The following is a 144179-nucleotide window of genomic DNA, read 5'->3' on the forward strand; positions in this document are numbered from 1 at the left end:
TGCAATAATTAGTGGACACATTGATCCATATTAGCAAAAAGATCATGTTTACTCATGTGCACACAAATGGATTAGTGTCACTTAAAGCTTTGCCTTGAATTACCCATATGCACACAAATAGACTAAGTTCCTTTTAAGCATCATACAAGTACTTAAAATGCACCATCAAATATATTATGTCATTTGTTCCAACAAACTCTATTATATTCCAACACCCATAAAGATATTTTCCAAGTGAACTAATTCAAAACATTATTTGTTGTATTACGATTAAAATGATTGATACTTGCCTCCAAAGTTTTTAAAGGCGAAAGCGTAAGGCGAGGCGTTTTTGTGTTCGTGAGGCGAGGCGTAAGCCTCGAGGCGTTGAGGCGTAAGCTTTTTAAGCCTCACATTATATAATTAATTAATATTTTTAAATATATAAAATAAAATAGCATAAATAGAAACATGAAAACAATTCATTAGAATCATAATAAAAAAAGCATACTAGTACCCTACTTTCACAAAAAAAACCATAACAAAGTCATAAAATAGATTCTAGATTCAACTATACTAATAGTTTCAAACTTTAACAAAAAACCATAACTAAGTCATGAAATAGAAAATAGAGTCAACCATAATAATAGTTCTAAACTTTTACAAAAAATCCATAACTAAGTCATAAAATAACAACTAGAGTCAATTGTTTCAACTTAAATCCTCATCCTCAAGGTCATCATCATCCTCATCCAATGTATCAATAGTAGGAAAATGTCCACTATCATGTATCCCCATTTCATGTAAATCTTCATCTTCATCAATTGGTGTCAAATTCAACTCCTTCTCTTTGCCTTTGCCTCCACTTGTACCTAGCATAAAGAATTAATTAAGTGTAAATATTATAAGTTTTTTTATTAAATTTAATCAAATTTATGACTTCAATTTTTGAGTACTTACTTGGTACTTCATTATGTTTCCTTTTGTAGGAATGTGAAGAAACCATGTGATCCGATGATGTTTCAGTCTCTTGGGAGTTGGATGACACAGCTCTAATGGCATCAACACTGAATAACTCATCATCTTGAAGCCAACAAAGATCAAGGGGGAGGAGGGGATCTTCTTTCTCCGCAATCCATTCATCATCCGAATCAATCTCCTCTACCAAAATCGGATCAACATTTTGTTTCCTTTGTAGACTTCGCTCTCTCAATCTAGTGTTGTATCTTACATACACTAGAGCATTCAACCTTTGATGTTCAAGTCTATTTCTTTTTTTTGTATGGATCTACAAATAATAAAAGTATCAAATTTATGTGTTAAAATGAAATAAGGTTCTCTAACATTGACATAGAAATATATGTATAAAAATTTACAAAAATAGAAGTATTACCGACTCAAATGTGCTCCAATTTCTTTCACATCCCGAAGCACTACAAGTAAGGCTAAGGACTCGAATAGCAAACTTTTGCAACTCCGGTGTTGAACCCCCAAAACGCATCCACCAACTTGTAGGACTTCTTAATGTTCGAGAATCAATTGCAATACGACTCCCAAATTCACCCATTGCTTGGTCATATGAGTCCAACTGAATGTCAGCTTTTAAACGTTCTTGATAATCCAACATCCTATCCATGCATTCAAATAATCCCTTCCTCACCTCATCAGCATTAGAGAACTTATCTCCATACCGCAATTGAGGATTAAGATAATAACCCGCTGCATGTAAAGGTCGATGAAGTTGCGGAGTCCATCTTGCATCAATTTTTCTCCAAATTGGGCCATATTTTCTCTCCACACCCCGACAATTAAATGCAATCTTCTCCTTAGCTGAATCCATCAACTCATAAATATAACCCATGGCTGGTCTTTCCTCTGAATCAACCTCTCTCAAGACACTGACTAATGGAACAGTGGTCTTTATGCAAAAAGCAACATGAGGCCAAAAATTTGGATCAAACAACATTGTACTTCGAGTTTTCACACCTTCTACATTTTTAGCCCATGTGCTTGAACACCATTTTTCTGATGAGAACATTGCTATAAGAGCTTGCTTTTACTTATAAAGACTTTGGAGAGTAAGAAATGCAGTAGCAAATCGTGTAATTGCTGGACGAAGAAGTTCATGATTTTTTGTAAATGTTCTCATCAAGCTAAGAACCCAAGTATGCCCATATATGAACTTCACTACTTGCCTAGCTCGAGATAGTGTAGTAGCATGAACATTTAGCTTTCCAATATCCTCCAACATCAAATCAATACAATGAGCAGCACAAGGAGTCCACCACAATTTTCTCCTTTTTTCCATAAGCCTCATTCCAGCATTCACATAATTAGAGGCATTATCAGTGATGACTTGCACAACATTCTCCTCTCCAATTTCTTCAACCACCTCATCAAGATATTTGAACATCAATTCCCCATTTTTTATTATATCAGAAGCATCAATTGATTTCATAAACCAAGTGCCAGCAGGACTATTCACCAAAAAATTGATAAGACACCTACTTTTTCCATCTGTCCAACCATCTGACATAATTGAACATCCATATTGTTTCCAAGCTTTTTTGTGATCTTCCATAATGATACTTAGGTCATTTACCTCTTCTTTAAGAATCCATGTCCTCAATTCATGCATAGATGGAGGCTTAAACCCGGGCCCAAAATTTGCAACAGCATCTATCATAGGAAACCAATAAGGATCATTCACAGTGTTGAATGGGAGACCTTTTGAATACATGAACCTACCAATTTTTCTACACACTTCCTTCCTTTCTTCTTGCTTCCACTTTGAATTCAAAGTAGTTTGTCTAGATTGTGAAGTGGTAAATTTATCCATGGGTCCCCTAGGAATAGGTTCCCCACTCCCACTTACACTCCCACACCCACTCCCACTCCCTAGTGTCCCTATTGTTTTAGACAAGGCACACTCATGCATTGAAGTTGGACCCATACCAATTTCTTGGAGCAATTCATTTCTTTTTGTTTTTTGATCCTTAAAATTGGCCAATGCCTCTTTGCATTCCAATCTAGCATCTTCACTAACCTTGGTGCATGGTTTCATACCATGATGAGTTCCGGCTAAGTGATGCTTGAGTCTATTCACCCCTCCCGTGCATCTTTGATTGCAAAATTTACATCTTAAATATTACTCCCTGGCAACTTCAAGAACATACTTCCACACAAAATCTTTTCTTGAATTTTTCGAATCGGAGGAACTCATTCTAAAAAAAAAAACACCAATAATAATATTCAAATTTCTATATAATAATATAATTGACTTAAAAATAATAACAAGACATAATTGAAAGGAATTTAAAAATGAAATTCAAAATTTAATTGGTTTTAATTTTAAAAAACCAATATTTGTTTTAGAAGAATTTTAAAATTATACACATAAAAGGGAAGAGATATTTTTATAATCTAAATTCCAATTAATAAGGAAATGAATGTTATATTTCATTTTAAAAAAATAAGAAATAAAAAATATACTTATAAGAGTGAAGACAAAATATAAGAGTGAATACCTTGGAAAAATAGAAAAAAAGAAATAAAAAATAAAATTATAATTATTAAATTAAGTGTATATTTTAAACTAATTTTATTTATATGAAAAAATAAATATTTCGTGAACCAAACACACCATCAAGGAAAGAAAGGTTTTTCACCTCTGAAATATGATTATATTTTTGTAATTAAAAAAAAAAAAAGGTGATTGCCGATTGGTAAGGTGGGTGGGAACTGAGAAGAGGAGGGCGATGCACCTCTGTTTCAACAGAGGAGTCACAGACGGCTATTGAGGGTGTGCGTACTACACACCGTTTTATTTTTTAAATTGGATGGCATTTGATTAAAAAAAAAATTGATGAACGAGAACGAGAAGAAGGAGACCCCGACTGCCAAGAGAGAGCCAGCCTCTCTGCGTCAAGTCGACTGCCATAGAAGATGAAGAAAACCATGGCAGATGGAGAACAAGATGAAACCGAGAGGGGGAAGCATCGAAGACACGAAGAAAGGGAGATCGCGACATACCTGGAGATGAACGAGAAGGATCGCCGCCGGAGAAGATGCTCTGCAATTGGTCGTCGCCGGAGAAGATGCTCTGGATTGGTCGCCGCCGCTTCAGGTAGGGTTTCCTTTTGGAGTTTTTCTCCCAATTTCTGTTTGCCTTCAATCGGGACTCGGGTTTTACTTTAGGGATCAGTTAGGGCTTTTTTTTTAAAAATTTCTTCATGGCCACAACGCGTGCGCCTTCTTCTCAAGGCGTAAAAGGCGCAATCAAGGCGCGCCTCAGACACGCCTCGGTTGAAAAGGCGTACGCCTTTCTCGCATTACGTTTTATTATTTACGCGTCAGGGCGTTTTTGCCTCGCCTCGCTTCAAGGCGCGCTTCAAGGCGTGCCTAAGATACGCCTTTGAAAACCTTGCTTGCCTCTACTCCTACAAAGAAAAAAGAAATTACTACAAAGAGTGATCAGTTTTAGGAGATCTCCAAGTTTATAAATATATAAATCATAAAATCAAGAAATATTAAGGAGATTAAGCTTAATTATTTAACATTGATCCAACACCACCTCACCATACATGAATATAACGAAAGAAATTACTTGGGAAATCATATTATTGTAAATCAATATAGAAAATAAGATTTAAATGCATAAACACAACGTACCACCGGATGAAGTTTCCATATTCTTGCCCTTGGTGTGACCTTTCCTTCTAGTTTCTTAGTATGGAAGCCAAGCATATCTCACACTGACATAATTGAAAACCTAAAAGATAAGGTTAAATGATCACGGGGATAGAAAGATTTAGTTGCACAATTTTAATATTAATGGTTATAAAGATAATAATTACACTAAATGAAAGGATAAGGAACAATTGAAAACCTAAAGAATAGGTTAGCTAGTCAAAGCTAGTGATATGGGCATAAAAGTAATGATTATAAAGATGGATATAGAGACCCTAAATGAAAATTTCTTATTTTTATTTTTATTTTCTTTTCTTTTTAGAGGGTTGTGGGTCTCATATCAACATAGTTGAACACCCTGAAAATGGTTAGCCAATGATGGTAGGAGATTTGGTAATACAACTTGAAGTTATAAAGATGAATGGAGAGAAACGAACCCTAAATGAAAGGATTTATGTTTTAATTTAAAAGAAAGTTGAATAGAATTGGAAACCCTAAAAAGAGTTTAGATAGCAATGGTGATAGGTGTAGGGACCCCTCCCCTTGGGAAACACGTGGCACGTAGCTCATAGTGACGCGTGGCACGTGTTATCAGCCGGACCTTCATCATCCGGATTCCCCTGAGGATATGCATGGTGCAGATTATCCTATCCGGACCGCCTCAAGGAAAGGCGAACGACGTTTCAGATTCTCCTATCCAAGGGAGAGCAAACGACGCTGGCAGAGCGTAGACATCCGGATAGTCTCCACAACACATCCGGATAATCAGCATGAGCCATCCGGATATAAATCGTCTGGATGGTCAATTAAAGTAAAGCGAGTCTTACACGCAATCACAACAAGCAGTCATGGCCCACATCTTGTCACCTGCAGAGTGAGAAGACAAGAGGAAGTGACAGCAAGTCACTTCCCACGATCATTCTACATAATCACTTCTCACGATCTCTGACAGCCGCATCACCTACCATGGTCTCTGACACCTATTATCATCATTACAACATAAAATATCTCCTCACCATTAATGAAAGGAGCAGTACCCCTGAAGTTGTATATATATGCCTTCACACGCAGAAGAAGGGGATCCCCTGGTAACCTTTTGATACTTAGTAAAAGGCCAACTGATTTATATATCTCTCTCTGACCATGGCTAACAAAACCATCGGAGGGTGTGTCCGGACACCCTGTCCGGATGCCTTTTGCAGGTACAAACCGCTGAATCAAGAACCCTTTGTGTGTTGAGAATCGCGTGTCCATCCATCTAGCAGCAACGTGGACCACCTGATACGCGAGTCGACAACAATAGGCAGATTTAGTGATACAACTTGAAGAAATGCTTATAAAGATGGATGCAGATGATTAAATACCTAAATAAAATAAATTTTTAGCTTGGAAGGACGAGAGTCTCACATCAGCACAAAAAATCCAAAGAAAATTTTAGATAGTAGCAAAGATGGGGTGATTTAGTCATGTAGCTTGAAACAATGATTACAAAAATAAATACAAATGATAAGAAACCCTAGGCGAAAGGATTTTATTTTTATTTAGGTTTTTTTAGAAGGAGATAGATCTTGCATTAACATAATTCAACAGAAAGATAGGAAACCATAAATTACAAGATCTTCTTCATACATATTTCTAACCATTATTTCAAACGATCATTAGCATCTTAGATTTGGCATAATGGAAGCCTTAGTAATTCAAAATTTGAATCTTTAAAGTTTAAAAACCACACCTTTAGGTTTAGATGTCCTTAGTAGTAAGTGTCACCTAGAATATGAGATTGAGGGGACCACTAGGACTCATATGAATATTTTAACTCCCTTGGAATCATAATTCTAAAATTGTCTCACATTCTGTTAAAAAGAGCCAATTGCACTTCAATATCCTATGAATTTAAATCAAGATCAAATTAATTAATTAATATCTCTAGTCTATAACCTACTATTCATTGCATGCAAGTTTCCCATGAATGAATATACATAGTCTAACTCGGTATTAAATATCAACCTTTTAGGATTACCTCTCAAATTCTTGAGTCTCAAATCTACCCATATCATAATCAATTAACATACCCTCATCCACCAAAGATAGATGTCAAATTCCACGGAATGAATTATTATGGCCAAGATTTTATTATCATAAATACTTATGATCACCTAATGGGATATAATGCCTCAAACCTATGAGATATTTTATTGAAAATATATATTATTGCCTTATTAAACCACCATTCACTCAATCTATGATCACATTAGGATCTCATTCATAAGGTTAGTTATTGATGACTCAAACAATAGAGTAATATTCTCTCGAGCTTGGAAAAGTCATGTCAACTTGATAGCCGCTCAGTCATGACTCTTTGTAGGTGTTACTTAATGTGTAGTCATATGCACTAGTACACATACCATGAGAAACTTATTTTGATGACCAAGATCAATCATCTCACCATTTTAAAGGTAGTGTGTTATGACTTCTAATGGATTACCAAAGTTTATAAACTAATTATGAACAACTTCTCATCTTGTAAGGAACTCATGAATTGAATTTTTCATGCAACTCTTAATTAGGGATGGCAACGGGGCGAGTTTGGGACAGGTACGAGTCACCCCCATCCCAACCCTACCTCGTTTATTCAAAATAATTCTCATCCCCGTCCCATTTAAAAAATTAAACGGGGCGGGGTGGGAATGATAAATTTTCATACCCACCCCGCCCCGTCCCGTTTAACTTTTTTTTTAATTTTAATTTTTTTTCAAAAAAAATTATTTTTAAAATTTTTAATTACATTAAAATAAATATATTTTATAAATAATTAAATTATTATATTTTTATAACTTATTTTATTAAAAATATTTTTTATTATCTATACATTAAAAATAGTAAAAAAAATTAAATTAAATTAATTTTAAAATTTAAATTAATTTAATTTTAAAATTTAAATTAATTTAATTTTAAAATTTAATTTTATATATAATCGGGGCGGGGCGGGGCGGGGCAATACTCGAACCTGCCCTGAACCCGCCTCGGGTTTTAAAAAAAATTTCAAAACATTTTATTAAAATTGAACCCCATCAACGGATACCCGAAAAAACTCGTCTCATTGTCATCCTTGCTCTTAATACATCCAAATCTTGTACAAAAGTGATATAACCCTAAATATTCAAACTAATAAATACTCACATTGATAATGCAAATAGGATAAAATAACCGATATCATATAAAATAATAAACCAAATTTGTCATATTATGTCTATTTTAAAGACTACTTTAAAAGCTACATTGCACACTACTACCACCATCTAACTATTTCTTTTAAGGATTTTAATTATTTTGGCATGAGACAACCTTCTTCTCAAAAGTAAAATAAAATAAAATGATGTTATAATATATGCAAAAATTTGTGGATGTCACAATTTCCCATTTCAAACCTTTCAAGTATCCATGTAACTTTTAATAAAATATTTATTGCAATCATTATGGTTGAAACCCTACAGATAAGGATATGGTTACTAGGACTAAGATAACTTAAGTTCATCTTTTTCTTTATATTTCTTTTTTTTAATAACATGTTATCAACATGAATATAACACAATAGGATTTTTTTATTGTTTTTTTGTTTAAAATTTCTTCCTCAATTCAACACTTATTCCTTCAAAGCTTTTATGTTGAAAGCATATTGAAGATTTCTCCTTGAACTTCTTTATCTCCAAGGTTTAAGTTGAAGGTCTAATTATGTATTTAATGACATGTATAAGTATTTTTTATTTTCAAACCTTGATAATTTTATTTATAAATTTATATTTATTTTGTATTTAGTTATTATACAATAGGCATAAAAATTAAAATTAGTTTATTGTAATAATTTATTCTAATTAATTTGTTATATATACACACAATAAACATATATTAATTTATGCATATATAATTTATAATATAAATATATAAGTTTAAGATATTTATACTTAAGAATCTTATATACGAAATTTATACACACATGACGACATGTGTGCATATTAATAACAAATATAGAGTTAGCTTGATGGCACAAATATTTTTTTAGGATAAGAAATGCAATCCCACATCGTCCAACTATAAGATCTAAAATGGGTTCAAACTTGATCAAAACCTAAGGTGCTCTTAGTTGGGCTGGGCTTGGACTTAGAGTTCATTTCATGAAGTCTCAAAATTTTGAAAATCAAACAATAAAAATGGTTGACGTACGTGGGATCGATTCATGAGAAAGTGTTACTCAATTAGCAATAAATCAAAACCTCATCCTTTTACCTCCAATATCTTAGACAAAAATGGAAGATCAACGAGTAAAATGAAACAAACAAATTTGATAATGAAGACATCAAAGCTAATGCCAAAGCTCATTATTGTATTTTCAATGGTGCCAAAGCCCTTTATTGTTTTTCAATAGCGTTAATCCTAATGAGTTCAAAAGGATAGCAACATATAAATAAGCTTAAAAAAAAAAAAAAAAAAAAAGATTGAAGGCACTTCTATTTAGAAAATGTCTCAAATTCCTAATTAATATAAATTCTTTTTGTAAAAAATATTGCATAGAATTTTTTTTTAAATTGAATTGTTATTATAGTATTAGATTTCTTTATCGAATAAGGAAAGTTATTAAAAATATTTTTATACATATTTTAGGTCATCAAGGGAAAAGATTATAAGACAGAGATGAGCTTATAGAGGCTACGTGGGGTGGATAAGGTAAGAAAGAGCAGGAGATACTCAATGGAGTTAGGGGACTCATAGTTCAGGATGTAGATACAAGCAAAAGGGAAACATGAGATGTTTCGAGTTCAATAATTATATCTAGCTTTGTCCGTTTTAATATTTTCTATAATATAGTGGAATAATTTTTTTTAATCCATGGATGTAAATATAGTTAGCTAAATCAAGTGAAATTTATAGCAAATTTGCATGAACATAAATTCCTAGTAGAAAGTCAATTCTAACACAACTATTTATAGTAAATAGTTTTTCATAAGCTTTTTACATGGCCTTTCACCTTTGTATTCATGACTAAAAGTCATTTTTAATCGCAAAAACTATTTATATAAAATAATTTTTCATAAAATTTCTCTATTAATTTTTTGTAAATGACAAAAAAGATACATTTAGCCATGACATTTCTATTAGTGGGAAATAATTTATCACAAGATTTTACCATAATTAAATTTTTTAGAGGTGGGTATTCATGCCAAATAGCCTTCCATGTCATCAACATGAACTTTCTATTTTGTGAAACCAAGGTTTGGTTAATCTTGATTTTGATGATAACAAAACAAGGTTTAGAACTAATGACTACATTTTAAGTGTGATTAGGCAAGATGACTTCTAAAGTGGCAATCCAAAGACAAATCAAGCCAAGGAGAAATCATGAAGAAGAAGACCACCTCAAAGAGAAGAGTTTTTCAAGACTAAAGCTTCTTAAGTCTCTTTGTAAGGTTGTTGGTGCACTAGGATTTCCATGCATTATTTTCCTTACTTATGCACCTAAATCATCCAAGAGTTATTTTGTTTTAAATATCTTTAAAATTGGATGATTTCATGTTTTCAACTAAAACCTTGTGTTAAATGTTGTTTCAAACTTGTTTAAAAGGTTATAAGTTGGAAAAGTTGGTTGTTGAGCAAAAAACGGCTCAATTGGCTAAATCGGTTGAACCGGATGAACAGTAACCGATCGACCGTTCGAAAAATGCAAAAAATTTCTCTTTCTTCCAGAACGGTTGTTCAACCGGTCAAGGTCGAATCTCGTCCGGTCGAGGTCCGGTCAAGGTCCGGTCAGGCCCGGTCGAGGCCCAACGGTCTCCTGCCAAGCATTAAATGCTAACGGCTAGTCAACCGGTCGACCCCCAGCTCGACCGGTCGAACCCCAAACGGCTAGTTTGACTTTTTTTTCTTCTATAAAAAGGCTCCAATCTTCATTGTTTAAAAAGCAAAAAAACCTTCCCAAATCATTCTTGATTATATTTGAGCCTTGGAAGAGTGTTTTTGAGTGCACCATTGTTTCATAACTTGCATATCTTTAGTGCACCATTCAATCCTAGCTTTTCTTGTATCATTTGAGCTTAAAGTTCTTGTGCTAGGATTTTGGTAAACCTTTGAGATCATTATTTGTAAACCTTGAGAGGAAGTTTCAAGAGAGGGATATCTCTTGAGCATTGTAAAGGGTGCTTGGAGCCAAAAGTCCAAGAGGGTGAATTGGAACCATAATCCAATTGTAAGAAGATTGGAAGCTTGGTTGAAGCTTCAAGCTAGTGGAACCCTCACTCGGTTAGGAGGTTGAGGAGAGTGGATGTAGGCCGGGTTGCGCCGAACCACTATAAATCTTGTGTTTGCATTCTCTTTTCCCTACTCTTTTAAATTATATGCAATTGTGTTTAGTTTGTTTATTATATATTTGCATATAATTGTCTCTTATTTTTGCATAGTTTAAATTTGTGAAAAAGAGACAATCACCCTATTCACCCCCCCCCCCCCCCCCCCCCCTCTAAGGTGATTACCATAGGTTGGATTAGCCTAAAATTCCTAACATATTTCATTGCCAAAAGTTACATGATACACAAGAAAAAAAAAATTCAATATTTCCATAATTTTTGTTTATAACTTTTAATATGATTAAATTCAAGGAGAGTTTAATCAAATATGATTTTTTAAAATATTTAGGTAGAACTCCCATACATAGTCTTTTATTTTCCTACACTATTGCCAAAAGTTTTTATTTAATTAAAATATTTAAAAATATTAAAATGTTCCTTATTTTTAATTAATTTATATCAACATTCTACTAAAAGTAAAAAATCAAATGTTATCCAAAAACAAGGATTAAAATAAGAATAAAAAGATTTTAGTGTAGTGGGTTGGAGATTTTGTATTTTGTATTTTGTATTTTGTGTAGTAACAAATCTCATAGAAACTAGAAATTCTATGATCCACCCAAAAAGTCAAAATTCCAAAGTATAGGAAAATCTTTGAATTTGAACCAAATCTTTGAATTTGCCAGGATTGTGGGGTCAGATATCATCAAGTATTTAATTTAATACTACACAAATTTGCTTAAGGAATCCTACCAAATAATGCTTGGATGAAGCCAAAGCATGTGGTTAGGTGGGAGGATTTGATGAAAATTTGAAATAGTGTGGGAAAGCAAAGTGGGATGAGAGCCCACAAGATCTACCATTAAAGTCTGTCTTCTTGAAGAAAATGGAAACACCACATGGTGCCTCCTTGAAGTGGGACCCAGATTCACCTTCACTTTCTCCCTCTCAAGCTCCATTTTCTTTCTGTTTCTGTCTTCCCAAACAGGATTCAAAAGAAGAATGTTGCCGCCCATCATTGTCTTCAAACAACTAAATTATAATTGTAGCATCACCGCTAATGATGGTTCTTTTAATGGTAGTTGTGGTAGACCTTTCGGTTATACTTGCATAACGCGGATTAGATAGAAGTCACCTATTAAAGGGTAGGAAAACTACAAGACTTCTGTTTAGGCCCTCCTGTATAGCAATTATTTTTTTCAAACAATTTTTTGTTTTCCAAAATTAAAAAACAAGAAACATTTTTTGTTTTCAAAAATAAAAAACATGACGTTTTAGACATCATCCATCACTTGTTTTATTGTTTTTAAAAATAATTGTATCTTTCCAACCAGAAGTATCTTTGCAAATGGTTGTGAGCAGAGTGGGACCAAAAGTGCATTGATCTTTGGCGGGTTTGATGTTCAAATAAACACACTTCTACCCCCAGTCACAATCATTAAAGGACAAGTAAAGGAAAGGGGACACTAATAGTTCTCTTTGATGGGATCTTATATTTGTAATGCTATTAAATTTTCAAATTGAGCTTAGTAATAATCACCGGAGAAAATCTCATAATTAAGTAAGCCTCTTGCTAGTCATTATTATTCATCCAAGTATATCAAGAGATGGTCTAAGCTTCAACTCTCTTGCAACCATATTTTAAACAAATGTCACTATTGGCTTCATTGTAGTGCTAGTAGCTACCAAAGCTATCAGACCCTCATCTTACCTAAAGAGGTGAAGTGTTCTTTCTAAGAACCCATTTCAAAATTGTTTTTAAATAATAAAAAATAAAAAAATAAAAATTTATTCTCAAAAATAATTTATTTTCATAATAAATTCTCAAAAATATTGTTCTCAACCAAAAAGTTTGTCGATCATGCTTTTTAGGTTACAAAACTAATTTTATTCTAAAGAATACTAAACTATTTTTGAAAACAATTTCCAAATAAACTCTTTAACCCTCTTTGAATCACCCCAACAGGGATGTAAACAAAAAATGCCATGAACAATTCTAGTCTCCCAATAACAACTCCTCCTCCTATCCTTCTTTTAGACTAAAACCACTATCTTGGCGTCTCCTTAACTTCTTTCTCTTTTTGGACACACACTCGCAAATAAATAAAATAAAAAGGGAAAGAGATGGGAAGTAGATACGTATACACTATGCCTAGAAGAATATGCCGGTTACACTATGGAGGGACAGACACAATCTAAATTTTGTGCCTGGAGATGAATATGCTCAGAAGCACTAAATATGGCCAACCAACACACACCCGATTCTTCATTGACAAGACCTCCCAGTGCCATAGAGCTGGATGATGAGCAAACCCATCAATCCAAAAAAGCAAAAAGCTTAAAGCTGCTTAAGGTGGAATCGGGGATTGCTTCTCTGGGCAATATCTCCTACACTTTCAACCTAATAATGGAAAGGCTTTTTGGGTGGTTGGAGGCGCAATACAAATAATTAGTCAAAAGTGATAGGAATTATCAAAAGAGATGCAAAAAGCCCAAAATTTGGCATAAAGGAGAGAGAGATCAGGTGACTAGGAAACGTAGGGCCCTGATGGCAACAACCATACACAGAATTCTACTTATAGATGTGAATGTGAAATCGTCAACATCCTTCATTCTAAACTAGAGACCCTAGTGAAGATGATAATTGTCTGTCTTAGGGTATTAGTAGGTTTATCTGGTTATGCACCCTTTAAAGATTTACCTAAAACTGCCGAGAAAGTTAGATTAATGCAGCTTGACTACAAAGCAAAGCAGAGTGGCATGAAAACAATAAATCAAGATAGGAATGAGGCTCATTTCATAGCTAGCTTTCTGAAAAAGAAGAGGAAAAGAAAATAAAGGAGAGTTGGAAAGCATACCAAAAGAAAGGCACTTACCATATTTAAGATTGCTTCACAACAAGTCCCCAAGCAGCTGCCCTTCCACATAGCACTCCACTGGACGAAGGTTTTATGAACATAGATTCCAAAAGTGGCATATATGACTAGTTTTTCTCCATATGGCTAAATGTTTTTAACTTCAGGTGCCCATGGATTTTGATCTAGAAGTGTCGAGTCCAGAGAGGCTCACTTGGTCTAATTGTAGACCATAGGTTTGGACAGATAAAACACAACTCCTGCTCCATGATCAAGTCAAAATTTTCCAAAGCAGAAAGACCAGGGAGCACAGCTTCCTTTCATTCTAGATCCCAACTTGTCAATCCCTTCCAAGAACATAGTTCACTTGCATACTGTGGACCTGGATCCACATCTGCAGGTTCCAAAAGGACCACCGTTGCCCAGTGCCGATAGTCAACTTAGAATTGTTAAGTAATTTACATAATGATTCTATGAATATGAACACCCCATAAATGATTGAAGAGACAAATCATCTGCTTTGTTGGTACACCTTTGCTACAATGGAACAACATAAGGATTTTCAAACCCCAATTCTGACACCACCTCAACCTCATCTCTTTCCATACTTGGATAAGAACAAAGTAAAAGAAACATCTTAAAGCAACTACACAAAGGACCCTACATCACCGATTGTCAGGAGCTATGAAAGGCAAAGCCATTAGTTTTATGAATATATATCATATTGCCCAAAGTACTGATTTATAGAATCAAGACATTTCCATCCATGATTTCTGCATGTCAATTTTAGGTGAGCTCTCTGATGACAAAATCCCACAAGAACAAGAAATCATTCATACTAAAACATGAAAAGACCTGCATGGAGCCAAGTTCAGGCAGATGTAGCCGGCATCTAGATCCACCCGATTTCCTGTTGGACTGCAAAACATGCAGCCCAAATCTGGCATTTATAGGATCAGAAAACAAGGGGAAAATAAAAAAATAAAAACATTCTAACATAATTAACAATGTCTATTACAATTACTTCTAGTATCTAAGTACAACAATACAGATGCTACTTTATTTGGCTACAACAAAGATTTGGGTTATTTTGGAGTAGCCCATTTAGCAAAACAGCCAACCCAACCCCACTAACCTCAGGTAGGTTGGCAGGTCCAGGAACAATCTTGCCCACTTACACTCAACTCCCTTTAAAAGAATGGCTAAGCTAGGGTTGGAAACAAGAAAACTATCCTTATTGGCATATTTTATAACATCTCTTTGCGCACAACTAGCAACAGAAGAAAAATAGCTAAAGAAAATACAACAATAATTTCCCCAAAAAACCAAAAGGAAAAGAAAACAACATTCCTACTAGAACAGTGGAGCACAAAGAATTCATAATTTTGATGTTGATGAATCCTATAATTGAAAAACATTTAATTCCACAACCAAGATGGAAGGTGGATCCATTCAATTCTTTTCATTCCTTTCCCAGCAGAGAAAGATGATAGTGTTATTCTTATAATCAAATTAACCTACCATCATAACAATTTTATTACTTAGTATCTAAGCCATTAATATTAAGACATTCCTTCTCCTGATTAATTACACTAAAAGAAAAATAATTGAATAATATGCAAACATAGAACTGGGATAGGTCAGAAGGATTATCAGAACATGCAACAGATAATCCTTCCAGATAACCTAAAACCCAAAACCAAGAGCAAGTCGGTTTTCCACACATCAACTAACAACTATAGTTGCTACAACTCAAAACAGATATTGGATATAAACTTCTCCTGGCATTTATCAGCATGCATCTCTATTAGAATATTGGGAGGGGAGTAAAAGAAGAACATGACTAAATCCAAACATAGCAGCAGCCCAAACCGGAGAAGAGTCATGCCAAGAGTTTCTTTGATAAATCAGGATAATGGCTAAGAATGAGCGGCCAATAGAGAGGAGAATGGGCCAATCATGCAATGATCTACAGAATAAAAGAGGGAAAAAAAAAAAAGAGAAAAGAGAAGAGTGAGACAGGGGAAGATAAAGATCATACCAAATAATAACCATGAGAATTCCAAATCAAAAAAATTTCTAAGAAATCAAAACAGCAGTGTGTTAAACCCAACTTCGTTTACAAGCCAGAGAAAGCTAAAGAGTTGGCAGGTAGAAGGATTAAGCACATTGACAAAACTACATGACAACAAGTTTAATAGATTTTGTCCAAGGAATGCACAGTTTCCATAACATAAAAATCTAGCCACCCACCACAATTGAGTTTAGAGTCAAATGATCAAACAGTAGATGGATTCACCAAGGGTATGTGCAAGTGTTTCACATCTATGCCAATTTGTCCATACTAACAAACTAGGAAATCCTGGTTACCAAGAAACCTGGGCATGTGACAATAATTGTTAGGGTTGAAAACTCCCAGGCCACCGACATGATGTTCAGCTGCTTCACATCCATAGCCCTGCAACAAATTTGTTGAGCCCCCGCACCTGAAAACAAGCAACACAAGAAAAAACTCCATTTTATAGAGGCCGTTACAACTTCCAACCCCTGACAACAAGTGATGCAAGAAAAGATCCCATTTACATTTGGACAGAAAAAGAAGGTATGTTGTCAATCTGAACCAGTCAGAAAAAGATTTGTTAAAAATTTTATCAAGAACGTTGCATAATCCTCTAAACATGATGTTTTGGGTATACTTCATGTATATAGGGCAAGCCCCCTCTCTTTGGTGCTTTTCTAATACATGCTCTTGTTGTCTATCAAAATAAATATATAAATAATTCTCTAAGCATAATAATCACTTCAGTCATTGAGGACAGGATGTGAAGGAAGTGTGTTTCACCTGATACTCTTCCAATGAGATTAAATGTTTTGAAAAAAAAAAAAATTGAAAATGTTCCAAGGAGTGGTGGTAAAAGGAAGGGTAGCCCATTAAAGTGTAGATAGATTTTAGAGCAATCAAACAAATTAAGAAGAATTTTCTTAAAACCGTGGAAAGAGAAGCAAGGGAAAGAAAGAAGGGAATAACTTATGTGAGATAATGACAAAAAAATATGGAATCGTTCACGTTCTTGTAACAAGAAAACAAGATACATTACTGTCCTTGCACAGGGTTAGGTGGGCAGAGGAGAGAGGAAAAGGGAAATTTCAAATTATACCTTTCTTTCCTAAAGAAAGAAATGAAGGGAAAAGACAAGAAAAACTTCCCCCACATGGCCACACCAATTTTTCACCTCAAAAGTGAAGGCATTTAAACCAAAAACCAAATAAAGAAATTGGGATACAATATCTAAACAGATGGAACAAGTGCTCCCAAAAAAATCAGGTATTTTCCCCATCAAATTTCCTTTCCAGTTTCTGCACATAAACACAGAAAAATAACTAATTGCCTCTTCTCTTCCGTTCCCTCTTTAACCCTAAAACCCAGTTGCCTTGTGAAACTTGTTCATCATGCAATCAATGTTAGCAAAGAGCTCACATCTCCCAACATGGCTAAAAACTCAGGGGAGTTGGTAAACCTAACCATTATTCAAGCACTCAATGCCAAATGCTTTAACATCCAGACACAAAATTGTTAATTTTTGGGTATAAGGAGCAACAAATGCATCCAAAATTCCAAAGTCGATTGCTTCTACACAAATTCATATACATGAAAATTCACAATGCCCCTTAAGATTTGCCTATACAAACAGGCATCATTTGAACTAAAAAACAATAAAAATGGTAACAATAAACAATAAATGATAATGAGAAAAAAAAAAAAGAAAAAAAAAAAAAGGCTTAACCACAAAGAACAATCCAGTAATTTAAAATCTTTATTGTGGATATCACAGAAGGCAAATAATTTATACTTTTTCCACGAACACACCAAAACCACATGCTTTTCACTATCCAGTAATTTAAAATCTTCACTGTGGATATTACAGAAGACAAATAATTTATACAGCTTCACAAAAGCATAACCTTTTCACGAACACACCAACACCACATGGTTTTCACATAGTTGAATGAAGCAACATTAGAAATTCAACGAAAGAGAAAAAAAAAAAAAAAAAAGAACAAAGATCTCGAGTTTTTTTCCTTCCGAAAATTCAAGTAAAAATAAAATCATTTTTCAATATTCAAATTCAGGCCAAGATCTACCAAGCCATGAACAGAATCAGATCATCACAAAGGCCTCCAACCAAATCAACCGATTTCAACTCAGATCCAGATATAAAAAGGATCCAAAATTCCACACAAATCAGTGATACTTTCCTCCCAGCCAATCAAATTCCAGAAAAAAAGCTACGCCAACAATTTTTCCAACCTAGAAACCTGAGATCGAAGTAGTCTTTCATCATCACATCACCGCCGTCTCCGATTCAGTTGATGCAAGGCGGGATCGGAATTCGCTCAGCAACCAATCGTAGGCCGCCGCGTGCCTCCGGCGCTGCCGGAGCGGCGAAGTCGGTTCCCGACCTGCACCAAGCGAATTAGAGACCACCGTAAGAACCATACTCTTTCTTCTTCTCCTCCTCCTGGAAATCGAAAAGAAGTGGGTGGTTGGTTTTTTTTATGAGGGCTATTTATACAGGGCACAGACCAACGTGATTTCGCCACGTGGACAGGCCACCGACTACGGTGAGGGGAGGATGGGGATTGAGCCTCAGAATTGGGATGAATTACGAGAGTGCCATTATGTGGACAGTAGTTGGCGCACGTGCATGAGCGCGTGGCTCTTTGCGGAAGTTGTAACGGACGCCCTACTCTGTCTGTTTGGTTAAAGGGCAAAAAAAAAGGAGGGGAAACTTTGCAGCCTTTTTCTCACTTTTTGTTTCAACCGATTTGCGTAATTATGCCTGATCACACTAGCTTTTTTTAAAAAAAAAAAAAAGAAAAAGTATTTTTATATGAAAAATGAATTTCGCATAATTTAGCGGATTTAGTTTTTTTTTAATTAAAAGCATTTATAATTTAAAATTATTTTAGAAAAGTTATCGGGTTTAGAAATTTGATTTTTAAATGTATATCAAATGCAAGTTATTACTAGATTTTATGTGAACTTATCTGATAATCAATGCAAATAAGCTCCGAGTTTGAGTTGGACTCAAGTTAACTCTTGACCAATCGTATTAGGTAAGTAATAACGTTGCTCCTGAAGAAATTATAATTCAAAAAATGACTAACATAATATATGTGTAAACTTTGAAATGATTAGACTCGATTATAAGCCTAAATATGATAAAAAAAATCTCATGATGGATGTGCTCTGGGATGATCAAACTTCATTATATTGTAAGCCTAAGAATGAGTATGATATTGAATACAATGAAAAGATTGAATTACGTTGTCACTAACAAACCAAATGGTATCAAAATGAAAGAGTTAAAGCCTTAAACCCAATAAGTGGTATAAGATGTTATGAGTTTGAATCACATGATCCTCCTTGATATAAGAGTTATGTCATGAGTTTGAGTTCAAATCACAAAAGTCTCATGTTGAAGGAGAGATTTTTGAGACATATCTGTTGGCAAATCGAAGGGTTAGTCGCATCCATCAACTCTCTTTGTATTCATCGTGGACGCTTAGGTGAATGCACTCTAAGGTTAGAGTATGCGTCTTTTTTAACAGCAATTGTATTTAATAGAATTGGTAGCACCTGAGGTCCTACAATATCAATGAATACTATACAAAATTTCTAATTTCTTTAAAGGGTAGTTATGTATTGCAACTTTTGTTCGGCACCAATTTGACGTCTTTTGGCAGTTAGGGAATCTACATATTTAAACTCCAACATTACACACTAGATATCATGTGCAATTAGGTGAATAAACAAAGTTGAACACAATCAATATAAGTGTAAACACATGTAGTGCACGTTGATGTTATATTAACCAAATATCCTTCAACAACATAAAATTTTTTAATAGAATTTATGCTTAAAAATGTCAACACCTTTATAAGGTTGACCAAAGGCTTCACTTATTTATAATGAGGGATTTGATAGAAAATGATCCTCATGTGCTAGGTAAGTTTAGATTTAGTGGTATAATTAATTTATTTTTTCTTAAGCTTTATGTTCAATTCCCTTAAATAATGCAATTTATCAATTTTTCAAGAACCATGTCTATAAATGAAAAAACTAAGTAGTGTGGATTGATATCACATGGTAAGTAGTCGATTTGTTATTACGATGTAATTAACGAGTCTTTAAGGACAAAAATTATATACTTCAATTTTGATATTATTTTAATTTGATTACTCTTATCATATTTGTCCTAGGTTTAAGATGATTAATCTAATTGAATCTTAAGATACTCTTAAATTGAGGCTACTTGGGTAAAGCCTAAGAATATCCTACTAATCATCTATAGTTGAATAAGATATTTTAATCTATGATGTCAAACTTCTCTTATATGCCAATAAAATCTACATGACTCATTCCTCGTTAATTCCTTCTCATTTACAATGTTCAAAGGGTTTCATTTTCATTCAAATGTTACTTTCATAATTTCTTTCACTTATTTAAAATAATCAAAGTAGTCTCAAATATTGATAGGCTATTTTGTATTGAAGATGCTAGGAAGTGTCCTAAATTCCTCATTAGTAAAGATTCATTTTTGTAAAAAATATTTATTAAATTGATATATCATTGTAATATTATATTAGTTTATAGAATAAGAAAAGTTATTAGGAATATCTCTATAAATATTTTAAAAAGTTATGAGATGGATAGAGATATAAAGAAAAATGGTTGATACCCGATGGGGTGAGAAGGCTCGTGGTTCAGGGTGTGGATATAAAGAGTGGAGAAATATGGGATGTTTAGGAACCTAATAGTTGTATTTGGTTCTCTTCTCTGCAATAGTCTCTATGTTTAGGAATCACATTAAACCTCCTATACCGTGTATATGATTGTATTATCTATGTGTTCTTGAATTAATATTATTTGCATTAGAGTTTCCGTTAACACAACAAAAGAAAACCAGTTGATTAGTCTCAAATATTGATGGGTTATTTGGTTAAAATATACTTTATTTTGTATTGAAAAAAGTCATAATCAAGTTAATGTTGATTTATCTTGTTAGATACACAATGATGTTGCTCCTTCGGCAATTATGACTTAAAAAATGGGTATGTAAATTTCAGAATTATTAGACTCAAATATAAGCCTTGAGATGATGGTTACGTATATAAACTCTAAAATTATTAGACTCAATTATAAGTCTTGAAATGATAAATACCTCATGATAAATGTGTTGTAGGACGTTTAAACTCCACTACAAGTCTTGCGATAAGTATATTATGGAACACTATAAAAAGATTGAATCACATCCTAAGTGACCAATAAGTGGTATATATATATATAAATAATGTTATAAGTTCGAATCGCAAGAGCCTCATGTTGAAGGAGAAATTATTAGGCATGTAAAAATGTTTTTCATTTGAAAATAATAGTTAAACTTATTACCCTTAAAAATATATCCCTCACCTCTCATTTCTTCTTATTTATGATGTTAAGAAAGTCTCATTTCCATCCAAATGTTTCTTCCACAAATTTTCACTTATTTTAAATAAGTTATTTTTCTTTATAGTTTAATATCAAAACAGTCACAACTATTGATGGATTATTCGGATAAAAAAATTATTTTTACTAAGAAAAAACCTCATAATTGAGCTTTTCTAATTTTTGTAAGATTAGAAAAAAATATTTCATCAAAATGATAAATTTAAAAAAAAAATATTAAGACCATAAACCTAAGTGGCCACTTTTTTCAAGAAAATTAGTTTTAATTTTATTTTCTAGATATATATACTAAACTTATGTTGATACTATATATGTGTTAAGTACATTATAGATACATATGGTATCTTAAATTAAAAATAAGTCGATACTTGATTTAATTAATACTAGTGTCATTAAATGTTTTTATTTTAAGAAAAACACTCATAAAACCTAGTGAGGCATTAGATCCATTATAATAAAGCTCAAGATATGACTAGGTTAATCTTTAGGTCTACTAGCTCCATTTACATTTCTAATATAAATAAAGGAAAGAAATAAGCAAAAACTAAGGCTATGTTGGGTTCCAAGTACATACCAAGGAAAGAGAAAACATGCTAAAAAAAATATTGTTCTCATGCTTGATTTCATCATGGAAAATGTTGGTGCATTAGGCTATTTAGATTAAATTGACAGTTTTGTTCTATTTATCCTAATTTAAGACTTTACATATTTTCTTATGATTTACACTTCTTTGAAAAAAATTTAAAGTTAATATAAATTCAAGTTGGAATTAAACAGATAAATCTTATTAAGTTATTTGAAAACAATGACATAAAAGACAGAGTCGACTTAAAAATGGTATACAAGTTTTCGTAAGCTCTCTATAGTACTTTTGGTAATAAATATATAATATTCACCAATAAATTAATTAATTATATATATATATATATATATATATATATATATATATATATATATTTATGATTAAACATAATTTGACTTTGTACTAAAAATATCTCATAAATAGTTAATAATAATAATAAAATAGTGAATTATTGAATTTTCTAGATCATAATATTTTTTTCTTTTAATGAAAACTATTTAAACTATGTTAAATTCTTGAAAAATGCCAAAAAGGGGAAATAGAAAGGAAAATCATTCCCTTTTATTTCGATGATATATAAAATGAAATTGGAGAAAAAAATAAGAAAGTAATGTGAATTTTTAAAAAAAATATTTTTCTTAATACTTTCCTCCAAAAGAAATAAAGAATGTTTGGGAAAGTACATTTATTAATAAAACTAGTTTTTTTTATTTATTTAAACTTTTAATTTCATTACAATGATAAAAATTTTGATTAAAAAGAAGACAAATTTTGCAATAAATTATTTAATAAAAAAAATATTTATTTGATAAAAATGGATCTCATAAATCAATTCAAATAAATTTTTTTTTTATAATTTTGATTTAATAAATCAAAAAATTAAAAATACAAGGTTTTAATTTAAAAGAACTATTTTAATTTTTTTTTAGGTTAAATTTTATTATAAAAAATCAAAAATAAAATTTTTTATATTATAGCAAATGATAAAAATTTAATTAAAAAATATAAAAATTTATAATTCACCAATTGTGTTTTGTTATACTATTATTAAATAAATTGATTGATTTTTAAGTAATTTTAATTTTAAATAATTTAAATTTTGTGTTGTGAAATATACTTTAAAAAAAAATGGAATCCATCATTTTTGTTTTTCTAGTTTCAATTATTAGCTCTCCCATCAGCCCTATGGGTCTATCCTCACAAGTTTGAAATCATTTTTAATTTATTCAATCAACTCAAACACAGGATTTGAATAGAACCCTTGAACTTTCTATATCAAAGGGGAAAAATCCTAGGCTAAAAGACAAGTAAATCTTAATCATAAGTTTTTAAAATATATATACAATTTAAAAACAATCAAGTAGTTAAGCTACCAGTCTTGGAAGCAACCTTGAATCCACACCTTGCTTTTTTTACACACCATGAATCAACAATAGTATTACAAAACCTCTAACTTTGCCTTTCAGTGATACCAACACCTTGTAAGTCTATAAGCACACATCCATATTGGAAATCCTCTGAGGCATACTTTGTTGGGCTAGCAAAAGCTTCAATGCAAACCTATTAATGGAAAAATACTAAAATAAAGTAAATCATGCATAAAAGTACACAAGGTTTTAACATGGTTTGTCAATCATACTTATCTCCACAAATGAGATGGAACATTCCATTATATGATAGAGAATACTGTAAATGACAAAAATAGATACAACCATTATGTCCCGAGATATCTTACTTTTCCTCATTCTTTGTATCTCCACCCTGAACCACGAACCCTTTTACTCCACTAGATGTCTCTCATCCCTCTACCAAGTTTCTCCTACTTTACCTCACATATCCCATCCACCATGTATGTTCCTCACAAACATATATTTCTCTTATAACTTTTTTCCCTTATGACCAATATAGAATATTCATAGAGATATTCTTACTAGCTTTCCTTATTATAGAAAAATAACCTCGAATGACATTTTTTTTTTATAGAAATAGGTTGATCAATCAAGTACCAGTTCATCTAGTTGACTAGCCATTAGGCATTAAATGCATTGCAAGTGATCATTGGTCCTTTCTAAACTTTAACTAACCCTCAACTAGACCTCAATTGATGCTCAACCAAGAAAGGCAAAGGCTCAACTAGAAAAGCAAACTCTCTAGAAGAGAGAGAAAATGTTTTTAGGCTTAGACCTATCCTTAACTAGGAAAAAGTAACTGGTTACCAACCGGTTGAGCTAGTTTAGGACTATCCTAGACCAATTGGACCAAAAATGCCCCACAAGCTAAAAGCTCCTTAACACTTAGGCAACTTATATAAAACCCTTTGTATGTCAGTTTAGAATAGTTTTGCTAAAGTTTTTTGAAAAATTAGCCAGTTTCAAAAAATTCATAAATGTTTTAAACTTATTTTACAAAAACCAAGTATGACTAAATGAATGAAGAGTATTTAAACCCTAAGTGAACAAAAGGATTCATCTTACATGATTATCTTAGAATTGATGGGTCTTCACGCATCCAAAACTTCACTTTCCTTAAATCCTCTTAAGCGAACTCATTTCTTTTGATTTTCTTATTAAACTTGAAACTTAACTTGATTTCAAACTGTTATATTACTTAACCTTATTTTGTTAATATCAAAATTTGTTTAGACATCTCAATTTTCTCCATTCCTTGTATCTCCATCCTAAAGCACGAGCCCTATTGCTCCACTAGGTGTCTTGTACTCTCGTGCTCCACTAGGTGTCTCGTACTCTTCCCCACATCTCTATCCACCATATATAATCCTCGCAAGCACATATCTCTCTCATAACTTTTTTCCTTCATAACCTTTAATATTTATAAAGATATTCCTACTAACTTTTATTATTATATAAGGAATCTAATTGTAATCACATATAAATTTAAGAAATATTCTATATAATATTCCTATTAAAAAGGAAATATAATAATTTGAGACACTTCCCAACATATATCTCAAGCAAAAGGATCACTCATGCACAAATGAGACAAAAATGAAAGTTTGGGAATTAGTTAAAAATTACTAAATCAAGCACAAGTTCCCTTTTAAAAAAGAATTAATTAGTAAAACAAAATTTGAAAGAAATTGTTTATATAATCTCAAAACTAGAATTAAAAAGTTCAAAGAAACATGGTTTCAAATAGATGAAAGCTTAATCAATCAATAAAGAAGAAAGGCTTAACCAATCAAATAGTGTAAAAATATATTCATAGAAAACAATTTCCTTTGAATCTTTAATCAAACATCAAGTAATAATACTAAAACATTTATTTTTTTAGGAAAAAAAAAAAGTACTTGAACATGTGGTATCAATGCAAGATGATCATAAAGGAACGTACTTAAACAATTATAAACAAGATGTAGTTTATCAAATTGTGATAGAAAAAATATGTCATCTTCTTTGACTTTAAAATTTGACTAAATTATCAAAATAATTAATAAAGAAAAAATATATTCACTTTAATAATTGAAGGGTTAATAGTTTCATTGTGCTCATATGAACAATAATGAATGAATCTAAAAATCAACTCCACCAATTAAGAGTAAATTTTATAGAGTAGTAGGACATCTAATGAGTTAGAAAACAAAATCAACTCTATTCATTTGGAAAACAAGCTAGCTTTATAATAATGATCGGCATCTATAAGTAGTCATAATAGTCAACCAAATAACACATCATGGGCGAAAGTAGATGAGGATGTTACAACTCCACCAATAGAGTTAGAGATGACGTAAGGAGGTTCCCTTGAAAAAGGGGTAGCATTGTCCGATATAATCACAAGTCTAACATATAATGTTTCAAATGTGAAAAATATATATTACAAGTTTAAATGTTAAATAAAATCATAGAATATAAAAAAAAAAAAAAAATGCAAACACTACTATCAAAATAGAATAAAATTTGGTATTAGCTTGTACTGCAACCACGAGCGAGATAGAGCGTACTTTAGTCTTATGTTGGAAAATAAAATATATAATTTTTCAAATTTATAGTATTTTTTTATTAAATTTTAAATATAGTGACATATCCTATCAACCTGATTAAAGGTACAATACTTTAATTTTCTAAACCATAAAATATTTGAAAATCAATTACAATCACTAAAATTTCTCAAGCGAAATTGATTGTGAATATCAGAGTATACCTCTTAAAATATCATGGGATGATTATTATTATTTTTAATGTTATGCATGAAGATAATTTACTTAATTACCTCAAATAAATGAAATGACTTCCTTGATTTAGGGATAAATGTAGGGCAAATGCAAGCCCAATAAATAAAATCGAAAGACAAAACAAAAAATCAACATGTTAGCCTAACTAAGTCTAAACCTAGGCTAAGATATTGATTTTGTAGCTAATACCCCATAAATTTTAAATATAGTGACATATCTTATCAACCTAAAAATCAATTACAATCATTAAAATTTCTCAAACGAAATTGATTATGAATATCAGAGTATATACCTCTTAAAATATCATGGAAGGATTAACTTTTTTTTTTTTTAATGTTATGCATGAAGATAATTTACTTAATTACCATCGAATAAATGAAATGGCTTCCTTGATTTAGGGATAAATGTAGGGCAAATGCAAGCCCAAAAAATAAAAACGAAAGACAAAACAAAAAATCAACATGTTAGCCCGTAAAGAAGATGATTGGGGTACAAGCTTCTTTTTCCCTTGTCCCCTCACTTTTAAGACCTTGTACTAGGCAATTGTCAAAGGGTATAATCATGATGGTTATTAAAATTATTAAACAAATTAAGCTCTTTGAAGAAGAGGGAGGGAGGAGAGCGAGCATACGTGTATCACATGGAAAGTGTAGCAAGCATCATTTCAAGATGGACTTTTGGGTTGTTGATGGGCCCTCTTTTCATGTTTTCAAGCCATCCAAAGACAAAAGTACATTTGGGTTATGTTGGACTTTATGAGAAAATCAAACTCATTGTGTGAATATGAAAATATGCCATTTCCATTCACTATTAATGATTGTAACTTATGGGTAATTCTTTATTTTTATAATTTTTTTTATAGAATATACCCAAATAGAGGGAATTATGGAAGAAAAAAAAAAAAGAAAATGTAATTTTTTTCCCTTATTTAGTTGTTTATGAAAAAATTAAGAAAAAGAAAATTAAATTATTTAGAAATACATTTTTTTTTCTAGTTTTTTAATCTTGTTAAGGAAAATGAGGAAAAAATATTTTTAATATTTTTTTCTTAACTTGGTATTTGTACTTCCTATTTTTGTTTTTAAAATAAAAAACTTTTATACAAAAATAAAACATATTATTCAAAAATTATAATTTTACTTAATATATTTAAAAATAACTTTGAAAATTTTTTATATTTGACATAATAAAAAAAATTTATACCTCAATTTTTCTAAATAGTTTTTAAAACCATTATTTTTTTCATAATAAGTCTCTAAAAATACTCATATCTTATGTTATAGTTATTACTATTCTCTTATTTTAAAACCAAAAAATAAAAAGTATATCCAATCATCCAATAAAAATTAAATAAAAAAAATAACAAGACATACAAAAAAAAAAAAAAAAAACATCCTTGAAAAACCTAATGGAGGTGGGCAACCAATTGGTTTGAATTGGAATAGGGCATGGGAATTACTTGTATTGTACCCAAGCAATTGGGTTGTGGCCATTTAAAAATAAAAAAATTAATGAATTTCCTTTTCACCATTCTGTTCTTTCTAATAATTATTGTGAGAAAAAAAAACCCCTATAAGAATTAGTCATTGATATGACATTTCTGCTTGAATCTAACACCAGGAAGAGAATATGAGAACTTTCCACATAGGCAGTGAAGAAAATCCTTTGAATTATTTGATCACTTTTCCTATTTAGAACACCAAATTCAATTCTAAAACCAATGCTTTCAATGGCTCGAGTGCCAAGGAGTTCTCATTCTTCTAGGAATGAGACATGTCTAACTTTTGATACCAATTTTTTTGAAAAAGGAACATGAATAATTATTTTTTAGTTACCATACAGAAAATTAAAAGAAAAAAATAATCATTAATTCATCCATGAGGCTCATGAAGTTAACACCTTCAATGGCCCTGAAGAGATTCGAACTGATGACTATTTGGGAGCAAACCCAAGATCGGACCAATTGAACTACACAATAGGGTTTATCAAATTCTATTTATTTAAAAAAGGAAAAATTCATCTTATATTTTTCAAATAGCATTTCCAAGTTTTACTTGGATTTTAAAATGCAACTAATCCAAAATGTTACCATATAAATATGTGTTGGGAATTTTATTTCAAATCATTAGACATTTAAAGGAATTTATTTCCAAAAATTATGTATTCTATAATAATAAAACTACCCAAATTAACAATAAAATATGCTAGAGTGATTCCAAGAAGAGAATAAATGGAGAAACAATCAAAACCCAAAAAAGTGTTGCTCATGGAGGGACTTAAAAAGTGAGGCATTCATGAGTAGGGTGCAGCTAAGGAAAAGACTCTTTTAGATTTTGTTATTGGGAGGAAAGTCATTAGACCCAACAAAGATAAAAAAAATAAAAAAATAAAAAGAAATAAAAGTGTTGGATTTTGAGTTGTCCTCCTTAGCAATGACTCCAAACCTTATCCAAATTTGATAAAGTGGCCCAAAGAAGTTATGGGCTCTTTTTGGGCATGTGACATTGAGATGATGGAGACAATGACGCATGTGTTTACCACAATAATGTTTCTAATTTTACCCCTCTTTCAAATTCATCAAGACCTTTTCATGGGCAGGCATTATTTGTATGCATTCAAGACCACTTTTCAACATTTAAAATTTCAAATTTAAGGAAACCAAAAAGTAATGTGTATATATATGTATGTTCATCAAGAACTTTCAAAAGTTTTGGGGTTATGATTCATCCAATTGATTCCTTCTTTTCTAGGGTTCATTTGGTTTGCAAGATTTTAAGGACAGAACCCCAATAGTCTTTTAATAGCTTTGTTTACAAAAGTTCAACCTCTACTAAGGATAATGTATAAACCCAAAAATAGAGGTAAAAGTAACTCTTGCTAGAATGTAACTAAAAGCACATTGGGGAATAGTTTTGATTAAAAAGCTTTTTTTTTTTTTTTTTTAAATTTATCATATAACACAAAATATATTTTTGAAAAATCACGTACCAAAGTGATTCTCCCAAAATCACAGATTGGTAACTATTTTCAAAAATAGTTTTAAAAGACAATTTTTAAAAATAATTTTTTAAAATTGTTTTCTAATATTTTATAAAACAAAACTCTTTTTGAAAATCTAAAATGTTTTTAACACATTTTTAAAGATATTTTTTTAAAAAAAATTACATCTAATGTTTAATTTTTTAATCACCCTCCATATTTGCATAATTATATTTTTAAAACCCTAAAAAAAAAAAAAAAACTAAAAACAACTGAAAGTTATTCTCTAAAAATACTTTGTTTTCTAGTTGTCAAGTGCATTTTTTTTTTTTTCTGTTTTCTAATTGTCAAACATGTTTTCCGTATTTTTTTTTATTTTTTATTTTTTATTTTTTTTGTGTTCTAGAGAACAAAGAACCAGTCTTGAAAATAGTTGTTCAAATTAAACAGAAAACACGCTTCTCCATCATATTTGAGAAAAAAAATACGGATCTTCCTACTTCCCCCAAACACAAATATTTGGGTTTGCCCCTCTATAACATGGTCCCATTCCAGGGTGGCCCGGAGCGGTCTTGGCCCGAAGGCCAGGCTAAGGCATGTAGTTTGGATCTGGGTTTGGGGCCATCTCAAGCTCATCCCTAAATGTTTGATTAAAAGCCTATGAAGAAGAAATCAGAATTCCTCTATAGTCATTTGAATGATCCTATGCTAGGACCATCTTCCATCTAACTAATACCATCTTCTCTGTTCATATATCTAAAATAGCTCCACTTGCTCAACCAGAGAGTTGTCAACTGGGTAGACACTGTCCTAAGACATATAAAATAGGACTTCTTACTTATTAGAAACTCGAAATTCTAGTATTGGATTTTGGAAATTGCTGAGAACTTGTGCGGATGTTTTCGAAACAGATCTCAAAAATCAAATTTTTAAAACAATTTTAAAAAATAATTCTCAATTGTTTTCATCTTTTCAATAACAAAATTTTGCTTTAAAAACTAAAATATGAAAAACAGTTTTTTTAGATCATTCACTGTGTGAAGAGACTATTTACTTGTATACAGTACAAAAGTATGTATTCTCTATATTTTCAACTGTTTCTTATAAAATAAAAAAAAAAACCCCATTTTCAAAAATGGTTTTCCAAATAGACCCTTAGTTTCTCTTACTTAATTACAACTAGAGGTAGAAACAGATGCCCTAAGGAGATTTTCCCGGAGGAATTGTATTTCTATATGACTTTCCATGATCCTAGAAGCCGGGCCAATGGAATATCACCTAATGATATATATATATATAGATTCTATGTTCTATACTTTAAGAATAAATAAAGAATGAAGGAAAATCTATAATAAGATCAAAACTGAAGGAATAAGTCAGTCTCACAAATTCCCATTTGAATAAGCATGGATTATGAGGGAAGTGGCAGTGTCACATGGATCACACTAACACCCCTTCAATAAAGCATGTGAGCCTACAACTGGCTATGTCCCAGCATCTCTTGTCCCTTTCCCTCACTCCACTGTCACAATGTGCAGCATTGCATTTTTGTTATGGGGGATATGCAGATGTTGATTATTCTGCATGGCCCCACCCCAGCTTTGAATAAATTTTGAAACTGAAACCACCCAGTTTGAATATCATCAGAACAAGGACAGGACATGTCGACTGTGTAGAACCGACCGTATCAAAAGATATGGTCGCTGACCACTGCCACTATTCCATCCCTAAGAATCTTGTTTTGGGTTTTTCTGTAATAAGTAGAATGTTATCATCTCACTGGCTTGTACTGACCTGGAGAGTTCAATTGCCATTTTCTGGTCCATCCCAATGCCTGCACAGGCATAGCCCAGGAGATAAAGCTTTAGACTCTTTGGAGCACAATCACCGAGCCTGCTTATTGGCACCTGAAAATACTGAGATGATCAGAATCTATAAGTTACTCTTGAGAACAATGGAGAATTTAAATACCCCAGTTTGCAAGACCTAGTGGAAAATTTTAACCAAAAAAAATTATATAGATAAATAGTTAAGGCAAATTGATCTGTGTGTACAGGCTATGAAGAGCATTCATCAAAATAAACAAAACTTTGATGGTGCAAGATTTATGATACAAGGTGGAAAGTGATATCTTGATGAGCCAAGTTGGTTTCTGGGCTAGTTGGAAGAGAGACCAAGCCAGCTCAATGTCTGGTCCACAAAGCTTAAGGCCAGTGGAGCCAACATACGAGCAACCCTAGGCAGTGTTGGGTAGGTGAGTGTGCCTAGTAAAAACCAGTTGAAGCTCAATAGAGCAACAGCATCTGAAGCGGGTTTATTCTTGATGGTGGAGAAGAATTGAACCACACTCTTCAATGACATGCCAACCACAGTGTAGAGAGCCACCACAAGAGGCATACAAGGGTCTTCTGCTTCCCAGATAATCATTCCAACCAAAAGTGATAATATGGCACTGAACAGGCTCTGTAAAAGAGCAGTGTCCCTTCGTTGGTCAAGAACTTCATTCATGTTGGAATTTCTAAAGGTAATCCCAGGAGTAAATGGATAGATGTGCCCAGCAGCTTCTGCTCCTGATTTTGATGGGAACGGTAGTTCAGTTTTACTTTTGCTCTCATTCTCCCAATCATCTCTGTGCATCATAAAGTCTTGAAGAATTAAGCCCCTTTCATGATAACCAGATTTCCATGAAGGGATCCCATATGGAATGCCATAATTGTCAGTAATGCCACTGTTTTGGTCATTCCCTGTGTCATCCTGACCTTTGAGGCTCAATAGTCTTCTACCCTGAATCTCCTTCAGCCGATTATTTTCATTCTTCAGATCCTGCACCTGTCAAGAGCCACACACACGAAACTCTATGCATAAAGAACTGAACCAGGTCATATTTTCTGAGAAATTCAGAAAACATGGACCAATATCTTCGCAATCCTATGTAAATTGTATCAGCAAAAAGAGAAACTTGTGGAAATGAACAGAATAGAGTTCATATTTAAATCAAAACAATTCCAATCTGTTAGAGGTTAATTCTTCTCCATACCACATATCATTTACAAGGGGGTTCTCAACCCATCATTAACTCATTGAAATTTTAGCTCTCTAATCCAAATTTAACTAGGCACAAACAGATGCCGGGCGCTCATGTTTAAAACCTAGGGACAGGAGAGAAGGAGAGGAGGGAAGGGGGAAGATGGGGAGTGGTTGGTGGGGTGGGTGTAGGTTTCCCACCACAGATGTTTATCGCTGCGCACCAACCGAATAATTATTCCTACTACCTAATGACTTTCAGTTGAATCAGTCCCTGAAAGTGTTGCTCAAAACAGAAAATTGACATGTAGAAGAGGAGAGCTACATTCAGCAAGGGCCCATAGCAAGAGCAGGTCAAAAGACCTGAGTGACTATGTCTTTAACTAGAATAGTCTTTTGAGTCTCTTTTCATCAAATGGAAATAAATAAGATTATTCCCATCCCAATTATGCTCATTGTGGAGAGGAATCATAGAAAGAAAAAGCATATTTTAATTAATACATACACAAGTCTAAAAGAATGCATTAGTAGAAAATATCTACTTTATGAACATAATTATGATCATTTTCCCACAATATGTGCTTATGTATCTACAAATTCAAGCTCCAAAAACTTTGTATCTGTGCACAACATAGCCATGAAAAGTGTATTTGAGAATAGAATAATTTGTAAATTCCAACAATTGCGAGTGTCTCCAACTCATTCCAAGGAGACAATACCAAATGCCTACTAGGTATTATTTTGTGTTCATAAACAATTCCTGGGGTTTGATGCAGAATGTCAAATCTAAGCCATCAAAGAAAGTGGTTCTAGAAATGGCAATTAAAACTCAATGCAAGTAACCATCTAAATGACAAGGATGGCCTCTGGTCCTACTTAAGGTGAATTATGCAGAGTGCTCAATAACTGGCTTCAGACAATGACCTTCCATCTTAAGGCAGAGTATCTGCATGATAGAAATCAGAACTTAACTAATGAGATGATGTGCCTAGAAGGTATCTGGATCAAAACGCAGCATAAATATTTTGCCACTGGATCCAAGGAAACGGTAATCCACAGGTCTTGTGACTTGGGTCAGGTTTCTGTGAAGTGAAACTTGCACCAAGTGCAACTGGAATAGAGTTGGGATCAAATTGCACCAGATATAAGATATTGCAACAATTCTCTTTGTAGTCTAACTTGAAAATTAGCATGCATGAGAAGCATACAATTGATAACTCATTGCACGAATTAGAAATCACAAAGAAGAGGAGATGTCCTCCAAACCAGGAGTCACTATAAGAGTACAAGAGAACACAAAATCAGCAAACAAAACAGGGCACAACAACAATATCTTGATGTAAATTATCAAAGAGAGACATAAAACACCTCAGAAAAGCCCGAGTTTAAAGGCTCAATGTTTGGCCAACTGATCAGAACTTCATTTTTTTTTTTTTTTTTTGGATAGATAAATTAGGATAATATATTAAAGGCGCCTGCAAAATGGCGCAACAAAATACACATGAAGTATACAATTAAGGCCAAAAGGCAAGCAACGAAAGGAAAAGCAAACACCTACCACCCTAACAACAACCAACCCTCAAGAGAGTTGTACTTACCCTAGCATTAGATCTCAAAAACCAGAGGATACCCCCAACAAAACCCCAATTGAAATACAACCTGGAAGAATACAATTTTCCCCATTGAACCCAACTGCAATCAAAATCCCTCAGCCAAATTGGTAACAAAACAGCAAACTCACAAATCAAGCGTTGGAACTCCAATGCTCCTCCCCCTTCTCCTGACAGGGAGCAGAAACCTATTGTAATTAATCGAGCATTCTAGTTTTTGGATTTTGTAGAATTATAGGAAGATTTAATTTGATGATCTATCAGTAATGTTAGGGGCGAAGATTGAGGTAGTTTTGATTTTTTTCTAGGTAAGTTGTAAATATCCCTAAAATAGATGAGTATTATCATCTATATATATATAGAGGGGAATGTAATCAGTATTTAATATAGTGGAATGTAGAGTTTTTTTTTCCTTCCACATCAATATGATATCAGAGCATTCTTTGAACCCTAATTCCCTCATATGACCAAATACGGCAAACGTGATTCAACTGCTACCGTTTCCCAAATCACCTCCAATCAGGAAGCCATGGCTTCCAGCAACAGTAGTGCAGATAGTAACCTCATGCCCATTACAGGACACAAACTGAATGGGAACAACTATCTCCAATGGTCCCATTCCGTAATGATGTTCATATGCAGAAAGGGCAAAGACGATCATCTCAATGGAGTTGCTGCCAAACCGAACAAGACAGATAAAAAGTTCAAAGTCTGGAATGTTGAAAATAATATGGTCATGTCATGGCTCATTAATTCCATGACAAATGACATTGGAGAAAATTTTCTTCTCTATGGAACAGCAAAGGAGATTTGGGACATTGCCAAGGAAACGTATTCTAACAATGAGAATACGTCGGAATTGTTCAAGGTGAAGAGTGTTCTCCATGACTTCCGCCAAGGAGAGTTAACGGTGACTCAGCTACTTCAACACACTCAAATCACTACTGGCAGCAGCTGGACTTGTTCGAGGAGCACAATTGGAGCTGTCCGGGTGATGGAATCAAGTACAAACAGATTATTGAACGGAAAAGAATATACAAATTTCTGATTGGATTAAATAAGAATCTTGATGAAGTACGAGGAAGAATCTTAGGATCCAAACCACTACTAAATATCCGGGAAGCATTTTCAAAAGTTCGGAGAGAGGAAAGTCGAAAGAAAATCATGATGGGCTCTCAAGATTCTGTGACAAATCTTGAGAGCTTAGCCCTTGCAGTTAAAGGAAATCCATCCAACAACAATGATCACAGACCAAAGAAAGGGCGACCATGGTGTGATCATTGCCGACATCCTGGTCACACCAAGGACACCTGCTGGAAGATTCACGGCAAACCTGCAGACTGGAAGCCTTCCCGGTTTGCCAATGACAAAGAAGGACGGGGCAACCTTGTCTCCATGGATGAAAAACCATCACCTGAACCCACTCCCTTCAGCAAGGAACAAATAGAAGTCTTACAAAAATTGTTTAGCCAATCCTTGCCTGCACCTACCCCCACTATGGTTCGTACTGGTTCCTTGGCACAAAAAGGTAATTTTTTGAGTGCTCTAAATGTTAAAAAGGAGAAGCTAAGTCCATGGATTATAGACTCGGGAGCATCTGATCATATGACTGGAGATGAGAAGTTTTTTTCCACTTACAATCCATGCTATAAAAATTTAACTGTGAGAATAGCCGATGGTTCACTCTCAAAGGTGGCTGGTACAGGTTCTGTTAGAGTTTCAAAGAACATCACTCTTGATTCAGTTCTCCTTGTGCCAAAATTAAATTGCAATTTACTATCCATTAGTAAACTCACTCGGGATCTCAACTGTGTTACTAAATTTGGCTTAAATCTGTGTGAATTTCAGGTCTTGGACTCGAGGAAGACAATTGGCAATGCTAAGATGTGTTCGGGGCTCTATCTTCTAGAGGTTAATGATCCTCCTCAAGGAGCAACTCATCACTTTGATTGTTCAGTGTCCAGTAGTCCTATTTCTTTGTCTGTGAGTCAGTCTAATAATGATAGTGCAATTATGTTGTGGCACTACATGTTAGGTCATCCAAATTTCTTGTATCTTGAGAAGTTGCTTCCTTCATTATTCCATAATAAAAATCCAAATGAGTTTCAATGTGAGATCTATCAATTTTCTAAACATATTCGTAATTCTTATCCTAACCGATCCTACAAAGCATCTCAACCTTTTTCCATGATTCAAAGTGATCTATGGGGTCCTTCTAGGATAAAAAATGTTACTGGTTCTCGCTAGTTCATTTCATTTATTGATGATCACACTAGACTCACATGGGTATTCCTCATGAAAGAAAAATCAGAGGCAAACCAGATTTTCAAAACCTTCAACACCATGATCCAAACACAATTCCAAGCAAAAATCCAAATTCTAAAATCTGACAATGCCAAAGAGTATTTCAACTCCATTCTTAATGATTATCTCTTGAGTCATGGTATAGTTCACCAAAGTTCCTGTGTCAACACTCCTCAACAAAATGGTATTGCCGAAAGAAAAAACCGGCATCTTCTTAATGTTGCTCGCTCCCTAATGTTCTCTACCCATGTACCAAAATTTTTCTGGGGTGAAGCCATCCTCACTACCGCCTATCTCATAAATAGGATGTCATCTCGTATTCTTGACTTCCAGACTCCCTGTCAAATTCTTCTTCAGTCCTTTCCTAATACTCGTATCATCTCCACAATCCCATTCAAAGTTTTCGGGTGCTTAGCTTTTGTCCATGTCCATCAACAACACAGGGACAAACTTGATCCTAGAGCTCTTACATGTATTTTCCTTTGGTACTCTCCAACTCAAAAATGATATAAGTGCTACTCACCGGTCACTAAACAATTCTATCACTCCATGGATGTCACCTTCTTTGAACAACAACCTTATTTCTCCAAATCTGATATTCAGGGGGAGACTAATTTTATCCAGGAATACCAGCTTTGGGATATTGAAGAATCATCTCATTTCTCTCCTAATTCTGACCAACCCTGCCCATCACTAAATCGTGAATCCATTCCTCCTCAAAATCTCTTCCTTGAGTCTCCTTACTTCCTAGAATCTCCTTCTCAAGATCAAACCAACAGTCCGCCTACTAATCTAATCCACCTCCTCAAAATCTGGACACTATTCAATCAACAAAGAATGATGAGTTGATTACCTACTCAAGAAGAAGAAAGAACCAAAAGGAGATGGAACAACAAGCATCTCTTGAGCAATCCCAAGAGTCTGACCCAAGTTCTAGATCAAGTGAAGATCCATCAGGTAACTATAATCCCGAAACCAATGATGATAGTGACTTTCCTATTGCTGTGAGAAAAGGTGTAAGATCATGCACAAACACCCTATACACACATTTGTGTCATATGAAGGACTGTCACCGAAGTTCAAAACATTTGTTGCCAACCTCGACAACATCCAGGTTCCTAATAATATAAAAGAAGCTCTCAGCTCACCTGAGTGGAAATCAATAGTGTATGAAGAAATTCATGCACTTGAAAAAAATGGAACCTGGGAAATCTCAGAATTACCAGTCGGAAAACGCCCAGTAGGCTGCAAATGGATCTTCACAGTCAAATATAATGAAGATGGGAGTGTTAATCGATTCAAGGCACGGCTGGTTGCAAAGGGATTCACCCAATCATACGGAATCAACTATGAGGAGACATTTGCCCCTGTAGCCAAGTTAAACACAATTCAAGTTCTACTATCTTTGGCTGTGAACCTTGACTGGCCTCTCCACCAACCAAATGTCAAGAATGCATTCCTAAATGGGGACCTAGCTGAAGAAGTTTACATGGAAATTCCTCCAGGATTTGAGACACAAACTACATGCAACAAAGTTTGTAAACTTAGGAGATCTCTATATGGGCTCAAGCAATCTCCAAGAGCTTGGTTTGAAAGATTCACAAAGGTAGTTAAGAAACATGGCTACTCCCAATGTCAGACGGACCATACTCTATTTGTTAAACTTTCTCCTGCAGGAAAGCTTGTTGTCTTCATTGTATATGTGGATGACATAATTCTAGTGGGAGATTATGAAGAGGAAATCCGCACCATCAAAAGTTTTCTAGCTGCAGAATTTGAGATCAAGGACCTTGGGAATCTCAAATACTTCCTAGGTATGGAGATTGCAAAGTCAAGAAAGGGAATCTCTGTCTCACAAAGAAAATATGTCCTGGATCTCTTAAAAGAGACTGGAATGCTTGGGTGTAAGCCAGTAGATACTCCTATGGATCCAACAACCAAACTAGGAGCTAAGGAAAATTGTGCACCCGTGGATAAAGGGAGATACCAAAGATTAGTGGGTAAACTAATATACCTATCTCACACACGACCGGATATTGGTTTTTCTGTCAGCATGGTAAGTCAATTCATGAATAATTCAAATGAAGAACACATGGAGGTTGTGTATAGAATCTTGAAATTCCTGAAACTAACACCAGGTAAAGGATTATTTTTTGAGAAGAACCAAAGAAGAGATATTGAAGTGTTCAGCGATGCAGATTGAGCAGGATTAGTACAAGACCAAAGATCAACTTCAGGGTACTGTACATATGTGTGGGGTAATCTGGTCACATGGAGAAGTAAGAAGCAATTAGTGGTGTCAAGGAGCAGTGCAAAAGCTGAATTCCGGGCAATGGCACACGACATTTGTGAGGGAATATGGTTAAGAAGGGTGTTAAAGGAATTAAAGATTTCAGATGAAGAACCTATGAAAATGTTCTGTGATAATCAGTTAGTAATTAGCATTGCAAAAAATCCAGTACATCATGATAGAACAAAACATGTGGAAATTGATCGACATTTCATAAAGGAGAAGATAGAGGAAGGAATAATCAAGATGTTGTACGTGCCTACATGCCTTCAAATAGCTGACATTCTTACCAAGGCTCTACCGAGAAAGGTGTTTGATGATCTGAGCTCCAAGCTGAGGTTAATAAATATTTACCGCCCAACTTGAGGGGGAGTGTAGAATTATAGGAAGATTTAATTTGATGATCTGTTAGCAATGTTAGGGGCTAAGATTGAGGCAATTTTGATTTTTTCTAGGTAAGTTATAAATATCCCTAAAATAGATGAGTATTATCATCTATATATATATAGAGGGGAATGTAATCAGTATTAAATATAGTGGAATGTTGAGTTTTTTTTTCCTTCCACATCAATAGATTTCCCTCTCAATACAAAATGACAAAAAAGTCATTTTTCCCCTAAGACCTTAACCCCACACTCTTTTCTTGATTCTAGCTTCCTCAAAAGAGAACTAACATTCTTTTCAAAACCCACAACAGGCTTCCCCACAAAGCTACTAAAATTGGCAAACTTCTTAGAAGGCTATCAGGATCCTCTCCCACCGAATCGCAACTGGATTCCATGGCCTTAAAGCCTCAATGTTTGTTGTTTAGTCAGCAAGCTGTAGGACAAAGATCAATGACAAAGCTCTCTTGGTTGAGGCATCCAGGTACCCTCGCTTTCCTCCCCTCTCTTCCTTGGGGTCCTTTAGCTCTAGATGTTGGCCGCTAAGGATGTTGCTACAAGAAGGCAGATTGCTTAAGTTTTCAAGGAGTGTTGTGAAGGGTCCTTCGAGTAAGGAAAAGGTGGTCAAGACCCTTTTCTGACTCACCCTCCAAGCGCAATCCTCTCATCCCCTCCCAACTCTCTCCCCAAGGCCACACGACAAACTTTCCCCTGAAAAGCATTTTCCGCTATCAAGACAGGAGTAGAAGAAGAAGAAAACCCATCCCCCAAAGAAAAAGGAGCCCTAAGAACTGAACCTTGAAACTTGTTGGCCGGTGGCCAGGGCTTCGTCGGTGAAAGGCACCTTCCACTCCTCCGACAAGGACAACTTTGACATGCAAGGATCTAGAGCGTCCTTGCTCTCTGTCACAGAACAAGTGTTAACTGAGGAAGAACTCTAGTTGGCTCTCTCCATTTTGGAGGATCCTAGGGGAATGGGCTTAAAAGCTAGCCCAAGGTTGTTCTTACCCATTCTCTTAGGATGACCCCGATCTAACATCAAAGAAGAACTAAGGGCCTCTTTCCAAACTGGGCCTTCTAGCCCCCCCACCCTATACAAGGCCCAACTTGGCCCTAAACCCAAAAGTAGCCAACAAAACTGCACTAGGGCCAACAACCACTTCAATCTCCCCACTAGGCCCACAAGTAAAGGCAAAGGAAGTAGGTTGTGGCCCTATAGGCCTGTTAAGCCCCATCCTTTTAGCTATTGTACCTTCCCCTCCTTTTGCAAAGCACAAAGGGCCTTCAATCAACACCTGACCATCTACCTTTTCAGAGACCTCAACTGCCACTCTCTCCCAAGCATGTGATCCATCCTCTTTTTCTTCTCTAGCTAACTTTTCACTGTAAACCAAAGAAGACCACCAACTCGCTCCTCTAAGGGGGAATCTCCTACCAAAGATGAGTCACAAAGCAAGAGGTTCACACCACCACCTACAAAGAATTTAACACCTTCCACCCTTTGGTCTCAACAAGGACTCTAGTCCAAAGCAAGTTTTGATGCTCTATCGTGTCCTTATCAACGACTTCAAACCTCTCACAAGCGTCCCCTAACCTTTTAAACAAAACTTTTCTCTATGGATGCAAAGGGAGTCCCAAAATCCTTACCCACACTTCACAAACACCACCCTCCTCCTCATAGAATCCAACAGAGGGATTCCTCCATTCCAAAAGGAGAAATCTTCCCTTAAAACAACTCACTCTTGAGTGAAGCACCCTCTCAACTTCACCTCCAAATTCAAACCCAAAGAGAATGAAGGAACCTCCATCAAGGCTAACAAAAGCTTCCTTTTCAGGTGCCAAGTACACAAAGCCTAATTCATCCGAGACCTCCCCCCACCCGCCCCTCAAAAAAGGAAAAAAAATACAAATTCTACCCACAAGACTTCAATTCAAAGCTTCCTCATTCTTGTCAATCACCTCCTTAATTTCAACCCAAACAACATTACACGAGATTACTGAAACATTGGTCACCACCTTAGCATTTGATCCCTCTTTCCCCATGCCACGATCACGGGAGATCATCACCTATTTTGAAGCTATAAAGGACTCCTCCGCCCCCTTAAAGTTCGAGGAAATACCAAGGCTCCTCAACTTATTGGACAAGATCTTCCACCCCCTTAAAAGGCCTCTCCCCTCAAGGAAAACCAAGGAGAACCTCTTTTCTTCCACTGAAAAAACAGTACACAACAAGAAATGCCCTGCTCTATTGTTGTGCAACTCCAACAAAAAATGTCGACCCCCCTCCATCCAACCTTTTCTAAAGGGTTTCCCATCCTTAGCTGCCCAACAGGTCTCCACCCCTTCCACTAGCAAAGCCTAGCCCTTCCCTCCAAACCATTACCACGTAAGAAAATTTCAGCCTCTCTTGCAGATCTTCCCAAGCACCTTCCTTTTAACCTCCTCTATCGAAATCTCAAAGGATTTTGACTCTCCAAACCAGCACTTTCCTCTAGAAGAAACCGTAAACATATCCACTACATTTCAAGCAAGAGTGAGAAAGTTTCATACATAGTTGTGAAAGGCGCGCCTAGGCTCCAAGCGGCGCAATGCCACCCTCCGGCACCTCGCCTGAAGGTAAGCGACACCCTTTCACGAAGGCACGACGCGGTCCACAGGTACGCCTCGATCCCTTACCTCCTTCTTCTCCTTCTTTTCCTTCTCTTCTCCTCTAGCGTTGGGTTGCAGAGAATAGAGAGAAGCCCTAATTTTTATTTTTATTTTTGGGACCAACACAACGTCGTTTGGAGATTAGGGTCCAAAATGACATCATTTTGGACCTTTTTAAAAAGGGTCAAAACAACGTCATTTTGGCCCTTTTTATTTTAAAAAGAACAGACCAAAATGACGTCGTTTTAAAGCATGTTCCTTTAAAATTAAAAAATAGGCCAAAATGACGCCGTTTTGGCCATGTTTTCTCTTCCAGCCCCCTTTTCTAGTTGTTTTCAACCCGACAACTCTCCCAAATTTTGCCCTAGCCTCAGTCGTATAGTGGAGAAGTGAAGAAGACAAAGAAGAGGAGGAAAAATAGACGTACCATTCCGGAACCTTGGTATTTTTCTTTTTTCTTCACTTTTCTACATTTTTTTCGGTTCTTGTCTCATAACTCTCATTGGCATTTTTAAAAAAAATAAATAAATATTGTATTTTGACATGAAAATTCTACTAAATAAAAATAAACAAACAAAAAACACTCATGTGCATATTTTTTTGTTAATGTGATATGCATATTTTTTTTTTCAATTTTTTTTTCCTAATTTAATTATAATTATTTTATTACAATATAGATAATTTGTTTGTAGGATGGATAATGAGAGTGAAACTCAAGTGAACTCTAGTGCAAGTGGAATAAGAGATCTCGGATGGAAGTATGCTCGTTTGGTTAATGAAAAAGATTTAAACACCATCATATGCATTTTTTATGATAAAGTAACCAAATGAGGCATATATAGACACAAACAACAACTTGTTGGTGGATATAGAAATGATAAAAAGTGTAGAAAATGTTCAGAACATATTAGAGAAGAAATGGAAGAGTATATGAGCTTCAAGAAAAGTCAAAAAGAGCAAATGAATATGGGGAGTGAAGATGTTAATGAAGATTTGTTTGGTTTGGAAGATGAAGATTTTGGTGAGGAGATTAATAGTAGAATGAATGTCACCAACATTTGTAGTGGAGGTAGTAACCGAGGAGGAAGTGGTGGTAGGATGTTTTCTTCAAAAAAACCAAGACAAAAAGGTCCTATGGATCATTTTTTCACTCTTAATGCAGAGATGGTTGTTCAAAATCAAAGGAGTGGGAAAATAAACCAAACTACCATCAATGATGCCTACAAAAACAAAGCAAGAGGAAGAGCTTATATGTTTATCACAAGATGGATGTATGAGGTTGTTATTTCATTTAATGCAGTCACATATCCAAGTTTCCAACCAATGGTTGAGGCCATTGGCCAATATGGTATGCATATGAAGGGACCAACTCTTCATGAGGTAAGAGTTACTAACCTTAAAAAAGAATTGACTCTCACAAAAGATTTGATGAAAGATCATATGGTGGAATGGAAAAAAAATAGATGTTCAATTATATCGGATGGATGGACCGATAGGAAAGAGAGAACTTTGGTGAACTTTTTGGTTAGTTGTTCAAAGGGAACCATGTTCATGCAATCTATTAATGCTTCTTCAATGATTAAGACGGGAGAAAAAATGTTTGAGTTACTTGACAAATGGGTAGAGCAAGTTGGTGAGGATAATGTTATTCAAGTTATAACAGATAATCACTCAAGTTATGTGATGGCAGGTAATAAATACTACTTCTTGATTTTTTATTTACTTTTAAAATTTGATTATTTATCTTGAGAATTTATGTAAATTTATTATCTACAATGTCACATGAGGAAGTTGTTAGAATTAAAGCGCCCGCATTTGTATTGGACACCATGTGTTGCACATTGCCTTGACTTCATGTTGGAAGATATTGGAAAGCTACCAAAGATCAAGAGGACATTGGAGAGGGTTATATCACTAAATGGGTATATTTATAATCGCTCAGGGCTACTCAACATGATAAGGCGGTTTACTGGACAAAGGGAATTCCTTAGGCTTGCTAAGACTCGGTTTGAAACTGCTTTCATCACATTATCGCGGTTGCATGAACAAAAAAAAAACTTGAGGAAGATGTTTACAAGTTCAGATTGGTCAGATAGTAAATGGGCAAAAAGTAGAAGGGGAAAACTATAGCCAACATAGTTCTAATGCCTTCATTTTGGAACACTATTGTGTTTTGCTTAAAGGTTTTAGGTCCCCTTGTTTGTGTGCTTCGTTTGGTTGATGGTGAAAAAAAAACCCCTATGGGATACATCTATGAGGCCATGACTAGAGCTAAGGATACAATTGTGAGAAGTTTTAATCGAAATGAAGAGAAGTACAAAGAAATCTTCAAAATCATTGATAAGAGGTGGGAGATTTAGCTTCATCAGCCTTTGCATGTAGCATGGTACTTTTTGAACCCGGAATTCTTCTATGATAAACCAGAAATAGAGCATGATATAGAGATTATGAGTGATTTCTATAAATGCATCTTAAGGCTGACAAGAGACCTTGCTAAGCAAGAAAAAGTTGTGGCCGAAGTGAGTTTGTACACAAATGCCAAAGGACTCTTCGGGAATGAGTTAGTTGTTAGGACAAAGAAGACTAGAGCACTAGGTCAATTATTTAGTTTTGTTTATTTAAATGATTTGATTGTATTTTTGCTAAAATAGGTGAATTGTTTCACTAAATTGTTAATATATATACTACAGCTGAATGGTGGGTTACATATGGAGCTTTAGCTCCAAATTTGCAAAGGTTTGCAATGAAAATCCTCAACTTAACATGTAGTGCATCGGGTTGTGAACGAAATTGGAGCATCTTTGAAAATGTAAGTGACGAAAATAATTACAAGTAATAGTCTAATAGAGTCTTGAATGTAACTTAAAAGTTAAAAGTTAAAACTTTAAAATATATTTATGAGCTTACAAATTTTTGCAAATTCATAGCAAGAGGAGAAATAGGTTAGATCATCAATGCTTGAATGATTTGGTATACATTAAGTATAATCGAGCCTTGAAGAGAAGATACAATGAACATAACACCAATGACCCAATTTCCTTGAAAGGTATGGATAATAGCAATGAATGGTTGATAGGAAGAATGGAAGATGAGGATTCTCAAGGAGGTGCACAAGATGATTTTGTATTTGATGATGATAATTTGACATGGGGTGATGTTGCTAGAGCTACTGGAGTTGAGGAGGCCAAGTTTGAAACTAGAGCTAGAGCTAGAGAAAGCTCAAGCATACCACCAATGAGGGAGATAACTTCAAGCTCTAGAACTTTGCCTTCTCATTCACTAATAGATGAAGATGAAAATGGAGAAATAGTTGATTTAGCAAATGAAGAAGATGGGGAAGGCTGCAAATGTGATGATGGAAATGATGATGATGATGATTTTGTTGATTTAGAGGAGTGATGATTGCTTGTTGTGGACAAATTTGTTACTTAAGTGTTTTTTAATAATGTTTTTGAATTGTGGACAAATTTCATGTTTTGGTTTGGAAACTTTGGATTTGGATATGTATTAGGCTATTAGCAATATGGATTTGGATTTGTTTTTATGCTTGGAGTTCTTTATTTTTATGTTTTTTGTTGATTAAATTGAAGTTTTGCATGATATTTGATGATTTATGTGTTTAGGACAAATAAATGATTGTTAAATTTGATTACATTATATAAAAATATATATGTAAATTAGGGTGCGCCTCACTTCACTAAAGTCCGCGCCTTAGGTGCACCTTGTGCCTCAAGCACCAGGACTACTTTGCGCCTTGAGCCTTTTAAAACTATGGTTTCATGTGCACAAAATATTGGAATCTAACTTAGCTGCAGATTCATATTGTGACAGGAAATCCCCTAATGCAATATACCGTCGATAGTTTGTTTTTAAGTTTCTCATCAAGTGCATTTTTGGCCAACTGATCGGAACTTGGTTGGCTGATCTAGGTATCCTGGTAAAAGAGAAGTCCAACCCTTGCCACACCTGACAGTCCAGTTTCAAAGTACCCTCTCCCCTTGAAACACATAAGAGATCACACTGGCAGAGTCCCATCAACTACGAGATTGATAAGTCCCAAAGAATTTGCCTCATTCAAGTCCACTCAATGCTGCACCAGCAGCTATAACAAGCCTACATCGGCTAGGAGGAGGTTCTCACTATAGCACCACAATGATCTTTGAACATAGCCCTAATCCCCAATTGCCCTAGGTTACCCAGGAAACAGCCATGAAAGTTCAAATTAAGGAATCCAAATTGGAGACATTGTCACTGTATGCAAAACATCATAAGAAAATGTCTGCATGACATGTATATGATGTTTAGGGTGAAAACTATGTGCATTGATGAGCATGTGTAGGCTATAGATTGATCTATCCCTCCCTTCCTTGCACCCATAATTTTTCAACTTATGCAATTTGATTGTGACAATAAAATAAGGGAAAACTAAAGAAGTTAAATAGCAATATCACAAACTTGACAGAAATGAATACTCATTCCAAAACTCCCTCCCTTGCACCTTCTTTTTTTAAGTGGCAACTATAGTAAGAGAAAAATAGAAATATCACAAGCTTGAATGAGATGAGTACTCTTTCCAAAGCTGCAGGCATTGTAACTTCTGTTTTTAACTTATGCAATTTGAATGGGGCAATTATAATAGGAGAAACTAATGAAGTTAAATTGCAATATTGCAAATTTGACTTCCAAAACTGCAGGGAAACTCACAGAAAGTTTTAAATTACAGAGTACAACCAGCATGGGAGAGGATGGTCGTTATCTCTCCCTCTGGTACCTTCTTTTTTAAACTAATGCAATTTGATTGAGGCAATCATAATAAGAGAAACTAATGGAGTTCATAGCAATATCACAAACTTGACAGAGCCAAGACCTCTTTCCAAAAGGGAAACTCACAAAAATATTTATATTGCTCAGGATAACTAGCATGGGAGTAGTCTGGCTCAAAGCTTGCAAGAGGACAGTCATTACCTTACTCTCTAAGAGCTCAATTTTGACAATCGCCTTATCATGTTCCTCTTCAAGTTCTAATAACATCATCTCCATCACCCTATGTTCTTTAGTGGCTACCTTCAGATGGCCTTCAAGTTCCTTCCTATCCCACATGAGATTCTCCAAATCAATCTGCATCTCTTGTAGATGCATTTCCAGCTGCATAGCATAAAAAGGATTCTTGTATCAAAACTGTATTAGGAGAGGCAACACAGTGCATGCATTACTGAAACAATAGGAAACAGGCAGCTTAATTAATCAAGAACTCTGTCAGACAGGAATAATGTAAAAGAAAAGAGAGAAAACAGCAGGGGAAGACATGTATTGGAGCCAGAGCAGGTACTGTTAACAACAATAATAATTTAATCTTAAGTCAGCTATCAAAATTATTGATTCATCAACTCTATAATAGATTTGAATGAGATTTTGTACTCTTCTAATGAGTATTTGAAGAAATTCATAACAGGGATGACTCGAGATAATTACACCGGTCATGTTTCTCAGGACTGGAATGCATAACTGGAGTCTCAATGTCATGAAAATAAAATCAGAACTAGCAGAAGGAAAGAATCATAATGATCATATAGGGTAAGGAAGTTGATAATGCATAATAGAGATATGAGGGCACCCTCGGGAAGAAGGCTAAAGAAAGCTCTGTAAACTCTCCAGAAGGCCTTATTTAAGGCCAAGAACAAGTTTTTATCAGCCATGATGTATGAGGGTATTTGAAGCTATGTTTTCCTCTTTAGGGCTACCACCCATCCTGTCTGTATGCCTGGAATGCATAACTGGAGTCTCAATGCCATGAAAATAAAATCAAAACTAGCAGAAGGAAACAATCATAATGATCATATATTTGGTTTTACAAAGTTCACTACCAAATAGGTCCAATCTAATACAAACCTAATCCCACAGCCTTTAGCAATGAGAGGTGATGAGAGGCAATGAGAATAGATTAGACCAGCAGGCCACTGACTCTAAAACCCTTGAACTCAAATTGAGTATAAAGTGATACCAATTCATACCAAATATTGAACATGTATATTGAAACTAAATGGCAAGGGAGATCAACCGGATCAGCATCAGGCTTAACTAACCCCCCCCAAAACACCTTAATCTTTCCCTTTTCCCCTCCTCCTCTCTTAGTTGAACTTCTCATTAATTAAAATTATGTGTTTTTATATACAAGTGTACAATTTTTTTAGAGAAAAAACACTATTTATTTACACACTAAGAACACAGTAATGTGCATGCTGAAGTTTACAATAACTTGGCATTTAAAGAAGCACTTAAGTTTATGCAAACAAACTTAAGATAAAGAAAAGATAAACTAACCAGCCTTTCTCTCTGTAAGGCAGTCAAAATTCGTACAGGGAGAGATATCAAAGCAACTGTCCAAATCACAATTCTCCAGAAGATGTTCACATGGAAGTAGATGGCAGCCCTCACCAATTCCATCCAAGTGTAAGCAATAATGAACAAGGTTTTCACACAAATTATGCATAGAAGTTTGAACAGTGAGAAAGGCTTTGTCACCAAGATTATTATAGTGGCCATCAACTCAGGTAACAGCCCCATTGGATCCACCCCTATCCACCAATTTTAATGCCTTCTCTTCTTAGCTACATGTCCACTAGTTGAATGAAGCTTGAAGCCAGAATGTTTAAGTTCCAACAGAAAATGCATCATATGAAGATAAAGCACTCCCCTTCACAAAAAAAGAAGCAATTGCACTTATATAATGCAAGTGAAATAGCAGTCATGCAAGCACTAAAAACAACAAAGGAAAGGTGCTAGAATACCCCAAGTCAATGAAGTATCCTAAAATGTTTTCCAAACAAGTTCTCAGAACGATGAATAACACAAATCACTGCAAATATTCTAATTAATAATTTGCATTGTTAAAAAAAAATGAAAACACTTTATGTTGCAATTTCAAAGTTCAATATAAAAAATAGCTTTAAGCAGAAAGATTTTGACATTTACTACTTTATTTATTCTTTTATTGGTGGGGTGGATGCAGAAATCGCCCTAGAAGTTCCTAGGCATCAAAACTCTGAAATCCTCTCCTAGAACTTTCATAGCCTGGGAGATCATTTTCCAGGGTTTCTTCAGATTTCTACTACAAGGGCTTGACATGGAATGTTTTGCCAACCATATAGCTCACGTTTGCGGTTAGTCTGCAGAAATTACAAGGCCTCTTAGTTTCTAATAATTGGAGTAAATTTTTTCATTTTCCTTTTTCTTTTGATCTTTTTTTCCTTTCTGAACATTTTGGTCATTGTTTATTTCTTTACGGTTGCAAATGTCCTCCTCGTCGACATTGAGGAACTTCTTGTCAAAGCTTGCCATAGCATTATTAGAGGTGTTCTGATTCCTAAAAACAGAAAACAGTTTTTAATTCAGAAAACACATATCAAACAATTTTTGATTCATAAAACACATATCAAACAGTTTTTTTTCATATTTGTTCCACAAACAAATTGCTTTATAACAAATTTCACACGTTTTCAGATGTTTTCAGCGAAGTGTTACTTTAAAAACTTTTGCATTGTGTACAAGTAAATAGTTACTTCATGGAGAATAAGCCACGAAAACTGTGTATCATATTTTGTTTTGCCAAATAGGCCCATAAATCATTGAAAGGTTAATTCAATTTCAGCTGGTGGCAATCAAGATAGAATTTCCTCTACACATTATGGATCATCTAAGATCATTCCAAGTGAAAATATTACAAAAAATTAAGTGAAACAATCGTGTCTTAATAATTTGAATTATGCCCACTTATGCAAAATAGCTTGTATGTTGATCGTTCACTACTTACACTTACGTTATCAATTCTATCCAATGATTCCTAAAACCCTAGCTCAAAATTTTCTCATTCCTCCACCTTCAATTCATGAATTAAACAATATAATTAGAGAACACCAAAAAAAGCCAATCAGAATAAACATTGAAATAACAAACAGCCGATAACATTAAGCAGAGCAAGATTAACCCTCTGCTCTGAGATTCGGGATTAATCAGGTAAAACCAAACCCTAATCCCCTGAACCAAAAATACTCCGGATATCTCTCTCACGCACATGCAATCACAAAACCACGTCCAAATCAAAGCCAAGAGAAATGGGGTGCATTTAGATTCCATCAAATTTATCATCCCTCCGTTTGATTGCCGAGAAAAAGGCCAAAAAACAAAACAAAACAAAAAAACAAAAACAACCACCTTTCTTGGTTTTATCCGGAAACTGAAAAGAAATGGTAAAAGAAAGAGAGGGACTGGGAATTTCATGCTGTCGAGTTATCCCAGGGTTTTCTCGGGAACCAAATGGAGGGTGTTTGGAAAGAAAGAAAAAGAAGAAGAAAAAGGAGGCGATACTTACCGAGAGCCCAGAGAGAGAGACTAAGAGGAAGAAAGAGAGTAGAGTTGAGGTGTTCAGAGTTGAGTAGTTGAGAAAGTCTGAAGCAGAGGTGACGACGACACGTTCACTGACACACAACTGACACGTTTCTTTCAAAATCTTATTAATTATTATTATAGTTTTTAATTTTAATTTAGATCATAATTTAAGCTATTTTTCCCTCCTCGCTTTAATTAATATAAAAATATATATTAATTTTTTAATTTATGAATTTTGCATTAAATTAAGAAAATTTGGCTAATGTGTTCATTTAAAAAATAATAGAGAATATAATAGCATTACTTTTTAAAAAAATTGATTAAAATGAAAAAAAAAAAAAAAAAAACAATTAGTTTATCAAAGCAAACCTCTATATCAAGTTTGTTTTGGTTTGAATTTGTCGCTATTGCGTTTTTTGAGATTACTTCGAGCAATAAGATATATATTGTATTTGATATAATTTGATCCTTAAAAGTTTAAATTTGCATTATTCAAGGTTAAATGTTTAATAAATCAATTTAATGATTTATTTGATTTAATAATTTAATTTAAGTTATTAAATAAATCAAAGTGTTATTTTCTTTTTTAACTTTTTGTTAAAAACAACTTGTTTTCAAATGTCACATTATTTATTATTTATTTTTGTTATCTTATTACTTATTTCTTAAATTTTTTTTACTAAATTGAAAATTTTTAAATACTTGACTTCTTTTTTTTAATGCTACAAGTAACTTATTGATTTTTTTTCACTTCTTAATACTTAATAAAAATAAAATATTAAATAAATAAATTATTTAATACTTCACATTATTAAATACTATTTAATTTTAAGTTTTATTTAAAATTAAGTAAAAAAAAAAAAACAAATATCACCTAAGTATGTTTAATAAAATAACTTAATATCGTGAAAAACAAATTTAAGTATTAAGTTAAAATAATAATTCGGATACTAAGAACATTTCATTGTCATGTGAACACTTATGACCCTTGAGAATCCCCTTAATCTCCTAGAGTTCCCTTATTAGCTCAGACAAGCACATTATTAAGTCAATATTTCATCACATTTCCGCTTTTATCGCCGAAATATCGGTGATTTTAATGGCCATGTCACCGATTCTTCTACACTCTTAGAAACGGTGCAGTCCAGCCCAACCCACTCCTTTTTTAGATTTGTTTCGTGGGCGATGTTGGATTGCATTTCAAGATGCAAGGAAAAACAATGGGCTGATGGTGTATATATATATATAAATTATAAATATAAGATTAATAAAATAAATATCATTTATGAATTTATATTATAAATATTATTTATATATAAATAAATTATATATACATAAATTAATGTACATTTTTAATTAAAATAAGTAAATTAATTTTAATTATTATGCATTTTGTATCATAATTAAATATAAAATAAATAAAATTATCAACATTTTTAAAATTAAAAATACATATACATATATCATCATTTATTATATATCATTTAATACAATTGAATTAAATGGATTATAATTTCAATATTAAATATATTTTAAAATTAAATATGTTATAATCAAATATCATAATATTATTGTTAAATAATATTTAATAATAATGTATATTTATAAAATTCATATTTTTTATTAATCATAGGATATTATTATTAAATATATAATAAATTATATCATATACATATTTCATTTTTTTATAAAACAACTCTAAAATGTCTATTATTATTTATTATATCATTTTTAGAGTTTTTCTCAACATTTTCATAAGTTTTGATTCATTTTGGACTCACCGATAATTTATGTCAAAATATTCGTTAATATGTCTCTAATATATCCATAAAATCGAAATACTGATATATATGTAATTATCGATATTTTCATCCTTGGTTTCCCATTGATTTCAACTCCAAGGGTCTTCAACTCATTCAAGAGTGCAATCATATGAATCATATGATCTATAACATTAATGAGGATAAATATGTCAAATTGACAATTTAAAATAAATTTTAAGTCAATTTTATAAAACAATCTTAAAAAAAATTAAATAATAAATTTTAACAATAATTTAACTTAATTAAATTCATATGTTAAGTAAAAAAACATTAAGTTTTAGCAAACATTCATTTAAAGAATAATTTTACTCCAAATCAAATTAAATCATTAAGTATTAAATAATAAGTTTTACCATATATCCTCTAACTCTTGCATTATTATTATTGATGGATAGTGACTATTTATCCATTTCCAAGTCAAACTAACTTTTTTAGGTTATGTTTGGTTTTTGGAAAGTGGCAAAGAAAAAAAAATGTTAAAAGAAAATGATTTTTTTTTTCTTATTTGGTATATCATATAAATACGAAAGAAAGTAAAAAAATAATTAAAATATATTTTTAAAAGTTTGAAGCAGGATATAAAAATAATTTATGAACTTTAAATATATTTTTTATTTTCTTTCACATTTTCTCTCAAATTTTTTCGGGAAACAAACATAGCTTAGTTTTTTCTTCACAAACTAAATAATGTTTTTAATCACTTCCAAATAGCTCTCATTCTCACTAAAAGTTATAGTAAAAACCACAAACTAAAAGCTTATGTTTGGTTATGGAAAAGTACTAAGAAAAGAAAAAATAAATGTTAAAGAAAATAATTTTTTAATGTTTAGTTGTCCTATATGTTAGGACATTGAGGTCTTATACTATTTTTGTCGGCTCTTTTTAGTCTGACATTGAAAACTTTTTAAATGATGACTTACTCTCCATCGAATATTCGAGATTGTTGTTTTTCAACTAGAAAGTCACAAGTCTAAAAAGGTTTATTTAGTGGCAAGTTAGGTGTATAAAGGGTTGGATTTGATCAATAAATTTTATTCGAGTTAAATTATTCTTTATTTTATTTTTGGAAAATTCAAGAGTGCTCTCACCGCTCAAATGCCTATCTAAGTGCTCAAACGCCCGAGGTGCAAGAGTGATGGATAAGTGCGCTCCAACGGTCCCTCTGAATCTACAAATTGCATTTTTGGAAATTAAAGATTTATTCATTTTGGAAGATTCAAGTACCAATCCTCTAGTCTTAGGACCTATATAAATAATTTCAAAACCTGTTTTTAGGTTGGATACTTTGAAAGAATCAACCTTAACTTGTCCTATCATTCTCAAACTCTCTCGAGAATTCATCGATCAAATTCTTAATTGTTGAAAGGATTTGCATCCCCTTAAAGGTTGAGGTGAATCTAGTAGAGCGTTGGAGGTATTGCGTCATAAACATGAATCACAATATAGGTACTAGAGGGTAAATCTTTAGGATAAAACTGTCTGGTAAATTTGTATATTTTGATATCATATAGTGGAATATTAAATTAGATGTCTTATACCCCTTGGTTTTTTATCTCCATAATTAGTGTGAGGGTTTTCCATATAAAATTGCTTATTTCTTGTGTGATTGTGTTTTATTTGAATATTCATTCTATCATATAAGATTCAATTAATTTAAATTGGCTTAGATCCCCCTCATAAGTTAATTTGGGTTAAGAAATTCAACTCGTATATTAAATTTTTAAATTTTCACCCATTCAAACCCTTGTAAGTGTTACCCTAATAAGACAAAAGGTTTTCAACTAGTATCAAAATAGATTTTTCTAAATAAAAGTCAAATTTTTATCAATCCTGCAAGTCTAGTATAGAACAATCGAGGTCTAGTGCTCCTTTAAATAGTCCACCATATTTCAATGGGAGTAACTATCCCTATTGGAAGGCCTGAATGAAGTTTTTCTAAAAATGCAAGGAAAAAGGGTCTAGAATGTAGTGGAATATGGATGGGGACACCCATTGAAATTATATGTGACGGAGAGATCTACTAGTAAATTAAAACCTAAACAAGAATGGAATAAAATTGATAATGAAACGAGTGAGCCAATACTCGGGCTCTTTTTAGCATATCCAATAAGGTGAGTCCTAACGAGTTTTACAAGATGGCTATGCAAACATGCAGGCGAGGCTGGGGCATTCTTGAACTAACTCATGAAGGCACTTCAACAGTTAAGTTATCTAAAATATAAATGCTTTCTTCCATATTTGAAAGCCTTACGATGCAAGAGAATCAGATCATGAACCGAAAAATTCCATTGATTCTCATTCTTTCCAAAGTCACAAAATTCAGACAGACAGTGTCACCCAATTTGGCCAATTAGGACCCTTTTCCCCACCATAATATGCCCAACCACTTGAATCCAGACAATTATTCAGCCAGTGGAAACAAGGACAACCCTTGGATAGTTTCTACAGTGAACCAAGTTGAAGAGGTGAAGATGGTAATAAAGCTCCTTCCCATCTGGTCCACATGTATCCTCTTTTGGACAGTCTACTCTCAAATGACAACTTTCATGATTGAGCAAGCCACCTTCATGAACCAAAAAATTTGCTCCTTTGTTGTTCCTCCAGGTTCTCTCTCTGTCTTCCTCTTCATCTCCGTTCTTCTCTTCACTTCCCTAAATGAAACGATCATTGTCCCATTTGCTCGGAAACTCACCCACAATGTCAAAGGAGTTACAAGCCTTCAGAGGGTTGGAATTGGACTCATTTTCTCAATGGTGGCTATGGTAACTACTGCTATTGTTGAAAGGCAAAGGAGGGAAGCTGCTGTTCAACACAAGACTAAAATCAGTGCATTCTGGCTAGTACCTCAGTTCTTCCTAGTGGATGCTGGGGAAGCCTTTGCTTATGTAGGACAACTAGAGTTCTTCATCAGAAAGGCACCAGATAGGATGAAATCAATGAGCACAGGACTCTTTTTAAGCACCCTTGCAATGGGGTTCTTTGTTAGTAGTTTGCTAGTGTCTCTGGTAGACAAAGTGACCAACATGAGATGGCTTAGGAGCAATTTGAATTGGGGGAAATTGGACAACTTTTATTGGATGCTTGCAGTCCTAGGAGTATTGAATTTCTTGGCTTTTCTTGTCTTTGCAATGAGACACCAGTACATGACACTACAGTACAATAGCTCTGATGTTTATGGGGAGAATGAGCTAAAGAAGGGATGGAATGAAGGTATCACCAGCGAAATGGAGAAGAAAGAGAGAGTTGAAGGAAAGGAGGAACCTTAGATCATACACTTTCAACAGTTTGTTTATGTTATTTTTAGCCCTATATTCTACATACTATGTTTTAATCATGTACCATCTTGGAAGAAAGAAATATAACATTTTTAGTTATATTCACATCCAGATCAGAAGGTATAAGCATTCCTACCTTTTTATACATTAAGAAGTAATGTTCTTGTCCGACAATACTGTTGTTTTGTAAATCTCAATTTTCTTATAGCACAAAACTGAGAAAATATTTCATGACTGCAAAGTCCTGTACATGTCAAAAAATGGTTCAGCCGTTCACAACCTAAATTCAAAGACTTACAGATGAAATAAGAGTGCTCTGTTTGCAGGATGCTCTTGCTATCTAAGCCTCTGAAATTAGACTGATTTTCCTAAAGAACTCTTCTAAAAACCTTTGGATCCCAAAACCAACCCTAACATAGAAGTTAGACACAAAAATTGAGCAGAACTTTGTTTTAAGGACAAAAACCATGCCAAGAACAATATGCATCAATGATTCTACTACGCACAGATGCACAAATCAGACGACTGAATTGCTCTTATTCAAGCAAACTTACCTATGGAGTTCAAATGCGAGGTAGGCCAGTATATGATCAAGTCTACAGATGAAGGATGAATACAAATTTCAAAATCAGCAGAATGCCTGAAACATATCCATTTCCTAAAGCCATCTTTTCTTTGTTCATTTACATCCCTATTTTCACAGTAGACAGAATCAAAATGAACCCCAAGTTACCAGCTTACAGACAGCATGAACAATGGCCACAACAATTGCCTCCTTTATAGGTCATGTGCTTTCCTATGCCTGTTCACTCAAGACCAAATATCTCAGATCCTGGAAGGAGGAAATAAATAAAATTTAACGACACCTCATTTAATGGCAACACTATTTACCTATATAAAAAAAAAATTGATGGCAACACTATTGAAAAAATAAAAAGAAGAAAAAAAAAATTAAGGTCAAGCATGTAAAAGAATATCTGCTTTTTTTTTTTTGGTCTGGTGTTGTTTCCTTTCTTTCCTCTAAAATCATACCAATGGAATAAAGTTCAAGAAATATTTCATCTGCAGCAAAACATTGCAGCTACATATTCATTGGTACCACACGAGTTTTTTAAAGAGTATTTAACAACAAAGTCCAAAAATTAACCATTGCTGTATTTCATGCTGAAATGCTAACTAATCTCGAATGGGCATTAGAATTAGGGAGAAGAATGCACAAATATGACAATGGACATAAAACAACCTGGTTAGGCTATTGACCCACAATTGATGGCCAGACCAATTGGACATGTTTCAGATGTCAACTCCTAAGGGTATGACTGAATTGCGATGATATGAAAAGGGAAAAAATTTCAATCATAAAAGCATATAAATTGACATAGAGTGGATTGGTGAGAGGACCCATAGAATATATTGACAACACCTAATTCCTTTTCTAGTAAAGACTTTAAAATGTGCGAAGCACTGATGTGAGACATGAGATGACATTGGTATGGGACCATGGGTATGACATTTGTGTGCAACATGCTGAATGCAATACCCTCTAGAAGTCCAGTGAACGAAGAAGGAAAGATGGCCCTAGTTCATTAGAACTTGCCCGGTACACTTGTTTCATTTTCCTTTTGGAATACCAATACATCAAATTGAGTGGGATACCCATGTTGTACATGCGAAACCATTATGTAAAGTTAGTTGCTATGTTACATTTCATTCAAACCTAACATACATACGAGGAGATTTTGGACATCTCAATCTTCAACATCTAAGGCTTGTCATATGTCATAAGGTTAAGAGATCAAACAAATCTAACCCCTAAAAAAGTACCCACAACAATCTCCAAGCATCATGCTATGATTCTCCATTGCCATTTAAAAAGGAAAAAAGAATTAAACTAAAAAAATTTTAACAGTTCATTACCTTGTCTTCTAATTACACAAAATCTTTTCCAATTTCAGAGATGTCTCAGGGAAAGACATGTTTAATCACATTTCAGAAACCCATACAAAAATAGGCTATTTACATCAAAGATGACTGACTAATCCAGCTTCATTGACTGGTCAAGAAAGTATGATTAACAAGCAAGCAAACCAATAGACACATTATATGCGATGCCCAAAGCTGCATCACACACATATATTATGTGTGTGCCTATGTTGCTGCCTTGCCATACTTTTAGTAAACCAACTTTTGCCAAAACAATTTCATTAAAGAAGACCCCCTTTCAAAAAGCAGGAAAGCTAACCTCTGAGAGTAACATAGGATTCTAAGAAGAATCATTTGCTGGTGGGGGAAGGACATGGTTTATGACCAAAGGTGGGCGTAGAGCTCGATGGTTGGTCTCCTTCAGTTTGCGAGCCTTATACATCTCTTCTGTCTCAATAACAACTAATCTTTTTACCTAACAATAAAATTTGGCAACCAAAATCAATTAAAAAGCATATATAATGGATGATGATGCATTCATCACAAGCTCATTTTAGCACCTGTTGAAGCATTCCCCTGACAGTAGGAGTGTTCCATCTCATGACAGTTCGGTTGCACTTTCGGAGGCGCAGTGCCTCTAATGTACGCCTGTGGAGTCTCCTAGTTCCTGGAATGCCCCTCACCAAGGTTATATAAAGATTAGGGCTCCATGCAACCGGAACACATGCTTTAAAAGCCTTGAACGCATTCATATTTTATCTCTTGCCCCTATGTCAGCCAATGAAATGCCAAATACATAATTTTTCCCAAATTAAACAATAAAATGATAGCACCTAACAGAGATTGAAACAGTGGGAGGAAGTGGGAGTGCCAAAACAGGAAATGGTAGACAATTTTTTTCTTTTCTTGCAATTTGCATACACTAATAGATGTTTAGCATGCTTATGCACTCCAGTTTATTAGAAATAATATTGTCAAAAAACAATGAATATACATATGTCATTTTATTAATCATACAAAACCTGTAACATCATAAATCACCAATCACTCTGAAAATTCAGATATTTGAGGGCAAATCAGGTTCTGAGCATATTAATAACCGCAGCAAGTGCTGAAAATAAAAATATCTAAGAAGAATAATTAGTATCCAGATAAATTGGTTGCAGTCCAAAATTGAAGGTAATTAGTTAACTTTATTATTCACGGATGGATATTCCTCGTGTAGGCACAAAATACATCCATCTATTAATCACTCATATGAGTGAATCTTCACCTTAATGAGTTAGGAGATACTTCTTCTACTCTCTATTCAACATGATCTCCCAAAATATGATACCAAGTCTTCTTTCCAAATTTAAGCAGTCAGAAATGGGGATTAGAAAAATAACATATGTTTTGGATTTTTTTTTTTTGATAGGTAGGGAGAGGATATTATAAAAGGAAACACCAAGAGAGCGCCCCGAAATACACAAGAAGTACATAATGGAAGCCTAAAGGCACCGCCAAAAGAATAGAGAGGCAACAAAAAACAACACCCCCCTCAATGAATATCTAAAAAATTTGAAGAGCAAGATTACCAAGAGTAGTCTTCTTATATAATTTATTGTGGCTCTAAAGGAACAAATCTTATAAAACACTGATTTAGACTCTATGCAAAAATATGCAGATTGTCATAAGCCACAGTAACATTGAATAACCCAGTTCCTAACACACCAACAGATCGCAAAACAATTCAACACAACAAAGCTTCATATCTCAATAACTCCTAGTAGGTTATACAAGTCCCTTTTTTCAGTGTTTAAATCCATCTACGCCTTTAGTCTCAAGAAATTAACAAATAGGATAAGCATTATCTGCCTCTTTAACAAAAACAACCAACCCAATAAAAAAATCAAACAAAGCACCCAAAAATCGGATCAGCAAATAAACGCCATCTCAAAGTTGCAAACAGTCCTCTCACATAAGGCAGAGCTACATTCAGGACACACCATAATCATAGAATTGAAAATTGAACGCTTTCCCCATTTCCATACTAGCTAATTCAATCAATAAACTCGACAGAAAACACGTCAAACGCTATGGGATCAAAAAACAAACACCATTTCAAGATTAAGCAAAGGTTCCACTCAGAGAAGGATATGCTAACAACTAGAGGAAAATTGAAAATATTTCTTCATTTTCATACCAACCCAAATCAGTTTAATCGACAAGCCACTGCAAGAATCAGTTTCAGCTCAACCTAGAATATGTACAAAACACTAGTTCAGTGACAAGATCTTCTCTTCCCTTTTTTTCCCCCTTTTTTACTACATTCTATATACTGGCTGGTCAGGTTTTTAACTTTTTATCATCCCATTACCGTCTGAACACGAAGAAATTGGTTTAGGGTTAGGGTTAGAATTACCTGGTGGCCGTGTGAGACAAAGCACCCTCCTCTCTTTTTTCTCTGTTATCGGTCCTACTTAGGGTACCGTTTGAATCAGTGGAACTCTTGGAGATAATAAGGCCATGTTTGGTTGCACTTTTTTTTATAATTAAAAATTTGAGAATAATTTTAAAAATTATGTTTGGCAGCCATTTTTACTTCTTATTTTTAAAATTCAACAGTAAAAAATTATATTAAAAAATAATGGTATGATTTTTTTTTCTAAAATATTTAAAATTAATTTTAAAATACAAATTAACACTCGAGGCCCAAATATTTTTTTTTTTACCAAATTAATACTCAAGGCTCAACTGTCTCACCTCTAAATATTGGAAAATCAATTAAATTCATTTAAAATTTAATGAATTTTTAATTAGGCAATGAGTGTTGGGTGCTTGGCTATTTAGTTTGAGCTCTTTGTTTTTGTTTTTTTTGTTTTTTTGATAGATTAGTTTGAACTCTTTGTTATGGTGTTCTATAATGATGCCTAGTTATGTAAGTGCATTGTTATTTGTAGAAACATATAAAGGTGTGAATCTATTGGTTGATTAGGCCAATCTATTTGTATACACAGATAGATAGGTGAATGCATGATCCAACATGCCTATTTGTGAAGTACAAAAATATTCCTCCTCATCTCGTGTCCAAATAAAACAAAAGGACATGTAAAATGGTTATACCCTATGTTTCATGTAATGTACAACCATTGCAAGAATAAGTTTTAGCTCAACCTAGAATATGTACAAAACCCTAGTTCAGTGACAAGATCTTCTCCTCATTTTTTTCCTTTTTTTTTACTACATTCTATATGCTAGCTAGTCAAGTTTTTATCATCTCATTCCCGTCCAAACACAAAGAAATTGGATTAGGGTTAAGGTTAGAATTACCTGGCGGTCGTGTGAGACAAAGTACCCTCCTTTCATTTTTCTCTGTTACCGGTCCTATTTAGGGGTCCATTTGAATTAGTGGAACTCTTGGAGACTAATAAGGCCATGTTTGGTTGCACTTTTTTTATAATTAAAAATTTGAGAGTAATTTTAAAAATTATGTTTGGCAGCCATTTTTACTTTTTATTTTTAAAATTCAATAGTAAAAAATTATATTAAAAAAAATAATGGTATGATTTTTTTTTCTAAAATATTTAAAATTCATTTTAAATACAAATTAACACTCGAGGCCCAAATATTTTTTTATTTTTATGTTTTACTAAATTAATACTCAAGGCTCAACCGCCTCACCTCTAAACATTGGAAAATCAATAAATTCATTTAAAATTTAATGAATTTTTAATTAGGCAATGTGAGTGTTGGGTGCTTTGCTATTTAGTTTGAGCTCTTTGTTTGTTTGTTTTTTTTTTTTTTTCTGATAGATTAGTTTGAGCTCTTTGTTATGGTGTTCTATAATGATGCCTAGTTATGTAAGTGCATTGTTATTTGTAGAAACATATAAATGTGTGAATCTATAGGTTGATCAGGCCAATCTATTTGTATATATAGATAGATAGGTGAATGCATGATCCAACATGCCTATTTGTGAAGTAAAAAAAAATTCCTCCTCATCTCGTGTCCAAATATAACAAAAGGACATGTAAAATGGTTATACCCTATGTTCCATGTAATGTACAACCACTACAAGAATCAGTTTCAACTCAACCTAAAATATGTACAAAACCCTAGTTCAGTGACAAGATCTTCTCTTTTTTTTTTTTTCCCCCATTTTTTTACTACATTCTATATACTGGTTGGTCAAGTTTTCATCATCCCATTCTCGTCCGAACACGAAGACATTGGATTAGGGTTAGGGTTAGAATTACCTGGCGGTAGTGTGAGACAAAGTACCCTCCTCTCATTTTTCTCTGTTACCGGTCCCATTTAGGGGTCCGTTTGAATCAGTGGAACTCTTAGAGACTAATAAGGTCATGTTTGGTTGCACTTTTTTTTTTTTAATATATAATTGAAAATTTGAGAATAATTTTAAAAATTATGTTTGGCAACCATTTTTACTTTTTATTTTTAAAATTCACTAGTAAAAAATTATATTAAAAAATAATGGTATGATTCTTTTTCTAAAATATTAAAAATTCATTTTAAAATACAAATTAACACTTGAGGCCAAAATATTTTTTATTTTTATTTTTTACCAACTTAATACTCAAGGCTTATCCGCCTCACCTCTAAAGATTGGAAAAACAATGAAATTCATTTAAAATTTAATGAATTTTTAATTAGGCAATGTGAGTGTTGGGTGCTTGGCTATTTAGTTTGAGCTCTTTGTAATGGTGTTCTATAATGATGCCTGATTCGTGCCCAATTGGTGTCTCGGCTGATTCGTGTCTAGCTGGTGCTCCTTGATTGAGGGAGTAATCAACAAAATTTATAACATATTACACCATATACTAGGGTAGCAAAGAAAAAGCTACTATAGCATAGTGGCTCTAGGATCGTTCACTGGGATGGGTTTTCACTTCACAAATGATATTAATTCAAAGTTGAATTGGTGCCTTTTCATTTCAAGGTTAGCTTTAAAAGAAAACATAAACTTGAGTTGGAAAAGGTTTGGTTTTAAACTAACCACAAATAGTAACTGATTTTACTTACAAAGAAAAATGTTTCTTGGAGTTTCAGATCACTAGGCTCAGATTCCTCATACAAAAAGGGAGTTCCAGTCACTTGTTTCTTTTCCTCGCATTAGAGAATTAACATATAGTTAATTCTCTAACCGTTGTTGTACAGATGCTTCCCATCAATGGATTCAAACACTAAATCCCTCTCATTGATGCATCTTGCAATGGCTCGTGCCTCTCACCTAGCATTTGCCATTCAAGGTGATCTTTAACCTTGGATTACCCGTCAAAAGCTCGCAAGAGATAACTAATGGATGTCTCCTTGGAGTCTAAAAGCTTACCAAGTGTTGGCTATTCTAGAAAATCCTACCTTCAAGTCACTTCCAAAAAGCTCGCAAGAGATAAACTAGTGCATCTCTATGGACGGAGATCACTTGCCTTACCAAGTGTTGGCTCAGGTGAATTGAAGGCGTTTTAAGTTAACTAAAAAGATAAAAACCATTAACGGGTCACACTTTCTCTTCATTAAAAACTAAAACAACAAAACTTCCAATTCTTGCATATGGAAACTTACCCGGCTTTCTTCACTCCAAGAGACGAAGAGCCTAGCCTCTCATCCTCTGAGGAAAAATCCTCAGAGAATGTTTGGCTAGCAAGAAAATAAAAATGAAAGAGAAGGAAAAACAGAGCAAGGCTCTGTATATTCTATATATTTATATATCTATATATTCCGTTGGATTACATGATGCCCTGAGAACAAGCTCCTGAGAGCTATATATAAAGAAAATTACAAAACAAAATATCTGAGGTTATTCACCCCTTTTCCAAACTTAATAACTAAGGAATCCTATAATTGGTGGGTTACAAAGAGAAGAATGGAAATTTATACAAAAATATCTAAAGAAAAATATCCAAAAGTGTCGGTCGCAAATATCGGGAAACTTCAGGAGAAATTTCGTTGCACTGTGCAAAATGACTGCGAAATCATTTCGCAGCAAAAGGGTGATTTCGCAGCCGTGCAAAATTCTTCCTTCAACTTGGAGTGATCGGTTTCCAATGGCTGTAACTCCTTCATTTCAACTCCGAATCACACACTGTTTAAAGCATTGGATTGTTGACTTCCTGAGCTTCGAAACGACATATAGCATGTATAAATTGAACTTCAGGAAGTGCTCCAAAAGTGGCTGACATGACTGTCATCAAGAATGCTTCATGACAGATTTCTCTTTGCTTCCCCTCCTTGCATTCCGGATTTGCTTATGGCAAAGGACTTCAAAGCTTCGGTTCTTCATGTTTCTGAGCTTTCCATTACTTTGCCATGGATTCCAAATAACTCTCCTCAATCTCATATTGCTTTGGTGATAAAAAAGCTATCAAAACACCAAAACTTAACACAAATTGATTAGAATTGATTGCAAGGGTCCTTAACATGCCAATTGAGTTAAAAGGTAATAACTACTACTCAAAAGTGTTTAAAAGAGTTAATTACAAGCTATCAAATAGCACTTTTTGAGTAGTAATCAATGCCTAGTTATGTAAGTGCATTGTTATTTGTAGAAACATGTAAATGTGTGAATCTATAGGTTGATCAGGTCGATCTATTTGCATATATAGATCAATAGGTGAATGCATGATCCAACATGCCTATTTGTGAAGTACAAAAATATTCCTCCTCATCTCGTGTCCAAATAAAACAAAAGGACATATAAAATGGCTATACCCTATGTTCCATGTAATGTACAACCACTGCAAGAATCAAGTTTAGCTTAACTTAGAATATGTATAAAACCCTAGTTCAGTGACAAGATCTTCTCTTCCTTTTTTTCCCCTATTTTTTACTACGTTCTATATACTGACTGGTCAGGTTTTTATCATCCTATTCCCGTTCGAACATGAGGAAATGGGATTAAGGTTAGGGTTAGAATTACCTGGTGGCCGTGTGAGACAAAGTACCCTCATCTCCTTTTTCTCTATTACCGGTCCTATTTAGGGGTTCATTTGAATCAGTGGAACTCTTGGAGACTAATATGGTCATGTTTGGTTGCAGTTTTTTTTTATAATTAAAAATTTGAGAATAATTTTAAAAATTATGTTTGGCAGCCATTTTTACTTTTTATTTTTAAAATTCAATAGTAAAAAATTATATTAAAAAAAATAGTATGATTTTTTTTCCTAAAATGTTTAAAATTCATTTTAAAATACAAATTAACACTCGAGGCCCAAATATATATATATATATATATATATATATTTATATTTTTACCAAATTAATACTCAAGGCTCAACCGTCTCACCTCTAAAGATTGGAAAATCAATGGAATTCATTAAAAATTTAATGAATTTTTAATTAGGCAATGTGAGTGTTGGGTGCTTGGCTATTAGTTAAACTTTCTCTACATACTACTCTGAATTGAGTGATATTGTCAATTCTTCCTTGAACCTATGGGAACAAATCCCTAATTCTAAAATTGTTAGAAAAATATTGAGATCCCTTCTTCTAGGCCTAAGGTCATTGCTATATAGGAAATCAATGACGTTGACTCCATGAGAGTCGATGCACTTGTTGGCTCTTTTTAGACCTATGAAATGACACTTCCAAATTCTTAGAAGCCTAAATAGTTAGCTTTTAAGGCTTCTAAGAATGAAGAAAAAGAAATTAAAAATTTTGAAAATGTAAGTAGAGAAGAACTTGTTCATATGCCTAAACATGTTAGTGAGGCCTTAAGATTTCAGAAAAGACCTAATAGAAAACATGACAGAGGAAATGGAAAAAGATTTGGTAAGTCCTTTAAAGAAAAAAAATAAGGGATATTCTAAAAAGAAAAAGGTTAAGTGTTTTAATCGTGGAAGATTGGGATATGTTTCTTCTAATTCTCTTAGTCCTAAGGGCATTAAAAAATCTATGCAAACTACTTAGAGTAACATTACTCCAATGAGAGTGACTCCATGACTTCTAAGGATCAAAGGTATGAATATAATAATTTTTTTAGCTTTTGTTGCATCTATTGAATTTGTGCATGAGACTGATAGTGAGTATGAGTTTACTGATGAACAGAATGCTTGCTTTCTTGAGAATATTGTTGTTGAACATCAATGCTTGATTGAGAAATTTTTGGAAGTTAATGATGTTGTTAACTCACACAAATCTAAGATTAATTTACTTTGTTAAGAAAATATTAATCACATTAAGAAAATTCGATTGCTTGAGTCTTGAGTATCAATCTTTTCTTGAGAGAAACGATATTCTAACTCGAGAGATTGAATGTTAAAAATCATTTTTTTTTCTTCCAGTGAGGCCTTTCAACCCTGAGACTAAAGTGTTGAATGATATTATTGATAAATGTAAGTCTCATGGAGATAAGAGAGGCCTGAGCTATATTAGAAAACTAAGACTCCCACTAATGAAGACATAGTCTTTATTAAGGATAAGGAGAAAACTCTTAACCAAGTAACATCTTGTAGCACTCCTTCACTATGCACACACTATAAGAAGTCTGGACATACTCAAAGTAGATGTCATAGTAGATTTCTTAAGATATAGAGTTTCAACTGCATAGGCTAATAGATGAGTTTAATTTCCCAAAGAATAATATTTTTTACACTAGGAAAAGAAAGAAAACCAATCCTAAGACTCATAAAAACTCCTCTAGTTCACCACCTAAAGTAAAACAAGTATGGTTGAGGAAGGATATGTCTAAGTGTAATGTTGTGTTCACAACCTTTAGAGCTAGAGTTCCTGGTGAGTGGTACTTTGATGGTGGGTCATTTAGGCATATGACCAATAACAGGTCTTTTTTTTTACCTCTTTTGAAGACTTCAATGGAGGAAAGGTCACTTTTAGTGATGACAGTATTGCTTGTGTGAAAGGTAAGGGTAGTGTTTCTATCCCTTAATGCCTGGAATTAGATGAAGTCATATTTGTTGATGGACTTAAGGCTAATCTTCTTAGCATTAGCCAAATTTGTGACAGTTACTTTTGAGTTAATTCCTCCCAAAATTTGTGTGAAGTGATTAACAAGAAGGGAAAAGTCATTTTTAAAGGGCCTAGAATTGTGGATAATTTCTATGCAGTCAATCCTAACTTTTAAACCTTTTTAGTTTGTAGTAAGGCTAAGCTTGATGTTACCAAGTTATGGCATAGGAGGTTGGGTCATATTAACTATAGGTATCTTGTTCACATAACTAACAATGATCTAGTTAGAGTATCTTTAAGTTGAGTGGTCAACCTAAGTCTATTTTTGGTGAGTGCATGAAGGGTAAGCAAGTTAGAGGGTCACACAAAAAGATTCAAGGAAATTACACTTCTAAGCCTTTAGACCTCTTCCATATGGATTTTATAGGTCTTATGCGTACTAAGAGCAAAGATGGGAAGAAGTATATTTTAGTGGTAGTTGATGATTTCTCTAGGTATTCCTTATATCTTTTTTGAGAGAAAAATCTGAAACTATTGAGCAATTGAAGTCATTTTGCATTAGAATTCAAGTGAAAAAGGCCATCTAATTGTAAAGATTAAGAATGATAAAGCAAGAGAATTCGAAAATGTTGTAATTGATCACTTTTGTGAATCAAAGGGTATTAAGCATGAATATTCAGCCCCTAGAACTCCTCAACAAAATCAAGGGGCTGAAAGAAATAATTGTGTTCTTCAATAAATGGCATGAGTGATGTTTCACATGCACGATACTCCTATGTATTTTTGCATCGAAGCCATTAACACGACTTTATTATACTGTCAATAGGGTTTTTCTTAAAACTAGAACAAATAAAACGCCATATGAATTGTGGTCAGGGAGAAAACCTAACCTTAAGTATTTTAGAACTTTTTGCGATGAATGTTACATTCTTAAGGATGGGAAAGGTAAATTTGATCCCAAGTTAGATTTGGGCATTTTCCTAGATTATTCCACCAAGAACAAAGTTTATAAGGTTTATAATCAAAGTACTACAGTTATCTAAAAATCTTCAGATGTGGTTATTGATGATTCTAGATATGTTCAGGAATAAGTTAACTCTGAACATTTACCCTAGAAACCTATTAGGGATATCCCTGAAAAAATGGTTGATTTAGTGAATACCTTTGAAAATATCCCTAAAAAGGTGGTTGACTCCAACAAGGATAAAAAAAAAAAAAAAACCACTTGAAATTGCTAAGTTAGTGAAGTGGGTAATAGGCATTAATCCAAAGAACCCAAAAATCACCTTATCTCAAATGTAATGGGAAACATAGATAATTTTATGGTTTCAAGGAGACAATCTAGAAAAAATGAGATAAACTTTTTTTTTGTTTTTTTGTTTTTTGTTATACCTCTCAATTAGAGCAAAAAATGAGGAGAAAATTATAAAAGATGAATCTTGGACTACCACTCTATAGGAAGAGTTAAATTAGTTTGTTAAGAATGATGTGTCATATTTAGTCCCTAGACCTAAGGATAAACATGTGCTAGGTATAAAATGGATTTTCAAGAATAAAACAAGATGAAAATGAGATAATTATGAGGAAAAAAACTAGGCTAGTGGCTCAAGGATACTCCCAAATTGAGGGAATTGATTTTGAGGAAACCTTTGCCCCATAACTAGGTTAGAATCTATTAGAATCCTCCTAGCTATAACATGCTGATTAAGAATGAATTTATTTCAAATGGATGTTAAGAGTGTTATTCTTAATGAAGAAGTTTATGTGGAGCAACCTAAGGGCTTTGAGGATCTCGAACTCCTTAATCATAAATATAGGTTAAAGAAAGCCCTATATGGATTAAAACAAGCTCTTATAGCTTGGTATAAGACTCACAACTTACCTTATGGAAAAAAGATTTAAGAAAAAAAGAGTTGATAAAATTATATTCATTCAATGGATAAAGACTAGGCTTTTAGTGGCTCAAATTTATGTTGATGATATTGTTTTTGGAGTCACCTTGAGCGATTTTGCCCTTAATTTTGTTGAGGAAAGGAATTTGAAATGATCATGGTAGGTGAACTTAATTTCTTCTTAGAACTACAGATTAGGAAACTTAAAGATGACATTTTTCTGTCTCAATCTAAATATGCTAGGGAGTTAATGAAGAAGTTCGGCTTACATTCCACTATGTACTTTAGGACACCCATGAGTACCACTACTAAGCTTTACAATGACTCATTCAGAAGAGATGTTGAGAAAAAGTTTTATGGAAGTATCATAGAGAGTCTTTTGTATCTCACCACGAGTCATCCAAACATATCTTTTAGTATGGGAGCTTGTGTTAAGTACCAACTCAATCCCTAAAAGTCACATTTAACTTCTATTAAAAGAATCATTCAATATATTAGTGGGACTTTACATTATGGGCTATGGTGTCATTTTGATTCATTTGTAGTTTAGTTATTGATGGGTATTTCGATGTCAATTGGATTGGAAATGTAGAGGATAAGAAAAACACTTTTGGTGCTTGCTTCTTGGTCAACGATTGCTTAGTTGTTTGGCTAAGTAAAAAGCAAAATTCAATATCCTTGTCCATTGCGAAAGCGAAATTTATTGTCATAAAGAGTTGTTGTACCCAACTCCTTCCGATGAAACAAATGCTTAGTGACTATGACATTGAGCAAAGTACTATGAATATTCATTGTGACAACTCTAGTGCAATTAATATTTCCAAAAATCTCATTCTTCATTCTCAAACTAAACACATAGAAATTCGTCATCATTTCATCTATTTTTCAAACTAAGATTGTGATTAACTTTTTTCTTTGAATTCAAAATATTGATCTTGTGTTGGTTGAACTATATTCTTTGAACATTTTACTTGATTAATTATTATTCTTTCTAATTTTGTGAGTTATTTTGATTGAATCATGCCCTAAGGTAATTTTTTTTTTTTTTTTGTTTCTTACTTGTTTCCAAAGAGTTCTCATGGTTTATACACTATCAATCGTATGCCTTTATGTCATTTTGATCGTTTCTAGCTTTTGTAGCTTCTTTTGTACAAGATTAGCATAGTTTCGAGCGCATATCCAAGGGCTCAAGTACTACTTCTAGTGTTTTGGCTATGAAGATTAGCGTTTGAGCGCTCACAGTGCTCAAGCACCCACAAATTATTCCTAATGTCGTTCCGTGTAGTAAAAGCGCTCAAGATCTTCTTAAGTCATATCTAACATCACTTCCAACACTCACATCGCTCGACCGCTAATCTACGTCCAGCTGCCCAAGCACCTATTTAAGGCCTTCCAATGCGAGTTTTGATTCATTTTCACTTGGTTAGTTGTCTTGAGCACTTTGGGCCTTCATGTTCTTGCTATCTAGCTTGTTTTAGTGTCCCTTGTTTAAGTTTTTGAAGTTCACAGTATTGTTCAGGGTAGTATTCTGAGTCTTTCCAATGGGTTAGTTTTTCTTGGCTATTTTTTCAATTTTCACGCCTCTTTACATTTTCATTCACAGGAGTATGATTGGACATAAATGTCCTAGGGAGGTGACTCCTTTCATGCCTCCTTCTCTTGAGCCCCTTTAAGGCGTTCCTATCCAAGGTCCATTCAACCTAAATGCTTTATCTATGGAGTGTTTTCATTCCAAGGAATAGGGTGACCGATATTGCTCTTCTCTTATGGGACGTCAAGTTGAGGCTGAGTGCCCCATTGATTGATCTGATAGCCTTTTAGGATACTCTTTTGCCTACTATATTCCAAGCATAAGGTTGGAAGCCCCTTATGACTATTAATGGGACACCATATCCCCATTAAATTTAGATGTTCTATGTAAACATCCATTTTGTAGTGAGTAGTCTCATGTTCTGTGTCATAATGTATGGTCAGACCTTTATGGTCTCTACTAGGTCCATCGGATGTGTCTTGGGCATACCCTCTGTTTCTAGTTAACTTTCCACTTTTTCTCTCAAGGTTCAGGTACTCACTCAAGGTGAGCTTACCTCTATTCTTATCTCTTTATATGGCAAGCCTCACTCTTTGCCTACCTATATTCCCATTGCTACTTCACCAAGTCAGCTTGGGTTCTTGCTACTTGTATGTCATACTCTTTCTATCTTTCATCCCATTGGATAGAGATTTGATGTATTGTGGCTTATTTCATACATGTTATTCTCTCTAGGCAATAGTTTGATGTTGCCCAGGTCATTCTGGAAACTATGACCCTTTTTTACGATCCCACTATTTGTACAAGTGTTCCTTCATTTGCCTTAATCATCACTTGAACTCTTGAGGACGTCAAGTTTGATTTAGACCATTTTTTGGCTGCTTAGGTTCCTCATGCCCTCATTAACGTGAGTTCCTAGGCTAAGCATTATAGCCATGTTTATAGCCTAATGGGGCCCTTACCCCAAGCTTAACAAGTCATTATTTCTCAAAGACTCACTCACCTTACCTCAACTGTACATGAGCTTGTTGCCAAGGAGGAGGAGATACAAGCTATGAAGTAGGATCATCCCATTTTGTAGGTTGATTTTCCTAAGCTCGCTCCTCATGGGCATCATATTCAAGGTTATGAAGGTTCTTCGTGCTTATCAACTTGCCCAACTTCTCCATCCAATGCTTCTTTTCTCCAAGTAATAGGTTCCCTTAACCAGTTGTACCTTTGGATAGATACCATGACTACATGTTTAGATTCGCATGAGCAAGATATGGATACTAGCTTTAGAGGTATTGAGGAGCAACTCTATTATATCATCTCTTGGATTCATTCCTAGGGTGCCTTAAGCTCTACTCCATTGCCATCATTAGATTAGGATGTTTTGCATGTACAATGAAGTCGAGTTGGCTCAATTCACTATTGTTACTTTTGTTATGTTTTTGGTTTAGATACTTGCTTTTATTATTATTATTCTTGTTGTATCCAATTTTTTTTTCTATATATATGGATATCATGTTTCTCTCTCTTTGCATCTTATTGCTCTATTGCTACTCATTGTCTATTTAGTAACAAAAAGAAGAAAACATAAGGAGAATTGTTTGATGGATTGGATTGATTGTACTGTTTTGATAGCATTATTTCTTCTTGGATGGATTCATATACTTAAAATATGTTTGCATGTGTGGGTTGCATCTTGATCTTGATCTTGATCTTTTCTATTTTTTTTTCCCTATTGCCTTATTTTGATTCCATAGCCATATATTTTCTCCCACCCACTGCTTTATCTTAGGTATTTATGTTTCATTGTGTGCAAATTACAAGTGTTGGGATATTTTACAAGAACTTGTTGCATCTTTCGGTTCCAAGCATGTGATTAAATGATTAGGTTTAGATGAACGTAATTAAGAGTTATGTAAACTCCGTTTGAGAGTTTTGGGGGGTTAATGTAACTATATTTTGTCACAATTACTAAAAGAAGAGATTGTTAGGACATTGAGGTCTTGCACTATTTTTAATAGCAATTTTGTTCCTTTTCATTCTGGTGTAGGAAAATTTTTTAGATAGTAACTCACTTTCCATAAAAGATTTTCAAGGTTGTTATCCATTCAATCAAAAAGTCACAAGTAAGTCTAGAAAGGTTTATTTAGTGGCAAGTTAGGTGTTTAAAGGATTGGATTGGATCGGTAAATTTTTTCAAAATTAAATTGTTCTTTATTTTACTTTTGGAAAATTCAAGGGTGCTCAAGCATTGGCATCAATGCTCAAACGCTAGCATCAACGCTCAAGCGCTAGCATCAACACTCAAACACTGGTATCAATGCTCAAGCACTAGCATCAATGCTCAAGCACCTATCTAAGAACCCAAGCACCTATTTAAGCGCTTAAGGCATTTGAGCAGTGGATAAGTGCACTCGAACAATTCCTTTGAATCTATTAGAATATGATAGATTACATTTTTTAAAATTAAAGATTTATTCCTTTTGGAAAATTCAATTATCGATCTTCTAGGTCTTTGGACATATATAAACCCTTTCTAAACTTGTTTTTGGGTTGGATGCTTTGAGAAAATCAACATTAACTTGCCCTATCACTTCCAAACTCTCTATGGAATGCATTTGTTGGGGTTTGTGGAGCCTAGTTTTGTTTGATTCGGTTTGACGACCCGACCCGAATAATATTGCATGACTTTTTAATGGGAGATTTATTGAGGCATGTTGGGCCCGTTTAGCCCATTGTGGAACCACCTTTTGTAATTAGAGTTTTTTAGTGTGGTGAGATTGTCGTGTTATATATATAGAGAGAATATTATAGCCGCTAGGTTGTACTCAGTATTCTTCCCTGATAATAGTGATATCCCTACAACTCCGTGGACGTAGGCAAATTGCCGAACCACGTAAATATTGTCTTGTGTGTGTGATTGTTTTTCTTTGGCGTGTGTTTTCTCTAATTTTTTGTTTCTCACAGGTTGGGAATTCGGTTTAATTCCCTACAACTGGTATCAGAGCCTAGGGTTAGGTTTGAGTGGGAGCAATGGCAGAGGAAGCAGGAAAGGCGTCTGGAATAGAAAAGTTTGATGGCACAGACTTTGCGTATTGGAGGATGGAGATTGAAGATTATCTCTATGGAAGGAAATTGCATCTACCTCTTTTGGGGACAAAACCTGAGAGTATGAAGGCTGAGGAATGGGCGCTTCTTGACAGACAGGTTCTAGGAGTTATTAGGTTAACTCTGTTTAGGTCTGTTGCACATAATGTTGTAAAGGAGAAGACCACAGCAGATTTGATGAAGGCTTTGTCTGGTATGTATGAAAAGCCGTCCACAAACAATAAGGTGCATCTGATGAAGAAATTGTTCAATTTAAAGATGGTAGAGAATGCATCAGTAGCACAACATCTGAATGAATTTAATACAATCACAAAACAATTATCGTCTGTAGAAATTGATTTTGATGATGAGATTCGTGCTTTGATCGTCTTGGCTTTTTGCCAAACAGTTGGGAGCCAATGAAGATGGCAGTAAGCAATTCTACGGGAAAGGAAAAGTTCGAGTACAATGATATACGAGATTTAATTTTGGCTGAGGAGATTCGCCGAAGAGATGCAGGTGAAACCTCAGGATCTGGTTCTGCCTTAAACCTTGAGACAAGAGGCAAAGGTAATGATAGAAATTCAAATTAGGGTAGATCAAATTCCAGAAATTCTAATCGGAACAGAAGCAAATCTAGATCAGGCCAACAAGTACAATGCTGGAATTATGGGAAAATAGGTCACTTTAAAGGGCAATGCAAAAGCCCTAAGAAGAAGAATGAAGATGATTATGCTAATGCTATAACAGAAGAGGTACATGATGCATTACTTCTTGCAGTAGACAATCCACTTGATGATTGGGTTTTGGATTCAGGAGCTTCGTTTCATACCACTCCACACCGAGAAATCATATAGAATTATGTTGCAGGTGATTTTAGTAAGGTGTATTTGGCTTATGGTTTAGCCTTGGATGTTGTGGGTCTGGGAGACGTCCGGATATCGTTGCCCAATGGTTCTGTTTGGTTACTAGAGAAGGTTCGACATATTCCTGACCTGAGAAGGAATCTGATTTCTGTTGGACAACTTGATGATGAAGGACATGCAATACTATTTGTTAGTGGTACTTGGAAGGTTACAAAGGGAGCTAAGGTATTGGCTCGTGGAAAGAAGACTGGTACTCTGTATATGACTTCATGTCCAAGAGACACAATTGCAGTTGCTGATGCAAGTACTGATACAAGCCTATGACACAACAGACTTGGCCACATGAGTGAGAAGGGGATGAAGATGTTGTTGTCAAAAGGAAAACTACCAAAATTGAAGTCCATTGATTTTGACATGTGTGAAAATTACATCTTAAGAAAGCAAAAAAAGGTGAGCTTCTTGAAAACTGGCAGGACACCGAAGGCTGAAAAATTGGAACTAGTACACACTGATTTGTGGGGCCCTTCTTCGGTTGCATCCCTAAGAGGTTCAAGGTACTACATCACTTTTATTGATGACTCAAGTAGAAAGGTATGGGTTTATTTTCTAAAAAATAAATCTGATGTATTTGAAACTTTTAAGAAGTGGAAGGCCATGGTTGAGACAGAAATAGGTTTGAAAATAAAATGTTTGAGGTCAGATAATGGAGGAGAATACATAGATGGAGGGTTCAGTGAGTATTGTGCTGCACAGGGAATTGGGATGGAGAAGACCATTCCTAGGACACCATAGCAAAATGGTGAGGTTGAGCGCATGAACAGAACTCTCATTGAGCATGCTAGAAGTATGAGGTTGCATGTTGGACTACCAAAAACTTTTTGGGCTGATGCTGTTAGCACTGTAGCTTGCTTGATAAACCGAGGACCATCAGTTCCCATGGAGTTCAGACTTCCTGAGGAGGTTTGGAGCGGTAAAGAGGTGAAGTTTTCACATTTAAAAGTTTTTGGTTGTGTTTCTTATGTTCATATTGATTCTAATGCTCGTAGTAAACTTGATGCAAAGTCAAAAATATGTTTTTTCATTGGCTATGGTGATGAGAAATTTGGCTATAGGTTTTGGGATGAACAAAACAGGAAAATCATCAGAAGTAGAAATGTGATATTTAATGAACAGGTTATGTACAAGGACAGGTCAACTGTAATGTCAGATGTTACAGAGATAGATCAAAAGAAATCTGAGTTTGTCAACTTAGATGAATTGACTGAAAGTACTGTCCAAAAAGGGGGTGAAGAAGATAAGGAGAATGTAAATTCACAGGTAGATTTGAGTACACCTGTAGCTGAAGTTCGTAGATCTTCCAGGAACATTAGACCTCCACAGCGTTATTCACCTGTTTTAAATTATCTCCTGTTGACTAATGGTGGTGAGCCAAAGTGTTATGATGAAGCCTTGCAAGATGAGAATTCAAGCAAGTGGGAGTTAGCCGTGAAGGATAAGATGGATTCCCTGTTGGGGAATCAGACATGGGAACTGACTGAATTGCCAATAGGAAAGAAGGCTTTGCACAACAAGTGGGTATATAGAATAAAGAATGAGCATGATGGTAGCAAACGTTACAAGACCAGATTATTTGTTAAAGGGTTCCAGTAGAAGGAGGGCATTGACTACACAGAGATATTTTCTCCAGTTGTGAAGATGTCAACAATTAGACTTGTACTTAGAATGGTGGCTACAGAAAACTTACATCTTGAGCAGTTAGATGTGAAGACAACATTCCTTCATGGTGACTTGGAGGAAGACCTTTACATGATTCCGCCAAAAGGGTTCATTGTTCAAGGACAAGATAATCTAGTCTGCAAACTGAGAAAGAGCTTGTATGGCCTTAAACAAGCTCCTAGACAGTGGTACAAGAAGTTTGACAATTTTATGCTTAGAATTGGGTTCAAGAGATGTGAAGCTGATCACTATTGTTATGTTAAGTCTTTTGACAATTCTTACATCATCTTACTATTGTATGTGGATGATATGTTTATTGCAGGGTCTGATATTGAGAAGATTAATAATCTGAAGAAACAATTGTCTAAACAGTTTGCAATGAAGGATTTGGGAGCTGCAAAGCAAATCCTTGGTATAGAATCATTAGAGACAAGGCTAATGGTACATTGAAGCTTTCACAGTCAGAGTATGTGAAGAAAGTTCTCATTAGGTTCAACATGAATGAAGCTAAACCAGTGAGTACACCCTTAGGGAGTCATTTCAAACTAAGCAAAGAACAGTCACCAAAGACAGAATAAGAAAGGGACCATATGAGTAAGGTGCCCTATGCCTCAGCTATTAGCAGCTTGATGTATGCTATGGTGTGTACAAGGCCAGACATTGCACATGCAGTGGGAGTTGTGAGCAGATTCATGAGTAGGCCTGGAAAGCAACATTGGGAGGCAGTCAAGTGGATTCTAAGATATATGAAGGGTTCATTAGATACATGTCTTTGCTTCACAGGTGCAAGTTTGAAACTTCAGGGTTATGTAGATGTTGATTTTGCTGGTGATATTGATAGTAGAAAGAGTACTACTGGGTTTGTTTTTACTCTAGGTGGTACAACTATATAATGGGCTTCAAATCTACAGAAGATTGTTACTTTGTCTACTACAAAAACTGAGTATGTTGCAGCAACTGAAGCTGGAAAGGAGATGATTTGGCTACATGGTTTCTTATATGAATTGGGTAAGAAGCAGAAGATGGGCATTCTACACAGTGACAATCAGAGTGCAAATTTTCTTGCCAAAAATTTGGCTTTTCATTCAAAGTCGAAGCATATACAAATAAAATACCACTTTATCCGTTATCTTGTTGAAGATAAACTGGTAATACTTGAGAAGATTTGTGGATCTAAGAACCCTGCAGACATGTTGACTAAGGGTGTCACTATTGAGAAGTTGAAGTTGTGCGCAGCTTCAATTGGTCTTTTAGCTTAAGGATAGGAGGATGAGTTGTAGGGATGAGGGATTGTTTCTTGGAGGATAGCAGTTTGATGTTAGTGACTAGACTAGTCTCCAAGTGGGAGATTTGTTGGGCTTTGTGGAGCCTAGTTTTGTTTGATCCGGTTTGATGACCCGACCCGAATAATATTGCATGGCTTTTTAATGGGAGATTTATTGAGGCATGTTGAGCCCGTTTAGCCCATTGTGGAACCACCTTTTGTAATTAGGGTTTTTTAGTGTGGTGGGATTGTCGTGTTATATATATAGAGAGAATATTGTAGCCGCTAGGTTGTACTCAGTATTCTTCCCTGATAATAGTGATATCCCTACAACTCCGTGGACGTAGGCAAATTGCTGAACCACATAAATACTGTCTTGTGCGTGTGATTGTTTTTCTTTGGCGTGTGTTTTCTCTAATTTTTTGTTTCTCACGGGTTGGGAATTCGGTTTAATTCCCTACATCATTGATTGAGTTCTGAGTTGTTGGAAGGACCTATATCCCCTTAAAGGTTGAGGTAAATCTACTAGGGTATTAAAGATACTGTGTTGCGAATGTGGATCACAATATAGGTACTGGAGAGTAAGGATAAGGTTATCAAGTAAATTTGTATATATTGATCTTACATAATGGAACATTAGGTTAAAGATACTATACCTCGTGGTTTTTTATCTACACAATTAGTGTAGGGCTTTTCCACATAAAATTATTTGTATCTTGTGTGATTGTGTTTTATTTGAATATTCTTTCTATCATATAGGATTTAATTGATTTAAATTTGCTTAGATCCCTTTCATAGGTTAATTTGAAAACTTAAGTATTTTCAAATTATCTAATCTTTATATCAATAAGTTAAAATAAGTTAATTGAATTTAAAATAGCAAATAAAAATAATTTATTAGTTTTAAATTTATTTTTATTTTACTTCATTCTTTATTTCTTTCATTTTTTTTTTTCCCTTTCTTCTACTTTTCCTTTTTGTTTTCTTTCTCTTACATTTTCTATCAATTTTTTAAGAACTAAACATAGTCTAAATGTTTTATAAAAATCAATCGAACGGACCCTAAATAAATATTGTGTTTTACCTGGACAAGAACCATCAAACCAAAATTGTTAAAACAAATTAACTACTCCTCCATTTCCTTGCATGGGTGATAGATGCATTTCTATTCTACCCAAAACTTGGAAGCCAAAAAAAAAAAAAAAAACTTCTGTTCTTATTAATATAATTATTATGAAAGAAACGGTAGTTATTTTTTGATACAAAAGAACCTCATTAAGTTGTCTCAGCCTCATTTTGGAGAGAATGTACAAAGGCAAAAGATTTCAAATAAACGACATCACTTTGACTTTGAGCTGCAGTATGAATGGATGTAACTACTATTTGAAGGATGAAACCGAAGCTCACAGTTCAAATGGCACCAAAGCGTCACCGACCCCAGAAGCCCAATTCTCCAGTGTGTTTTTGAACTCCCTTTCAGATCAAACTTTATCTTATCTTCCTTCAACGATCTGTCCACAAAGTCCATATCCCGTGACCCTAACGGAATTGAACTGGACTCTACCACGTAGTTAAAATCAATGGAACTGTTCTTGCTTACATCGAAAGGGTAGGCCACCAGCTTCGCGATTTCTATTTCGTGGAAGCTCATCGTCAAGCTGGTGTCTGAGAAGGAGGCGTGCGCCTTGGCATTGTGGTTTTCAGCGCGGATGTAGACGGTCATCTGGACGTCCATGACGCCGGCCTGCGAGAAGTCGAGCCTGTCCAGGCGGGCATCTGTGACTGTCAAGGCAGGCACCCGGGGGTGTATCACCAGGTACCCGACAAAGACGCAGACCCCAGCTACGATGACGGCAAGGGCGATGAAGACGCAGATGACGGCCGCGCACCAGACCAGGGGGTGGGTTTTCTGGCCGGACCCGACGACTAGTTTCCTGGGAGGCATTCGTGGTGGTGGCCGGAGAGGGCGACCACATACAGTCGGAAAAGGGGTGAGCTATGGCTTTTTTTAGGTTTATGGTGATGGCTTTACAGGGTGTGGGAGGTTGAGAGGAAGGTATAACAATTTGGGTGGGAGATATGGGGGGGTGGAGAAGGTTTTGGTATCTTCCTTTCCTGGGGGTAAAGTCAGCAATGGTTGTGTATTTAATCAATTTTGCTTGAATGCAGTTTAGGAATCTTAGCTACTTTGTCTGGAAAAAAGGAAAATACCAAACTTGCATGGCTAATTAAATACCAAATCCTCATCCTCCTTTTTTTTTTTTCCTTGTTCAAGCCATACATGCAAGTAAAAATGATTTAGTATAGTAAGGTAAAAATGTAATAAGACCTGTTTGAGTCGGTTTTGTTTGACTTTAATTAAAAGTTGAAATCAAAGCCAAAATCATAATTTTTTAAAGATATAATAGGTATTTTAAAACGGTTTACACAAAAAATAAAAAAATAAAAAAAATAAAAATCATTCAAAATAGTAAAATACAAATAATTGAAATAGCATTTGAAGGTTAAATGTAATGTTTGAAATTGTTTGGACAGAGCTTTCAACCACTCGTACTTTCCAACCCAAAGTTCTACTACTAGAAACCAAAGCTTAACACTACCCAAACAAGGGCCTTATAATAATGCAAAATATTGTTAAACCTATGAATTTTTCAATTGAGTGTGGTTCAAGGCTATGATCCAAGGTATATTTTCAAGCAATTTAGAGAAAATTAGGTATTATGAGGTGGAACATGGTTGTTGTGGGTGATCATATAGCTTCCTTTGTCTTCAATTTTCTTGGGTTAAAGGCTGTTTTCTTGGGAAGAATATGATTTGAAATTAGATTCCAAGTCTTCTAAAGTAAAGAAAAAAATCTAAGCTTTTACACTTTAAACTGTTGAAATTCAGCTCAAAATCCATGGCTTTGTGAAGCAACCAAGCAGGATTCTTTCAGTCCCCAGCCTTTCCATGCAACCAAACAGGATTCTTTCAGTTCTCATCCCTTTCCAATGTAACCAAACAGGACTTCAGTTCCTCCACTAGCCATAATAAATTTCTATCTATTTAGTTTCCTTCTCTTATTTTATCATCTCTGGTTTTCAGATACTTTGTGGCATTCAGATATGACAAGGCCCTCCTCCGTCTTTGGTTATACAAAAGATGAATGCAACCGGAAATATGACAGTGGCCAGCTTCAGGGTGATGGAAATCTTCAATCGATTAAAAAGCTCGAAGGCCTCTTGGTAACGTTTTCAAAAACAATTCTCAGAAACCAATTTTTAAGAACAATTCTTCCTATTTGAAAACACAAGCGTAGAAAATATTCTCGGTTCATTATCCATGAAGAAATTATAGACTTATGTACAATGCATATGTTTCAAAAATATTCTTCATATTTTCAAATGCTCTACAAAAAACACCTGAAAACATCTCAAATCTGCTTCAAAAAACATGCTTTCATTATAAATTTTCAAAAAACTCTTGCCAAAAGTGTTTTTTAAGTTAGAAAATTGTTTTAAAACAGTTGACAAACAGCCCTTGACTAAATTTTGAGGGTTTGTTTCTCTATCCCTCTGAAAGCCTGTTCTTTTGAAATTTCATTTGTTAGAAATAGTTCAGGAAGAATGTTTGGATCACTAGAAAATTTAATACCTTGACAAAGGAAATCAGAACAAATGCTCCTAGATCACATTTTTTTCTATTGAATAATAAAGCAAAGCAGAGTTCCTCCGGTCACCTTAAGTTCGGCAATCCAGAATCCACAGAGGTTCAGACAGAAGAAGACTAAACAATAATCTCAATCAATTTTTGTAATTACAACCATGAACATATACCAAATCTCAAGGTAGAAGCAACAAAAACCATTCCAAAACCATCAATTGCTCTCTCAAAAACACAGAGTAACAAGAAAGACATACAAATTTATAGCATTTTCCCTAACCAAATGATCCAAAACATTCATCCATATTGCTATATCATCATTCTCATCAGCAAACAGAAAAACTGGCAATCAAGATTCTTACCTGGTTGCCACAATCGATCAAAGTCCTCTTGATCTGATCCCTTTACCTGCCCCCACAATGCCTCCATAGACACCATACTATGCAACCATTGCTGTGGAACTGGAGCTGCAGCAGCAGAAGCAGAAAACCTAACACCAGTGCCTGCAATTTCCATAATTTTACCTGACTCGTCTCTGCAGCTATCATTTCAGAAAGATGTTTTAATCAGTGTTTTCTGTGCTCACAAGCATTCCTTTTCAGGGCGACAGTCTGTAGTAAGTAGCAAACCCTGAAAAGGTTTTCGACTTGGGTCATGAATCCAACCAACAATTAATTGAAGAAGATGACTGCAGTTACCTTCCAGAAGATCAAGATACCTCTTCCCGTAACTCCTGGAGCTTCCTGCCATGGCAATGTACATGCTACTCTCCCAGACTCATCAATTTTTGTATACTTACCTTACAAGCAAACTGAAAATGAAAGCCGCATTCTTTTCCCGTACCCCCACCAAATTGTTTTCAGAAACCATCCATCACAGATTCACAAGGTTCTAAAAAATTCGAGGCACCTGTTTCGCCCATGTAGAAAAGGCAATACAAGCAGGGAAAAGCTTTAGTCTCTCTGCAATTCAAGATTATTTCTGATTCATGGTCATGATATGACCAGAACCGATGATCAACAGAATTCCCAACTCATGTAGAACTCATCCCTTAAGCTGAAACGCAATGCATCATCCCTTCAGATTCAAATTGCCATAACCTGGATTCCATAAATGTAGAAAAGGCAATAATGATTACTTCGTACGAAAAAGAATTACGCATTCCATAAATGCAACCAAATAATACTCAAAAACATCACAAACTTGTTTCTTTGTTGAGTTTTTCCAATCATAACATCTGCAGAAAAATAACACATACCCAGCATCAGAAACTACAGAAAGAATAATCAAGACTATCAAGGTAAATTGACAGGAAATGCCAGAGTGTCGAAGGCCGATACTACTGGAAATCTCTTTTTGACAATGACACATGAGACATGTGGAAGCAACCAATGCATTCATAGCAGTAACATCTTCATAAGGATTTTGCCAAATTGATTCAACAAACAAACCCAGAAAAATAAATGCTCTCAGTTTTTCAAAAGCCACCATCTATCAGTTAACCACTTTGGAAATCCTACCCGTAAAATCATTCCGAGTAGACCCATGTTTATAGACAGTGAATACAAAACAATGAAACCTCATGCCAGTCGGTGATCAAACAAGTGTAATGACAATTACTAGCTAAAAACCAAATAATTAGTTTGAAAAGATCAACTAAATGACTGGAAAAACATCCTCCTGCACACCAAAATCAATAATCCAAAATGGAAAAGAAAAATAAAAAATAGGAATGCCCAGAACCATGACAATAAAATGGTGACAAATAAAAGTCACATCCTGAATGATGAAGCAAGGTCTAAAATGTAAACAAGCTTGAATTTTTTTTTATATGAACCGAATATATGAAATTTTAGAATACCCTCATTTTTTAACTCTTTTTTTTGCAGAGGATTTCTTCCAATGCTCACAGAAACTTTGTATGACATTATAAAACTTGGTATCTCATATTTCAACCATATAAAGTGGCAATAATTCTGTCTTCCTGCTACAAAAATAAGAAAAAAGAGAAAAAAGAAACGAAAAATCTTTGAGAACCCTCCATGTGGTCCATAAAGCTGGAAGCTGAATGCCAGATCAGACATTTTACAACTGTCCTCTTGTACATTTCCAGGGTGAGCATATTTAACAATAAAAGCTTTAATTGTAAGAATGCTCTATAATGGCTTCCCAATCAACAAACTCTGCTTAGGCTGTTCATCTAAGCTCTACATGTTCATTCTTTCAGAAAGGCAACCAACAAAGTGTCACTGAAATAATCACTTGTGCAGTATACCAGTGTCATTTACTGATTTCTAACAAAGACCATTGTATGCACAAATTTCATGAAATGCTACGAAATTAGTATAGTATGGAAAAATAATGCGAACAAAAATTTTGTTAAAATTAATAATTGTGGGAATACAATCTTTATGATAATATTCTTTTACAAAAGAATATTTCCTCTTCCACCTTGATCACCATTTGAAAATGATGAAAACATTTTCTTGATTTCGAAGATCAATTGAGGGTCACAAGTAGCTTGTACCTGAATGAACTCGTCGAATGACGAAGATCGTGTGTGTAGATGATGAAGATGTTTTCTTTATTTTGAAAGTAAATCGAGGGCCTAGGGTAGGGTGGCTTATTCCCAAATGACTATGTCAAAAGGCGAAGAACAAGTGTGTAGTTCTTCTACGATTTCTCAGACTTCTAGGGAGATTTTGTGAAGTCTTTTCCTCTTTGTGAAACCTCTTTCCCCATTTTGAGTCGTTTTTATCAATCCCAAGTCTTCCTCATTGAAGGAAGTCACCATTATTTATAGGTGAAATTAGGGAATTAAATTTGGAATCCTTAAGATTTTATTTGCTTAATTCAAAGAATTTCATTCCTTAACTTTTAGCAACCAGTCTCCTTCAGTAAGGAAAATCGCCAACAAGAGAATTTTTTTATATTTTAATTCTCTTTTGACTTCAATTGGAAGATTTATTTCCTTTCCAACAAGAGAATTTTTTTTTTTAATTCTCTTTTGACTTCAATTGGAAAATTTGATTTTATTTATACGACCAAATTTTTTAGTCTTCCAAATTTTGTCATGCGTCACCTTTTGAATATATGTCATGTGTCAAATTTGTGTATGACCCATCACTCATCGAGGGCAAATTTTGTCGAATTGAGAAGCCATAATTTTGAAGACCAATTTAGTAATAATTAAATCCACTAAAAATTTTGATGTCTACAACCATGTCAAGGAATCAGCAGAGAACATTTGTTACTCTGACTTATTAAGAAACATCAAAATTTGACAAACAAGAGCAATATCAAGTGCCTTTGCATATGCTTTGTAGACCAATAATCTGTAGTTCTTTTAAACGTACAAATTTATTTAATATGCCACAAAAAAATGGTCTTCAACTTTGATGCACCATGTGGACTACTTTTTGTCAAATGCCTTGTTTTTACTAGCTTGTCAAGTAAGACCTACAAAACATGAACTCACTAAATGCCACATACTGTAAAAGCTTCATGGCACACAAACATTCTGGAGCCACATGCTATATCATCCCATCGGAAAACACAGAAACTAGCAATCAAGATTCTTACCCAGATGCCACAATCAAAGTCCTCTTGTTGATCTGATCCCTCCAAAGATGTACTTTGCAACTCTTGCTATGGTACTGGAGCAGCAGCAGAAACACTAACATCAGTGCCCACAATTTCTATAATTTTACCAGACTTGTCTCTGCAGCTATCATTTGAGACAGATGTTGTAATCAGTGTTTCTCTGTGCTCACAAATCACAACCATTCCTCAACAGGGCAGAAGTCTGCAGTAACTTAGCAAACTCTGAAAAGGTTTACATCATCGGTCACCAAGCCAACCCATACCAAATTGAAGAAGACAACTGGAGTCACATTCCAGAGGATCAAGATTCCTCTTTCTGTAAGTCCCGGAGCTTCCTGCAATGGCAATAATATACATACTCTCCCAAACTCATCAATTTTCCTACACTAAACTAATATTACCTCGCTACCCATATGAATTGTATACAAAGCGCCTTACCAGCAAACTGCAAAGGAAAGCCACATTCTTCTAATATTACTTCGCTACCCATATGAATTGTATACAAAGCACCTTACCAGAAAACTGCAAAGGAAAGCCACATTCTTCCCTCCACATCCACCAAATTATTTTCAGAAATTGTCAATTACAGATTCACAAGGATCCAACAATTTTGAAGCACCCGTTTCACTCATTTAGGAAAGACCATATGAAGAAATTTAAGGGAGAAAAAAAAACATTTCTCTCTCTATATTCGAACTGATTATAGTACCGATATTTATATATGAATGGCTGAGGCAATCTGCCTTTAAAAAAAATACATATAATCCTTGATTTTAGAAAAGAAGGGCTCTCATAAAATCAGGGAATAAGTTAGAATTGGAAATACAACCGTACCATAGCTGTGACACAGCTGTAGTTGTAACATAGCTGTTAACCCTAAAGAGGAGTACTCAATTCAATGTCTACAAATTCAGTAGTTTGGAGCGGGAGATTTGGAGCAAGAGAGATAGGATTTGAGTTGTGAACTATAACAGACTCAAGTGTTTGAGGTTTGGTCATGGTTTCTATTTCCCAAAACTGGTCTTCCTGAATTCCATTCTCCCCCTAAATATTGGTTTTGGAGTAATAGGGCAGATTTTCAAAGAATATCACATCCATGGAGTTGTAGAACCTAATTGTGATGGGAGAGTACCACTTATAGCTCTTCTAGTTTGGAGAGTATCCTAGGAAAATACACTTAATGGCCTTAGGATCAAGCTTACTTCAATGATGTTGGGGAACGTGAACAAAGGTTGAGCAACCAAACACTTTAGATGGAATGGAGGAGATGAGCCAAGTCCTAAGGTATGATTTGAGAAAGAGTTTGCCTAGTGTTTAGAAACTCAAGACACAGGAAGACATTCTATTGATGAGATAGGTTGCAATAAGTACAGTTTCTCCCCAAAAACTCTCTGTGACATGGGTAGAGAACATAAGGGCCCTTACAACTTCTAACAAGTGTCTATTCTTTCTCTTGGCTATCCCAATTTGTTGCGGATTATCAATGCAAGAATTTTGATGAACTATATCTTTTCTTAATAAGAATTCCCCAAGGATAGAATTGAAATAATTTCTAGCATTATCAGTTTTCAAAACTTGTATTTTGGCCTAGGTCTAGATCATGTTGTAAAACTTCAAGAAATTCTAGTATGATCATCTACAAAGGACACAGACCATCTAGCCCCTATTATGTTCTTTATTCTAGATGGCCCCTAACATCACTATGTAGCATGGAAAAATGGTAAGTTGATTTGTATGGTTGAATTGGAGAGGACTTACAAACATGCTTGGATAATTGACAAATTTCACACTGAAAAACATTTGAACTTTTAATGAATAATGATGGAAAGAGTTTTTTGCAATACAAGAACTAGGATGTGCTAGACGATAGTGTCATTATGTAACATTACTATCTTTATTAGAACTAAAAACAGAAAGAGACTGTTTTTCACCAATTGGGGGTTGAAGTTGTCTTTCAATATAATCACTCACTTTGAAGCTATAAAGTCCCAAACACATATCAACATGGTCAATTGTCTTCCTTGAATTCAAATCCTAAAAACACAATAGTTTGGGAAAAATTTAGTAATACAATTTTTTGCCCAAGTGAGTTTACTAATGGACAACAAATTGCAATCCTAGTTTAGAACCAAAAGAACAAACTCAAGAGTTAGGTCCTTGTAGATGACAATAGAACCTACACCAGTCACCTTGGAGAGAGAACCATCAATTATATGAACCAGCTATACGAGCCATATATTTCTTAGAATAAGGTGTGTAATTTTGAAAAATTGTGGCATCTCCAACCATGTGATCAGAAGCTCTTGAGTCAATCCAATGACTCAAATTTTCCTTTTTACTTTCAAGGCAACAAGAAATTACCTTTTTGGGTTAAGGATCCGAACCCGCTGATAGAATTGGAGGAATTTAACCCCTGTTGGGATTGGTTGAACATTTTTTGCAACAGTTTCAATTGCTCTTTGCTGAACAGACCAGAATTAGATGGTGTTGGGTTGTACTCAATGGTGACATGGTGTTCTCGGATTTCTCTATCATTTTGAGGACGTGACGGCTTCCAATATGCGAGTTTCCCATGGATTTTCCAGTATGTGTCCTTATTATGACTTGGTTTTCGGCAATGATTACACCAAGGCCTCCTTTTTCTTGGTCGATTGTCACTAGAAAGATGGAGAGGACCTCGAGACACTAGGGCTGAACCTTAAATGATAGGTTGGTTGGTTTGTGACCACAACATGACTTTCTTTCTACTTTCTTCTCGACGCACTTTTGAGGCAACTTCTCAGATGTTGGGTAAAGGATTAGTTCCCAACATTCTACCTCGAACTTCAACCAAATTTTTCTTCAACCCTAATAAAAATTTGTGAGTTTGTTTCTTCTTAACAATCTTCTTGTATTTAATTGCATCCATTAGGCAATCCCATTTGGTGGTTTCAAACATGTCCAACTACTGCCAATAGCAAGTTAGAAGACTGAAATATTGAGTGACAGACAAATCACCTTGGCGTAAATCATGAAGGATCCCTTCTTTTTCAAATGCCTCTACTATGTCTTCTATATTGAAATGAGTCTCCCTTGTTGCTTCCCAAATTTCTTGCGTCGTTTCATTAAGTATAAAATTTTCCCCTATGTCATTGTTCATCAAGTTAATTAGCTAAGGCAAAATCAAGTTAATTTTCCCCTACCACATATAAACATCATGATTGCATGAGACCATTGAAGATAGTTCTACCATTCAGTTTGCATCCAGTAATGAGAAAGACAGCACCATCTGATCCTCCATTGTTGCTCGGAATAGGAGCTTCTTGAGTTGAGGTGACTTCTAAGGTTGAGGAGTCCTTGGTGGCCTTTCCGTATTTGGTCATGAACAGATTGAATAGTTCAGATTCAGTTTTGATACCATGAAGAAATTTGAGGGAGAAAAAATACTTCTTTTTCTCTATATTCAAACTGATTATAGTACCAATATTCATACATTAATGATTGAGGTCATCTCCCCTAGAAAAAGAAAATCTAATCCTTGATTTTAGGAGAGAAAGGCTCTCATAAAATCGAGGACTAAGTTAGAATCGGAAATCCAACTGTACCACAGCCATGACACAGCTATAACACAGTTGTACATTCCGAATTTCCAAACCATACAAGCAAGGGAAAACTTCATTCTCTTTGAAATTTAAGATTACTTTTAATTCATGTCAATCATATGACCAGATCAACTGATCAATGGGATTCCTATTAGCACCCATGCCCTTACTCGGACGCTAAAGCCATCAAGGGCCTCATGGGTGAACACCTTGCACCCATGGGGGAAGCCTTGAGGAAAGAGGCAAGGTGATGGAGGGTTTGTGGCATCAGAAAGGCAACACTTAGGTGGGTGCAAGGCATCGCTCATGGACCACACACATAACAGCTACATGCACAGGGCGCATGCACACAAGAAGCATGAGAGTATTTTTCTAATTATTTAATAAATTCATTATTCTTCCTCAAGCATATATGATATCTCCTCCATAAATATCTAAAATGGTCTAAAATTCTCTTTAAGGTGGAATGGGGGGTAGGGGGGAACAGGAGGAGGTAGGTGACTTAAGGTGGCATGGGCGTGGCCACACCAAGCAGCCTCAATGCAAGGCCTCTGACACGAAGAAGGCAAATGGGCTAAGCCTTGTTAGCACCCAACATGGGCTCCACAACATGTGGTGGTGTACAACCCGTGGCTACAACAGCGCGTGGTGTGATGCGAACTCCCATCCTGATGGTGGCACAAGGGCACAATGCCTTGTGCTGAGCAACTTAAAGAGCCATGGGCGAATGCCATTGTTTGTTGCTTGGATGCGGCATGAGGATGCAGTAGCAACGAAACCAACTCAAGACATGATGCAGGATGCTATGCACAAGGGCGTAAGGCCTTGTGCATGGATGGAGTCATGGGCGCAATGCCATGACTCATTGCTGCACCAAGGAGAGGGGGCTTGAGCAAGGCATGAAGTCATAGCAGCAACAAGATGGATGCACGCAGTAGGTTGCCTAGATACACTACAGCAGATTAGTGAGCCATGGGAACAATGCTATGACAAGTTACTGCACCAAGATAGGATGAGACATTGCAGCAGTAGGAAGGTGTAAGGTGTGGGCTTCAAACATGAGCAAGGGGCGGTAGTAATCCTTGCCAAAGCATGCAACCATAGGTAGGGAGTCAAGATGTGATGTAACCCATGCGCGCAATGACATGGGGCAGCATGGGCATGGAACAAAGGCAACCGGTTACCTCGGCATGGATGAGACTTAAACGTGTAGACTAAGAGAGGGTTTGGCATGCACATGAGCTACATATATAGGCACTCCCGACAACAACATGAAGAGTTAGACTCAGTGGGATTGCAAGTCGAGCATGAGTAGGAGTCTTGATTCCTATTGTAATTGTAGTCTAAGTAAGACTAGGACTCCTAGTCGGAGTAGCTGGTGTCATAGACTATCAGAAAGAGTCCAAGTAGAACTAGGATTGTGTACTCCTAATCTAACAAGGAGTGGGTGGCACCACTATATAAAAAGGGAGGACTAGAGAGTCTCCTGGGACACACGCACAAAGACACAAAGATAGAGAGTAGAGGAGTAAGCAGGAACTCACTAGTGTTATTGTGGATGTCTTGCTGAAAGCCACATCTAATGTTCTTATTTGGTGAGGTAATAAAATACAAGTTGTGGTTGGTGCCCAGTAATCTCATGGGTTGGTTTTTGTGTGCAATCTCGTGTGGATTAGGAAGGCTGGCTTAGAGGGCATCTAAGTGCCGCACAAACGGGAAAAATTCTTAAGGGAGAAATTGTGCTTGTGACAATTCCCAACTCATGTAGAACTCACTTCTTTAGCTGAAATGAATTAATCATCCCTTCAGAGTCAAATTGCCATAACCTTGTCAGAGAATTAATTAGTTCATGCAATAAAGAATGATGTGTTTTAGAAACGCAATCAAATAATATTCAAACATTACAAACTTGTTTGCTTTGTTCGAGTTTTTTCAATCCATCCTGCCAAGGACAAATCAAAAGACATAGAAAGAAAAATCAAGACTATCAAGGTAAATGACAGGAAATGCTAAATGGTATTTGGGGTTGGCACTGCAAGAAATGCATTTGTTGTTGCTCAACAATTTAAAGCATCTCTTCTTGATGGTGATGCATGAGAAGTGTCGAAGCAAACAATACATTTATAGCAGTAACATCTTCAAAATATTTTGAGGAATGATGCTATATCTTCCTAAGGAGTTTGCCAATTGATTCATGGAACAAACATTAGAAAAATAAATGCCCTTAGCTTTTCCAAAGCCAATTGCTAATTGATGAAGAATGGTTTAAGATGTCAACAATATTTTAAAAATTTTTTTTGATAGGAACCAAATGTCTGAAATTTTAGGATCCCCCAACTTTAATTCTTGATTGTGAAGAAGTCTTTTCCAATGCTCACAGAACTTTTCACAACATTATAGAACCTGGCCTATCTCATCTCAACCATATCTAAACCAAATAATTGCTACTAAATGGCAATAATTCCTAATTCCTGGTGAAAAACAGGAACAGACAGACAGAAAGAGAGACAGAGAGAGACAGACAGACAAAACCAAAAAACCTTTTGAGATTTCCCCAGCTAGACCATAAATCCGGAAGCTTGATGACCAGATAAGACATTTTACAACTGCACTCTTAGACATTTCCAGAGTGGTCATATTTAACAAGAAATTTTTTCATTGTAACAATGCTCTATAGAAGATTCCCAATCTACAAGCTCTGCTTAGATTTTTAGTCTAAGCTCTATACTTACGTTCTTTCAGAAAGGCAGCCTTCAAAATGTCACTGAAATAACCACTTGATCAGTGAACTATTTTCATTTATCGTTCTCCAGCAAGACAGTTCAAGGAATGACCAGTATATACACCTGCAAATCTGACTAAGAAATATCAAAATTTGGCATAAAGCATATGCTTTTGTAATCCAATAATATGCAGTTCCCTTAAGCATACAAATTTATTTAATGTCATATACCTTTTCTTCATCTTCAATGCACCATGTGGGCTATTCTTTCAGGCACCATGTTATTAGTAGACTGTCAAGAAAGGCCTATGAAACACAGACTCATTAAATGAGATATTAAAAGCCTCGTGTTCTGGTGCCACTAGAATGATGCCAGTTTCTCCATGGTTGTATCTCCTTCCAGTAGCAAAGGGATGATACATCCTAGCCTTCATGTCCATCCTTTTGATCAAGCCCAAGTCTGCTTCTTGCTGTTGCCTGTTTCCGGAAGATGTCACTAAAGGGATCAAACAACTTCACTCCTCCAAGCTAAAGAGGCTGAAAATAGGTCCCATGAAGTCAAGACACAGGTTTCCTCCTCTGACAAGGTCGTGCCTTATCCTTGAGGTCAAGGTACATTGGGACCTTCCATTTTCAGCTTCCCTTACTGATCTCTCCATCCGCAAGTCCAACCTCCTCCCAAACAAAGAACTCTCTGTATACAATTTTTCAAGGCCCTCTTGAGGAAAGTCATCATAGATTCATTGATCTAGTAGAATGGCTACATCCTCAAAAGAATAAGGAAATGGTGAAGGTGATGATAATTTATTTTACAGTCACCTTGGTTGTGATATTTAAACTGAAAAAAGCTCTTTTGAAAAGAGAAGACCAAGGATTTATGCTCTTGGCAACATTAACCATACTTCAACTAGATTCAAACCAAGGTGGTAACCATCTGCTTTGTGAATTCTAGAGAGTGTGAGAATGAGAAGATTCTCAAGATATGCCTTACAGGACAACATCATCCTGGCAATACAAACACAAATGAAGGAGTCTTTAGAAATGCACTCAGTCACATTCCATTAACACTTTACAGGAACTAGACCATGAGGTCTTAATGATGCTAGCACTCTATAACTCAATTCTACATGTTAGAAGTTTGTGTCCTCCTGTGTTATTGGCAATTCCCCTCAGAATTTGGAGTTGTAACCAAGTTCATCCAATATGTCCAACTAAATTTTGAGGGGTTTGCATTCATATGTACACATTGAGAAAATTATGCAAACTTCTCTTCGAGCACATCATAGAGATGGTAAGTGAATTAGATGCAAACTTCCACTTCAATGAATTCATATTTTAAAGAGTGGTTTTTTTATAGGTAAATAAATAAGTATTAAGAAGCACCTAAGATAAGCAGGCACACCCAATACACACAGGAAGTTTACAAGAGGCACCATAACAAAATCAACTAACCCAACCAAAAATACAAAGCACACTCACTGAAACTAAAAGTTCACTATTTAAAAATGCTTCTCATGCATTAAATCTTAATTTTGGCAGAATCAAGGCCAATTGTTAGACCATCAATCTTCAGCTGGTTCACATTTCACTCAATCAAAAGAGAGCTTTGATTGATCCGCCTTTCAATTGATCTATCATCCAGGTAAGAAACTTTACCCAATATGATCTTGTTAGATGTGTTAAATTTATATAAACATGCATCCAATCTTAGGAATGTTACAACTTAGCCAACTAAAAGAAATAACAAAAGCATAAGAAAATTGAAACTCATTAAGAAAAATAGCCAAACAATTTTTCTATTTCTATTATTTTCAAACCTATTTCCAATTATATACCAAACAAAATTTTGAATTTTCTGTTTTGTGAAAATTGTTCTTGAATTTATCTTACCAAACATATTTTTAACAAATAATTTAAAATTTTGTTTTTTTGTTTTCAAACACATATTCTTTATCGCTATTTTTTCAGAACAAAACAAGACATGAGCATCTTTTTCATGGATTTTTTAAGAAAAAAAAAACAATTTTTTAAGAACCAAACATGCCCTACATGTAAGGATCTTTTAAGAAAAAAATTTATCAAAAATTCTCAATTCAGTTTCTCATTTTTTTTTTAATATAGAATTGTTTTGATAAATTATAAAGCTTCCAATTGCTCTTAGTGTTTTTTGATATGAAATTTTTTTTGAGAAGGTTGTGGAAGGTTTCCTATAGTAATCCTTTAAGGATTTTGAATCTAAATAAATTATTTTAATTGAGAAAAAGTTTAGAAAATTAATTAAGAGTATAAAGAAAATCACAAGCATCGTATTTTGCTCTTGTTCATTGATTTCAAAACTAGCATAATGTTTTATCATCCAAAGTTTAAAATCCAAAATTCCCTATTCTCTTGATCTATTAACAACTATTGTCTTGGTGTTGATAAAAAATAGCATAGGTTTTCATCATTAATGGTTTGAAATCCAAATGCCCCAATTCCCTAACATGTTAAAAACTATCCTCTTTGTGTTACAATCTATAGGGGAGAACACATCTCTTGAAGGAGTTCAAGAACATCACAAGCATCGTATTATGCTCTTGCTCATTGATTTCAAAACTAGCATAGTGTTTTATCATTCAAGGTTTAAAATCCAAAATTCCCTATTCTCTCAACTATTAAATACTATTGTCTTGGTGTTGATAAAAAATAGCATAGGTTTTCATCATTAAAGGATTGAAATCCAAGTGCACCAATTCTCTAACATGTTAAATCATCATCTTTGTGTTACAGTTTCTAGGGGAGAACATGTCTCTTGAGGAGTTCAAGGAGGTTGTGGTTGCCTCATAGAAATTTGAGATGTATCCACTAAAGTGTAGGTTGAGAGAAGATTCACAACTTCGTCAGGGGTGGCCAAGTGATTTTGGTAGTCAAATGCAAGAATCGTGAAATGAGCCAAGGATTAGATTATGAAGTAGAGTTGTTTAGTGAATTTGCATCACAAGGGTGGTTTCCACATAAATCACATGTTTATTTTATGTGATTGTATTGCAATCGCCCTCAATAAAATGAAATGATTAATTAAAAGCTAAAAATATTAATATTTGTTGAACTATCAATTTTTCTAAAAGCTTAAACTTGTAGGATTTGAGCTCACAATGTATATCATGCACTCTAACACCCTCCCTCACCTGTAACCTCCATTTTTGGGCTTACAACCTTAACAAATTGGGTAAATGTACATACAGTGGTGAGGGTCAAACACTTAACCTCCCACTAAACAAGGCTCTACTACCATGTTAAACCACTAATTTTCCTAAAAGTTTAAGTTTGTAGGATTTGGGCTCACAACGTATATCATGCAGTCTAATACCCTCCCTCACGTGTAGCCTCCATTTTTGGGCTTACACATGGGCTTAATAAATTGGGTAAATAAACATGCAATGGTGAGGGTTAAACACTTAACCTCCCACTAAACAAGGCTTTGATACCGTGTTAAACTACTAATTTTCTCAAAAGCTTAAACTTTTTTTTTTATATATAAGTAAAAGCAATTGTATTGAGAAAGCCTGAAGTACACCTGACAGTATACAAGGCAACTAGGCCAAAGGGAAAGAAAAAACAAAAAAACCTTTACTTACAACCCAACCAATCAATGAAATCGAAGATGGACCATGAAGCACAATTTACATGCACCTTAACCCAATCCGAGAACATGTACAAAAAAGATCGTAAAATAGCTTGATCCGCTAATTCAGAATCTTCAAAGATTCTTCTATTTCTTTCCTTCCATAAAGTCCAAAATAAGCATAAAGGGGTTGCATTCCACGCCTTTTTTCTTTTCTTTCCAACAAAGGTGCCGTTCCAACCAAGAATGGTTTCCTTGATAGAATTGGGCAAAACCAATGAACACCAAAAAGAGCAAAAATAAGGTGCTAAATCATAGTTGCCTTGGGACAACGAATAAGCACATGATTAGCTAATTCTTCATCCGCTTTACACAAATAGCACCTACTTGGTAAGGCCCAACCCCTCCTTTTTAATTGATCCATAGTTAGAATTCTTCCCCAGATAGCCTCCCAAGCAAAAAAGCTGACTCTCTTTAGAACCCAAGGATTCCAAATTAAGCTTGAAGGGAACTCTCTACCAATGCAAGGAGTTAGGGAAGAGAAGAAAGATTTAACTGTAAAGATATCTTTCTTTGAAACCCTCCACGACATGACATCCTTAATCCCCCTTCTAAGCGCATGGCCATGTAACCTACTGAAAAAAGTTTCCACCTCTTCCATCTCCCAATCATTGTTGAGTCTTGTGAAAACAGGGTTCCAACAACCCAAATTCCCAGAAACTTGTAGGATTTGGACTCACAATGTATATCATGCACTCTAACAATATTTGGGAGCACTACTTGTTCAACGCCTAAGGTAGTTTAAATAATATTGAGAATAAGTTTTTCAATAAGTAAATCACAATCAATTGAAAGAAGTTCAATAGGAAATTGAAATTAATTAAGAAATTGAAATTAAATAGAAGAATGTAACACAAAATTTGTACTCAGGTAAAAGCATATCAAAGGTTAATACTAAAATGGGGATTTAAATACAAGGCAATAAACCATGAAATGGTAAATATGCTTGTACACAAGTTTTTCCATTCATGGCTACTCACATCAAAGATGTTCCCAAGCATAGTTCAAACTATGACCAAGACAAGACAATCAAGCTCAAAACATAGGTTAAGGTGCTTTTCTAAGGATGTAAACTGTGCAGGATGAGGCAAACCGGGGAAGGCTCACTCGTCCCCATCCCTTCCCTGCTTATAAATTTATTCCTTATTCTCATCCCATTCCTCATCTTAGATTAGGCAAGGTCGACAAGGATGGGGAATCCCCATTGGGGGAATAAATTCCAAATCCCTAACAAGGAATCCCCGTTGGTTTTCTTAATTTAACAACTTTACACTTAGTTTTTAAAATGTATACATATAATTGGGCAAGGAGGGGATTTGTGGTAGGGAATAGGGTCCCCATCCCCACCCCATAAGGGGTGGATCATTGCAAGGACCCGAACTAATAAGTTGCCAAGTAGCCTTGTTCCAATTACCAATAAAACTAATATAAGCACCTAGCTTTGAAAAGACAAGTTACCCAGGAGGATCCTCACACGAGTATGAATAATAAAGAAAGGAACTTCATTTCTTTTATAACTTAAAGGATAGGAAACAATCTCAATTTGAAAACCTTTGCTGGTTTTAGAAAACTTTCCATTCATGTTCCTTTGTTGTGGCCTTCCATTCAATTTTCAGCATGTCTCTCTGGTGTGCTTAGCTCTTTTGCAACAGTCCCACCATCTAATATCTTTCTCCGCTCCTTTGTTTGTGTTTGGATTGTTCTCCACAACCACATGGAAAGCAAAATAATCATGAGACGGGGTTTTCATCATAACACCAATTATGGATTCTTCACTATGCACGAGGGAACACATTTCATTCAAGGACGAAAAACTTTTCCAAGGATTCGACTCCTTACCTAATCTAACTTAGCATTCAAGCCAACAAGGAATTCAAAGATCCTCTATCTTTTAAATAAATCAACAAGCTTTGCAGCATCATTTGGTGATTTCATGTCAATATGTTGATAGATGTCCACCTTGTGCCATAATACCTTCAATGTATTATTGTAGGTTGCGATTGTCAATTATCCTTGTTTGGTTGCATGAATATTTTTCATCGACGAATTTGAGCAGCATCTCCCTTCTTCGAATAGGTATGTGTAACAGCATCCGAAAATCTCTTTAGTCATAAAGAGAAATAAGAAAGGCCAAGCTATTTTTGGTTGCATTGAATTTAGCAACCAAGACATTATCAAAGAGTCTTTGACTTTCCATGCTTCAAAGCTAGGATACTAAGTTTTTGGTTCTATTATTGTCCCACACAAATACCTGATCTTCCCTTGATTTAATAGAAAGAGTTTGGAAGAGTGAGAACTCAAGAAAATCATTATCATTGAGTTTCTAGGTGATGATTTGGAGAGTAGGATTATCAAGATGATTGGAGACTTCTGGGACTATGGAATTTTTATTGGAAGTTTGTTCAGCCATGTTGAGAACAAAAGAAGATAAAAAAATAAAAAAATAAAAAAAGATTAAGAAGGTACTAAGAAAAAGCGAAAGGAGGAGGAGACACTAAAGGTAGGAGACGGAAAGACAGAGACACCAAAGGTAAGAGAAGGAAGAGTGGAGATGCCAAAAAAAAAGGGAAGAAAGGTGTGGTTAAGACACTGAAAATTTGAACCCAAGAAACTAAAGTTGCTTTGATACCATATTGGTTGAAAAAACCAATTCATATATTATTTTTTTATCAAAAAATAGTACGCAAATTTATACAATAGTGTCAAGGGGAGTTGTCTGTTACAATTATCCCAATTTGTAGGATAGTTGACTAATTCTATCAGCTAATATACATTAAAAATAGATTAGTAAAGTACAACTAATCAGGTTGTAAGATTGAGATTTGGTTGATTTCCTACATATAGGCATATAACAATTATATTAATAGTGCCTAACAAAGAGATGCACAAAAGCATAAATGGTGCATACATGGTGCCAAAAGGTCAAACACGGCTAGGGGCTACATTAAAAGAAAAAAAAAAAAAAAAAGACCCTTGCCTTACTTGGAGCTTATCAAAGATTGAACCGGCTGCTCCATCCCATCAAAGATCTTATGGTTCCAATCTTACCAAATGGTCCAAAACAAACATGCAAAGATCAATTTCCAAACTTTACTTCTTTTCTCTCCATAAAACTCCAAAGCCATCATAATAAAAGCTCTCTATCAAACCTAGGTATCACCCAAGAGACGCTAAAACATGCAAAAACTAACTGCCATAAACTTCCTACTATACCATAATGAATGAGGATATGATTGATGTATCCTTTGTTACTTCTACACAAGCAACACCAATTTTTTCTTTTTTTGGATCAAAAACAAAATATATATTGATAATAATAAAGGTACAATAGAAGGATGAGAGGTCCTTCCCTCAAACATACAGATCCTGATCAAAGTAAGACAGAACCCCACTACACAAACAACACCAATTTTTATTTTTATTTTTTTATAGGTAAATAAGCAGAATGTATTAAAAGCGCTTGCAAAAAGGCGCAAAAGAGTACACACAAAGTATACAAATAAGGCCAAGAGGCAAGCAAGAAAAGAAAAGAGGACTAAAAACCACCTTCCCACCAACACCCGACCTCCAAGGGGTTAGGAGACCAAAAACACTCAAAAGACCCTTAATAGAAAACACCCCACAATCCTGAAGCAAAAAATCTTCTACTGGAAGCAACAAGAAAAACCCTTAATATAAAACACCCCAAAGACCTACAAAGGCCCTTCCGCTAAGACCCTACACCCTTCCCTTTTCCTTTTACTATGGACGGCGCACTCTTGTAATTGACAAAGCACTCGAGCCTTCAAATTTCCTTATCCAACCAAGAAGAGGACATGGATTTTCTCCTTTCCCCTAACACCCACCCCCTAACCTTTCTTCGATTCCAATTTTCTAAGAGAGCTAATTTCCTTTTTGTAGCCCAAAATTGGCATCCCCAAACAGTTGGAGAACTTGACAAAACCTCTGGGAAGGCACGCAAACTCCTCCCCCTCTTCCATGCCACTCAAGCCCACAACCCTCGGAGGGTCCACACACTCTAGCCTCTGAATTTGACGATCCCTTCATCACTTTCAAGGACCCATATTGCGTCGCGAATCCCAAAGAAGAGATCACGACAAAAGGGTGTCGGTTTGCCTCCGCCAAGATGGCTTCATCCATGATTGCTACCCAGGAATCCTCCAAGGGCACTAAAGAGTCAAGGCAAACACCCTCACAGCTCCCCTCAATCCTTTTTGCTGCCACAGGAAAAAGCTCTAAGGTCGCAACAATCCCACCGTCGCCTCCTTCCTTTCTCTCAGTCTCAACCGCAGTCCCTTCCAAGGGCCTTCCTTTTCTTCACATTTGATCCAAGGTTAAGATCTTCTTTCAAGCAACCTACCATGCAAAGAAACTCACTTTTGTGGGGTACCTCAAACTCCAAACTTTTCTTGCTTGGAAGGCAATTGCCAAAGTAGCTTCCAAAGAGCTAAACAAAAGATTTGACAAAGAAAATCTCATCCTTTGAGCATTTACATACCAACCTACCCCCATAGCTCCTATTCAATACCACCACCTGAATTTGTTGAAGAAAAGGTTCCACAGTAGCCAACTCCCAATCATGGAAGTTCCTTGAAAAGCAAGGATTCCAATACCCACCTCCCATAACCTCCTAAACATCAACAACTCATGCATCTTTTGACCTTGCAATAGAAAATAATGTAAGAACAAACTCCCCTCGAACAACCTCATTATAACACAGATCAGGCCAAAATCTATTAGTTCTTTTTTTTTTTGATAAATGAGCGCAAATATATTAAAGGGTGGAAAGCCACAAAACATACAGGTAGTATACACAATAGCCTAGAAACAAAAACACATGAACAAAAACCTCACCACCCCTTAAGGAACGGCAAGTCATTCCAAAAAACCTAAAAGCGAAGAGGACTCCTCTCCCATATACACCCTAACCCAACTCCACAAATTATATACAAAAGAATTTTTCAACTTCTGTATAGCTAAAGAGCCTCCCCTAAAGGCTAATCTATTTCTTTCCTTCCATACCGTCCAAAAAATACACAACGGGATGGAATTCCAAATCTTTTTCCTCTTTTTCCCCACAAAGGGGCCCCTCCAACTAAGTAACACCTCTTTGACTGTCTCTGGGAACACCCAATGAGCCCCAAACAAGGCAAGGACAATCTCCCAGAGGACCCTGACCACTATACAGTGTAAAAGAATATGATTTCCAAAATCTATTAGTTCTTGACAAAACTACTTTCCTAATCGCATTCCATAGCCTAACTCCATACCCTCCACAAACCTCTTAAATACTAAAAAACCTACCAAATTACAAAGCTCAATTAGCAACCCACTTGCACTCTCATCAATGGGAGAGACACAAGTTTGAATCATATAGCTCCAAATCTAAACAACCATCTTAGGATTCTTGCCATCAAAAAACATTTCAATGGTTGTAGCATAAGTAAAATGCATTGGAGATTTTTCATTCTTGATCATCTTAGTGAAAAAACTTTTCCCACCTCATGATGCAAGATCTTAAAACGTCCAACATTAAACAATTTTTCATAGGTTATAGAATGAGATGAAAAGAACAAAAAAAAATAGTTGAAAAAGAAGAAAATAATTTTTTTGCAATCACAACAAGATTCCTAAGTAATCACACATAGAGTTCCCTAAGCAATTTCACTTAGGAAGAAGACAATCATAACCTCAAAAGGAAGCATAATAGATGATAAAACATTTTATTAAAATTCTCCATTTTGAAAGACTACATAAGCATATATGGAGTCTTATGACCCTTCTCTAATGAGCAAACTTTCCTAATTCCTTAACTTTCTTTTCAAAAATAGGAAAAGATGTAAGGAAAGAAATATTATTTTGGAACTGAAAGAAAGAGAAACTTTTCTAATAAAATAAGAAGACTAAAAGAAAAAGATATATGAAAAAAAAGGTCAACCAATAACTAAAATAGAAACTTGACAAATTGACATAGAACTAAATAAACTATGGCAAGTCCCAAGAAGGGTTTAGATCAATATTAGCATCCCAAATTAAGGGTTAGGCATTTTGGAACCAACCTTTCCCCTCCTCTCGTAAGTCTTCAAAACGGCATTCCCAATGTTGTTCCCAATACCTCAAGAATCTTCTTACTCTTAAAACAAAACTGAAAAACCATGTTGTTAGTTAAAGAATTAGGGAAAAGACCATGGCAAACCCATCCCACACAAAAACCTAAACATAATTTTTTTTTTTTTTTTTGATAGGTAAATTAGGATAATGTAATAAAGATGCCAGCAAAACTGGTGCAAAAAAGTACACACAGAGAATATAATTAAGGCCAAAAGGCAAGCAAGAGGAAGAAAGGAAAAGCAAACACCTACAACCCTAACAACCAACCCCTAAGAGAGTTGGACTTACCCCAGCAATAGATCCCAAAAACCAAAGAAAACCCCCAACATACCCCAACTGCAATCAAAATCCCTCAACCAAATGGTAACGAAAGAGCAAATTCACAAATCAAGTGTTGGAACCCCGGTGCTCCTCTATTCAAACATAATATCAATTTCACCAATATTGTAAAGCATACCAATGAGCATTATACATCATCAAATTTGACATCCCCTATCCATGATTATATGCCACAAAGGAACCGCATGACTCAATATATTCTACTTAAGAAAAACATTAAGAATGTTAGAGAAAAAATTCAAACTTGGTAAGCAATTCTCTGCAATAACTTGAAGAAACTTGATCATTTCATTCACTTGCACTCCCCAAGAAAATGTCATCAAAACCATGTTATGAACTATCTTATTTGCAGATTCCAATCATCTTATTCACAAATTCCAACCCACCCAAATCACAACTTCCCTAAAACTACTCTTTGCCTTCGTCATAGTGCCTTTTCTTTCCAATCCCCCAATAAAGTCACGAAGGCATCAACATTTAATGCAATCTTTCCTTTTATTTTCTCAAAGAATTCAAGTGCCATCAACTTTCCTAAAAATGGCACTCAACAAAGAATTCATCGCCACCATGTCCATTGGAATTCCATACAAGTCCATAACATCCACCATTATAATGCCTTGTTCACGTTATCAACAAAGCAATGGCCTATGAAAATCAACCCCTCTCTAGTCTAATAGATAGAATAACATCATAGAGTGGCTTAAGCATTATGTTCTAGCCAAGCAAGTTGAGAATGAAATTCCACGAATTGGAAGTGTTTGTAAGGCTTGCCCAATGGAAGAACTCGACATTGGTAGAAAGGTGTGGAGCAAGAAAGTTGAAGGACCACCACAAGCATTTGGGGGCAAGAGAGATGTTGGTGGCAAAAAGAACAACAACAATGAATGATGGTGGGGCTCCCAATGAGGAGGACTTAGATGATTTTGACACAAGGAGAAATCTAAGGTGTCTAGATGTGATGGGAAGTGGCGTTGGGGCAAGGCCCATTAGGGTTTTTGAGGATTATTTGTGGTTGGGGTTGGTTTCAATCATGGCCCCCATTTTTAAGGTTTCGTAAAAAAACAAGAATATTTGAAGCATTTAGGAAGAAATCTAAAAGGAGAGAGGAAGAAAGGAAGAAAAAAAAAACAACAAAGATGAAAATTGAGTTGTAAAGAAAAAGAGGACTGAATAGCTTAGAAAAGGGGAAAATAAGATCAACTTTACCTTTCAATGGGCTTAATATTTTAATCAAGATTGGTCCAACCTAACAAGCTCCATAATTGGAATTATTGCACATCTAGTTCCACCATCTCAAGTGATCTCTTCTTCCTTTCCCTACCTCTAACTATAGAAAGTCTCATCAACATTTCTGAATCCCAAAACCAAAATCAACTAGGATCTAGAAAACCCCAAAATTATAGTAATGAAGTATCACGATACAGGAAAACTAGAGGAGACGCTAAGACACAAAATCCTGGAATGAGAAATAAATATAATTTAAGGAACCAAAAAGTTCTACCTCAAGATCCTAAACTAAAGGTAGTTGCACAAATCTTTGCAATGGAAAAACATTGCCTGCTGTAGAAGACAACAAAAATATTTACAGTGGCAATGAAGAAATCATCAGAAAAGTTACCACCCCAAGTTATCCTAATTGACATAACACGATAAAGTAAGAAAATTACCCATCAAAGAATGTAGAAAAGTTAACCAAGCAGTTTTCTGTCAGGTCAGAAAATGACCATCAAGTCCTTCGAGAATCAGCTGCATCTTACAATCTTCTAAATAGGGAAGCACAGAAAAAGTAAGTAAATCATCACCAGCCGCGGAACATCCCAGTAAAGGAAGTGAAATTAGCCAATAGACTGGAACAAGAAGTCCGTAATCAATAGAATGGAAAAAAGAAGCAAGGGAAGATAGCAAATCAACCAAAAATAGATCAGAAAGCAAGGCATCAAAATGGGGATTTAAAACTAAAGTAGCACAACCAAGAAATGGTAAAATCTGCTTGTTATGAAAGATTTTTCCATTCATGATTGCCACACATCAAAGATGTTCGCAAACATTATCAAAACAAAAGGCAGGGCATCCAAATCCCGCCAAAAAGAAAAAAGAAAAAAACAAGTTCATAAAACAGAATCTTGAGATACTTTCCACCTTTTCCATAAACTATCACATGTATCTCTTGCACTTCTACCATCTTTGTAGCGTGCATTCTTCAGTTTTTCCATGGTTGACTCATGAATTTTAATCTTCATATCAAGCATATCTTCTGCAAACCTCCTGTAATCAGAAAACCTACGCAAATTACAAAGCCCAATAAGCAATGCATTTGCACTCTCGTCAACAGGAGAGAGTGAGTTCTCAATCATATAGCTCCAAATCTCAATTGCCATCTCCGGGTCATCACCATCAAAACACATTGCAATAGCAGCAGCACAATTAGAAGGCATTGGAGGACATTCATTCTTGATCATTTCGATGAAGAACTTTCCCGCTTCATGAACCTTCTTATGCTTAACAAGACATTGAAAAATCATGTTATACGTGAAAGAATCAGCAAACACACCATAGAAAACCATCTCATCCAAAAACCGAAATGCGTTATCAGCATCACCAGCATTGCAGAGTATACCAATTATGGTATTATACATCATCAAATTTGGCATGAAACCACCATCCAACATTATGTCCCACAAAGCAATTGCATGAGTTGAATCATTCTGCTTAAGGAGAACATCAAGAGCATTAGAGAAGAATTTCAAACCTGGCAAGCAACCCTTCCCTTTCATCACTAGAAGAAACTTGATTGCCTCCTCCACCTCCATTCCTCGAACAAGTGTCATCAAAACCGAGTTGTAAGCCACCATATTTTGCGGACTCCAACCAAGTCGAACCACCATTTCCCCAAAAGTACTCTTCGCCTTTGTCACGTTGCCTTCTCTCTCCCACCCCTCCAACAAGATCATGAAAGTATCACCATCTGGTGTAATCTTCACTTTGATTTTCTCAAAGAATTCAAGCGCCAGTGTAGTTGAGCCACCCTCGCAGCAAATGGCACTTAATAGAGCATTCATTGCTGCCACATCCGGTGGAATTCCATACCTGTTTTTTAGTCAAAAAAAAATAAAAAATTCACATATAAAAAAATCCTTATATCATGTTAAAAAAAAAAAGTAAGTAAATGTACAATTTCTAAGCCTCTATCCAAACTCAAGGTATCCATTCATTTTTATTTTTTGCTATCGGATCCAACAAACTCAATGCTTCCCAAGTGTACAAAATCTGACCTAATTTAACACAAACAGCAAAATCATTGCAATAAATTAGAAGATCCGTCCTTTCCTTTTTCTTTATCTTTTCTTGGGCTTTTAACCAGAAGCAACAAATCCATTGCAATGAACTAGTATACAAAGGACGACACTTCCTTTCAAAATGTACAAAACCCACCAAAATTTACTTCATGTGAAACAACAAATTCATTGCAGTGAAGTAAAAAATACCAAAAAACTCCATACCTGTCCATAACCTCAAAGCTCATAATCGCCTCATTAACCCTGCCGACGGAGCAATAGCTTCCGAAAACAGAAATAAAAGCGGACAACGACAACGCACCCTCATTCCTCATGGACCGAATTGCGTCCCACATGGGCTCGAACTTGGAGTTCTTGCCGAGTAGGTCGACGATGAGGTTCCATGAGTGAGCGGAGTGCTTACGCGTGAGGCCCGCCCAACGGAAGAACTCGACGGCAGCTGAGGAGTTGGAGTAGGAAAGGCGGAGGACGTCTTGGACGACGTCCGGGGTTGGGGGGATGGAGGTGGCGGAGAGGGCGGCGACGAGGGCGTGGGGGGCGGTGGCGGAAATGATTTGGAGGAGGGTTTTGGCGTCCGGGGAGATTTCTTTTGGTTTAGGGTTTGTCTGGCTTTCAGCCATGGCTTCCAATTTCTAGGAATTCAGAGAGAAGGACATCACTTTGGGGAGGAAGACCTCTGAGGTGTCAATATTTTAATATTTTCTTGGTTTTTTTTTTTTTAATATATTTTTTTATGAAAATTCTCCCTGGTATCAAAATTTTCATCAACGGTTCCAGTAAAATCTGCCCAGTAATTTTTACATTGACTTCGATAAACGTGGAGTTAAGGCAAAAATGGTTTTTGTGAACAAAAAAATTAAAATAAATTAATTTTTTCAAATGTAATATTATTTGTCCTATAACTTTTGTGATGTATACTTCAATGGCAGTTAAGATTTTTTCAAAGTCCATCAGAAAAGTAATTCTTTTAAGAACAAAATTCTATATCTAAATTCCTTTTCAAAATATTCATCAAACTAATCTTTTGTTCGCAATGGCTTTCATTTTCTTCTTTTTTTTCATCTTAAAATCATAGTTATCATCAATCAGTAATTTATATCAAAATGGCATGAATGTAGTACTTGAAGTTGTAGGGGATTAGAGCATAGGCGTGCTTGAGACCTAGAAACAATCTCAACCTATTATAAGTATTATTGATCATCCCCTCAATTGAAAATGGGGAAATTATGTAAATATGCATGATTGGGAATATAAAAAAAAAAAAACCTAAAAAGCCTCTTTTCATTTAAAGTACCCTTTGACCCCAAATAATGCCCAATTGGTGCACTGTATCAGCGCAAACCCCCCTTCCCCTTATGCCAAAAAATGTCCTTCGATGGGGTGTTTGGCTGCCACCCACACTAGCCATTAATCCCATGTGGTAGCCACGTCACTATTTTTTTAAGTACAAAGTTATGTGCTGATTGAAAGCTAATGATATGAGATTAGAAACCCCAAAAAGCCTCCTTGAAATTACCTAATCCCCATTAAAACATTGTCTATCGAAATTCCCATCGAAACCCCAACCAACCAGACGAAATTGGTGAAACCCTTAAGCAATGAGTAGTCATCAATGGTAGAGGCCCAACAGTGATGTAGAGAAAGTATCAAAGGTTCCCTCTCCTGCTACTCATATTCGTGTAGTTTCTTACGCGGGAAGCCAATGCCGTAAAAACCAAAGCTTCGTACAAGGTATCATCTCTTTGTTCGTTGTGCTTCCTGTGCGAATATTTGTTCGATGTCAAAACATGTGGTGTTGGATGTGTTCTTGGTTGTTTTGAGTTTCCGATTGGGATGAGGAAGAAAATGTTTTGACATTTTCCCTTCATTTCAACGTATTTGAAATGTGAAATTTGAAAATGTTTGGGATGAGGGAGAATTGGCGATCCACAGTGGCGATCTGAAAATTTCTTTTTTTTTTTTTTTTTTAAGATTTGTTAAGGTTGTAGAAATCAAAACTGGACACATTCATTTGTGAACCCAATAAGGGATTAGAGCTTTCACATTTCAGTAGGGTTGCTTAGTCAAGATTTCAGAGGAAGGGCAGAGGAAAATTGGTATTGGGAACTTACTATATTGGATTTGTTTGGGAAAGTTACTATTTTTTTTTCATGTCATTGGGCCTTCACTTATATGGTTAAGAACATACTAGGTTGGTCTTTATTTTATACATATTACTGAGATGTAATTGTGGAATGAATTTAGCTTAAAGGATGTGCAACCTAAACCATAATCACACTTTATGAAGCAGTAATGAAAAGAATGGATTTTCAATGTGGGAATGAACATTGTGTTCAAAAATTGGTGTACAGGGATCTTAAATTAATAAACATAAGAAGTTGTGTTGTTGAGTACTCCCTTCGTAGATTTGAATGTGTTAAAATTTGCTTTTTTATTTTATGGTGGGAACTAGATGAAAGCAAAAAATATTCATATGTGGTTGATTTAAATTAATAAATAGGTTTCTTTGTGATATATCAGTTAGTTTTAATACATTAGTATCTCTTGTGATTAATCCATTAGATGCTTTAAAATCTCATCGTTTCAATAAGTTGTTGTACATGTAACATAAAAAACAATGGAATGTTTTATTTTACCTACTAATATATCTACAATTGTACAGTTTTTGTTTCGTTTAAGTCATATGTTAACTCAACAGACATATGTACCATGTGTTAGTAGTCATGGTGATTATCATTTTAATTGCTTTGGCACCAGAAAGTGAACATAAAGTTGTAATTTGTCTGATTTAGTGGTATAAAATCCATATATTCATGATGCATATCATCAATGTGTGAGGTGTCTAAGTGGTTAAACATTGTATGGACTATTTCAATAGAATTGATGATAGGGTTGATGGTATCAAGTATATAGCTTTTTACACTTTATCATAATTCATTTTTTTCCCATGAATTCGTATACTTTAGGAGTGTATTTGCATAAGATTACATGTTATGGTAAAATAATTTTTTCCTAATGCTTGTTGAATCATGTAGGATGCAATTGTCACTTAGGATTCAGATTGATTATGTACAATGGTTAAATGTAAAAGTAACAGTCTTATCCCCTTAATGTAATAGTGTATGTTCAATTGTGTACTTCATGTGAGATGGGGTGAAACAGTTGGTGGTTTTCATCTCCAATTTATTTAATTATTTATCCCCACATTGTGAAATGCACATTTAGTAGTTGTTGGATGAAGAGTTTTCCGCAACAAGAAGCTATGTAGGTTGAAAGATGTATCATCTTTATCAACTATACATTTACATAGGATTCATTCATGGTAGTTCCTTTCCATGGTTCGGAACATAGAATTGTTAACAATCATATTGAAGTTAGCATATGTTTCACCTTTATTATATAATTTAACCACTTAAGTAACAAACCGTCGGACTATTGTCAATTATTGATTTGATAGTTTGTTTAATGATGTCACAATGGCATGTAACTACATCCTTACCAAAGCAAGCAAACCTTCTAGAAGTTGAATGTACAACAATTATAAGATATAAGAGCCTTGGGTTGTGTTATTATAAAGATATTTTATTTCCCTTTTCTTCTTCCATGTCCATATAATTATTGAGCTGGTATTTGTGAGCATGTGTGTGTGTGTTATTGTGTGACCCTAATTCATTTATCCTTTCATTCAATCCCATTTTGTGGTGTAATTTAGAATCCATGTTATTTGTATTGCACATATTGCCTTTATTAAATGTATATACATCATAAATTCTCTTTATCCTAGTCATTCGTCTGTATACCAGATTCATGTATATTATAATTTAATTCTCTACTGTCTATCATGCATCTATGTCTCTCTTACATAGCTGGCATTTTACACCCTTGCAAAATTTAAGAGTACCACCATGGCAATCTAAACGTAATAGTGTTTATGGCCTAAAGTTGGACGTTTGATCAAATGATGTACCATGCAATTGTTAGTTATGTTTTGGATTGCATGCACACCCAACCCTTTATTGTACACGTAACACTGTTTTTCAACTTCCATGGTAATTGTATTATTCACTTGGTTTTGATGACATGCACCATCTTAGAGAGGGTATACAAATATATTTTGGTTTAATATAGAAAATGTAAATAACCGTTTTAACTTCCTACTTTTTTTACATAAGCATCATTGTGTCTTTCATTTAAATAGCATTGTAAGGCAGAGTTACAACCTATTCTTCAGCAAACACAACTTTGATTATAGTCATATTGTGCATTTGTTTCCTATCTGCTAATCACATTAACTTTAACTTGTATGTGTATTAGCATAATGCCATCTCAATTAAGATGTTCACCCCAAGGATTTTTAGCTGCGATGCAACAAATATCGAATGAGAGAAATGAATTGGTGCATGAGCTTGGATTCGGTGGCTTTCTGCAGATTGCTTGTAAGCAATTGAATATAGGGTTGTGTATGGGGATTTTGCAGAAGATTAATGTGGCATATTGCAAGCTTCAGTTGGAGGAAGCTCTCAACATTCCCATGACTTGTAATCATGTACAACTAGTATTTGGAATCCCCTCTAGTGAAAAGAAACCGGTTCTCGACAACCACTACATTCGTGAGGGCCATGCTCCATCCATTATAGAGATTGAAGATCTCATGGTTGAAACAGAGAATGCCACAAAATTTCATTGCCTATTTATTATTTTTGTGTGTGCTACTCTCTTTGCCCCTACGATGGGCTTGGAAGGTCACCATGCCTTATGGCATGCCCTCCCCGAATCACTAATAAGAGATGTTAACTGGCGACAATTCCTCATTGATGAACTTATGCATGTCGTACATGACCACCGACAAAGTGGGGGGTTTTACATTAAGGGCTGTTTGTTGTTCCTGCAGATTTGTCCTTACCAAAACTCCCCGTCTTATACCAACTTTACTTGTCAATTTTCATGTCACGATGAGATTCTTTAATACTTTCTTTCATTAATAGCTCTTCTATGTTTGTTTCTCCAACTTTCCACTGATGCAAATTGACAGTGCAACGCCTCATTGTGTGCACTGGAATGAAAATTTGATTAAAAAATGGTTGAAAATTAAGGTTAAGATGTTAGGATAGTTGGGTTTCACACATGTGGTACCCATACTGTATATGTATCTTCATTGTATATTATTTACATTAGTGTCAATCAACTAAAGTCCATTGAACTAGCTATTTTTAAAATTTTGTTCTCATTGGCCTACAGTTTATGCATGCACGAATTGAAGAAGTGACACCTGATCAAACGAGTCCCCCTTAACCCGATGCTACCCTTTAGGCCAACAATGCTCTTAACAACCTACAGGTACCTATGAGAAATGAAGATTATGCTATTCAATGTATTCTACTTTGCATTAATGTGGCTATGTGTTAATACACTGATCTCTCTCCATCTTAACGACATCAAATCTCTAATGAGGTTTTAGCCAAGCTCATCCATTATTAACCATGATTCGCCTAAACTAAGTGATGGTGTAGAAGTAACGGCTGGTGTTGGTGCATCATTTAGTCCTGAAGCATATGTCTCTGAAGATGTCTTTCCTGATCTAATGCCAAATGGGCCTCCAGTTGCAAATGACACAGCTTCGTTGCAACTAGCGTCAACACTTTCGGAGGCAGTAGGTGGTCTTAGTGCATCTTTCACTCCTTAAGCAAACACCCCTAAAGCTTTCATTCTTGATTTTACCCTTCAAGGATTGACTAGTGGGCATCCGGATGCAGTGCCAAGTGGGCCTCCACCTAACTATGACACAAATTTGTTGCAACCGACATCACCACCTTCAGATACTTCACCTTCCAACATCATCGTTGTAATAGTCATCTTGAAAAGAAGAAGACGACTCGACGGTGTATCCAACACCATGCTTCTCCATGCAAGTCGCCCTTTGTTATCTATTGCGTGGCAAAATACAGTAAACTTAGCCACGAGGACATCAGTATTGCTAATTACACCTTTGATTCTAGTCGGGATCTTATGTGAGAAGCATGCCTTTGGTGGTCTTATGATTATGACATTTATTTTGTAATATGTTTCTTTTGTAATTTGCAATTATTGTCATTTGACATAGGTTCTCTTGTGTTTTATTACCGATTTGTACAAGAAGGTTTTTTTTCGTATTCAGGTTGTATGGTCTAACGCGATAGCAACTGTAATGCCTAGGTGGGATGAGGCCCATTGATACGTTGGTACGTAAAAACTTAATTTTCATGACAATTTGATCAACGCTAGTGTGGACCCGCATTTTTCACATGTGTCCCCACTTAATGGCAAAACTCAATTTTATTGGTGAAAAATTAGTTTTGGAAAAGTTAGAGTCGTCACTTATTTTATTTTATTTTAAAAAGGAAAATAAAATAAGAAAGAAAACCCTAAAGAAGTGACTCCATAGTTTTGGAAAAACAAGACTTGAAAAACTTGAATCTTGGTCCGAGGATCGGGTTACCTATTGGAAAGATACCTCTAAGAGGTAGCACCCCTCTAAACCCTAAATAGGTCTCTAATGACTAAGTTGAGGGAAATGTGACAATTAATCAATTGATTGAAGGTACCTAGGTAGGCTAAAGTGATTTCAAAATTAGCATGCCAAAAAAGAAATCAAATCACAATCGCAAATGAAGGTTAGAATGTATACCTAGACTGTCTCTCAAGCGCTATCATAAGACATTAAACTTAACATAGAAAAATATCACACAACATGTATTTAATCAGAGCAAATCGAATAGATATTTAGGCACCTAAGGATGGAATCAAACATAGACAAAGCTCACAACAACATGCATGTTCATAGAATTCCGAAAAGAAAGTGATAGAGAGTGTACTTAGATAACATGCACAATTTATAAGATTCCTCCAAAAAAGCTAGAGTGGTTAGGACAAGTGTAAATCATATAACATATTCATTATGTCTTATATACAGTACCAAAGCCAAAATTGAGCCAAGATAAGTCAGATGACCCCAAAAATAAATAATAAATTCAAGAAAAGTATAAGATCATCAACATGCAATTAGTAAAGGGAACATCACAAAACAATTTCTAAAAAAAAGTCTTGGAGTAGAATTTAATTACAAAAGAATTCAGGAAACAACACCTACACTTCTAAAACAACATATCAAAAACTAGACACTCATTCAAATGATAGATTGCAGCAAAGACACCCAAAAGTTCTACAAAGTCTAGATTTGGTAAAAAAAAGTAGTATGTGTATACAAATTTTTTAAAAATAATAAGATATCACATAAAATTGTAAAAAAAATCAAACAAAATTTTCAAAGTATCTATATCACAGGAAAAATAAATCCAAGGTCAGGTAATACTCAAAAATATTTTTAAAACACTCCAACTAATCAGATGTCCAGATTCCATTATGTACAATATGTATGAATTTGAAAAATCATATATCTCTCAAAAAACATATTTTTTTAATATTTTATATGTCTAAAATTAATTTCAAGAAATCTATAATTAAGGAAAAATATCAAATCAAATTTAAAAAGTCATTTGTTATTTTATTTTTAGAAAAAGATTTTGGGTGTCCAAAACTAGGTGAAAACAAAGCCCTCCTAAAAACTCGTTTATATATTCTATTCCATAATTTCTTTCTAACTCAAACGAAAATTTAAATTCAAGTTAAAGAAGTGAGAAAAATCATTCAAGTTTTGGAAATTTTTTAAAAATATTCTAAAGTTGTTGAAACGAATTTTAAATCTAAAGGGTCAGTGGTTGAGTGAAAACTGATCCCCATTAGTTTTGGAGTACAAGTCCAAACCTATGTGACTAAAAACCAAATTTTTGAAAAACCAACAAAGGAGAAATGCAACTTAAATTAAATGAGCTGCATAATTTTAATAAAAAGTGTGTTATTTGCCTAAAGCTAAAGTGAATGTTTTCTAAAACCTTTTATTGGTGATTTAAATGCTTTTGAAAATGACTTTAAGGGAAGTAAAAAAAAAAAAGGACCCAATGATTTGTTAAATCCCAATCAATATACACAAAATAGAGATTTTTGATTTCTAACTTAAAAGGGTTTTGAAAATAAGAGAAAATCTAAATTGGATCCCTTTTTTACTACATTTCATTTGGGATCAAGGAGCCAAACTTATGATGGAAAAATTCATTTTTCAAAAAACTAAGTTTGACTCAACTTAAAATATCAATTTAACAAAAAACCTTTTCTAAAAGAAAGTTCAAACTTAAGAATTCCCTAAAGTGCCTATAAAATAAGTATCAAAGATAAAGAGAACTAACAATTCAATCACATATAACATCCCATATATCGCTTAATGAATTTTTTTAAGAGGTATCTACCATGTGAATTTAATCAAACTAAAACTCAGTAAATTTTTAAGAGTCATCTAGCATGTGAATTTAAACAAATGGATACTCAATAAGTTTTTAAAAGACATCAAACATGTAAACTTAAAGAAACTAATACTCAATGAAAATTTTAGAACTCAAACTCAAACTAACCTCATTATTTATCAAAAACTAAAATCCAAATTAGCATCAACAATTATTTGAAAACTAAAGTCCATTATTCATCAAAACCAATACAGCAAACTACATTTGTACTTATCAAAACTAAAATCCAATCATCAGAGCTAATACAACGAATACATCCGTACTTATCAAAACTAAAATCCAAACTAATTAAAATGGATGAAAACAGGTTTAAAAAAAATACAAACTTTAGTACAAAAGCAATTTTACCAATTGATTAAAACAATAAGAAATAAAAAAATCTAAATTGAAGAGATAAATTTAAATTAAAATAAAACAAGTTTAAGAATGTGAACTTACTTTTCAGATCAATGCATGGGGGTTGTTTCGAAGTCCAAAGGTGTAGACTGTTTTCTCTTAAAAATTGTAGCTCATGTAGAGATCCATTTATGCATGCAGGTTGTCTTCATTCTGGACTGTGCATCCCCTCAATGTAAACGTACTCATGAAGAGAATCCGTGACATTATTTTATTTATAGCCATGTGATTGTTAATGGAAAGTGGAAATCCCTCCTCTAGGTGCGCTGACTGTTTTTCTCTATGAAAGTAGACTACTCCTTCAATCCATGCATGGCTATATTGATTTTATATGCTAGTCCATTTCCACTTTTATGTGGTTGTATGAATCCTCATCAAATGTGGACTATGCATCTTTCTCTTGTGGACATGGTGGTTGGTTCCTTTTTTGTTTTTTCTTTTCCCTCCCAAAGCAGCATGATATTCCTTTTTTCGAATGGATGCATGGATTGTGGCAATGTCTCCAAGCTATATGTATGTGGTCATTTGAAGATGCAGCCACCAATTTCATTTTTTAATGGTGCAACCTATCTTTCATCTTATGGAGCATCATTCAGAGATATTTTGCGGTGATGATGGTAGTTTCTCCTCAAAGTTGCAACCCAATTTTTCTTTGAGAAAATCTGGGCATCGTCCCCCCTATATTATTTTCATCCTAAGATCCCCAAAAGGTGCAAATCATGTCCCAATCCCTCCTATGAGTGCATGGTGGAGTGACTGCCACTCAATGGACAGAGCATGACGGTTGCGTGTGTATGGAGCAATGGTGCATGGAGTCGGTTGTGTCTTTGAATCACGGATGGCAGCTATGGACTCTCTCATTTGTTGCCCCGTGGAGAAGACTCATCTATGCATGCGTGGTGTTGGAAGCTTTATAGCAGTCATGGAGAGGTACAAGTTGTGCATGGGCTATGTAGGCATGTTCTCTCCAAAAGAAAAGCTCTCCCCAAGATGGTGCCTACAACCCATGGAAAATCCCACCCATATCATGCATTCGTATATTTATTTTCAGGCTGTGCGTGATCCTATTTGGATCAAAATCTGTTACATAATGAAAACTTGAAGTGGCAGCCCCCTTCTTTATATTGATGGTGCGACTGTTTCTCAGAAAATCCTCTCTTGGTATGTCAAACTGGAAACCGAATCTACCTTTCCAAAGAGCCTTATTGTTCTCTAAAGTTTGTGCATGTTGTAGCCATATCATGTGTGCTATCAAGAGTCCCCTCATCTCTCTGATTTTTTTAGGTGTGGCTGAACATTCTCTTTCTTTAGAATTTCTTTGTTGGATTTTTGGCAAACTCGCTTGTCTCCAATTCTTCTCTCCATCATGGTAATTTGAGATGTATCAATGCTGGAATAAGCATTGGTGGGAGGCACGCCGATGCTGAATGATTATTAATTATATTACTTGAAGCGTTCTACAGTATAGTCTGCTTCATGCCAAAACCATAGAACTATGAGTTCATGCTGTCATTAACCGAGACCCTCTCATGAACATATTCTTCAATTGCAGCAGCCTTAAGAGATTTACTGAAGTTGTGGGTTTCTAATTGCTGGTACTCTTCCTTATGAACTTGCCTCCAGTGAATTATCTGGCACTTCCTAGAACTAGGCAATCTCCACTCCAATTGTTTGGCTTCAAGCTATCGTTGCTCTCCAAAAATCTCCCAAAACTTGCCCCTCTACTATGTATTCTCTTATCTCTAAAAACTTGCTTCTCAGAATCCAAAATTTTCCCTGCAAAAAAAAACTAGAATCCTCACTCCTTCATTTTTTCTGCTTCCTATGTCCAGATCCCCTCTTCAAAATGTGGATTAAATCTCTCGCTCCCAAAATTCACCACACTAAATCCCCACTCACAAAAATGCTCTCTTGATCTTTCTATATCACAACTTTTCCTTCCTTATTCATTCTTTATTCACCTCAACACTTTACTGTGTTCAAAATGGTAACTTGACGTTTTTATTTCAAAATATGCATCCTTAGGAGTTAAAGGTGGTCTAGAATCTTTTGAAAATATCCACTTGCCTTCTTTGAATTCATGTGCCCTAGAGAAAGTCAATGGGCAGTCCGGATTCTCTTGGAAAATAATAAGAATAATGAAAAAAATGAGTTTGAAATCTTGCAATATAATAATAATAAAAATAAATAAAATGAGAAATCATGCAAATTAAAAAAACGAAAAATAGAAAAAAAAAAAAACTATACATGTATATATAAGAAAAACTAAAATGCTAGTTTATGCAAATCAAATAAATAAAATCATCAATCGCATGCAGTTTTCTAAAAGCAAATAAGCGAGCGAATGAATAAATAAATGGATAAATAAAACAAGCACATGCAAGCCATGCAACCATTCAAGTGATGCAAAGAATGCTTAAAAAGTGACTTGATTGGGCTAAGTGTGCCTAGGTGGGTCTGAGTGAGCCTAGATGGGCTTAAGGTGGTGCCTAATGGGCTAAGTGGGCTTAAGTGACCTAGGTGGGCTTAAGGTGGTGTCTAATGGGCCAAGCATGATTAAGTGGACCTAAGTAACCTAGGTGAGCCTAATGTCATGGACTTAGTAGTTCACTAAGCTCGTGCGGCACTTAGACAAGCCAAGACGCTTGATCTTGCTAAGTCAGCCTTGCTCCCCAATGCTTAGCTTGCTAGGCTAAGACACTCGCGACTCAAAAGCTTAAGAAGCTTGGTAGGCAACTCCTTAAAGAATGGAAGCTCTTATTAACTCAAGAAAGCCTTTACAAGTGCTTGGAAGCTCACTTGCTTGGTCAGGAAGTGATTTTGGGTGGTGCCTTGGCCAAATGAGGCCCTCACCTATTTATAGGCACCAAGGGAACTCTCTGGAACCTTGGAGGGTTCCTTACAAATCAAGAATATTCTAGAACATCCTACCCTATTCTATGTACAACCCTATGTACAAGAATATACAAGAGATTCCTAGAAGTCTCTAGAAAGCCTTGGACTCCTCTCATGCCTTCCACCATAGTGTAGAGATGTGTGGACATCTCTAGGCATCTCTAGAACCTTCCACACTCTTTCCACCAATGGCTTGGTGTAGATGGCTCCAGGAGTTTCCAGAAGCTTCCCTCTTCCTATATAAGCCCATGGGGAGGGTCATTTGAAGCATCTTGTGACACTAAGGTCGTATCCTAAAAGTGCACCTAAAAGCTATCGTAAAAAGGAAGGAAAAGCCTAAGTCTAAATTAAGGATGCCAAGGGTCACAATGAGGTTAGATAAACCCCTTAACCATAGTCTCCAAGATGACTCATAAAAGATAAGTTACATGAGTAGTAATGAGATATCAGGGAATTGTTGTAAAGTACCGAACGATAAACCTAATAGGACATGTGCTAGGAAGGAAAAATGGAGGGTCTACAACTAGGAAGTATTAAAATCATTTACAACAATGTGCATCCCATTGTGTAGGTTGTTACCATTGTCTACAAGTACCTTAATGTGCTTGAAGAAAACAACTTGTGTAGATATTTCGAACTACCATTTTTTGTGGTAATATGAAAATTCACCTATATGTTTATTTCTCATTCCATATATTCATTCTACTTTGTATAGGACTTTCAAAATTATTAACGTCATTTCTTGTAATTCAATAGGAGAGTGCGACAAGCATGGAACCTAATGCGTCCAAGAAGCTTGTCCGAACATGGTTGTGCAAACATATCTAGACTATTGGTGAATGTGCTTAGGTAATACATTGTTTCCTTCTGTTGTGTTGTCTATGCATCCACTTGTACATACACAATATTATGATGTTTACAAATGGTTAATGCATTGACTTTTGGTTCCAGTTCTTTATCCCAATGATGCAATTCGATCAGTGGCTAGTGATTGTTGTTAATCTTAAAGCAAAGTGGCTTGACATACTGTCTTCTACACACATGGTTGACCCAATGCACTATACTTGACTTGCCAAAAAGATTTCATTGTTCTTGAAAGTGTTATTTGGAAAGGGCTATGCTAGATATGGTGTTGATTTAAAAACCCTAGAACCACAATATCCAGACATTTTGCACCATGACAATGTGTAAGTGACTGAAATTACTAGCTAGATTTCCATTTTAATATTAATTGACAAGTTGTTTGCATTTTTAAACAATATTTCTATGTTTGTTACCATATATATGTACGTTGTACAAATAACATGGCTTGTAACTTTATACAAATAACTTTTTTTTTTTTTTTTTTACATGAACATTAAGCTTGTTGACAACTTGTGCATATATTTATGACCTATGTTATTGAATAAAAGTGAACAAGTTAATGGAAGAGGACTTATGAATGGGTTCTAAATTTTTGGCATTCCATCATTGCTAACAGATGTGACAGTGGCATATTTGCTATTTTGTACATACAAATCTGGGATGGTAATGGCCTGAGCTAATCTATTGACTTGGTAAGGCATGCTCAACTTATATATTCTTTTTGCATAACTTTTTACTATCCTCTTGTTATATTCACATCCTTCTTGTTATGTGTAACATTAACAAACACTTTAATGATGCACTTCATTAGCAATGGATGGCATTAGAAAGGTTACAACTGACTGTCCAATTGGGTCAATTTGAGTAGAATGAAGTCTGACCGATAGTTTAATCTAAGATATTTCCCAACAATATACCATAAATGTGCTTACAAAGGGAATTCATGAGACAATCGAAGAGAATCCAAACAACCATTATTTCCAAAATTTCCATTAACAGTGACTATGATTTTTTCCCCCGAAATTTGGGGTAAGGTTGTTATGATGTATCTGACAATGGAGTAGTGTGGACTCGCATTTTTCACGTGCGTCCCCACTCGATTGGCGAGACTTGCTTTTATTAGGTGAAAAATCAATTTTTGGAAAAGTTGGAGTCGCCACTTATTTTATTTTATTTTAAAGGAAAAACAAAACAAGAAATAAAACCCTAAAAAATGACTCCATAATTTTTGGAAAAAACATGTCTTTGAAAAATCCGAGTCTAGGTCCGGGGATCAGGTTACTTATTGGGAAGGTACCTTAAAGAGGTAGCACCCCTCTAAGCCTTATAAAGGTTTCTACTAACTAAGTTGAGGGAAATATGACAATTAACTGGTTAATCATGGATATCTAAGTAGGCTAGGTGATTTCGGAAAAATAGCATACTTAGCAAGAAAGCCAATCACAATCATGAAGATTAAGGGTGCGTATCTGGACCACTTCTTAAGCGCTATCACAAAACATCAAAGGTTAGTTTAGATAGTATATCACCCAACATGCACTTCATCATAAATAATCGAACAATATAACAAACATCAAGATATCCAAGCATTCTCAAACATAGGCGTAGTTCACAATGACAATCATATTTACAGAATTTAGAAAATGGGTGTTAGGGGGCGCACCTGGATAGCATAGATAACTCATAATTCGCTTTCTCAGGTCATGAAGGGTTAGATAACAAATAATAAAATAAGAAATCCTAGCATGCATGTCTAATTAGCATAACAAAAAATGATAAGAATATACGAAATAATCAAGTATTATACAATTCCTAAAAAAAGAAAAATGTAAATATGATCACAATAAATTGCAAGGGTGGTAGCAAAAGTAAGTTTTGGAAAGATTTGCTTATGTAGGGGTTTCACCAATTCCCCAATTGATTTACACGAATTTAGCCTAGAATTATGCCATTTATTTGGAACTACAAGCTTTGATTCATGTTCTGTTCAAAACCAAATTTTTTATTGAGAAATGAGAAGGATATCAACCGATCAAGATATGGTTGCATGTTATTTAAGAAAAAAGAGATTTTGATCCTGAGGACTCTAAATGAGTTTTTGAAATAGATTTATAAAGGGATCTTTTGAGAAAAGTATTTTGTTTTAAAATAAAAGAAATTAATTTTTAAAATAACAAAAACATAGAAAACAAAATACCAATAAAAACAAAAAGAAACGAAAAATCATAAAATAAAGATTTAGAAAATCATGTCAATTAAAGTGATGAGAGTATGGCCAACTTTCATGGGTTTCCAATGGCCTTCAAAAAAGAATTTGACTAACAATTACTAAGGCAACAAACCAATGGCTTCCTAGTCAAACAAGCTAACAAAAGTATCATCCAAGACTAACATCTAGATTTCAAAAAGCACATAAATTAAACTAAAAATAACCAATCAAAGATTAAAGTCAACAAACTTAGCATATGGAGATAATAACATGGGATCAATTAAGGTAAATTAGCATTCTTACAAAATATGATAAATCAAAGACCAAAGTTCAACAATCTTGAAGATATGAATACAATAACATGCAATTAACTAGATTGACTATCCAAAATTCCCAAAGCTCACACTAAATGTCAATAGATCAAAGCCAAAATTACCATACTTAAAACATGAAAATAATAACACGTGATTGACTAAACTAATTGACTAAATTTATAAAAACACTGAAACTAAATATTGATGGATCAAAATTTAAATTACCATACTTAAAACATGAAAATAATAACACATGATTAACTAAATTAATTAACTAAAATTATAATCAACCACAAGATTGGATATAGATGGATCAAAATCAAAATTAACAAAATTAGAAATGCACAAATTCTTTGAAACTAAAAAATATATATAATTAATACTAGACTAAATTAGAATTTAAAACTTCAACATCATCCAAAAGATTGGCTAAACTAAATTGAAATTGCAAAGACATTTAAACTAGAACAAATAAATAAATCAACAAAATAAAATTAAACTAAAATTGAAATTAAAAATATGGAATTTGTCTAAGAGGGTTAATCAAACAATTGAATTAAAATCATGAATGCATTCAGATTATAAAATAAATTAAAATCAAACTAAATTGAAATTAAATTCTATTTAATAAAATTATTGGAATTAAAAACATAAACTTTATTTGATACGATCATTTAAACTAAAGAACTAAGATCAACAAATGCATTTAAACTAAAAGTAGATTAAAACCAATTTGACTAGGAATTAAAAACGCAAACTTTATTTGACATGGTTATTTAAACTAAGAATTAAGATTAACAAATGCATTTAAACTAAAAACAAATTAAAATCAAATTGACTAGGAATTAAAAATGCAAACTTTATTTGACGTGATTATTTAAGCTAAGAATTAAGATCAACAAATACATTTAAACTAAAAACATATAAAAACCAAACTAACTATAATTAAAAACGTAAACTTTATTTAAGGTGATTATTTAAACTAAGAATTAAGATCAACTAATGCATTTAAACTAAAAACGGATTAAAATCAAAGTAATTGGAATTAAAAACACAAACTTTATTTAGCATGATTATTTAAATTAAAGAATTAACATCATTAACACATTCAAACTAAGAGAATAAACTAAAACTAAATTAATCCGGAATTAAAAATATAAATTTTATCTCACGAAATTATTTAAACTAACAAATTAACATCATAAGTACATTTAAACTAAGAGTAAAAACTAATTAACATCATAAACACATTTAAACTAAGAGAATAATTTGTAACTAAATTAATCCGAAAAAAAATAAACTTTATCTCACAAAACTATTTAAACTAACAAATTAACATCATAAACACATTTAAACTAAGAGAATAAATTGTAACTAAATTAATCCGAAAAAAATAAACTTTATTTCACAAAACTATTTAAACTAACAAAATAACATCATAAACACATTTAAACTAAGAGAGTAAATTGTAACTGAATTAAATCAAAATTAAAAATACGTACTTTATCTAATAAGATTAGTTAGGTTAAAGAATTAAAATCATGAACAGGCTTAAACTAACAGATAGATTAAAAATAAACTAGCATGGAACTAAAAATATAAATTTTTACAATTATTCAAACTAATGAACCAAAATGATAAAAAAAAAAACGTCTAATCTAGGAGATAAATAGAAATTATGCGAATTGAGATTAAAGAAATTTATCACTAAGAATCAAATTAACCAATGAACTAAAAAAATCTAAAAAAATGCTCCATTGAAAACTAACCTGTATTGTAGAAAAATAAAAAAATCCCTTCTTGATACGTCAAAGTGGCAACCCGATCCTTGTCTGAAGTTCCCTATTGCTCCCCAAAATTCTTCGCGTGCTCTCCAAAAAAAAAAAAAAAAAATCCTCTCATGTCTTGATCTTCCCCAAAGAAAAAAATATCTTCATCTTTCGTGTGTGGATCTCTCCCTTATTTATGTGGTAGCCCACTCTTTATAGAAAATTTTATTTCCTTTTTTAATGCACGTGGATGGCCTCTCCCTAAAAAATCCCACCTTCAGGGATGGCAACGGGGCGGGTTCGGGGCGGGGCGCCCCCCTCCCAACCCCGCCCCGTTTATTTAAATCAATTCTCATCCCCGTCCCATTTAAAAAATTAAACGGGGCGGGGCGGGGCAGGGCGGGGCGGGGCAGGTATGCTACATTCCCATACCCGCCCCGTTTAGCTTTTTATTTAATTTTAATTTTAATTTTTTTTAAAAAATTACTTTTAAATTTTTTTAATTATATTAAAATAAATATATTTTATAAATAATTAAATAATTATATTTTTATAACTTATTTTATTAAAAATAATTTATTATTATCTATATATTAAAAATAATAAAATAAAAATTAAATTAAATTAATTTTAAATTTTAAAATAAATTTAATTTTAATTTTAATTTTATATATAATCGGGGTGGGGTGGGGCAATACCCGAACCCGCCCCGGGTTTCAAAAAAAATCCCAAACCCGTCCCATACCCGTTTAGAAAAATAATATCCCACCCCATTAGGGGCGGGGCGGGGCGGGTACCCGAAATGACCCGCCCCATTGCCATCCCTACACCTTCTTCTTTCCTCTCTCTCTTATTTATATGGTAGCCGAACTTTGGAATATTTTATTTCATTTTTTGAATACATGTGGACGATCTTCGAAATTTGTTGCTCCTTGATTCAGTTGTTGAGTCATCTTGTTTTTCTTTTTTGGCATAGAATTTTTCCTAGAATCTTCCAATTTAACTTTCTGATCAACAACATCCCACAAATTATTGGCCAAAATAATCCAACAAAGGGGAATTCATTGCCCCGGAACCCAGATCCACTGTTTCTGAAACCCTGAGACTATTCCGATCTCGAAAACCCCTGATCGCAGCTTCTAAACTCCGGCGACAGCATATTTAAAACCCTTGCACCATCCAAATTTTGATTGCTAGAACTTTGAGATGCCACCGGTGGAGAAAACTTCTAATAACAACAACCCAACTCAATAAAAGAAACATCGGAATTTCGGTCTCCGAAAATATGACACGACAAAAAACTCTCAACGCTACAATTCCTTGATTCGTTCGAAACCTTAGAAACACCGAAACTCCGATCTACAGAATCATGATCACTAGAACCTTTCTCAGGCAAAGGAAAGTCGGCAAGAAAATCTTTGGATTCAAATGGGAAGTAGAGGTCACCAAAAGTGAAATCGAAACCGACGCCGTCTAAATTTGGATTAAACATGAAGGTTTCATGCAGGGCAGTGTTGTTGTTGTTATCAAAGAAGAAGTCCAGGTCTAGAGGCGGCACTGCCAGTGGATGCGTTCTTGATGTGCCTTTTTCGAAAATTCAAGATGATTCAAGAAATAAAACAATAATGATCGGATAAAAAGATATGATGGTGAGAATTGAAAGCGGATAATTGATGGTAGAACCAAACATGATCAAACCTCTCCAGCTGGTGTGCCATTGGTTGCGATGAAGTGTAGAGAATGATAATGGCGGTGATTGATCAGTATTAAGAACTAGTCTATGTGTGGCTTTGATGAGTTGTTGCTTTTCTATGGAGATGTGATGCATTGGTGTAGACATGTAGAAGACTACTATAAAGAAGGCTTGTCTTCTCCAATTGATGGCGTCCCTGTGGAGGTGATGCTCGCTGCTGGTAGAGATGCATTTCTCTAGAAAAGACCTAGCTTCTTGTCGTGCTTGATGCATTTTCCGTAACGGAGTCTTGAAGTACCCAAATCCCTAGGAGGAATATCCAGCTGTCACTCTATGGTGCCACCGTCATGCATGCTCATAACATTTCTTTTTCTTTTCCAGGTTCTCTTTATGCTTGACATGGGTCCCAGGTTTTTTAGGCAGAGAAAAGTGAAGCAAAAAGGCTCCAGTCGATGGTGATTGCTCTCCAAAGAGTCAATGCATGGGAATAATTCATCCCACGATTGTCTTGTACATCCCCAAAATGGTGCTTCTCATGTAAAACAAAATGAAATAAAATAAAATAAAATAAAATTAAAAGAGAAGAGAAGAAACTAAATGAAAATCATGTCTGGTAATGAAATAAAACATGATTTAAAAGAAAAGAAAGAGAAAAAATTGAGAGACCAAATTATATAATTCCAACATTCAATAAGGGGGTCGTGTGCATATTTAAAGCCTGAACAATTCAAACAATTTTCTATTAAGTAAGTAAATAAAATAGATAAATAAATAAATAAATAAAATAAACAAATAAAAAATAAAATAAAAATAAAGATAAATAAACAAAACAAAATAAATATAATCATCACATGCATGCAATAATAATAAAAAAAGTTATATAGAAAGTTAAGTCCAATGAAGTGTCTAAATGGACCTATTTTGAAAGGTGTCTAAGTGACTTAAGTGACCTAAGTGACCTAAGGTGAATGTGTGAAAGTTAGAAGGTGTCTAGGTGGATCTAAGCGGGTTAAGTGTACCTAAAAGCTATCTTAAAAATGAATGAAAAGTTTAAGTCTAAATTAGGGCTGCCAAGGGTCACAATAAGGGGTCGGATAATCCCTCAACCAGAGTTTCAGAGGTGGCTTAAAAAAAGTAAGCAGCATGAGTAGCAATGGGCCACCAAGGAACTACTATGGAGCACTGGAAATGAACTTAAGGACATGTGCTAAAGGGACAAAATGGAGGGTCTACAAGTAGTTTATTTCTTGCGTTTTTATAAATTACTACGCTATTAACACAAAGTGTATGCATTCTTTATTGTCATGTAGTAACTTGCATTATCTGCTACACTTACCTTTTATCATTGGTACTTTTTTAATCTTGATATGTGATCCTCCGAATATTGTGTGTTCGCATTGAGGAATTGTTACTTTTGATGCATAACATTGTTCCATGCTTAAGTAGATCTTACTATTTGTGGGAATTTTTTGGTGGTCACGAACAAGTCCATCACACTATAAGCAACATTGGATGAAGGTGGTTATTACCCTATACCGTCGCATACCACTTATGTTGTACCAACTACCTCTTTTGAAGTCATGTTACATTAAGGTGTACTTTTCCTTAGGGATTATGCTATTTTTAGTGCAATACAGTGTTACGCTTACACAATTGATTTGTTGCAAAATTTGTATGCTCATGGGCACGGTACCCATGATAAGAGAATGATAGACATTCATGTTACACTATGATTGCACAAAATAAACATCACACATGTTTAACAATACTTGCTCCATTTAAACAACATCAAGGATGGCCACATTCATATATTTCATACTTATATATGACAATGTCATGATGCACATATTTATCCAAATGCTTATTGGTTTTTCCATTATACTAGCTATCTTCTTCATTTGACATTGGAAAATCAGAATGGTATGCAGAATTTTGATGTAATGCATTAATCAGTACTTCATTATTGTCTTAGGCAGTTTTGGAAACTAGGTTAAGTAGGCCAAAGCACGTCCCACTAATGAGCATGCGATTGTTCCCCTCTCTAATTTGCACAATCGCCGTTACACATTCTACAAGGGTCCATCAGGGCATTGATAAGGTACGACGACGTACCAATGGTGAACGAAGTGCTCCTAAGTCCTTAACAAGTCCATTTGATTCATGAAAACGATGCATCCATTCATGTCTTAGCAGAGCATAGTATTCTCTTCGACTAGCTAACCATAAATTCCCATAGTTGTATGGCATACATAACACCCATCGATGATTGCTTGCCCAATGCCAATGCATTCTAACGTGAATATGATCAAGCATAGTGAAAGTTTTTATCCCTACTTCTCACTATGTAGTTATATATAATAATCTTCCTTTGTCTAAATGCAATGAATGGGATTGCACAACTAGCAATGACAGAGTAATGCAAGGTGCATAAGATGGTATATGATGTGATAAGTTATGTATCTATAGACTTTTTTTTTTGGAGGATGGCCTCCATGTACAACTCCGAAAATATAACGCCTATTTAACTCTTCCATTAAGCCAATATGAAATTGATTCTCATTGGGTGAGGAAGGAGACATGGGAAGTAGGAATTGGAATACAGGTTAATATTTATTCATTAGTTATAGCCCCAGAGATATTTTCAGTATTGTCGGTTGATATTGGGCTCTAGAAGATGAGTTTTATTATTCTTTCAGTGCACAAGATTGTTTGTTGGAAGAAATTGTTTCCATAATGCAGAAAGAATGAAGCTACAAAGTATATCAGGCTGAAATACTTGTTGATGATCTTACTCACTTTGGTGCACCAATCCCTAAATGTCGATCATCTTCAGCGCACTGTAGCAATAACATGGAGTTGCATTGAGCTATTAACATGATATGGGAAGAGAACAATCGAATGAAAATACGTTGTAACAGGTCCTATGATTATTACTCAAAAAGTGTTATTTCATAGCTTGTAATTAACTCTTTTAAACACTTTTGAGTAGTAGTTATTGCCTTTTAACCCAATTAACATATTAAGGACCTTTGCAAGCACTTCTAATCAATTTGTGTTAAGTTTTGGTGTTTTGATAGCTTTTTGATCACCAAAGAAATCCGAGATTGAGGAGAGTTATTTGGAATCCATGGCAAAGCAATGGAAAGCTCAGAAACATGAAGAACCAAAGCTTTGAAGTCCTTTGCCATAAGCAAATCCGGAATGCAAGGAGAGGAAGCAAAGAGAAATCTGCCATGAAACATTCTTGATGTCAGTCATGTCAGCCACTTTTAGAGCACTTCCTGGAGTTCAATTTATATATGCTATATGTCGTTTTGAAGCTCAGGAAGTCAACAATCCAATGCTTCAAACGATGTGTGATTCGGAGTTTAAATGAAGGAGTTACAGCCATTGGAAACCAATCACTCCAAGCTGAAGGAAGAATTTTGCACGGCTGCGAAATCACCTTTTTGATGCGAAACCATTTTGCATAGTGTTGTGGAATTCCTCCTGAAGTTTCCCGATATTTGCGACACGTTGGAAGCCGAACATCGCAAACTGAAAGCTAACTTCACAGCGCTGCGAAATCAGCCTTTTGCTGCGAAGTGATTTCTCAGTCCTTTTTGTGTGTCTACGAAATCTCGCAGACCTCGTTTTCACCTACGAAATGGTCCTTAGTGCTTCTTGATATTTGCGACCGAAACTTTTGGATATTTTTCTTCAGATTTTTGTTTTCTAATACCCCAAATTCTCCTTGTAAGCCACCAATTATAGGATTCCTTAGCTATTAAGTTAGGAAAAAGGGTAAATATCCATGTAATAATTGTTATTGTAATTTTCATATAAATAGCTCTCGGGAGCCTGTTCTTGAGAGAGAGGAACCTTTTGTAAAAGTTGGAAAGAAAGTAAAATACAGAGCCTTTGCTCTGCCTTACCTTCTCACTTTGATTGTATTTTTCATTTACTAGTTATGCACTCTCTAAGGAAGTTTCTCCAGAGAATGAGTAACTAAACCTTTAGTTCCTTGGAGCTAAGGTTGCCGGGAAAGGTTCCAAGTGCAAGAATGAATAGCTTTGTGGTTTCAGCCATGAATGAAGAGGAAGTGTAATCCTTTAGTGATTTCTATGTTTTTAGTTAACTTAAAACACCTTGGAGTCACCTGGGCCAACACTTGGTAAGGCAAGTGATCTCCGTCCATGGAGATGCACTAGTTTACCCTTTGCGAGCCTTTGAGAGGTGACTTGAAGGTAGGATTTTCTAGAATAGCCAACACTTGGTAAGCTTTTGGACTCCAAGCTTTTGAAGGGAAGTCCAAGGTTAAAGATCACCTTGAATGGTAAATGCTAAGTGAGAGGCACGAACCATTGCAAGTTGCATCAGTGAGAGAGAATTAGAGCTGAAATCCAATTAAGGGATGCATCTGTACAACACCGATTAGAGAATTGACTATATGTTAATTCTCTAATGCGAGGAAATGAACCATCTGACCGGAGCTATGTTTTTGCATGAGGAACCTCCCCTGTGAACCTAAATCTCCAAGGAATGTTTGTCTTCATAAGTAATTTTCATTACTTGATGTGTCGTTAGTTTAAATCTAAACATTTTTCAACCAAAGTTTGTGTTTTATTTCTTAAGCTAACCTTGAAATGAAAAAGCACCAATTCACTTTGAATTGGTATCATTTGTAATTTGAAAACCCTTCCTAGTGAACGATCCTAGAACCATTATGCTATAGTAGCTTTTTCTTTGCTACCCTAGTATATGGTGTAATAGGTTATAAATTTTGTTGATTACTCCCTCAATCAAGGAGCACCAGCTGGACACGAATCAACGGAGACACCAATTGGGCACGAATCATCCTACATGTTTGAAGCGCATAGGCAAACTAAAGAGTCCAATTAAGACCTTGATGAAATCACCTATATAGACATGTGTAGGGTACGTTTCACCCTTTGCAATGTTGGCCGTAATTTTCATTGAAACTTTTGGCCTAAAGAACCCTTTCCATTTATGGATGCCACGATGGTGGCCATTAAGAAGAGATCCAACCTTATCTATATGCTCAATGAAAAATACAGAAATATTGTGATGACGCTCGCGTCTTAGCCATGAATTGAAAAACTTAGCCAAATTGTTTGTTAATTTTTCCCAACACATTTGTGGAAATTTACACATACACCAATGTTGAGGTTGGTTATCTTTGACCTACTTTGCTAAGTTGAGGTTAAACGTACTCAACATTTCCATTACGACAAGGTAATCATATTCCAAGCGTGCACATGCTACCGCGTCAAGCATTTCTAAAGCATTCTTTTTTCCTTTCATTCCTCTTGTGTTGTGCTTTGTTAAGAAACTACTGAAATTCTCTTTAATGTGACGATAGCAATGAACATGGTAATCAAATTTGAAAACATAAAAAACACTAGAAATAATACTTTGGCTTCTATTTGAAATTATTACGAGCTTTTTGTCACCAACCACCTTCTTCAGCTTTCATAGATACCAAAGCTAGTCTTCATAATTTTTTGAACTAAACAACCCATAAGCCAAAGGAAATAGCCCATCATCGGCATCATATGATGAAGTTGAAAACAATGCACCCTTATATAGTCCACTCAAATATGATGAATCAATGACTATAATGGGACGACATCTCATCTTAAACCCATGAATGGACACTGCATAGGCAACAAATAATTGTAGAAAATGTTGATCCTCATCACATTTGAATTTAGCAACCAAACCTAGATTGGTTTCAACAAGGCGATCACACAACTAGGATAACAACTTATATGAAAATTATGGGATTCCATGGATTCTTTCATTTTACTTTTCTTTTGGCTATGTTTGGTTCCTAGAAAATGCTAGAAAAAGAAAATTTGGAGGAAAAATGGAAGGAAAGGAATATAAATTTTTTCACTTGTTTGGATATCCATGGAAAAATTAAAGGAGAAAAAAAAAAGAATTCATTTTCTTTTGTTTGGTTAACCATGAAAAAAAGTCAAAGAAAAATGGAAGGAAAACAAAATCAACAATTTGTCTTGGATGGTTATCAATATAAACTATGGTTTCTTATAAATTTATCATTATTACAAGTGTTGATCCATTTTTCACTTCATATAATACCTCATTGACTTCAAGTTTTTAATTCTCATGTTGTGTGTGATAGAAGTTATAATGCTACAATTAATAAGTATATATATAAGTTCAATCTTTAGCTGAGCTAGGTTGATGAAGCCTCAATCCAAGCCCAATCGACCTTTGATTGGGTTGAGAGCTTGGATTTTTTGGTTCGGGTTGGACTCAACCGACGTAGCCCTACTAGTTTGATGCAGGTTTAGAAATTTTGAAAAATTTAGGGGTCATGTTGTAATTTTATGAAAATATAGTGAAAAGTGGTACTCATATATGAGAGGAAGAAACCCTATATCCCTCTCTCGTTTCTCACACAGCCGCCATAGCCACATAGCAAGTAGCGGAGCTCCGCTCTCGGTACTGGCGCACCACCTTTCCACCGCAACGGTCAGTCTCTACGCTTCTTTCCTTCTCTCTTTCTTAGATCTAATGTGTTGGTTTGACGAATATTGTATCTGAAAAGTTTGTATTCTTTCTTTTCCCCATATTATGTATAATGAGAATGGATAGAGGGATGAATAGTTTTCATGTTGGGTTAGGTAAGGAAGGAGACTCATGGGAACTTGATTTGAAGAATGCACTTCATCCATGGGAACTCGGGTTCTTGAAAATGGCAGGTTTTTAGAGGTACTGGAAAGTAGTCGGAGTGATAGTGGTGGCCGTTGAAAGGGTCGACGAAGGTGAGAAGCCAAAGTGATCGGTGAAGAGGAAGTTAGAGGTAAACAAGAGACTCGATGAAGACGAAACCATGAGCCCCGATAAAATTTCCCCCAACTTTTCCTTTCTTTTTTTCTCTTATTTTCCTCATTATTTTTTTAAAAAAATAGTAGGGAAAATATTATGATATTTTCTTTAATATTTTCCTTTATATATTTTTTCAATTATATTTTCCATGTCACCCAAACTAAAGAAAATAATTTTTCATATGATTTTTTTTCCCTTTCCTTAGCATTTTCCGGGAACCTAACATAGCCTTCATATTCCATGTTTGAGAATGTCAATGTAATTCCATATTGCTGACCAAAGTCTTTACATAGTTTTCTTGGCAAGTAATCAAGACTACCTCTAATCACATCATCCATTGTGCGACCACCTCGTTTTGTATGCACAACAAGTTGTCCAAATGACACATCATCTACAGAGTGGTTATGTATGTTGTCAAAGGTATGCACTTGGACCATTAGAGTTGTACCCATAATGCGAGCTATAATTTTCCAAGGACAGGGTTTAGATTTGCATATTACCGTCGTATGATGCAGAGAATTCCTTTTAAACTTGAAACGAAAACATCCAGCAAGCAACATCAGATAAACAAGATCATGGAACTCTTCAACAAAACTGAAGATCTATCTACTGCCAATGATTGTTTGCTCGAAACGGGTAGATTGGGTCGTAACAGGTTGGGTTTCAACACATCACTGGGAAAATTCACACGAGTGCATTATCAGTTCTTCATCCGAAGTCAAACATGGCACAATTGAATTTGACCCAACAATGGCATCATTATACTTGCATTGAGTGTTAACAACCAAATATGAATTGAACATTGATAAGTAATATTACATAAGGTATTGAATGTTAGTAACAAATTAATTATAATTTTCCACCTCATCCTTACAATGGGAGCCTAAAGACAACTACTTTAACAACATCATTTGTACATGAGGTCAATATATATACATGCACAAAATGATCAATAAAACCAACCATGTTCATGAAGTCCTCATCTATGCGCATTGGTTGAAGGGAAAATAAGTCAAATTCGAGCATGTATGAAAATGTAGCTACTCTTTCTTCAATGTTCATATTTTTCACATGCCCTTGCAACAAAATCTTAATAGGTCATGCCACAACTTATTACAAGGCCTTCCAATTTCCCATCTTTGTATTCGACACTCATATCGTCATCTTTTATTAGCTCGCCTCCCATATGAAGGTAACAATATATTTTATTGGACGATTCCATACGTGGATTGTCTTATTTTGTATTTGCATGACCTATTACAACAACCAATAATTATAAGAAAACCTACTCACAAATAACTAACCATAGACAGAAAACTAGGTATTGATGTTGTTAATGGATTTAATTGTTTTATTGCAGCTACTGCATGAGTAATGAAAGCAAGGACAAGAAAACATAAATAATTGGATATAAAGTTCCCAACTATCCATCTTTATACACGTACTTTTATACATGAGGCCAATAACATTGGAATAAATTCCCCAAATCAGCTGATGGAACCATATCACAACCATTAGGGGACATCAAAGTGGGTCTCACATTTACACTCAAGTACATACACTAGTTCTAAACAGAGAAGACTTCGAACAAATTCATTTGTACCTGACCAAATTACGAACTGATTTCATCTGCCCTCGCCAAACAATAATACAAATGTGATGAGATTTGGGGGTTTCCCCCATCGTTACAGTCGAATCCACTATGTGATGTAAACAATAGGCTAAGTAGGCCAAAGATAGGAAAATAGCCAGGTCAATTACATGAAAAATAACTGAGGGTTACGTATCTACGACGGATATACTTCGTGGGTTAGGGCAACAACTAAAGAGATAACCCATGTGGTGTGTTTTTTACCCTTTCTAATCTCTAACCATCTTCCTATGTGATGTGTTATTAGGTAATAAGTTGAGGTGGGAGTCCTAAATGTAGGTTGGTTTAAAAAATTTTATGCGGACTTTAACAAATTCATCTTTAACCAAAGCATAATGTGTTATTACAAGACCTTGGTATGAGTAATATGCGATTCGGTTTCATTAAATTAAAAAGCATGAAACATTAAAACAAAATACTCATATGTGTGTATTCTTGATTTTTGTTTCAGGCCAACAATTCACACAAAGCCAGATGGTAAATAAAGTACCGGTTTGGAAGTGATGAATGTAACACCTTTTGTTACTAAAAGAACCACTTTTGACAATACACATAAATATATTCAGAGACATAGCAAATAGCAAATGGAGTTGGGCCTTGCTGATTCATTATGCAACATAGGTAAATCGACAAGAATGAATGTGTTACATCACTAATTCTATGTATCTAAGTATATTTACAACTGCCAAAGGTAAGCACAAGAAATATGCAACAACCCACCAATGTTTTCTACAATAGTACCTAACATGTTTTACCAATGTTTTCCTTCTATATACACATGCAAATCTTCCTGTATGTGCACAAATAGAAATGATGTTCAACGTCCACACAAAGATTGAGCAGGAATAGAAATGTCAACTTGGTAGTAAGTGTTTGTAAATAACCGTTTCCTAGCTAACAAAGAAAAGAAGTGTACATGTCACCAAAATTTTGTACCGTATTCCAATAAGTTAACTAAAGCTACCACTACGTGTTCCTGTTTTTTTGTACACTTAACAATGTGTGTAATGTTTACAAATCAGTTTATCATAGACAATAATCATAGACCATTATGATGAAGTCGACACTTAAGTTTTATGACAATGACTACCGGTTAGGGTTAATGGGAATGGGGAATATGGTGGATGATACACTTGAGTGGACTTCATTAGCATGCCCATGTATCAATTGCATTGCCAACTTAAATATTTCTAAGGCCAAATTCCCCTGTGTCATTACATACACGTAGTATTGTTATTGTAAGGGAGGAGTAAGAGAGATTCATGTTTATTTGTCATAAGTAAGAGGTTGGATGAGGAGGCCTTACTGGCTCAATAGATTTGTGCAAACGACCATCAACCCATTTTTGCATGTAGAAGACTAATTACACACCATTGTCATATCTATAATAGAGAACAAAATGGTAGAGAATGAAGAAATTTGTTAATTATTAAATGTGCAATCACTTAAAAAATGTAACTCAGAAATGACTCACGCATTGTGATGGATGACCAAGTCAATGAACCATATTTTGAGGCTTTTTACATCTACACAATTTCTCACGTATGCTTTTCCAATTAAAGACTTAAGGAAGATTGCTACCATTTTCACAAGTCGTTCAAACAACATTTAGTCAATAGATGCTGCTGAGGATAAGATATTGATGCGTTTTTCGTGAAAATTTAGGCACAACACTACCCATTGGTTTGCTTTACATACTGGGATGAAGAGCTATTGTCAAATGCATGGGGAACAATGAATGCTAACAACATTAGAGGGACGAAACTGTTATATACAAAAATGGATAAGAATGGGAGGAACAAAGAATGTTGTACAGACAATGCCATACTTGGTCATAATGATGTAATCCCTTAGTGTATGTGGACAATCGTTTACGAATCAAGGATTTGGGTGCATTGAAGGTCATTGCTGCTACAACTTCCTATGTGTAGTAATACAAAAGGAAATATTAATATGAATGATGCAAGAAAAAAAGAAAGATAGTGAAGAAGCACTATAACAGAGTTAAGTAAAGCATGTCTAATATCCTAAAGGATATTGTCATAAAATGTTTGTCGCCATGACTACCCTCCAAAGAATCCAAATATATGCAAACCACATTAATCACTTGAAAATGAAATGAAGATAGGTGACTTATTTTCGAACAACATATTTAGTGTGAATTATAACTTTTTGTACAACATTTATCATTGGAACTAACCTACCAACAGGTCAAGGGCATTATGGCCACTTATGCAATGCATATATAGTCTAGTTAGACATTGTCCATTGCACATGCATAATACTTCCCTGCAATAGAAAAAAATGGATACGCACAACACTAGAAATGACCATATGTAATAATTCGAAAAGAAAACACTATAAACTAAGTGGAATTTGAAGGAAAGTAGTTGTCAGGCTTACAATGGATCTTTTGTACCATCAAAGACATAGTCTGTGATTTTGGCATCATCCTCACTGATGGTGTAATTTGTTACACACTCTAGCACAAATGCTGACTTACATGATGTTACTCGCTGCATGCAACGGCTGGCTACCATATTTGATCATAGTCTTCTAACAAGTTGACCTTCATTGTCCGTTATTTCTACTTTGTTTGATTAAGGACGAATGAGGTTAGGAACTTGGCGGATGTTAGAATCAACTTCTTACATTGGAGAAACACGGTTTGATGGACCAACCTCATCCTTGCCTCTAACTATTGCTTCATCGACAACCCTTTCAACTATTGCTTTTGCTGTATCACCCATGTTTTCAATGGGCTGGAAATCTTTTAGTATAGGATTGGAGGTAGTGGAATGCAACATTTTCAGAGCAATTAGATCGTGGCCATATGTAGCTATCAGTGCATTCATGTGGTATTGTGTTGCTTTTATTTGATGACCAATTGCCTCCATGCAAGCAACAATAACCTGAATGCATATGATGTTATACAATTGCCTTCAATATTGTTACAAACATAATCAAATGCATATGCAAAGAAAATTATAAATTAATAAAATAACATATTTAATTGCATCATCATATTTCTTTAATGGAGTCATTCCTAGTCTTAGCATCCATGTTCAATGCAACATTGTCGTCATTGCGCAAACCATTATTTTGGACAACTTCATTAATCGAACCATCATCGAACTACAAGAACAACAAGCAACCCCTTACATAGGAGTCGCCATGTTGCCCGAAGTCATTAATGCCATCAATGAGATGGTCTAAGACAAACTGACCCCAATTAACATGGCCAGATATGGATTGAATTGGTGCATGCCATAGAGAATAGTGGCCTTCTAATTGTGTTGTCAGTGACAAGACTATCACGTAGGAAAATATGAGAAATAGTCTCTTAAAGTCATCGTCATTGTCATTTTTAGCCATTTGTACTTGAATCTCATTGATCGAAGGGACCCTATCCTCATTGTTTTAGCCCATTGGCAAGTTTAGTCTTCTGTTGGTGTGTGGAAGTCCTAAAATTATTCCCACGTCACTAGTAGTCATACAAATTGGACCTCTTTTATCCAATTCAATGTGGTAGTATGCCACATTTATTTTACTTATAAGCCACAAACATAGTGGCATATGAAGTTAGGTATAACCGAACTGGAGCAGACCATTCTATCCTAGTTCCCTTATAACTTCTTTCTATTTGTCCGAAAGATGTGTGACTCCACTGAGAAATTGCTGCCCATAACATCTTGATCTAATTGACATCTAAAACACATTGGAATGAAGTTAATGGTTGTTGTTGTTGCCCCAAGATATAAGGCATAGATAAGGATGATTAATTAATGAATTAGGAAGTATAATCTAGTTATAGAGTGTGGCCTATATTGTAAGTTAACATTTATCTTACTATGATTAGTACGAGTGAAAGAAGTGGAAAGTAAAGGAAAATACATTAAGAGGGTCAAAAATTGAAATACTACTTATATATGATAAAACATCGCATCGAAAATAAAAACCATTTCACATAAATCAATTTACCTAAAAATAATATGCATATACATACCTTTCACAGCAAACCAAAAAGAAAGATTAAGCAAACAAATATTTTAATTTAATTAGTTTTGTATGTAATTTAGGGTGGAAAATTATATAAATATTGTTACATGTATAGTAGCTCCAGGAGTGTATTCAATCCCAAATGTGCCTCACAACTTTATAGTACATCATTTCATTGACATGAGACTTTAGGCCATAAAGTTTGTTACATTAAGGTTGCCATGATGGTACTCTTAAATTTGGAAATGGTGTGAAGTGGTCATCTACGTAAGAAAGACATAAATGCATGATAAACAATTGACAAATAAATTATCATGTACATGAAATTGGTGTAAAGGTGGATGTTTAGACTCAACGGAATTTATGGTGTACATAAATTTGTGTAAGGTAATATGTGAAACAAAATTAGCATCGATTTTAATTTACAACAAGAAAGGGATTGAATGAACGATGGAACTAATGATGGTCACACAATAACACGGTGGTCCATATCACAACAACCAACTGAAAAAGACACTGAGCAGAGAACCTGAAAACAATGTTACATGTACAATAAAGGGTTGGGAGTGCATTCAATCCCAACTGTGTTTGACCTGACAACTACATGGTATATCATTTGACTAGACGTGGGACATTACACAACAAACACTATTACATTTAGATTGTCATGGTGGTACTCTTACATTTGGAAATGGTTTGAAAATGGTAGGTGTGTAATTCCTTATAATGAATGGGGAAACGAATCAAGGTCACACAAAAACTTTCAAAAAACTAGTTGAACAATAATTTGGAGATGCAAGCAGATATCCTTATAATAGCACAACCCAATGTTATATATCTTACTAAGATTACTACCCATTTACACAATATAAAAGTGGAAAATATTGGAAACTACATTAATAGGGGAAAAAAAATGCAATATTGCTTATGAAAGATAAAACGTTGCATCCAAACTAAAAACAATTCTCATATATTAGTTTAGCCCAAACTATTATGGATGTAGATACCTTCCATAGGAAAACAAGAACAAAGATTAACCAACAAATTTTTTAGTGTAAGTAGTTTTCTACATAATTGGGAATGGAAAATTATATAATGCAAACAATAATATGTGATGTCAATCAGTATGTACTTTGTTCAATACATTTCGTAGAAACAAATTCCTAAATGAAGAGAATATAAAATGAGATGACATTGGTACATATTTTTAACCTACATTGTTACTTTCAAACAATAACAATGTTACATCATGATTTTCCAGTAGTACCCTTGCTCAATATCAAATCAGAAATGCTACGACGACTATACATCATTCAACCAACATTACAAATTTATCCATGCTATTGATGTATTTACATTATAGTGGGCTAACATTTGGCCAACTATGTTAAACTAACATATAAACGATATACATGATTTAATACATCTATTGCTCAAAAGGTTCAATTATATAATAGAGGGAAAAATTATGGTAACTTGAATAAACTCTCACACATTTTAAAGACATGAATATCATCATAATACCAACTTAACTATTCATATATATGAATGTTCACAATAATATGATTGTTCATGCCTACTACTAGGAACATAGCCTTAATCAATCTACCCCAATTTGCATCAAGTTCATACATTATTCAACCAAGATTGGTGTTGTTATCTCAAAACTTTTAATTCAAATCCCCATCAATGTACATTTTACATACACAAATAAGGATACAAAACCGAGTAATTCTGAATCCTATCTAACATGAGGTACACTAGTACATCATGTAACCTATACTGTTACTTTTATGCCATAAGAATGTTACTTTTTTATTCAAGCATTGTACATACTCAATTTCCTTCTTTCTAATCAAGCTCCAATCCAAATATATATTTATTTTCATCTTTCTCAAGTTATACAAAGTTATAACAAATATATTTTAAATCAACCCTTAAGCCAAATTAATTCCATAATTATACCTCAGTAATATATATAAAATAAAGACCAACCTAGTATGTTTTTAACCATGTAAGTGAAGACCCAATGATACAGAAAAAAAAAAATAGTAACTTTCCCAAAAAAGTCCAACATGGTAAGTTTCCAATACCAATTTTCCTATCTTTCTCCTTTGAAATCTTGACAAGCAACCCTATTGGAATGTGAAAACTCTAATTCCTTACTGGGTTCATAGATGAATGTGTTCGGTTTTGATTTCTACAACCTTAACAAATCCCCCTTCTTCCATTCCCTCCCTTCCAGAAAAAAAAAAATTCAGATCGCCACCGTGGACCGTTGATTCTCCTTCATCCCAAACATTTTGAAATATCACATTTCAAATATGTCGAAATAAAGGGAAAATGTAAAAACATTTCTCCCTCAAAACAACCAAGAATGCGTCCGATACCACGGGTTTTGACATTGATAAAAAATCCGCACAAGAGACATAACAAACAAAGAGATGATACCTTGTATGAAGCTCTAGTTTTTATGGCAACGACTTCCTGCATAAAAAAACTACACAAATTTGAACAGCGGGAGGGGAGACCTTTGGCGCTTTCTCCATATCATCATTGGGCCTCCACCATTAACAATTGCTCGTTGCCTAAGGGTTCCACCAATTTCATCTGGTTGGTTAAGGTTTTAATGGGAATTTCAATAGACAATATTTTAATAGGGTTTAGGTAATTTCAAGAAGGTTTTTTGGGTTTTCTAATCTCATATCATTAGCTTTCAATTAGCACATAACTTTGTGCTTAACAAGAGGGTGACATGGCTACCACATGGGATTAATGACTGGTGTGGGTGGCAGCCAAACACCCCACCGAAGGGCATTTTCGGGCATATAGGGGGTGAATTGTTACGGTGCACCAATTGGGCATTATTTTGGGTCAAAGGGTTCTTTAAATGAAAAAAGGCTTTTTGGGTTTTTTATTTTTTATTTTTATTTTATTCCCCAATGATGTATATTTACATAATTTTCCCATTGAAAATCATAATGACTGTTGTATAAGAGTTCTTGGCAAACCATTAATAGATCACTTATTGCTAAAGCAGGACAACAAACAAACAAAGTAGAGACCACAAAAAAGTCATTCATATCGTGAAGCAGGTATGCATTCTGATTCTCATTTTTTCCTTCACATGGTGACCTACCAACTTGCTCATCGGAGAGAATACTCAAGAACACACTCAAAATTTCCTTTTATTTAGGTATCTAGGACTATCTTCCAATGTTATGCAAAATCAAGTACGAGCAACTAATGTCATATGTCGGAATTATTTCAAAACAAACCTAGAGTGAGATTTTATTTTATTTTATTTTTTAAAAAAGCTATTTTGATTGTAAACTCTTATGTCAAATCGTAATTTGTGATGTAAGCATGTCATAAAAAAATATGATGAAATTAGTGAAAATGGTATATTAGAGTTACAACTAAATTGGGTTGATTCAACCCAAACACAATTCAAAATTTTATAGGTTTAAACAACTTAATTTACAATTTAAGTCAAGTTTTGACACAAAAAAATGTTAATTAAAATTAAATTTAGGTCAAACATGGGTTAGAAATTCGAGCAACCCAATCATAACTCAAATCTAATTATATATTTATATATGATTAAAACTATATATACTTTAATGTAGATTATTTGATAATATTTTACTAATATTTATTTAATTTATATTAATAGGTATTTATCATTTTAAATGCAAGAGATTAGTGTAAAGTCATCAATTGATGTATCTCTAAAGAATTTGGTTATTTTTGTGTCATGAACAATTAATTTTATTTTAATTTTATTTTTATATGTATTTGTTAGTATGTAAAAGATTTGTAATAAACCTTAAGTTATTTTGAGAAATATATCATAAACAACCTTGTTTTCTTCACTTTTTCTTGTAATTTTAATGAGTTGTTTGAATGATTAATTAAGAATTGAAATTTCATTTTAACAAACTTTTAATTTTGATTGTTGATAATGAAATCTTTTGTTTTTGTTGTTATTTTAGATATCTCGATTCATTTTATTGATTGTAACATAGATAGCTTTTGGATAGGTTTAATACATAAATGTTTTGGATAGGTTCACTCTTTCTTGTAATTTTAATGAGTTGTTTGAATGATTAATTAAGAATTGAAATTTCATCTTGACAAACTTTTAATTTTGATTATTGACCATGAAATCTTTTGTTTTTATTGTTATTTTAGATATCTCGATTCATTTTATTAACTATAATATAGATAGCTTTTCGATAGGTAGAGTACATAAATGTTTTAAATTTATATATTGATTTTCAAATGTTTTAGAATTCTAATTAAATGAATGTTAGTAATAATATTTTATTTATTAAATATAGGTTGATCAGGTAAAATATTTAGAAAAATTGGTGTTTAGCCTATATAATACTTATTGATTTGATCAATTCAAACATATATTTACTAATCCAAGTCTATCTCAATTTCAATCCAAAATTTGAAAAATAAAATTGGGTTGGACTTGGATTAAACAATAGGGAGGTTTAGATGAATAAACCATGATAGAGCATTCCTTTTTCCCTATCTTATACTAGGTAAGCCCTCACACATAGTTCATATTATGTAATAAACTAGCGGTGCATGAGCCAAGTATCTTGGGGTGAGGAGCCACAACTTTCTATGCAATTTCAATTATTGGTGGTTTTATTTTTTGGAAATATTGGATGAAAATTTAGATAAAAATATCAATTTGATAAAAATTAATTCAAATTTTTGAAAATATTGAGAAAAAAATCTAATAAATGATAAAACAATTAGTAATACATATGTGATATAATTTATAAAATTCCACAATAATATGCAAAGCTTGAAAACATATTTTATACTCAACTAACATATTTTATATTGATCTAATTTAATTTGAATGTATTAAAAATATATAAGAAATTATTGTTAAGTTATGTGAAGCCTAACTTTTATTTAAGGTATTCTATATATGTATCAATTTGTCCTCTCTAATTTTCTCACTATATAAAGTATTATTAGGATGGTCTTTTTAGGGTGAGAGTGTGTGAAAACAAAGGAGTGGTGTTAGTATTGATATTATCTTATATTTTTCTTTCTAATCATAGTGGAAATTATATAATGACAAAAAAGATATAGCCCTCACATTGAGAGAGTGAACCATTATAAATCTAGTATGAGTTCTATTTTTTTATTTTTTTATTTCTTATATGTTATCACTCTTGTAAATATGAATTTTCTCCTAATAATTGGTATCACAACCTGGTTTTGAGTGAAAGCAATGGTTAGAGAAGATGGATTTGGGCTTAGAATCAACAAGTTCGATGGCATAGATCTTGCATTTTGAATAATGCAAACTAAATATTATCTCAATGGAAAAAAGTTACATCTACTTCTTTTCGAACAAAAATCAAAATCAATGTTAGAAGTCGATTAAGAGTCATCATATTAACATGGAGAAAGAGAAAACCACAAAGAAACCAATGAAGGTTTTTTCTAACAGGTACGAGAAGCTTTTTACAAATAATCATCTAATGAAAAAAATATTTAATCTGATGATGAGAGAAGCTGCTCCAATGGTAAAACATTTGAATGAATTTGACATGTTTATCAACCAATAGCCCTTTGTGAAATCAATTTTGATGATGACATTTATGCCTTAAATCTTCTCGCCTCACTACCAAAAAGTTAGGAGTTCATGCGAGAAAAAATTAGTAATTCTACAAGGAACTTGCAATTAAAGTTTAACAACGTCAAGGATCAAATGCTTGCTAAAAAAGTTTGTAAAAAAAATTCAGGTGAGACAACAACATCAAACTCTATCCTAAATATTGGAACAAATGATGGAAGTTATGAAAGGAATTCTAATCGGGGTCATGATAGATCGAATTCAAATAATGGAAGAGGCAAATCTAGATTTTGGTGAAATGTGGATTGTTGGAATTGTGGCAAGTTTTCTCACATAAAGAAGAATTGTAGAGAAAAGAAAAATGATGAGAAGAAAAATGACATTGTTAATGTTGTGATTGAGGAGATACAAGATGCATTACTTTTATGTGTCGATATTACTATTGACTCTTGGGTATTCAACTTAAGAGCTTTTTTTCATACCACTGCACACCATGAAGTTTTGGAAAATTATTGTTGGAAACTATGAAAAAGTATACCTAGGTAGTAGAGAACCTTTAGACATTGTTGGTGTTGGTGATGTCATATGTTAAGATAAAGCTCTTAAAAAGCATGATGTGATGTAACATATTTGGAATATATTATTCATTTAATCATATTTTAGGTTCAAATTTATTTATCCTTAATCTATGCATTATATTTTATGAGCATTTTGACCTAACATTTTTGCATTGTATATAACTTGGGTGTATTATGCATTGCACGAAAGATATAAGTCATGGGCTCCTTACAAGTAAATGACTTGTTCACAATCAGTTTATGAACTTAGGTAATCCATTTAAGGTTGTAGCACACCACCTTCTAACTAGAGTGATGGCTAGTCTTGGCCATCGAGATAGGGTTCCCATGGTGAATGTACTAATGCGTATAACCACACATTAAACAAGACCTATGATGAGTCATGACATAAGGTTATTAGACAATCATAACTTCTCCAAGATATTATACTATATAGTTTCTTAACTTTGAGAGAATATTGAGCTTGTGCAAAAGTAAACAGTGACTCTCATTTATAGGTGACATCTTAAGTTGATCACATATTCCCTATGAATTAGGTTACTATTGATGAAAGCCAATAGAAAAAGACATTCTCAATATAGACACCATGATATTCCATGGACTTTGAGACAATGTGTCATTTTGGGTAATTCTAAAAATGTGTGATCATGAAATTTGTGGGTCCACAGTAATTCCTTTAGTAGAATTTGACATATGTTTTTATTGAGTTAGAATATGTTATTTGATCACATTATAGAAGGATTTATAACTCAAGGATTGTAGTCTTGAAAAGGCTGATAACTTTCACCTTATTAGATTGCGGATGACCAGTTCATGAGTAGACTGTATACAATAGATAGCAAATCAGACCTAAGCACTTGGTGTCTTGTTGTAATAAATATAAGGTATTGGAATGCAATTAAATCTCTATAGTCGGATGTTGAGTTAACTTAAGAATTAGATTTTGAGGGAACCAATACATCTTATGTGTTCCAATGGTCCCCGCTCGAGCTTATATTCCTTAACAGCACGGTTTATGAAGGTTGGATGAGTTTTTAGTTCACTTATGTGCATAAAGACATTTTAATAATCATGCAAGGTTGCGTAGGGGTAAGTGAATGGTATCTCTAGATTGCACTAATTAATTAATTGGAACCCTGTTGGATTAATTAATCAATTAGCAATCTTTTTAGGCTAGATTAAGTGACTCAAACTTATGATAAAGTCAAGTCACTTAAGCCTAGTAGGAAGTTTATAAATACCCTTTTAAGGGTTAAGGTTTCTAACTTTTACCACTTTCTCCCTACAATCCAAATAGAGAACCCTACTCTTTAATCCTAAGATCTCCTCCATTTCACTACCTAGATTCAAGTCACATAAACCCAATAGAAAGTCCATAAATACCCCTTTAGGGATTAGGGTTTCTAACCTTTACCACTCTTTCCCTACAATCTAGAGAGAGAATCTTAACCTCTAATCTTGAGATTTCTCAAAGCCTAAATTCAAGGAAGAGTCATTGGGTGGAAGACTACTATGACTTTGGAGTATTCTTTATCGATTAAAATCGATTTTAGAACACTTAGATCACAAGTATGTGACATTTTTTTTTTTCTAAATATATTGTATCTATATTCTTTTTTTATTGTCATGTTTCTACTATGCATAGATCTAGAAAGTCTGTGATAGATTTTCATGCTCCCTAATGATCTAGGGTTTCAAAATTGAGCAATCCAAGATTTTCTAGCATCATATTGAAGATGTTGGTCTATGTGGAAAATCCAAAGGGTAAGGCATGTTGCAAAGTTAATGTATAAGTTGATCTCAGCACGTTGTCACTCGAGGAAATAAAATTAGAACATTGTATATGACTTCTAGTTATAAGGATACAATTGTTGTTGTTGATGCTAGTGTTAATTCAGATTTATGACATTGTAGGCTTGGGTACATGAGTGAGAAAAGAACAAAAGTGCTTTTGTCAAAGGGAAAACTACTAGGTTGAAATGTTGAGCATAGCTTATGTGAAGCCTACATTTTTAGTAAGCAAAAAGAGGTTAGGCATTCTAAAGTTTAAATGGAATCAAAAGCAAAAAATAAAATAAATAAATAAATAAATAAATTTAGTTCATACTATTAGTTGGAACCTCATCCTATTTCATCCATCCACCAGTTACTATGTGACATTCATTGATGATTCAAGTAGAAAGGCAAGGGATTATTTCTTGAAAATAAGTCTAATGTTTTTTATGTCTTCAAAATGTAGAGAGTCATAGTTGAGAACAAGTCAAATTTAAAGGTGAAGTGCTTATAGTCTAATAATGGGGGAGAATATGTTGATAAAAAATTCAAATAGTATTGTGTTAACAACAAGATCAAGATGAGGAAAACTATTTAATGAAAACCTTAACAAGATGCTATGGTAGAAAAGATAAACAAAATCCCAAGTGAACATGCTAATTAAGGGCATAAGATTGCATTGACTCTATTGCTAGAAGTAAACTTGATCCAAAATCTAAGAATACATTTTTTTTTTTATTGACTACGGTGATACAAAGTTTGGTTATTGCTTTTGAAATAACTAAAATTGCAACATTTTTAAGAGTAGATATGTTATTTTCAATGAACAAGTAATATATAAGGACAAGTTAAGCACTAAAGATGAAAACACATGCCTTAAAATTACAAATCTAGAAATAGTTCAGTTGAAGGATTTTCTAATGAATGTGTAATACCTAATAGTAATGAAATAAATAAATAATAATGATTATTCTAATACTTAACCTTAAACGTGCTTGATGAAAAGCTAAAACTAATTTAACACTAATTATATTTAATTATGAATTAAATTTTAATTAAGGTTAAGTATGATCAATTAACGACTTAAGTTTGTGTATTAGTTTCATAGGGGTTAATTATAATTAAGAGGGTTTAAGGGACTGATTGGCAGCTACAAAAGCATAAAAAACTACAAGTAGCAACCTTAGAGCTTGCCACCTCATGCTTGCTTTGAGACACATATAAAGGCTATTAACTTTCATTTCAACTCATTCTCTACAAAAATTTGGTAGTTTAGAGAGAGAAAATGAAGGAATCAAGGTGAGCAAACGTTTAAGGTTAAGTATTAGAATAATCATTATTATTTATTGATTTCATTACTACTAGGTATTACACATTTATTAGAAAATCCTTCAACTAAACTATTTCTAGATTTGTAATTTTAAGGCATGTGTTTTCATCTTTTGTGCTTAACTTGTCCTTATATATTACTTGTTCATTGAAAATAACATATCTACTCTTGAAAAAATGTGTAATACCTAGTAGTAATGAAATAAATAAATTATTATTATTATTTTAATACTTAACCTTAAACGTGCTTGATGAAAGGCTAAAACTAATTTAACACTAATCATATTTAATTATGAATTAAATTTTAATTAAGGTTAAGTATGATCAATTAATGACTTAAGTTTGTGTATTAGTTTCATAGGGGTTAATTATAATTAAGAGGGTTTAAGGGACTGATTGGCAGCTACAAAAGCATAAAAAGCTACAATTAGCGAGACTAAAATGCAATTTGGAAACTTTTGGTTGGGAGCAACCTTAGAGCTTGCCACCTCATGCTTGCTTTGAGACACTATATAAAGGCTATTAACTTTCATTTCAACTCATTCTCTACAAAAATTTGGTAGTTTAGAGAGAGAAAATGAAGGAATCAAGGTGAGCAAAGAGTACATTTGGATTCCAAATAGTTTTTTTTTGCAGTAAATTAATGATAAAGTTTGTTTGAAAACTAAATTTAATTAGTTATAATAATGTTTAATTATAAATTATAATTAATTAGGGTTTTAAGTAATTTAATTTAAGTATTTTTTTTAAAGAAAGAATCAGCATGTTTATTTGCTTAGTTTGTTTTAATTGAAAAATAGATTGACGAATCATGTGATTAATTAAGCTTATCTATACACTTAGAATATGCTAA

The 144179-nt window shown here is 34.4% G+C and overlaps 4 protein-coding genes, 1 long non-coding RNA gene, 2 other non-coding genes and 1 pseudogene across 9 annotated transcripts; 1 reads left to right on the forward strand and 7 right to left on the reverse strand.

Annotated features, from left to right (window-relative positions):
* Nucleotides 1-512: 512 nt before the first annotated feature.
* LOC132252625 (uncharacterized) lies at nucleotides 513-4365 on the reverse strand (annotated as a pseudogene).
* A 9962-nt stretch (nucleotides 4366-14327) lies between these two features.
* Nucleotides 14328-18398, reverse strand: LOC132253281 (uncharacterized). Its single transcript, XR_009465150.1, has 2 exons — nucleotides 18168-18398; nucleotides 14328-16344 (listed from the first exon to the last, which is right to left on the reverse strand). It is a non-coding gene; the product is annotated as an uncharacterized LOC132253281 (long non-coding RNA).
* Nucleotides 18211-18342, reverse strand: MIR168 (microRNA MIR168). The gene has a single exon (NR_127766.1). It is a non-coding gene; the product is annotated as a microRNA MIR168 (primary transcript).
* Nucleotides 18399-31116: 12718 nt separating the features above from the next.
* LOC100256375 (uncharacterized) lies at nucleotides 31117-49901 on the reverse strand. 3 transcript variants are annotated; one of them, XM_002272938.4, is made up of 4 exons: nucleotides 49748-49901; nucleotides 47701-48073; nucleotides 46345-46524; nucleotides 31117-31948 (listed from the first exon to the last, which is right to left on the reverse strand). In XM_002272938.4, the coding sequence occupies exons 2-4, from the start codon at nucleotides 47941-47943 to the stop codon at nucleotides 31277-31279; spliced, it is 1095 nt and encodes a 364-aa protein (XP_002272974.1). In that variant the 5' UTR covers nucleotides 47944-48073; nucleotides 49748-49901; the 3' UTR covers nucleotides 31117-31276. The 3 variants fall into 3 exon arrangements, with proteins under 3 accessions (XP_002272974.1, XP_010644560.1, XP_059591043.1); XM_010646258.3 differs by lacking the exon at nucleotides 49748-49901 and adding an exon at nucleotides 49591-49740; XM_059735060.1 differs by lacking the exon at nucleotides 49748-49901 and adding an exon at nucleotides 49196-49574.
* Nucleotides 49902-53962: 4061 nt separating this feature from the next.
* Nucleotides 53963-54853, forward strand: LOC100247736 (nitrate transporter 1.3-like). The gene has a single exon (XM_002269919.4). It carries the CDS (start codon nucleotides 53963-53965, stop codon nucleotides 54851-54853), a length of 891 nt encoding a protein of 296 aa, XP_002269955.3.
* A 2490-nt stretch (nucleotides 54854-57343) lies between these two features.
* Nucleotides 57344-59294, reverse strand: LOC100261459 (uncharacterized). Its single transcript, XR_009465157.1, has 2 exons — nucleotides 59190-59294; nucleotides 57344-57553 (listed from the first exon to the last, which is right to left on the reverse strand). It is a non-coding gene; the product is annotated as an uncharacterized LOC100261459 (transcript).
* A 17935-nt stretch (nucleotides 59295-77229) lies between these two features.
* Nucleotides 77230-102536, reverse strand: LOC100240865 (uncharacterized). The gene is made up of 3 exons (XM_059735065.1): nucleotides 102445-102536; nucleotides 83258-90275; nucleotides 77230-80912 (listed from the first exon to the last, which is right to left on the reverse strand). The coding sequence occupies exon 3, from the start codon at nucleotides 77976-77978 to the stop codon at nucleotides 77373-77375; it is 606 nt and encodes a 201-aa protein (XP_059591048.1). The 5' UTR covers nucleotides 77979-80912; nucleotides 83258-90275; nucleotides 102445-102536; the 3' UTR covers nucleotides 77230-77372.
* LOC109121403 (pentatricopeptide repeat-containing protein At1g77360, mitochondrial) lies at nucleotides 101620-103685 on the reverse strand. The gene is made up of 2 exons (XM_002269767.5): nucleotides 103196-103685; nucleotides 101620-102782 (listed from the first exon to the last, which is right to left on the reverse strand). The coding sequence occupies exons 1-2, from the start codon at nucleotides 103609-103611 to the stop codon at nucleotides 101804-101806; spliced, it is 1395 nt and encodes a 464-aa protein (XP_002269803.2). The 5' UTR covers nucleotides 103612-103685; the 3' UTR covers nucleotides 101620-101803.
* Between the last annotated feature and the right edge of the window lie 40494 nt (nucleotides 103686-144179).

This window comes from Vitis vinifera, chromosome 2 (genome assembly GCF_030704535.1).
Source record: "Vitis vinifera cultivar Pinot Noir 40024 chromosome 2, ASM3070453v1".
In the NCBI taxonomy this organism is placed as follows: Eukaryota; Viridiplantae; Streptophyta; class Magnoliopsida; order Vitales; family Vitaceae; genus Vitis; species Vitis vinifera.

Coding starts and splice junctions, on each gene's coding strand:
- LOC109121403 (XM_002269767.5), bottom strand. CDS start 103,611: ATGGCTGAAAGCCAGACAAACCCTAAACCAAAAGAAATCTCCCCGGAC. Junction 102,783..103,195: donor AGCTTTGAGGTTATGGACAG/GTATGGAGTTTT, acceptor ACTAAAAAACAG/GTATGGAATTCCACCGGATG.
- LOC100247736 (XM_002269919.4), top strand. CDS start 53,963: ATGCCCAACCACTTGAATCCAGACAATTATTCAGCCAGTGGAAACAAG.
- LOC100240865 (XM_059735065.1), bottom strand. CDS start 77,978: ATGCCTCCCAGGAAACTAGTCGTCGGGTCCGGCCAGAAAACCCACCCC.
- LOC100256375 (XM_002272938.4), bottom strand. CDS start 47,943: ATGGGGCTGTTACCTGAGTTGATGGCCACTATAATAATCTTGGTGACA. Junction 46,525..47,700: donor CCTTACAGAGAGAAAGGCTG/GTTAGTTTATCT, acceptor TATGCTATGCAG/CTGGAAATGCATCTACAAGA. Junction 31,949..46,344: donor TTGAGCTCTTAGAGAGTAAG/GTAATGACTGTC, acceptor GGCTCTTGACAG/GTGCAGGATCTGAAGAATGA.